A 110,217-nucleotide genomic window follows, 5' to 3' on the forward strand; every position below is an offset into this window, starting at 1 on the left:
AAGTTGGGATTACCTAAGGCAGTGGGGGTTGCTGGGTGCAGGGGGCAAAGGGAGAAAAATCAAGACGACTGTCATAGCATAATCAATAAAATATAATTAAAAAAAGAGTCAGATGTGAATAAAGCAAGAATAAATGCAGCCCGTAGCAGGTGTTTGGGGGGATTGGTAGGTGTGAGGGATCTGTATGAAGGATTTCCAGGTTGGCTTCAAATCCTGAAGTGAGACGTGGGGATGGTGCAACCGATGGATAAGATCTTCAAGAAGATATCAGTGGCTCCTCCATGTTTCCCAAGAAACCTGTCCCCTGACAGCGCCGCCTTGGAAACCTCAGGGCTGGAGCTGTAACCCCTCGACCCCTGAGCACACGGTGTTGACACCTAACATCAGACGCTTTTAAGAGGAAGCTCAGGTGACCCGACCTGCAGGGCAACTGGAGCAGTGCGCACGCGCCGGAGGAGGCGCGGGGCGGGGCCACGCGCGGGGGGCGGGGCCGCGGTGCGCAGGCGTCCTGGTGGAGGGTGCCTGCGGCTCCGGATGGAGGGTGAGTGAGTAAACAAGCCCGGGCCGGGTGGTGGGGCCGGGCCCGGGCACCTCGCCACCCTAGGCCTTAGGAGGAAGAGGCGAAGGTGTCAGGGAATTGGGAGAAAACGGAAAGGCACACTGCCTGTCTGCGAGGAGTAGTGGAGCGCCCACTCCCGGTTCCGAGGGCTGGGGGAAGGGGGCGACGGGGCGAGTGAACCCCCGGCCAGGACCGCGTCTGAAGCGGAGAGGGCGGTGTGTCCGGGAGGTGGAGCGGCGGGGGCGGGTCCGGAGACAGGGAATCCCGTTGGAGGGCGGGGTGGGTGGGTAGGCGGGAGACCCAGAGTAGTGAGGGCATGGGTGGGCGGTGGTACCTGCGGAGGCCCTTAACGAGGTGGCTTCCCACGGACCTGGAGCTGTGAACCGGGAGGGCCAGGCACGGGGCCTCAGTTTGGGGGTGTTGAGTTTGGGGGTGTTGAGGAAGGGGTGGCAGTAAAAAACAGGAAGGGGCTGGGTGGGGTGAGGAGTGAGGTCCTAAATTGGAAAATATAATGGGGCTCTCACGGGGTGGAGTCGGCGCAGACGCCTCCTTAGGTTTGGGGCGCTGGGCGCCTCTCGCCAAGTTTGGTCTCGCACCTATTCTTGCCCACCCCGGAATTCTCCTGGGGATCAAACAGTAGAAGGGAAAGAACCTTAAGGAAAAATAGCAAGGCGTTGTGTTTGGGACGTGAGCGTTAGAATATGTGGGACAAACTTACTTGGGTAAAAAGTAACTACTGATGAAATTGTTTGGTGGGCGGGAAGAGGGAAGGAATGTGGAAGGATGTTAGTGCAGTGGGTCGAATATTGAGAGCGGGCTTTTGTAGGTGAACTCAAAGGATATAGATGGATAGTCTAGGTGTGGATCCTGACGCTAGAGGGGTGAGGGGAAGGAAAGGAGCCGAGGCGAACGATGTACTACTGCGTGCGTATGAGGACCGCGTAGAGAATGTGCTGTTTCTCCACGTTTGCTGCGATGACGTCTTTGAAGAGAAAAATCTCCCACCCGGTGCTTTTAAGTTTAGGAAACCGGCATTGAATGAAGTTTCCAGCCTCAGAAGTTGCTGTCAGAGGTTCTGTGAGAGCTTGTCTATTTTAAGCCTTGGAATCCCCAGGGCTGGGATGGTTTGGCATTGATAAAAGAGATTACTCACTTACATAGAAGAAAGTGTGCGTTTGGAGATAAGTGCGGTTTTATAACCACAATTACAGTAGAGGCAAGGACTATCTACAAAAATGTAATAATCTTACTGTCAAGGTTTATGTTGAGTGTGTGTATCACTGTGTGAATTAACTCTCCAAGAGCTGGGATGTTTGTTTGTTTGATTTTTATCCTCACCTAAGGACTTTTTTCATTGCTTTTATAGAGAGTGGTAGAGAGAGAAACATCAATCAGTTGCCTCCCGTAAGCACCTGGACCAGAGATTGAACCGAAACCTAGGTATGTTGCTTGAACCAGGAATCCAACGGCCAACCCTTCAGTTACTGGACTTGTCTGCAACCAAGTGAACCACATTGGCCAGGTTCTGTTTGTTTTATTCACAGATGTTCCCTAAGCACCTAAAACAATGCCAGACACACAGTAGGTGCTCAGTACATATTTGGGGGATACATAAATTGCAGGCAGATCTCTGGGTCTGGCGATCGGAGATCTGGATCCTAACTCTGCTCCTAATTGGCGGAGTCCTTGTAGTCCAATCATGGAACTTGATGTTAAGACACAGCTTTAAAACTGTCTGAGGTTGACATGGTTTCATTATGGTGTTATTTGAATTATGTTTGAAACAGCACTAGAATAAGAGCCTAGGATTAAAACGATGAAATTTTACTAACAAGACCACTTTTGTGAGAAGGTAAAAGGCGAGAAAATGTAATTGGACTTGTTTCTCTTATTTTATTTGCCTTTGAATTAGCCTGCCTTTAAGAAAAACTATTTAAAATATTGATTTTGTGGGTTTAATTTTAGATATCTGAAATCTGGCTTCCTTAGTCCTCTGAGAAACAGTTCCTGCCCTTAATTCATGCTTTATGTGAAGCATGTAACAATTCATTTCCTTAAATAGTATATCTTTTTTCTATTTTAGAATAAGTGTTAAAAGTTTCTACTTTGGCCCCTACTGGTGTGGCTCAGTTGGTTGGGCATCATTCTGCAAAGTGAAAGGTTGCTGGTTCAATTCAGGTCAGGGCACATGCCTGGGTTTTGGATTTGGTCCCTGGTGGGGGCACATGAGAGAGGCAATCCATCCATGTTTCTCTCTCACATTGATGTTTCTTTCACTGTCTTTCTCCCTCCTTTTCCCACTCTCTATAAAATAAATAAATAAACTGTTTTTTTTAAATAAAAGTAAAAGTTTCTACTTTGTTAACTGGCAACTTACCGAAAAAAGTTTGAGGCACCAACACTAAGAACACCTTACAATTCTACATAGGGTAGTTTAAATTAAAGGAGGAAAAGAGGCATGTAGAGAAAGGTGAAGAGAATTACACCGGTTAGATTAGGGTTGAGGGGGAGGATTTAAAAAGGAACAACTGCTCTTAGGGAATATCTCCATCCTAGGAAGTCCCAGCTTTTTTTCTCTTTAAACTTGTTCAAATTGTGTTTGGGGCTGTTTTCTGTCTCCCTGGTCCATCAGCCTGTCTGTCAGTTGAGACTTGAGAGCTCCAAAACGTAAAGTGAAGAATTACTTGGTGGATAGTTAGGGTTAAGTGCTTCTGGTGTGTTGTGTTCTCTGACTTGCCCTAATTGATTCAGAATGGAATAACTAAAAAGCCTTATTTTTATTGAATGAATTAATGAGCAGACACGAAATATTAAACTTTGTGCTAGTGTAGTACAGACTCAGCCAAGACAGCTGTTAGGAGATTGCTTTAACTATTCTAAGTCATTGTTGGGTATCGTAAGAGCTAATGTTTTCCTTAGGGTCTCACAAAAAAATCAGTCCGTCTTTGATTTTTATCACCATTGTCTACAGTGCAAGTGATCTTATTCTTTTAATGAAGCAACACTAGAAAATATTGGCCACATTGAACTATGGCCATAGTGCTGTAATTTCATTTTAAATAGAATTCAGGATCACAGCTTCCTGTGAGGTGTTTTTTTTTTCTTCAAGATTTTATTTACTTATTTAGAGAGAAGGGAAGGGAGGGAGAAAGAGAGGGAGAAAAACATCGATGTATGAGAGATACATGCCTCTTGCACGCCCCCTGCTGGGGTCCTGGCCCACAACTCAGACATGTGCCCTGACTGGGAATCAAACCTGAGACCTTTCGGTTCCCGGCCAGCACTCAATCCACTGAGCAACACCAGCCAGGACAGGTGTTTTTTCCTAAGTGTATAGTGCCCAGAACCTCAAACTAATAACAAATGTAAATATCTTGGAGAAGTGGGAGAGTATAAGTTAAAGATGTGTTTAATAGAGCCTACTTGAAGGATCTATCATATACCTGGCCATAGACTTGACTTTAACAGGAATGTCCATGAAATTGGTGATTGCCACACCGGCTCAGCTGTGCGTTACTAAAGCTGTTTGCAGAGGTAGGCTCATCCCTACTGTTTATGTTTCATCTCCACCATGAACTGAAAAGGAAAGAGTGAGGTGGACAATCTAAAAATCTACAGGCATTACTTAACCTGCTGTTTGATAAAATTATTTGTCATAAAAAAGAAAGTAAGACAAGCTTTTGCAAAGGGACACCTTTATGTGGATAGAAGAATTTCAAAGTTTGGAACTTACACATTCTGATCTCAATCTCTCTAAGGTTAAGAATATTGTTCCTAGCCCTGGCTGGTGTGGCTCAGTGGATTGAGTGCCAGCCTGTGAACCAAAAGGTTTCTGGTTGCATATTTTCTATCTTACCACATCTGGGTTGCAGACCAGGTCCCCAGCTAAAGGCTTGTGAGAGGCAACTGATTGATGTATCTCTTGCACATTGATGTATCTCTCTCCGTGTCTTTCTCTCTCCCTTCCCCCATCTCTAAAAATAAATAAATAAATCTAAAATAAATAAGTAAATCCATTTGAAAATAAAATCAGACTCTTGTTCCTAAAATCTTTTATCTCCAAACATTTCAAAACTGTTTCCCATTTCTAACTAGTGGCAAACTGCATTCTGATTTAAGCCTTTGAAACAAATTGAGATCCAATTTTCTAGGGAAAGCTTTCCAAGTTTTTAATAGCATTCTTTTCCCATAGAGATTTGAAAATAAAGTAGTTACTATTTCTAATTATCCAATATTTTAAAAATTTTTTCAAAGATGTTATTTATTTTTAATATATAAAGGTTTGGAGAGAGGAAGGGAAAGAAAGGAGAGAAACATCAATGTGTGGGTGCCTCTTGTGCGCCCCCTACTGAGGACCTGGCCCACAACCCAGCAACCTTTTGGTTCACAGGTTGCCACCCAATCCACTGAGCCACACCAGCCAGGGCAAGACTTATTTTTTCTTTAATCAATTTTATTGAGGTAAAAATTGACATGTAATAAATTAATCACAATGTATATAGTTCAGCAGGTTTTCATAAAAGTACATAGTCAAATAACCATCATCACACCAAAGGTATAGAAAATTTTTATCATCCCCAGAAGTGCCTTTATACTCCTTTCCTTGTTTTAAAAAAAAACATTTTATTTATCTATTTTTTAGAGAGAGGGGAAGGGAAGGAGAAAGAGTGGGAGAGAAACATCAGTGTGTGGCTGCCTCTCATGTGTCCCTCACTGGGGACCCGGTCTGCAACCCAGGCATGTGCCCTGACCGGGAATCGAACCGGTGACCCTTTGCTTCATAGGCCTGTGCTCAGTCCACAGGGCTACACCAGCCAGGGCTATACTCCTTTCCTTTTAGTCGCTTTCCCCAACCCCAGCCCCTGACGATCCGTAATCTACTTTCTGTCAGTGTACATTTGCCCTTTCTAGAATTTTTGTAGTAGAATGTCATGTAAGTGGAATCATATATACTATGTCATTTTTTTGTGTCTGATTTCTTTCACTTAGCATAATGCTTTTGAAATGCGTTGTGCATTTATAAGAACTGTTCATTCCTTTTTATCGCTGAGTGGTATTTCATTGTGTGTATATACTGCACTTTGTATGCATTTGCAAATCTCTAAATATTTGTCTTGTTTGCACTTTTTGGCTCTTATAATAAAGATGCTATGAACATTTGTGTACAGGTCTTTGTGGGGACGTATATTTTCATTTCTCTTGGAAAGTTAGAAATTGTATGTCAGGTTATATGGTAAGTATAGATTTAACTCTATCTATGTATTTATACTTGGGCAACTATTTTCCCAAGTGGCTGTACCACTGTGCACTTCTGCCTCTGCCGTATGAGGGTTCCGGTTTATTCTGTATCCTCACCGCCAGTTGGTAATACCAGTTTTTTAAAATTTTAGCCATTTTAGTGGGTTGTAAGAGTGTATCCCTGAGGTTTTGATTTGCATTTCCCTAATGATTAATAGTGCTGAGCATCTTTTTGTGTACATTTTTGGTGTTTTTTTTTAGATGTTTTTGGTGGGGGGTTTTTTTTGGTTTTTTTTTTTTTTTTTTGCTATTTTATTGTGTTTTGGAGTTATTTATATAGACTTATTTTTAAACTTCTTGACCAAAACATGTTTTGGAGGGGTTTTTTTTTCACGATTTCATTTATCTATTTTTAGAGAGAGGGGACGTGAGGGAGGAGGAAAGGGAGAGGAACATTGGTTGGTTGCCTCTTGCACATGCCCGGACTGGGACAACCCAGGCATGTGCCCTGACCAGAAACCGAACCAGTGACCTTTCACTTTGCATGATGATGCCATAACAACTGAGCCACACTGGTCAAGGCACAAATCGGGGAGTTTAGTTTCAGTGCATACGTGAACTAAGTGAACATAATGAAAAGCTCTAATACTTAGTAATAGCTTAGTACTTAACTGAAACATGAATGCTGTTTTGCATGTCTAAGAACTAAAGAACAGATCTAATAGAAATATAAATATTTTTATGTGCCATTCCCATTGCTGAAGAGGAGTGAACCCATTTCTCCAAATCTGCTGTAGTGAATGCTAAGTGTTTTGCTTAGCTTTCTTTGCTTACTTAGCTTTGCTTGATTAAAAAAAATATCTTTGAAGTGATAGTGGTTGGTTAGTGTCAGATGCTATGAGAGCCAATCTATGGCTATTTATTTTTTTAAATATATTTTAGTGATTATACCATTACAATTGTCCCACTTCCCCCCCCTTCATTCCCCTCCACCTTGCACCTCCCCACCATTCCCCCCTTTAGTTTATGTCCATGTGTCACAAGTTCTTTAGCTTCTACATTTCCCATACTATTCCTGCCCTCCCCCTGTCTATTTTAGAGTTAAAATATTCACTATTTTTCTTAGTTTAGCCTTCATTTGTTTCTCTAATTTGTGACTAAAATCAACCAGTTGTGTGAGCATCCTGATCACCAGTGTTTTGAACTGTGCATCTGATAGGTTGGCTATCTCTTGGTCGCTCAGAAGTGTTGGCTCTGGGGCTTTGAGCTGTTCCTCTTGAGCCATGTTGTCTTGGTCTGTTCGCACCTGTTACGTATGAGGGGCAGAGCCCTAGGTGTTCACCAGGGCGGGCGACCCAGTTGCTGGGTTGTGATGCTGTATGTGGGGGGCAGGGTCAGAGAGGGGCAATGGCGTCTGTTCTGCTCTCTCTCGGATTTCTGTCCCCTCTGTTGCTTCCTGCAAGCAAATTGGGCCCCTCTGGTACTGGTTCCCAGGTGTGTGGGCTTGTGCACCCTCCAGGACCCTGTGGGTTTCTCCAGTGAACTCTCTGTGAGCCTGGGAGCTTCTCCCGGCACCTGGACCCTGAAAATTTTTCCACTTGGTGCTTTTAGGCTTTAATTCCTGTCGCTGGGGCCCTAGTTTGCGCGGTCTATCCCACTGCTCGCTCCTTTGCCTGGTTTATCTGCATGCGAATGTGTGACCATGGTCAGCCAGCCGCCTTGCGCCCTCACTGGGTCCGTCTATTGCCACCCCACACTTGGGATCTGCCAACCTCTGCCTGTACTCCTGTCGGTCCGGCCGCTTTTTCCTGTGTGACCCTGCTCCACCAGCCACTGATTCCGCCCCTCTTACCCATCTGGATGAATGGTTGTTGTTGTCGGACTTCTGTACAGTTCAGTTTTCTGTATTTTGGTTGTGTTTTTGTTACTAAAACTTTGTTGTCTTTAAACTTGGTTGTGTGAGGAGGCACAGTGTTTCCACCTACACCTCCATCTTGGCTGGAAGTCCTATGGCTATTTATTTTAGTCCTCCATGTCGGTTCCCATAGTGTGTCTCATCTTCCTCGTACACTTTGATGGAGGTTGGCTAACTGCCAAGTAAACTTTTAGAGACATTGAAGCCCCATTAAAAGGCAAAGCAAAATAAATAGTGCCTCACTAGTCACATGAAAGTCAAATACCATTTTTATTTTAAAAGGAGGAAGTGTGGTGGTTTTACAGTATGATTGATGAAAACAATGGCATTTTTGTGCATCTGGGTAGTCTCTGGCTAAGTAACATTTTTGAGTAAAATTAGAAGTGCCATTAATTACTGGACTATTTTGGTGTATTTACTGTTGACTCAACTTTTGGCAAACTATGGGAGATCACGTTTTAGTTATAACCCCTTTAATAAAAGTATTGATATTTTTCTGTGGCCATCTACTCTGAGAAATCTACACACACACACACACCCGAGCAGCTATGAATTACATTTTTTTCTATTACTTGATCTTCAGTTTTAAATGGATGCAACAAACTGTGCTGAGCTTACTATATCAAAAAGGGAAATGAGTTCCAAAATGAATGAGAAAGGGATTGCAATTAAAACCCAGTTTTTGAGGAGTTTATGAAGACTCACTGAGTTGTGATCTGTAACTTTTGGGCCACTTGTCCAACATCTCAGTTACGGGTAGGTGCAGGTTTCTCAAGGAGGCGGTTGTGTCCTACATTTGAACCATTTTTTCATTTTCTGTAGTAGACTATTAATTTTGTTCTACAGAAATTATACAGATAGCTACTTAATACTACGTGGGAGTGTGGTGTGTGTTCGTAAATAGTTTTGTCAGTCAGAGTCCCTGTTTGGCCCATTCTAAAGAAGAATGAGAAATATTTAAAAGAGAGCGGAAGAGAGGTGGTGCCATTTGCAGGAGAGAAATTCACGTCAGCTCAATTTTTTTTTATAGCCCAGTATTTTAACATTCTGAGATTCGGATACCTAGTTTATGCCTTTTTCCCCTTCTTCCAGAGAGAGAATATTTAATTCACAGGGAATTCTGTTTTTAAGAACTTGAACCACTTAAGTTTATAGTAAACAGTGAATCTGTTTTACAGTGAAATAGTAAAGGTAGTGAATTTCGACTCTTCCTTCCTTCTTTGATTTATCTTCTAAGTTACCGGTAGCATCACATCAGTGTGTGTGGTTTGCCAAGTGACACCGAGTCCCTGGGCTGAGTGTGATGGTGCTCACGGCTGGGCTGTGGCGCGTGTGTGGCAGTGGGTTCAGTTTTGCTGTTTCCCGTCTGTGCTGTCAGTTCTCATGGGAAAAAGCAGGTAATTTTTTAAATGATTCTTTAGAAGAAATATAATAGTAAACTCGAAAAGAAAATATTTTAAAAGACATTTTAAAAAACAAAGTTGGAAACTTTAGTTTCTGTTTCAAAGTTTGGCTCTTCCTAGCTCCTTGGAGTGTTTTCAGAAACTTAAAATATTAGGTTAAGTGAACTGAACTAGTTCTCTAGGAAACCTAAATGGTGAATATAGAGTAAAAACATAATCCTGTAGGGTTTGTTGGATTTTTAAATGTATATAACATTTATTCTTTCTCTGAAATAATTGATGGGGCTGCAGGCTGAGCCTAGAAATTGGTTCAGAAAAGCAGGAGAGTGAGCTTGGTGATGGGGAGAATGTATCTGTGCGTGTGACGGGAAGGAGAGGATTTAGTGCAATAGAGGGCTCTCCCAGCCGCATCTCGTGTTGCTGGGACGCACCCTGACTTCCATGAAGAGGCGGTGGGATCAGAGCCCTCAAACTTTTCGTGGTTATGGGGGAGCAGCCTCCTGAGGGTATCAGGGTCTGAATGCCCTTCACTGACTTCAAAACCACTGTCTGTTCTCTTTTGAAAACCCGAACATTTGTTTTGCCTTTATGTCTTACTGTTTCTCCGAAGGACAGAAGGCACCCTAGAAACCCAGCCCTTCCCCTGCCTCCCACAGGTAGGTAGTGTGTGTCACATACATGTACTTCTTTAACACTGTGACTCTTAGCTCAAACACAGTTGTTTCCAGTGTTACATACTTCCATATGCGCTTGACTCGGAGATGGAATTAGGCAGTTGTCACCCCTCCTGTTATTGCTGGGGGGGGCGGCGCAGTTAGGCAGGTGCAGTTTTGTAGTGTGGGTCTTCCCACGAACCCCTTTGAGACTGACTTCATTCTTGCCGAACATTTCCTTTAATCCAAGCAGTGAATAGGCTTCAAAATTTTCCAAGTAATTCAAGTTCCTAAATATCTATGAGAGAACTTCTTGGCCACTAAATTAAAAACAAGTTGTCACAAGAAGACAAAGGGTAAGCTTTTAGGTAATGAGACCAGGAATTAAAGGATTTTTCCTGATGGGAAATCTTTCGATTGAAACTTTCTGTTGAACTCATAGGTTTGGGCTCCTTAAATGTATGTCTTCATGAATAAACACAGTGGGGATGAAAGCAGAATTGACTGTTTGAATTCGAGGAATGCTTCACTTTGAGGCAGTAAAATGCTATTTCTTGTCCCTGTCTGTTAGATTACAGCAAAATGGATATACCAAATCCTCCAACTTCCAAATGCATCACTTACTGGAAAAGAAAAGTTAAGTCCGAATACATGAGACTCCGACAACTGAAACGGCTTCAGGCAAACATGGGCGCAAAGGTGAAGAGTAATTCCCGAGTGAAAGTCTCTGTGTTTTAATACATTGATCCTATGTGGGGGGGTTGGATTTTTTTTTTATTCTTCTCTTAAAATCCTAACAACCTTTTTCTTGGCTTTGCTAGGCTCTGTATGTAGCAAATTTTGCAAAGGTTCAAGAAAAAACCCAGATTCTCAATGAAGAATGGAAGAAGCTTCGTGTTCAACCTGTCCAGTTGATGAAGCCTGTGAGTGGGCATCCTTTTCTCAAAAAGGTACTTCCGGGTGTCTGAGCTCAGCCCTCCTCTCTTCCTTATATTTGTGATTAGAAAATAAGTAAGGATAATGATACAGCTGTTATAGTCAGTTTTGAGTAACGAGCATGGCCAATCTGTAGCTTAAAGCAGAAACTTCTCGCCTATTGTTCTCCTCATTTGATGAGCATAATCATGGGTTTTTCATGGAAAAACAAAGCATTTGGCTGTGGCTGGTGTGGCTCAGTGGATTGAGCTTGTGAACCGAAGGGTCCCCGGTTCAATTCCCTGTCATGGCACATGCCTGGGTTGCAGGCTAGGTCTGTAGTTGGGGACGTGGGAGAGGCAACTGATCGATATTTCCCTGGCACGTTGGTGTTTCCCTCCCTCTCTTTCTCTTTCCCTTTCCCTTTCCCTTTCCCTTTCCCTTTCCCTTTCCCTTTCCCTTCTCCTCTCTCTGAAAATGAACAAATGTAATCTAAGTAAATAAATAAATTTTTCTCTGTACCTATTCCTATTTAGGAAAAAAAAGAAAAACAAGACATTTGCTGTCTACTTTCCTGGGTTCTGTGTCCAGGCTTAACAGCCTCTTTTTGTGCCTCGTTAGGCACCTTCAGCACGTTGACATTGGAACAGGGGTGCCCTGGACAATGGACAGGAGGATACTGATCAGAGAGATACCCTTGATTGTAAATGAACAAGTTTTCTAGTTTTGTAGAGAGATACTATTTTTAAAATACAGCCCTGGCTGGTGTAGCTCAGTGGATTGAGCGCAGGCTTGCAAACCACACGATCGTGGTTCGATTCCCAGTCAGGGCACATGCCTGGGTTGCAGGCCAGTTCCCAGCGGGGGACTCATGAGAGGCAACCATACATTGATATTTCTCTCCTTCTCTTCCCCTCTAAAGATAAATAAATAAAATCTTTTTTTAAAAATACAAAAAGCAGGCAGTGTATTGAGAGTGATTTTGGTTCCCAAAGCAGGATATAACTATAATTTGTTTTGCTTCCCCCCCGCACTGTCCGCGTCACTTGGGCAGCTAGGTTGGTGTCTGCTGTCTTAAAGTTTAGGTCTTTGGGAAAACTTCCTCCTCTGCCTCCTCATCTCGTAGGACTTTCAGAGGCCCTTTGCTGTTGTTCTCAGCCCAAGGAGACCAGCAGTTTTAGGTCGAAATAAGCAGCAGGTGTGGGATTTGAATAAACATCATTGAGTGTGGGAGGCACTGTGCTGGATCAGTGGAGGATGCAGAGGTGGATGAGGGACGGTCCTGCTTCCCACAGGTTTACAGTGCAGTGCTTCGTTTTAGGAGCTGACTGCCACGCAACGTTCAGCTTATGTGAAAGAATTCGAAGGCTACTGGGATCATTTTGGAAGGAAACTCCGATTCTGTCTTGGGCTGCGTGCTTGCCTTTCCCCCTCCATGTTGTTGTTTATTTTTCAGTGTACCATAGAGAGCATTTTCCCGGGATTTGCAAGCCAGCACATGTTAATGAGGTCTCTGAACACAGTTGCCTTGGTTCCCATCATGTATTCCTGGTCCCCTCTCCAGCAGAACTTTATGGTATGTGTTGAAAGCACTGGTAATTGTTTAAACTCTTGAGATTTTTTATGTTGACATGCTGACACTCCTCTTAAGGTAAATATTGTCAGAGTACACTTAACAAAGCTTAGACATGCAGGGCAGAATGCTTTTGTAATTTATGTACTCTAAAAAGTAGATTGCAAGTCATTCTAACTTGTTAGATGTGCTCTCTAAGATTTTTTCTACATCAGTGCTGGTTCTTTTTTGAATGAGTGAGACTGGGCGAGACTCCAGTTTTTCCTTACTACCCTAGCCCAATTTTGTAATATTCTGTGCAGTTAAATGCAGTCTACATCAAACACTTGAGGCTTAAGCAGGTTGACAACTCCCTGCCAATGGCTTAGTCCTTTCTGAATCCCCTAAAGGCAAGATGCTGTGAAAGCACCTGAGCTAAATGAGGTGCACAGGGATCCACAGTCCTTTCATCTGGGCCTTTGTGCTGACTCCTGCTGGGGTTATTTGTGGTCCTGATAGCAGTCTTCTCTACATACGCCATTGCTTGTCCTCTGCCTGGTGGCAGATAACATTTCTGACTAGAATGGGATATAGGTTTACAAAAGGTAATCCTCTCTTAAAATAAAAGTTCAGAGTAACTTTGATAGTTGAGGATTAAGAATGACTATGTTCTCTGCTGAACCAAAAAATGAAAAAATTCATTAGTATTGCTTATTGCCAGCAAATATTTGTAGTTCATAGTGCGATTGATTTTACATTCCCACTAAGTGTATATTTTCATTTTTAATTGATTTTCCAGGGGACAGGGCAGGGGGGGATAGAAAGAAAGGGGAGAGACATGGATTTGTTGCTCCATTTATTTTTGCATTCATTGGCTGCTTGAATGTGTCGTGACTGGGGATGGACCTGCAACCTTGGCGTATCAGGACAGTGCTCTAACCAACTGAGCCACTTGGCCAGAGCAATGGCCAGTTTTCAAAATGCAGGCAACTGTGAACACAGTCATTTTTAGGAGATTCAAGCAGCAAATAAAGCTCAGCAAAGATTTAGTTAAACAGAAAAGAGGAGCTGCATAGTGGATTCATGGAACGAATCACATCTGGTTTGATTTCAGGTAGAAGATGAAACAGTTTTGTGCAATATCCCGTACATGGGAGATGAGGTGAAAGAAGAAGATGAAACTTTCATTGAAGAGCTGATCAATAACTACGATGGGAAAGTCCATGGTGAAGAAGGTAGTGGTGCTGGGCCCTTCGGGAGAAAACTTTGTGCCTCTTCTTTGGTCCATCATCATCTTCCTTTTATCTGCTGCCTTGCAGTGCACACACTGGAGAACATTCCAGTGTAGTCACCTGGCTGAGAATAGGAATTTTGTATTAAAAATATTCCAGTTAACTGCGAACCACATGATCGCGGTTCAATTCCCAGTCAGGGCACATGCCTGGGTTGCAGGGCATTTCCCAGCAGGGGACTCGTGAGAGGCAACAATACATTGATATTTCTCTCCTTCTCTCCTTCCCTTCCCCTCTAAAGATAAATAAATAAAAAATAAAAAAAATAAAATATTCCAGTGAAGTTTTAAAAGGAGTTGGGACAGAAAAGGATCATATAGTAATCGGTGACAGGAAAAAGTTCCGTGTACAATGGTTTGATTTTAGAAGTTTTTTATAAATTCATCCCAGGCCACTGATTCTTCACTTTACGTTCTCTGAGAATGGCAGTGAGCCGAACTCTGTCCTCCGGCCCTGAGCCCGATGTCCCCGAGGTCGATATCTCAGAAGTTGGCTATGATATCCTGCCTTTCCCAGAAGAAAGTCATTTGGGTTTAGTAGTTCTGGAAAATGCTGTCATTGTGCAAGAAGTGGGGAGATGGGGAGAGACTCCCATGGATTTGCAGACCGGTAGCTTCACCTGCTCTTTTAACAGTTGTGGGTGCTGTTAAGATGTTGTTGAAGTGCATTTATCCACTACGCCCCCTAGTGTTCAAAGACTAAGGTGTAGTGTAACTCCATATAATACGATTTTAGAAAAAAATGCTATCTTTCAAAGAAGTCACTACTGGCCAATTAGCAGCAAAACCAAGTCCATTTTCATGGTGTCATTCTTTTTCTGTCCCATTTATATTATTTGCACATTTCTCTGAGGTTTTGGACCATAAATACAGTGTGACCTGTGATTGTAGAAGTGAAGTAACCCAGTAAGAATAAAGCCTGTAACTCAATTTCCTACCCTAGTCAGCCAAACTGTTGCAGTTGTGTGAGCCTCTCAAATTGTTGTAATTCCCTGGTGGTCCATGTAAACATGTACACACGACACCCAGCTGGGCCTCAGGAGCCAGTACAAGAAGACCTTCCAGGGAGGGCTGATGGCGGATGAAACAATCACTGCTCCTCCATTTAATCCTTATGTTTCAGAGATGATCCCTGGGTCTGTTCTCATTAGTGATGCTGTTTTTCTGGAGTTGGTCGATGCCCTGAATCAGTACTCAGATGAGGAGGAAGAGGGGCACAATGACACCTCAGATGGAAAGCAAGATGACAGCAAAGAAGATCTGCCAGTGACAAGGAAGAGAAAACGACATGCTATCGAAGGTAAACAGCACTGCTTCCTTATTTCCCTTCCAAGTGACAGGAAGGGGGGAGGAGGAGGAAATAGATTCACTGCTGGCGTTGGTTCACTTAAAATGAGGACGGTGGCCACTGACTAATCGCTCACGAAGCTGCGACCCAGTGGAGAAGAAGTAGAACTTAGGGTGTAGTCAGTTTCCACTTCTGTTATGAAAGTGGTATATTTGGAAAACATGAAAAGTTACAAAGAACAGAATAAAATTGCCTCATAATCCTGCTCCCTGGGAATAACCAGCATTAAGACTTCCTTTTAGATCTAAAAAAATGTAAAATGTTTGTATGTAACACTATTACACTGTTATATTTCAAATATATGTCATTTTTAAGTACATATATGTCAACCTGTTTGTGTTACGTGAAATTGAGATTGTGCCATGTGTGCATACACACATATATAAATCTGTTTCCCTTTTTTATGTAACCTTATGAGCATTTTTCCATGTTAATATTTAATTATTTCATGCTTAATTATACTGTATGTCCAGGGACATAGTGTCTCTTTTGTTAAAACAAAGTTATAATACAATATCAGTCTTGTTTTTTTTTATTTTAAAGATTTTATTTATCTATTTTTAGAGAGAGGGGAAAGGAGGGAGAAAGAGGGAGAGAAACACTAATGTGTGAGAGCTACATGGATTGGTTGCCTATCCCATGCCTCCAAGTGGGGACCAGGCCTGCATCCCAGGCATGTGCCCTGAAAGGGAATTGAACCAGTGACCTTTCAGTTCGCAGGCCAGCACTCTATCTACTGAGCCACAAGAGCCGGGGCCAGTTTTGTTTTTTCAGCATCAACATTATGATCAGATTCTTGTATATTCAGATCTCCGTAAAAACTATGGTTTTCATCTCCAGCGTCTATCTTAGGCAGTGAATTTTATCATTAATGTATAAGTGACTCTGATTTCTTTATTTACTGGTAGCCTATTAGGTAAGTCCAGGTAGCCTTGACCTTCTTTAAAGGCTATTTCTAAAGAGCCAATGGTTAGATTTACAAACCAGCTCTAATCAAAGTGCTGTGATAAAAGGAAAAATCATCAAATAGTCTCATTTGCATATTCTAATTATAGATAGCACTCAGGAACTTTTTATCTTTTTTAATTCAGGCAACAAAAAGAGTTCCAAGAAACAGTTCCCAAATGACATGATCTTCAGTGCAATTGCCTCAATGTTCCCTGAGAATGGTGTCCCCGATGACATGAAGGAGAGGTAGGGAAAGCTGTCCCTTCAGGCCGTGTAGAGTGAGCGGGCAAAATTTTTATTCAGGCCTGCACTTTGGTTAGTAGGAAGCCTTATTTATGGTAAGTGCATGAGGATTTGCCACACTTCTGATTATTACTTGGCTGACCCCAAAATACCCATTCCCACATTAAGGGTCCTTGTTTCCTGGATTTTGAGTAAGTCTGGGCAGAGAGCTTTTATAATTCTGCCAATTTTCCGGAGAGTTACCCCAGCACCATCCTTATCAAATCTTTCCCTCCCCTACTTTCAGACATATGCCTGCCTGTCATAACTGCAGAGGGGTACCAACTTCATTGTACACCATTACTGAGCATGGGGATTTGTACATCGCCCCTCGTACGAATTCCCACGCTCTCTTGGCCGACTGCATCTGGAAGACTCTGAGCACCCAACCTGTGTTTGCTCAGTGAAGACATTCTCTGGGAAGGAACTCTTACCTCTCTTTTCTTAAATAGGTATCGGGAGCTAACAGAGATGTCTGACCCCAATGCACTGCCCCCTCAGTGCACGCCCAACATCGATGGCCCCAATGCCAAGTCCGTGCAGCGGGAGCAATCGCTGCACTCCTTCCACACACTTTTCTGCCGGCGCTGCTTCAAATACGACTGCTTCCTTCACCGTGAGTGGGCTGCTCTGAAATGCTCTCCTCTTTTCCCGTCCTAGTCACCGTTTCCTTCTCTTCATTTTAGTTTGTCAAATGGAGTTCTTGGCTTCCGATCTGAAGATGGCTTGACTTAGGACCAGTCTGTGTTTACACGTTGAATTGTAGTGCAGTGCGCTTTGCAGGGTCAGGACAGAATAATCATGGACGTCATTAGTTCCTAATGCTTCCTAGCTTGAAAGGGTTGTGTTGGTACCAGCAGTGATTAAATTCTGTGCACCTTGATGGCAGCTGTGTATACCCAAATCTTTCCCCACTAGCTCCCTAACTCAATTCTCTTCCTCCCTCTCCTGCCAAGTGGAGCGAACCACTGGAGACAGGACAGTGTTGTGTTTTCCAGCTTTCCACGCCACCCCTAATGTGTATAAGCGCAAGAACAAAGAGATCAAGATTGAACCGGAGCCGTGCGGCACGGACTGCTTCCTTTTGCTGGTACGTTCTGAAGCCCTTCTACCCTTGTTAACTCTTTGAGCAGGGAGTGCTCCTTGGGCTTTCTGCCCCTGGGAACCCAAACTCCTGCGGCGGTACATAGCACTCGGGGGTCCTAGAGTACAAATAAAACGGGACTTCCGGTGCTGAAGGTGCTCCCAGATACGGAGGCAGTGGGACCGTGGAGTTGGTCTTGCGGGGTGAGGTTCGAAGAGCACTGATGGCTTTCCTGCTCCAGGTTATCGTTTATGCAGATTTCGGAGCCTGAAGCTGTATTGTCTGAATTGAGCTGTGTGTTTATGTTTAACTTACAGAAATGTATATGCACAAATTTTATTTTACTGCTTTTTAGAAATCAGTGCATATTCAAATGCTGGACTGTTTTCCCCTAAACTTTTTATTAAGAAAAATTTCAGTTATGCAAAGAAATCAGAAGATACCTTTTTCCTCAATTTAATAGCTTTTTTTCATATTGGCTTCATTCCTATATTTGTGGATATGTATTTTGTGCTGAGCCATTTGAAAATAAGTGCAGACATTGTGATGCTTGTTTGCTAAGTATTTCAGCATGCATCTCTAAAAAATAAGGTTTTCTCTTGGATATCACAGCTAAGAAAATTAACAAGAATTCCATAGCATCATCTATCTGTTACATACTCAAATTTTTTTAGTGGAACCAGGAATAGCTGGTATCTTTTCAAGCAAAGATCATACAGTCCATACATCATATTTGGTTATTATGTCTTCTCAACCTCTTTTATTATTTTTAAATTTATTGATTGATTTGAGAGAGAAACATCAATTTGTTATTCCATTGATTTATGCATTCACTGGTTGCCTCTTGGTTGTGCCCTGCCTGGGAATTGAACCTGGAACCTTGGTGTATTGGGATGATGCTCCAAGCAACTGAGCTACCCTACCAGAGTTTCTCAGTGTCTTTTTTTTTTAAGATTTTATTTATTTATCTTTAGAGGGGAAGGGAAGGAGAGAAGGAGAGAAGTATCAATGTATGGTTGCCTCTCATGAGTCCCCTGCTGGGAACTGGCCTGCAACCCAGGCATGTGCCCTGACTGAGAATTGAACCGCAATACTCTGGTCCGCAGGCCTGCGCTCAATCCACTGAGCTATGCCAGCCAGGGCTTCAGTGTCTTTTAATCTCAAATAATCACACCTTTCTTTTTTTTCTTTTGAAAAGTTAGGCTGGTTGTCTTGTAGGATGTCCCATATTCTGGATCTGTCTGTTGTTTTCTTCTGGTGCCATTTAACTTTTTCCTCTGTCCCCTATTTCCCATAAGCTAGAATTAGCTCTGGAGGCTTCATTATACTCACAGTAAATATTTTGAGTAAAAATGTAAGTGATGCTGTGCGTGTCACATCTTAGCGTAGGTACATTATGCCAGATTCACTTAATTCAGAACTTTTCTTTTGAGCCCTGCCTGGTGTGGCTCAGTGGATTGAGCCCTGGCCTGCAAACCAAAAGGTTGCTGGTTCAGTTCCCAATCAGGGCACATGCCTGGGTTGCAGGCCAAGTCCCCAGTAGGGGCCGTGTGAGAGGCAACCACACATTAAAAAAAAGACACTTTACTTTTTGAATTGCCATTGATATCCTTATAAATGGTAAATCTTCATCCTTTACATGTAGATTTACTTTTCAGAAATAGCTATAAGTCTTTGGGAACCAAGTGTGGTAAGAAGATAGGTAATCAAGCTGAATGATAGTTACTTAGTCTTTAAAAAAAGAGAAAAGAGCCCTGGCTAGTGTAGCTCAGTGGATTGGGCACAGGCTGGGAACCAGAGGGTCACCAGTTCTATTCCCAGTTGGGGCACATGCCTGGGTTGCGGGGCCGGATCCCCCGTGGAGGCCACATGAGAGGCAACCACACATTGATGTTTCTGTCTTTCTCCCTCCCTTCTCCTCTGTCTAAAAATAAATAAATTAAATATTTTTTTTTAAAAGAGAGAAAATAAAAGCAAACCTGAAAAGCAAACCTGGCTTGTGTGACTCAGTTGTTTGGAGCATCATCCCATAACCAAAACGTTGCAGGTTCAATTCCCAGTCAGGACAATACCTAGGTTGTGGGTCCAGTGCCCGGTCGGGGCTCATATGGGAGGCAACCAATTGATATTTCTCTCTCACGTGAATGTTTCTCTCTCTCTCTCCCTCCCTCTCTCTCTAAAAGTAATGAAAAATATATCCGGGTGAGGATTTAATAATATATAGCTGTAAAATAGTGAAAAATTACTCTTCCAAGTTTAATACACTGATTTGGGAGGAAGTTCCAAAATTAAGTAGTAATGTTATACAAATTCAGCAATTACACATTTTGTTGAAGCAGAGGCAAGGCAGCAGAATGTAAAGAGCAGTGTGGCTCCGTGTCCCCATGCTGGAAAAAGGAGCTATGTACTCTCAAGCAGGTTCCTCTCCCTCTCCACCTCATTACCTCATCTACAGCAGAATGTGTTCTCAAATTTCGAACAATTAATATGCAAATGAATTTCAGATACAGCTCACTGGAAAGTTGAAGATGCATAGATTGTATCTTTTTAAGATCACTTTATAGGATAGCTGTTTTATGAAGAGGTGTAAGCTACTAAGTTTTAGGGTGTTTGCTAAGCGGCTGTTACATGGTCACACTTATCTGGGACAGCAAACAAACTAAAGAGACAGTATCGCTGCACGTGAGCACCGGTGTTGAGGAAGACGCTTGGTGGCGGTGGGACAGACACATGACTGTGGGCCCACTCCGGTTTTCTGCCTCTGCCCGTCTGCCGCAGGAGGGCGCGAAGGAGTACGCCATGCTGCACAACCCCCGCTCCAAGTGCTCCGGCCGGCGCCGGCGAAGGCACCACCTGGTCAGCGCTTCCTGCTCCAACACTTCAGCCTCTGCTGTGGCTGAGACTAAAGAAGGGGACAGTGACAGGGACACGGGCAATGACTGGGCCTCCAGCTCCTCAGGTACTGTGAGCGGAGAATGATCTCTTCTTTCCACCTGAGGACTGGGGTGAACCTCGGTCACCTCCGAACACTTACCATTACTATGTTTTATAAAATTGCTAGTTTTTCCGCAGGTTTACCTATAAGCAGTGGAGACAGGGAATATTATTTCTGTTCCTAACTGTGCTGCCTTTTAAGTAAAGTACTTCTGAGTCTGTGGCCAACCCCTGATGACAGCTGCAGCGCACCTTTTGTTTCTCTTATTCCTTAGAGGCCAACTCTCGCTGCCAGACGCCCACAAAACAGAAGGCGAGTCCGGCCCCACCCCAGCTCTGTGTGGTGGAAGCACCGTCGGAGCCTGTGGAGTGGACTGGGGCTGAAGAGTCTCTTTTCCGCGTCTTTCACGGCACCTACTTCAACAACTTCTGTTCCATAGCAAGGCTCCTGGGGACTAAGACCTGCAAGCAGGTACTGTCTGAAAGTGGCCGGAGTGAGATCAGGCCCTCCTTTTGTGCCCTGCTCTGTCAGCCCTTCGCTGTCTCAGGCTCAGCCCGCGTGAGCCAGTGCTGCTAGGCCATGAAGCGAAGGTCGGGCCTAGCAGTGCTTGGGGACTTGCCATCCTCCTTGCTGGCTTTTCATTTCTGTCTTTAACCACCATTTAATTCTTCTGAATGTTTCAGCACACTTTTAGCTTCTCTTTTTGGTTCCTGCCTTTTCTTCTAAATGTGTATCCGTTTTCTAGAAGAGACACCCAGGTCTTTCTGGGGATGTTCTTACCTAGTGTACTCCTACTGCTCAGCTGCAGCTGCTGTGCTCTCCATCAGCCTCCTCATTGCTTTATTCTACGGCTGTCCTACCACAGGGTTTTCTGATCACCACCCCCAAAGCTAGGCCCAGACCTCGCCCCACTCACTCATACTGTCGCCATAGTCACCGCTTGACAGGAGCAACTGATGCTCCACAGGCAGGACGAGAATGCCGGAGAGACACTGTAGGACAGGGACCAGGAGTCAGGTGACCAGGCCAGTCTGTCTGCAAAGAAAGGAACGCCAGAGCTTGAGCCCTGCCCACTGGGCTCCCTAACTTCTGGAGGAGTCTCTGCGGCCTCTTCTTCCGGCTCCCTTTACTTAGAAAGAGCAGTAGAGCCGTGAGTCGAAGTGCCCACTGCTCTCATTGTGGAGCTTAGACCTATTTCCCTGAGACACAGGTTCTTAACCTAAAATTCTATCAAAGTGGGTGCAAAACAGTTTTCATGCGTATTTCCTAAGAAGAAGATGTATACTTTTCATGGACTCTCAAAAGGGCCTATAACCAAAAAGGGGGCGGTGTGGGTGGGAAAGAGCTACAAATGAATGCTGTAAAGGAAGAAGCACAATGAAAGGGAACCCACCTTCCTGTAGTCAGGCTCTGACATCTTTATACCAGCAGAGGGAGCTAGTACTGGTATATGAAGGGAGCTCAAAAAACCCCGGAATTTATAGATAAAAAATTGTCTACTTATTCTTACATGTTTAAACTTCAGTCACCTTCCAAGTACTCTCCATTTAATGCAACACACATGTTGAGCCTTTTTTCCACTGATCAAAACTTTTGAACTTCTTGATTTTGATGGTTTTTAGTGCTTCTGCCATTTTTAATTTCACTTCTAACACATTGGCAAAATGTTTCCTTTTGAGGACTTTTTTCATCCAAGGAAACCAAAAAAAAAGTTGCTTGGGGCAAGATCGGGTGAATAGGGAGGGTGAAGCACGGGGGTCATGCAGTTGTTAGTCAAAAACTAGGCTGAATACTCAGCACAGCGTGGACAGGTGCACTCATAAATTGCCTATCATGAAATGGGCAAACATGTTGAAAGAGTCTCCCAAAAAAACTCACTGAAGGTGAACTTAGCCTCTCACAACAACACCAGCTGCTACACTGATGCAGATGGGTTCCTAGAACACTCACCTAGCCAGGGAGTCCTGTACTATAAGGGGCCCGCCCTTTAGAAGATAATTCTGATTTTGGGGGGTTCTCCCATTGCATGTCAGGTCTTACACCCACTATACAAGGTATACAAAGTTGCCCTTCCTAAGAGGAGACGGATACTGTTAAGAATCAGTCCATATGCAGGGCTTTGTAGGTAGAGCAATAGGTGAAAGCCACTAGCCACGAAAGCTATTAACTGTGTTCAGTATCTCCCCTTTCTCAATTTGTGAGAATTAACTTCAGAGCCATTGTCACCCTGTCTCTCTCTGACTGCAGAGATGCTCAGTCGGCTTCCTGGAGCTCTCTAGAACCCTCCTGAGCCCCTCCCTGGTTGGATCACTTATGTGACCACCTAGCTCAAGAAGGAATGACAGGCCCTGTTGGATTTCTTTTCCAGGTCTTTCAGTTTGCAGTCAAAGAATCACTTATCCTGAAGCTGCCAACAGACGAGCTCATGAACCCCTCGCAGAAGAAGAAAAGAAAGCACAGGCAAGGGTGGGACAAAGGACTTTCTGTGGACAAGCTGTTCCTGGGCTCTGCCCTCCCCTCAGACTTCCCATCTGCCTCCCTCTTTAGCCGCTGCCCATCCGTTTGGCTTTGCACAAGGGGGAGCCGTCCTGCTCAGCACTCCCTGTGGGTCTCTGCCTCGGGCCAGCCTTTTGCCCATCCCTGGATGCTAAGGGTCATGAGATAACTGTTTGGTTTTCTCTTAATCTGGCCAGTGGGAGGAGAGCTGGCCCCGCTGCTCCACCATGAGGCCATTTTCCTCGTTCAGTGATTAGTTCACCACGGTGCCCGCTTCTCGGTCCTGACCAGAGTTGTTTAATTTCATTGTTGGCACCTGTGTTGTTTATCTAAGTTGCACAATAACACTTTCTAGGTAGCCTTTGCTTAGGGTTGGAAGTTTTTTGCTGTTTTTTTAAATTGACATTCTGCCTGGCTTGGTTCCCTAGTGACTGTCACCTACTGAAGGAAGGAACTGACTCCGATTCCAGATACAGGAGGAATTCCCCGTGGCTGCTCCCTTTCCATTCCTTCACTCAGAGCATGTTCCCAAACAGCCTCTCACCTCCCCACTTGAAACTCTCCCCACATTTTCATCTCCCCAAAGGCCAAGGAGAGGGAGAAACAATAGTATTATAATAGACATAGAGGGTTGGATTTAGTTTTTTGTCTTTTGTTTTATGTATGTTTCTTTGTTGAGGGTGGGGAATGTTGTTTAAGTCTAGAGGCATAGTCCAGCAGTGTTTGGGGTGGACTCTGGCCTCTCTGTGCGGGGACTTGGAAGGACACTCCCCAGCTACCAACCGCAGTCCCTCAGAGCAGGTCACATTGTCCTCTGCTTGCATCTGCAGAGTCCCCTAGGACCATGACCCCGACCTGCCCTGTCTCTCTCTTTCAGGCTGTGGGCTGCGCACTGCAGGAAAATCCAGCTGAAGAAAGGTAGGTCCCATCAGGGCCTTCTGCGGTTCCGCTCGGGTCTCACCGCCATGGCCCTCCACCCGCCTGCGGCTGCATTTGGCCATCCACCGCGCCGGCAGGCTGCAGCTTTTCTGCAGCAGCTGAGAACAGCTCAGCTTCTCACTGCAGCTGCAAAGATCTCTTAGGAGGTAGAGTTAGGGGCTTTGTGGCCTCTGACCTTCACAGTATGCCATTTTCTGGTCTAGACTTCATTCAGTGCTCAAAATAGCTGCACTAGAATCCTGGGCTATTTCCACACCTTCCCTACAAAACGAATCACCCCATTGTAGCTTATGAACAGCCATCATCTAGGGTTGCCTCTCATTTCAGGCACTAAATGTGTGTCCATGGTCATGGTTAGAACAGGCCTTCTAACCATGAATTAGCACCATTGGACACCTGGGAGGGAGGGCAGTCAGGGAGCGTGGCCACCACAGTGTCCTGGTCTGTTCTCTTCTCTCCTAGATAACTCTTCCACCCAAGTGTACAACTACCAGCCCTGCGACCACCCAGACCGCCCCTGTGACAGCACCTGCCCCTGCATCATGACCCAGAATTTCTGTGAGAAGTTCTGCCAGTGCAACCCAGACTGTAAGGACCCTTCCATTTCCCCATATCTGCCAAACGGCGCCCTCGGTGCCGCTCAGGTTGCCCAACCTCCTGTGCCTTTTGCTGCTTACAGGTCTTCTCATATTCTGTTTGCTGTGCTTTAAGCATTCTGCAAGAGACTGAAGATCTGGAAATGTCATTTTTTAAAAACCCTTACTTCTATGATTCTAAAAACAGCAATTATATAGAAATCAGACACTTTCCCAACTTCACCTTCCAGGACAGAATTAAGAAATAGGAGGATCTTTTTACGTATGGAGCAGTCACATCCTCCCTTTCCAGAATGTTTTATAACACACACAGGTTACAGTTCTGCCTGTGTCCAGTTTAGTTTGATATCTGACATTTTAATATCAGGCTGGTCTGGTTGTTGGCAGACCGTAGGATGAAGGCTAAAAGCGCTTCTCTCACGTCTTACCCCACTGTGCCCTTCTCCCTCAAGGCAGTTTGCTGGCAGCCCTTGCAGAACTCGGTGCCCAGGCAGCTGCGCTGGAAATGCCCCCAGCCCATGGCAGATATCAGTCTTAACCACAGAAGAGGGGTGCTCGGACTTTGGGGTGGGGCAGGGGTGCAGGATGGTGGCACAGAACGGATGCACTCTGCTCTCAGAATGACTTGTTTTGATGTTGAGTGTTCCCCAGTGAAAAACACTGATTTCATCTTCTTTGGGGTACTACCCACCTCCCTTCCAAACCCCAGCCCCGAGGAGGAGGGAGAGCACTGTTGGGGAATTTCGAGGAACTACATGTCCACAGTGAAACCTGCTTGTTTGACTCTCAGGCGTGCATGTTGGGAAGTGCTCTGTTTTCATTGGGAAAAAGTTTGAGTGTATGATTATTGGGCAAGGAACTTCTCTCCTATTTTACCGAATATCCTTGAACACGTCACATTGACTGCTCTGCTGTCCCCGAGTCAGACCTGACCAGCACTAGCCAGCTCTTCCCCCTGACCTTGCCCTCTGCCCTGCCCAGGTCAGAATCGTTTCCCTGGCTGCCGCTGTAAGACCCAGTGCAACACCAAGCAGTGTCCTTGCTACCTGGCCGTGCGGGAGTGCGACCCCGACCTGTGTCTCACCTGCGGGGCCTCCGAACACTGGGACTGCAGAGTGGTTTCCTGTAAAAACTGCAGCATCCAGCGGGGCCTCAAGAAGGTGAGGGCTTTTCTCAGGGTTCTGGGCTGGGCAGTGGGGCGGGGAGGGCTGCCCAGACCCCAGCAGCCCGTTTCTGCCGACTCCTTGGAGGGTTTGCACATGCAGGTGCTTGCTAAATCCTGAAAATACACATTTACTGAAGTAATAAAGCTTCTCTCCCAGTGGTGGGTTAGAAAAGCGGCACCCTGAACTGGCCAGACGAAAGGAGCGGAGAGGATGGACTGGTCATTGATGTCCATTTTTACTGGACATGCAGCAGTGAATTCCCATAGACTCAGGTCCAGAAGGGCCCAGGTCTAGAGGAAGAAGGTCACGTTCTGTTTTCTTCCCAGCAGAACAGGGTGGCCGAAGCCTTTTTCTGTTTTCAGATCCTCTTACAGTTGCTACCTCTTTCCACCCTGCCCCCCCCTCCCCGTCCACATGCACACCTTGCACAGATACCCCTCGTCACCCACACCCTGTAGTCTGAGGTTTGTCTCTCTTCCCCAGCACCTGCTGCTGGCCCCCTCGGATGTGGCCGGATGGGGCACCTTCATTAAGGAGTCTGTGCAGAAGAATGAGTTCATTTCTGAATACTGTGGGGAGGTGAGTGCTATCGGTTTGGCCCACACTCTTATGTGGGGAGGTGCTGTTGAGAAACCCTGATTTTCTGTGGTCCAGACTTCTGTGAATTAATCTCTAAATAACTCAGTGAGTTCTCATGTGGCCTCTTGGGGGATCCCACGGAACTGTTGCAGTCCTGAAACAAACCATTCTTCTTAATCTCTTTGGCAGTTCGGGCCACACAAGAGGGGCAGGCGGGGGTGGGGGTCCTCTTTTCAGCCTCCACACTGGCTGGCCTAGGTAGGGATTGGAATGGAATATCCCGAGCTCATATGTTGTGATTCGCCTCGTGGCACTCAGTATGTGACACCACCCCCACCACCCCCAACTGCTGTCTGTGGGCAGGGTTCAGTGCTCTGAGCAGACAGCCTAACCCCCTGCCATCTGATCCTTTTCTGTCTCTGCAGCTCATCTCTCAGGATGAGGCTGATCGACGAGGGAAGGTCTATGACAAGTACATGTCCAGCTTCCTCTTCAACCTCAACAATGGTACGGAGTCCCCCTCATCCCAAGGTGGTCTTGAGCAGGTCCTCCTTCCAGATGTGCCTTGTCGTGGTCCTGGTTCAGGTCAGCTCTGAATCTTCCAACAGATGCACAGAGCAAGGTGGTGAGATTGAACTCAGAGACACCATGCGCCACAGTTCACTTGCTTTGGGAGAACTTCCATCTCCAGGTTGTGTTTGTAATCGGAGCACTGAGCACTCACACCTCAGAACGCTCCCTTCCCAGATGAGCACAGGAGCTCCACAACTCCAGCAGGGGGGGCCCACGGGGAGTGCTCCCGCATGAAGCTGAATTCTTTTTTGTTTTTTTCTTTTAAGCTGCATTCTCATGCTGCCTGCTTTCCCAGCTCCTACTAGTACACTGGGCTTCAGAATTCCCACTGGATTGTCTTGTTTCCGTTACCATGTGATTGATTTTAAATTCAGGCTCAAGAAGCTATGGAGTTGCCTGGTGAGCTCACAGTCTTCCTTGGTTTACTTTACACAGATTTTGTAGTGGATGCGACCCGGAAAGGAAACAAAATTCGGTTTGCAAACCATTCAGTGAACCCCAATTGTTATGCCAAAGGTGAGTTCCCAGTGACCTGGGAGGTAGGCCGGGGAATGTATGCTTCATTTACTGTGATTTCTGTCTATTATTTACTTGTTTTAGCTGAGTTACTTTTTGTCCAGAGATAATCATGGTTAATGTCTGATACCATTTTGAGCCTCTGTCTCTCAGTTTCATAATGGTTTTTTTCTCAGTGAATACATTATAAACATTACAAATATAAACATACAAATATAAACATTTCCGCCAAAACACAAACGTTTTGAAGATCATTCTTTCCCCAAGTCAGTTGTGAGAAAAAGCAGTGTAAAAGCATACGGGCAACTTTACTGACTACTTTCTAACTCCACTCCATTTATGTTTTCACTGGGAATTGAGAGAAAATTCATCCAGAGCCAGACTGATCATTGGCTTGGGGTGGACTGGGAACCTAGCCCTGGGTGTATCCTCTTTGCAGTGGTCATGGTGAATGGGGACCACCGGATTGGGATCTTTGCCAAGAGGGCAATTCAGGCTGGCGAAGAGCTCTTCTTTGATTACAGGTGAGGCAGCCAGGACCGGTCCTACAGAGGTGGCCCTAGAGGTGGAAAGGGTGGCTGTTGGAATTGATTGGGGGGCTTAAGTGGGTGATACGGAGGAAGGAGAGGGTCCTCTGGTGGTCAGGGCCTTTTCTTGGTTCCGATCTCCGGTGCTTTGTCTCAGAAGGGGGAGCCTTGCTAACTGTTGTTGAGAAGTGGGAGGGGAAGTGAAACGGGAGGGGACTCCATCTTTTTAATCACAGAAGCCCCGATGGTAATCTCCTTCCTCCTCCTGCTCTGGGACAGGTACAGCCAAGCTGACGCCCTCAAATACGTGGGGATCGAGAGGGAGACGGATGTCCTTTAGCCCTCCCGGGCCCCGCGCCTGCGCTTATGGTAGCAGCAGCACTGTCTTTGCTTTCCTGCACACACCACCGCCCCTCAACTTCCTGTGCTCTGTCTCCCACCCGAGAAAACCCCCCACCCACTCCCTCTGTAGTGAGGCCTCACCGGTGTCCGGCGGGAACCACACTGTCTCAGTGAGAGGGGAGACAGAGGCAGCTCAGGCTGGGGCTCCCGGGAGAGAGCGTTGCGGGCATCGGAGGCTGCCGCTCAGGCCCCAGAGAAACAGCGCACAGGTTCCTGGTGGGTGATGTGTGCCCGACTGATTTCCCGTCACCCAGGCTGTGGCCTCGGAATCAACTCAGGCAGTTCCTAACAAGCATCAGCCTATAATTCCAACTTCCTGAATCAAGGGTCCTTAGGTAATTGGGTTGCCAGCCCCTCTCTCTTTGGTCCTAAGACCCAGAGAGGACAGGATAAGTGAAGTTTAGTACCTGGAACTTGAGTGGTCTGGGTTAAAGGGGGGCCTGGCAGGCAGCACGTACGAGATTTAGTGGGGAGATGGGTCACCTTGCCACCTCTTCCTTCCTGGCAGGGTTTATACTGGAAGGGTGGGTCCTGAGCATAGACATTCAGTGCTGGGAAAAAGGAAACTAAGGGCCATCCTTTCGTGGACAGAGGGGGCATCAGCCTGGTGCTAGCAGCCCAACTGCTGAGCTTGGGGCCCAGCAGGCTTTGAGGGACCTCTGTATGTCCTGGGGGGTGTGTTGCAGGTTCCCAGGAACAAGAGCCAGTGCCTGGTTGGCTCCTCCCAACGTTCTAGCTTAGCAACCACAGGCAGGTGTGGTGCTGCTACCTAAGAAGCATGAAGGGTGTGTCAGGCCGGGTGTGAGCGCTCTTGTTCCCTGGATCTGCAGTTTCTCGGCCTTCCGCTCCCCTTAGAGGCCAGGCCCACGGAGCCACTGTACTTACCTCTTCCTGGTAGACGGGTGCAGGCCTGGACCGGGGGAGACCATTGGTGTGACTGACTTTCCTGTCTGTAGCACCTGCTGTTGGAAAGGGCGGGTTGACGGTGTGTGTTTGGAGGTGGGCGAGGGGCTCCCACATTGCACGTGTTTAGTTAGGATGGTATCCTGTGTGTGCACTGCGGACTGGCAGGGGGTATTTGCAGTGTCGAGAAGACTACCTAGGCCATTCCGTGGTGCCATTCTCTCTGGGATTCATGCAGAGCAAAGCACTTTATTTCTTTTAGAAGGTCTAGATTGGGGTAGAGTTTGAGCCAAGGTTTCTGAGGTCCTTACCCAAATCCCATTCCTGAGGGAGGGGAAGGAGAGAGGTGGAAGCTTTCCCTCCAGGTCTGTCTCGTTGCCTGGTGGGGGTGGGAGGGGCTGCCTTGACACAGAACTCGGTGAGAAGAGGCCAGCACTAAGAGCTGCCCTGTGTCTATGGCTGGTGTGCTGAGCTGGCAGGGAGTAAGGGGCCTTGTGTTGGGTAAAAAGGACATGGGCAGGCACAGACTGGCCTAAGGAGGGTCAGAATGGGGAGCAGGCTTCCCCCTGCTCTCTGGGAAAGCAGAGCTGCTTTCCCTGTCTGTGTCGATCACGCCCTTCCTCCAGCCCCACTGGCCGCCCCATGTAGCAGTCAGTGAGTGGGATTCCTTCTGGCTAAGCAGCTGTCCAGGGATTTTTGCCGGACGTGCACACACACACTCACCTGCTGTCACCACACTTGTGGGCACATGCACTTAACAGAGCGCACTCACGCAGCACCTGGCAGAAGCGCCTCCCCACCACAACCCTGAAATGAACTTCTGCTGCGGTTTGTGTTGGTTGTGTAGGGGGGACACCTTCCAGCTGAACTGTGGGCTCTGAACTACTCAAGTTATAGGCAAAACCAGAGACAGATGAAGGAGTTAAATCTGTCTGAAATGCCAGGCACTGGCCACGAGGGATAAATAGGTGGAGAAAACTTACCTGCAGCCTTCAAGAGGCTGGGCTGACCCTGCCCTGCCCTCAGTGTGTAGCGTCACCGTGGGCCGACTCTCTGTCCCTGGTGTCAGACCACTGATGCTCCTGTCTCTCCAGCACTGACATCCTTTTTCCTTGCTGGCCCCCACCTTCCATGACGGGTGCCAACCCCTGCCCCCGGACAAGTGACAATGAATGGAGCAAGGTGGTGGGGGGCGGGGGAGGCTGGTATATATGTGCGGCTTTATTGCCAGTGAATTTCACGCACTTTAAAGTCCTGTGGCTTGTGACCTCTTATATGAATAAAGTGGCAGAATCCGTTTTGGCACATTGTGTACTGTCTGCTTTGGGGCTGGAAGGAGCCAGGGTTGGCAGCACAGGGGCAGCTCGGGCTGAAGCTTTATTAGCATTCTGATCCCCACTTGTCTGCTGAGATCTGGCGCTTGGGAGGGAAGGGTATTGGTGAGAACCAGTCAGGCTCCTGGTAGGTCACACGAGGATTCCGAGGGCTCCCCTCAAGAGATTTCCAGTCCCTCAGATTAGTTCCCTTAAAACCATTGCACTACCCACCACCCCACCCAACCAGGACACCAGCCACCGCACACCGACTGGGGCTCTACCACTCTGCTTTATTGGAACGGCACCGAGTCCGAGAGCACAGCTTCAGAGTGGAGGTCGGGTCAGGCTGGCTGAGGGACCGGCCGGCCGCATGGGACCTCTAGCACAGGAGAAGCGAACTGCAGACTGTGGCCCCAGCACAGAACAGGACAAATCGATTGATTTTTTTCTTTTATATATAAACTGATAATTTAAAAATTAGAGTGACATATAGTGGTTCTCTAGAGAGAAACTTTGCAACAAAAAATATATATAAAGAATATGACCTCTGGGCAAAGGAAGCAGCATCTCTGAGCAGAGAAAAGCAGACTCCTCATGCATTGGAGAGGGGCCAAGCCTTTGGACAGGCGGCAAGGCTATTGCATACCTTGGAAGGAGGAAGAGTAGAGGGCTGGCTAGTCAGTGTCTGCATGGTTTTCTTCTATGTTGCAAGTTTTATGGCTTTGGCTAAAGCATGTGAAGCAGCGGAGGTACTAAAGTGCTAAGCTGAGGCCTCTGAGTCTTTGTAAAAAACAAAAGAGGAGAGCGGGGGCCAGTAGTGAAGCCCTCCCTAACCCCCGACAGAGTGGACACAGGGAAGACATTCTGTAGGGCAGGGTTTGGGGGATATGATTCCGCCACCTCCTCCCCCATGCCTTGTGCATCCCTACAACCCCACACATCTGTCCCTGCTGAGACTGAATGTTTGAAGAGAGACGGTTAATCTCTTCTGCACTCTGTTAATCCCTGGCAGCAGCTGGGACAGGGATGGCAGGAAGGACCTGTCTTAACCCCATGAGGCTTCTCCTTTGGGGCAGAAAAACAATCAGGAGCCTGGAAAAATGGAAATGGGCAAGGCATTGGTTTAGGCAGTGAGGCCTGGCCACTCCCTTTGGTCCTGTCTGTAGCTCTGCCCACCAAACTTGGCGGGAAGGGCATCCTCTGTATGAGTAGAACCAGCTAAGAGGAGTCAAATGTCCCTGACAGGGTTGGGTGGAGACAGGTACTGGGGGATTCGAGAAAATGGACTTGGTCCCTGAAGCCCTTCTGATTCACTCAGACCTGGACTCCTCCAGGATCTGGGGTAGGTTTTGGTCCCGAGGGCCTGGGGCTGGGGCTGGGGCTGGGGCTGGGGCTGGAACTTGGGTGGAAGCTGGTGTCGGGGCTGGGGCTGGAACTTGGGTGGAAGCTGGTGTTGGGGCTGGGGCCAGGGCAGAGCCTGAAGTAGGTAGGGGAGGCTTGCTGCCAGGGTAGTCGTGGGTGGCCTTGGGTTCATTGGTGTGGTAGGAACCCTTGTAGCGATGATTTTGCAGATAGAAGAGCACCAACATTCCCACCAGTCCCAGCAGGAGGAAGGCCACCAAAACTGAAGGGGAAAAAAACAATTCAGGGCAGATCTTGGGGGTTTCACCTTCACATAGACGCGCATATACACTTCCGACTAAAGCATAGGTGTGCAACAGTGTCCGCTCCCGACCCGGCAGGCTTTCCTAAGTGTCTGCTAGGTCTGAACCCTGGCTTCTCCCCTGCTGTCTTCTATTTTTAGTATTCTCTTCATGTCCCTGGTAGTCCCTGCAGTTTCTTCTCTCTCTGGATGTTACTGTATCCCCATTTCCTCATTCCTTACCCATAGCCCCATCTTAATAATTCAGTTAAAAGTGTAGCATCCTCGAGCACTTAAAAATCTCCAGCTCAGTTATGTGCCACCTCCATTCAGCATGGCCTGTCTCATCCTTCTTTGCACCACCGTGCACCTGGTGCCCTCGCCACCCCTCAGCTCTGGACACGCGGGGCGGGAAGGGGGTGCTGACGGTCAGAGGGTGGAGTCGGGAGGTCCGGGTGGGGCTCGCACTACTCACAGCCTAAAAGTATGGCGACCCATCCTTCATCATGGTAGTATGGGAAGTCTGAAGAGGAGAAAGCACCAGTTAGGAGAAGCCTCTCTCCTTACCTGGTAGAAACGACTTTCTTTCCCTGTCACCCCTCTTCTGTGTCGCGGGGACATACCTGGGGGCAGGTACCAGGGATCCAGCTCAGGTGGCACCTCTGCGATAAGACGTGGCATGGCTCCACAGTTCGACTCAGCCAGTTCTCCCTGAACTCGAAGGGCCTCAGCTAGCTCTGCGGTCATGGGTCGAGGGGTCCGAAAGTGGGTCTTGAGGGGAGCCACATTGTTGAATCGAACACCAGACAGGCAGCCCGAGAAACCTGGGGTGTTGTAGCGCTGGATCTCTGGGTCGATTACTCCCGTCTCTGGGGGAGAGAGGAGCCCTGGACCACCAGTCGCCCTGTCCCCTCTCACCATCTAGGCACCCACTCACCACCGCCTGCACTGCGAGTCCCAGGTCCTCCACTCCCTTCTGGGCTCCAGGGGCTTCGCCCACAATTTCTTACCCAAAACGCACTGTCACCCACAGCTTACCCATGACGCGCCCTAGATACAGGGCCTTGGGCGAGTCCAGCTGGCTGTCCACCAACAGGGAGAATTTCTGTTCGGTCAGTGGGAAGTAGTCCACCTGAGGCGGGGCGGGGGAAGGAAATGAGCGGGGAGAACCAGAGGCAGACGCAGCCACGGTCACGCAGGAACTCTGTCCACGCTGGTGTAAGTCCTGGCTCTGTCCTCGGTGGGCGACCCCTGGGCCCAGGTAGAGGATTTGGTGTGGAAACCCCGACAGTCTGGGTCGGAGCCTTGTTTTTGCAGCTGCTGAGTGGTTTGGCTTTGGGAGAACCACTGTATTTCCTAGTCCGGGTAAGGATTTGTAAAACAGCTGTAAGAACACCTGCGTACCCGAGCTACCGCGAGGCCTGTTGTTAGTCACACAAGGTAACAAGTGTGAAGATGCTGTGTGAACTGGAACGTGCTCTACAAGCGCTACACATCTGACGTTTTCCGTAGACCGTGGGGCGACGGTCGGAGCTGGGCCGCCGCCCTCACACGCACCTGGACGGAGAGGCTGCGGTAGACCCGGGTGATGTTGACACTGTGGGGCTGGCCGTCAGTGACAGGTCGGGTGGTCAGTTGGTAAACGTAGGGACTGGTGCCCAGCTGGTACCGTAGCTGCAGAGTCCCTGGGGGTGCAGAGGGGAAGTCTCCTGTCAGGTCCTTCAGTCCCCATTTTCTAGGGTCCTTGCAGGTGTCAGTGGGTCAGCAGCCATGAGAACTACTGATGGGAGGGTGCCATCCGTGGAGGAGCCAGGGGAGCACCCATCGGGAGCTTACCGTCCTCCTTGATGAGCACGGCCATGTAGTCGCGCACAAAGGAGCTGACGTAGAGCAGGACGGCGGGGGCGGAGTGGGTGCTGAAGCTGAAGGACACCTCCTCGCCAGTGACGTTGTACACGGGGCCCCGGTAGCCCGGCACAGGCCGGCCGGGCTGCGGGTAGTCGGGCAGACGGTAGCCGGGGCCATGGTAGCCAGGCACGTAGCCGGGAGTGTCGTAGCCAGGGATGTAGCCTGGCTCGTAGCCCGGCACCGGCCGGCTCAACATGTGGGAGAACTCCCGGGCTGCGGAGCGCAGGGCCGACTGCAGGTTATAGCGCATCCAGGTGCCGGGCTCGAAGAAACCACCGATATCTGAAGGCAGAGGTAGTGAGATCAAGGCCTCGTTCCCACGTGAAGACACTGTCTGTCAGCCACACATACCCGCCCCTGGGACTTGCCTTCAGTTCCTGCCACCAACCAGTTTCATCTAATCCAACCCCTGCATTTTACAGGCGGGGAAACCGAAGCTCAGATGGGTATTCTTGCTTAAGAATACACAGTAAGTGGAGAGCCAAGATTAGCATGGAGATAGCGTGACCCCGTCCAGCACCTTCCCCACTACTCACACTTCCAGACCAAGACCAGAGGCCTCCTGCTGGTCCCTAAGCCCCTGCCTCTCCCTAACTCCGCCAGACCTGCCGTCAACGACCCACCTGCTCTCACAGCCTCCTAGACCAGCCTTTGGGAGGATGCGGTCTGGGTGTGTGTGCGGAGGTCTTGCTCTGGTGAATGACAAGGTTCTCCTTAACCGAGAACCAGGCTGGAGACAGGTGTTAGGAGTGCAGCAATTGTCAAATAGGAAATGGCTTAGGAGGGCCTCATGCAGCCTGAGGTGGGTATGCTTGCAAGGGGGGTAACCTGTGTTACCTTGGTGACAGGGGAAGACGGGAAAGTTATTTGCTTGTTGCATTGGAGTTCTTTTCCTACCACCTAGCTGTACCGCCCTTTCTTGTCCCATTTTATGCCTTTGGAGTTGCCCGGCATCCTCAGCTGCCTGATGGCCCCAGCTCGGGGCTCAGGAACCTAGGCACAGCTCCGGTTTTCTTCTGGTGTTGACCTGACACCCTCCTTCCTTCCTTCCCTGCCACCCCTGCATCTCCTTACACCCTAGGGCTCCCTGCCCTCCCGTAGCCAGCAGTGCTGACCGTGGTTGCAGTATGGTCCGTCAAATGCCGTGAGGTCACAGTCACACGTGTAGTAGCTGTAGCGCTCCACGCAGCGGCCTCCATGGAAACAGGGGAGGCGGGGGTGGGCGCAGCGGCCCGTGCAGTTGGGTGAGGTGCCCTCAGAGGCATTGGCGCGACCTTCCAGGTTCAGAGTTACTCCATTCAGACGCATAGCCCTCAAGCAGCCCACGAAGGGGCGCCTCTTAAACTCTGCAGACCCTGGGAATGGTGGGCAGGTCAAGAAACAGATGTAGAAAGAGAAACCAGTAAGTGTTGGGGTTGGGAAGGGAGCCAAGCAAGCCAGAAGAATGGAATAGAGCCAGGGACTGGAGAGGAAAGGTGGGCCTTCGGCTCACCGGGAAGCAGAGGGGATTGGGAGCTACAACATGGGGTCCCTGGGAACAAGGAGAGCAGCCTTGAGAGGGTGGGAAGGTTGAGGAAGCTTCAGACATGCCTCTGGGTTGCCACTCACCGACGTAGAGGGGCTGGTCGTACTCCAGCCAGATGTAGGTCTGCAGGGGCATCGGCCGCACCACCCAGGGCCGGTGGTCCACGCGGAGCCGGGCCTGCTTCACGTTGATGTCAGCCCGCACCAGGTGCCACTCATCATCGTTGAACTCAAAGTCCTCCGAGTGCACTGTAAGGTTCTCATCTCCGTTCCCCACGTCAAAGGCGAAGACCACATCCCGGGATGCTAGACCACGTGGGGGTGAGGGGAGAGACTCAGACCCCCCGAGGTCCTACACAGACTGCTCAGCCAACACCACCTCTCCTCTTCCCTCCGAACTCCTGGAGTGTCCCTCCAGTTTGTCTATGGCCTGGGACAAAACCCGCAAACTGCCTGAACCCTTGTGCCCCAGGTCTCTCCCAAATTTACAGACTGCTGAGCCAGCTTTCCAGCCCCACTTCTCGGGTTAGAAGGACAGCTGGTCAGGTAGGAGTCCAGCTCCCTATTCCCAGATAAGGAGCCCAAGGCCCAGAGAGGCGAACGGGGTGCTGCCCCACCCCCCCGCTCCCCATCACACAGCCAGCTTTCCAGACAGAGCTAGGCCCAGGACCCCGGCTCCTCGAAAGCCCACTCCATCCTGCCCCTCACAGGGGCATCTGGCCTGGTCTCTTGCCCCAGCTTCCACCTACCCCATTTCTCCCCAGAGAACAACACCCCATGTTCTTCCTAGTGCGTCTGCTCACTGTTTAGCTCCACCCGCACGTAAGGTCGGCACCACTGGTAGTACGGGCCCCCCATATTCTCTAGGAAGACTCCCGAGGGAGCCGAGGTCCGGAAGTAGAAGGAAATGTCGAGGCTGTGGTTGGCACAGATTGGAGGGAAGCGCAGGGTGGTCCCGGTGTGGAAGGAGATAGTGTTCCAGGAATTGCCTAGAAAACCAGACAGAGGAGGGCTTTGTCAAGGAGGTTGGGGGGGTAGGGGTAAGGGAGCCTCAGGGGAGCTGGGAGAGCTCAGGTAAGGCCAAGCTGACAGCCGGGGAAACTGCAGGGAGACCAAGGACTGTAATGAAAGAGCAAGGAGTAGAGGAGCAACATAGAGGGGGCTGTATCGTAGCAGGACCTGGGGCTTCTGGCCCTGTGTCCTGCAGGCACCCCGTGGGTCAGGTGGCCTAGATTTTGGAAACAGAAGAGCCGACCCTGGAGGGTGCACAAAAGGGCCTGCCACTCACGATCGCCATAGCAGCGCAGCGGCCGCAAGAAGAACTGGGCCTCAGAAGTGGAGCGGTTCGTGTCCCCCACCACCACCTGAGTGACAGGCAAGTGGTCCACAAAGGTCAGCAGTCCCTTGTCGGTTCTCCTGTGGAGGTGAGATGCGGAAGCTCAGCCCCTGCCTTGCATGCGTCCAGGGATCCAGAAAGCCCTGGCCCTTTGCCTCCCTCACCACTGGGGCTGGTCAGCGTCACAGTTACAGTGCAGAGCGGGGTCCACGCAGCTCCGGTCCAGGCCACAGGCGCAGCGCTGGATCCCAGGCTGCGAGCCTCCCCAGTAGAAGTGCTGCTCCTCGTTTCGGCCAATCCAGAAGCTGTACGGGTAGCCTCCTGGGAAGAGGGGCAGGCGGCTTCCAGGCCCTGTCCCTCCACGGGCCTCTGGGCTCCTCTCTTGCCCTTCTAACCAGCCCAGGCTCTTGAATCTTCTAGCCCAAGGCTCCGGCTTAACCATCTGGTTTCTTTCTCCCAGGCCCCCACTGGCCTCCCCTCCAACTCTCTGCCTCACCCTCCTACCCCCAGCCCCTAGCCCCCAACCTGCAGTGTTGAGCAGCCTGGAATTGTAGCAGGAGAATTCGATCCATTGTTCACAGTGCTGGGAAGCGTTGGCCAGGGCACTGACTTCCTCCCAGGATGCATTCCAGTACTGGACAGCCCCCAGGAATGGCCGCTCCATGCTAGAGCCTGTCACCCGAGTTGTCCACAGCCTGTCATGCCGCACAACTGTCCATGCCCGGTTCTCTGGGGGAGGAGCAGGGACAGCTTTGGCTGGAGATGGGCATTCTCTACCCATCTCTCTGCCCACTTCCACCACCGCTGCTGCAATTCGGAGCAAATAAAAGCGGCCAGCAGCTGCGCTCCAGCCCAGCTTTGGGCCCCGGGGCCCCGTAGGCTGGAGGTGAGGTGCCTGAAACAGACCAGGAAGCTGGAATTTATCTGCAAGGCTAGATTACAACATATTCAGGAGTGTCCCTTTCCCCTTCTGCCCTCCTTTAACCCCACCGCAGGTTGCTCCTTTTGGCCACTGGCCACCCTTCACTCTTTCCCTGCTTCCCCCACAACCCAGCATAGCCTTGTCAGCTGCCCCTCCACCGCCCATCGGAGCCCCTTACCTCGGATGTCACAGTACACCACAAATGGCTTCAGGGGGCCACTGCCATCAGGGTCGATGGTGAAGTTTCCAGAAATTTTCCCACTGAGCCGATAAGCCTCACAAGATTCCTTATACAAAGCTGGTAGGTGGTAGGGTGGGGGAAAGGCAATTACGGGTTCAGAGGGCTAGGAGAGCCAGCCCCACCACCTCTAGCAGCCTCATGATCCCCAGCAACCTTCTCCTGACACCCCCCCCCCACTGTCCCCGACTCTTCCCCATATCCCACGAGTGAAAGGCTTACGTTCATGGCAGGTCACCCCCTTGTAGCCAGTCAGCTCACAATAGCAGATGAAGTCATCCCAAGACTGGTAGCAGCGTCCATCGTGCTCACACATGTTGGGGCTGCACCTAAGGAAGGGTGGGCACTGGGGAGCAGCCTTGTTGGAAGCCCGAGAGTGGGGGCTGACCCCCACAGGCTCCGCTCCCAGCCCCCGGGAGGGCCAGAACGCCATGAGAGAGACCTCGCCCAACTAGCCAGTGTGGGCCGAAACGCCGGGGCCTCAGGCGGGCCTCAGGGCTCAAGTACTGTTTCCCCTTCCCTAAAAGAACAAATAATGCTTTGTACCACACCCCCAAGAGAAAGCCTTCTAAGACAAAACAATAGATTCCTCATTTCCATTCTGAGCATATGTCACTTTAAGGTGAGACACAGGAGGTGAGAGGTCAAGGAGGAATCATCTCCAGGTGGGAGACTGAGGAGCTGGGACCAGAGGAAAGATTATTGAGAAAGGCCACCCCCTTTGGGACATCATGGAAGAGGGCTTTGAAGGGGGTCACCTCCGGCAGGGAGAGGAGCTTCTGGATACCTGTCCGTGATGCCACATGTGTCAAAGAGGATCTCGGCGAAGTATCCAAGCCGCCGGCCCTCCACCTGAGTCAGGTTGACCAGTTGACCGTCCACCTTGAACAGCTCCATGCAGCCATGGAATGCTGTCTGGTTAGAGTGGCAGTCCCATCGACTGGCTGGCTTGGGACAACCTGGAGCAACCACCCCTGTGAGGCCCTGCCCACGGGGCACCCCGAGGCCCTCCCCAGGGAGATGCCAAGGCAGAGCCAGACGTGCAGGGAGGAGGGCAACAGGTAATGGTGACTTTCCAGTTCCCACGGCCCCAGAGTGGAGAGAGGGGTGTATCCCTACACAGCTGTCCATGTCATCCCACCTGAGTGGACTCCGGTGGCAGCCTTCCCTCCCAGGGACAGGGATCTGGCTGGGTTAGCCGACACTTACCTCCAAAGAAGTATGAAGTCCCTGTACGGATCAACAACGGGTACGAGACCCTGACCTCTGCCCCCTCCACGTCATCAATGCTGATGACTGCGTGGTTGTCCTGTGCCGCAAAGTTCACCTCGTGCCAAAAGCCATCATTCAGGCGGAACCCTGGACGGGAAAGGAGGCTGCTGTGGGTGGGAAAGCACCAGGCCCTGGGAGAAATGGGTCTTTCGTGGGGAGGCAGCACCCCCACTCTGTGTCCCATTGTTACACTTATCACACCAAGCGGTGACATCCCAGTGTCTCTCTTCACCATCCATAACCCCAGCAGCTTGTACAGAGTCTGCAAAGTTGTGAGTGAGTAACAACCACCTCCAGACACTCCTTGGAACTGGAGAATACACTGGGACTCTCAGCCTTCTTGCTTCTCCCAGCACCTACGGCCCCTCAGGTCGTCTGCCCCAGGCCCAGCTGCCTCCATCCTCTTCCACCTTTTCCCAGGGTCCTGGGACCGCCTGCTCTGCTCCCCTCCCCCTCCCCCCCACTCCTCTCCAATATGCAAGGCCTCAGGCCAGGCCCACAACCTCCCCAGATCTCCTCTGCCCTTCTCGGGCCTCCTACTGTCCCGCACCGCCATCCACCCCTCACCAGCGGCGAACTGCAGCTTCTTGCGGCCTGTCTGCGCGATGGACACGTTGACCTGCCCTTCGCTGAGCATCAGCTCCACGTGGCCCAGCCCGTCCCCCAGTTTGGAGTAAAGCAGCAGTCCCGTGAGGTCCCAGGTGCGGAAGCGGAAGGAGACTGCCAGGCGGCCGCGGCGCGGGAAGCCAGGCACTTGCAGGAAGTTGTGAGGACCCCCGAAGTTGACCGGGTGAGGAACCGGGTCCAGGCAGCGGAAGGCCACCTTACCCTGGGGGCGAAAGTGAGCATCCATCAGCAGTCGAAAGCAACTGCTGGGAAATCCCGTTTCTGTACTGGTCTAAGATCTTTGTCACTGGGCGTGGGAGCGTGGGGCCTAGGGGTAAGAGCTCCATCCCTGACCGTTCTCACCCCCTAGAAGCATGTCCAGCTGCAGAGGGGGGCTCTGCTCGCTCGCTACCGCTGATCTACACCGTCTGCAGGATAGCCACCTCCTCCCTTCCGAAGGCCAGAGGCGATTTCCTGCAGGTTTTAGGGCAGCCATACTGAATTGCGCGCTCCTGAGCTGGGGCGGAGGGATCCCACCAAAACGGCCTGAGTTCAAGTCCCTAGGAAGCCTCTGCACCACTGTGCGCCCCCTGGCCGCGCCTCTCCAGGCGTCTGCACCTGATTCTCTTTACCTATTCATTGAGCAGGTGAATGGCCAGACCAGCTTCCTAACTGGGAGGGTAAAGGGGGGAACTTTGGACTTCCTGAATTTCTGTGATGCCCCCCACTTGAGCATCTGGCTGCGGAGAGGTCCTGGGCTTCTATCTGATTGTCAAGGTCTCTCCCCGCTCCACCTCTTTGCTTTCCGAGAGGTTCTGATGTCCNCTAGGAAGCCTCTGCACCACTGTGCGCCCCCTGGCCGCGCCCCTCCAGGCGTCTGCACCTGATTCTCTTTACCTATTCATTGAGCAGGTGGATGGCCAGACCAGCTTCCTAACTGGGAGGGTAAAGGGGGGAACTTTGGACTTCCTGAATTTCTGTGATGCCCCCCACTTGAGCATCTGGCTGCGGAGAGGTCCTGGGCTTCTATCTGATTGTCAAGGTCTCTCCCCGCTCCACCTCTTTGCTTTCCGAGAGGTTCTGATGTCCCATTCTCCCAGATCCCCTGCCCACTGGCCTCGAAGGTGATCCGCGAATGGCGCCGCACAGCCAGGTCCGCGATGTTGACTCGGTTGAAGATGATGTTTTCCATGCAGCCACGGAAGTTATGCCGATAGCCGAGGTTTTTCTGCGCGGCACCCACCAGGCCCCCGACGAACATCTGCGGGCGGGTTAGGGGGTGAGGTTCCCAGTGCGGGAGCGTGCGCGTGCTTCCCTTGCACTCCCCGCCATACAGCTTTGTAAAAGACTTGAAATACGCATTTCCCCCGTGTTGGTATTAAAGCTGTAAGCTTGCTGGGCCCCCCACCCCGAGGTTTGGGTTCTAGTCCCGAATCCAACACCAAGTGGCTGCACGCCCTTGGGCAAGTCCATACAACTTTCCGGGATTCTTCACATGCAGACCGGGGTCAGGGTCTTTACCAACCCCACAGAGCTGGGCAACCCAGAGGGGTAATTTTTTCATCTCGCCCAATCCCCCAGATCCAGATTTCCAAACCGCATCTCAGCAATTCTGGGCGGGGAGGGGGCGCCCGGGGATCTGTATGTTAACAGCAACAACGACAAACCCCAGGCCTTTGTGTGAGCTGCAAGTTTGCCAAAAGCTGCCAGGATACTTAGAAACCGAAAAGCAAGGACGGTGGAGAGAAGTGGTGCCCCCCCACCGACCCACCCAGCACCCCATTCAAAAGAGCCCCTGCTCTGCTCACCTCGGAGTCCAGGTTCAGTCTCTCGAAGTCGCCATTGAGAATAAAACGCTGCACGTAGCCGTCCAGGGTGAGATTGGCTTGGCGGCCAAATCTGTCCACACGCACATAATGCCAGTGCTGGTCATTGAGGACCCCGCCAGCGCTCACTGATGTGTGTCCGGGCCTTGGTTGGATGGGGCTGCTGCCTGAGGGGCAATAGGGCTAGGTCAGGCCTTGAACCTGGAGACCCCCAGTAAACCCCCCAGGCCAAGCAGCAGCCAGGGAGGGTGGGCATACAGAGAGTGGACCACCAGGAGTCTGGGATGGAGTGGTGGTCATCGGCAAGGATGTGACTTAGGGTGAGACAGTTAACCTCTTTGAGCCTCTGTTTACCTATCGGTAAAACGTGGGGCATGATAGCTGCTTCTACTTCATCATGTGGATGCTCCAAAGAAACTAATTAGACACAAAAATAATGTCCATTTAGTGTGTGTGTGTGTGTGACATTTTTACAATGAGGAGACTGGGACTGGAGAAGTGCCATCTCCAAGGTCACACCACTAGCGGGTAGTAGAGCTGAGACTGGAATCCAATCTGCTAACTTGCTGTCCAGTGTTTTGCTAGTACCAAATTCTACGCGTAAAAGGTGGGGTGTTTGGTCCAAATAGAAGAGCTTCAGGAGCAGGCGCGGGTTCGCGGAGAAGGTGCGGCGAGGGGCGCGGCTGCAGCGCCTCAAGAATCGCGCCGGGTTCGCTCACCCAGGCTCATGTGCAGCAGCAAGTGCGCCCCCTTCAACTCGAGCGTCACGTAGTCGCCCTGGACGCCCTCGGCGTGCAACAGGAGCCCATCCTTCTCTTCGGTCTTGAAGCTGAAGGCGATCACGTCCCACAGGCTTCGGCTGACCCCTCGCGGAAAGCGGTATGAGATGGCATCATCGCCGTCGAAATAGAGCACATCGGACTCTGCGCAAACGAGCGTAGGTGGGCCGGGGACCGGGGAGTCTGTGTGTCTCCCAGGGCCCCTTCCACGACGTCCGCGCACACTCACTGTAGGGACAACCGTAGAGGCCCAGCCGCAGGCCGATCTTGCCGCGCGGGTTCCAGGCCAAGGGCACGATGCGGATGTAGCGCGCGGTGAAGTGGTAGTGCAGGTCGTGGCGCACCACCGCCGAGTCGTTCACGTTACCGAAGAAGGTCTGAGAAGGGAGGAGAGAGGAGTGACCCGGTCCCCACCTCGGCCTTGTTTCCCAACAGCCTCCCAGCCCACAGTTGTCACCCCCAGCCAATCTCCACTTCCCAAAGGCAAACACTCCTTGATCTCCCCTGCCTTCAGGGCTTGATGCAAACACAATTCCCCTAGCCTAAAGTGTCCTCTCCCACTATTGAATTATTTCCTCAAAGCTCAAGAAGGGTCACCTCCTTCAAGAAGCTCTCCCAGATTTCACCCTAGGGTTGTCAAACCCTGCCCTCTGGGAGTGTCTTGTACACATGGTGAGCTTACAGTCCCTCTGGACGGAGTCTCCAGAGTGGAAGTCACTGTTCCTCATCTGTGCCCTCACCAGCACCTCCTCCCTTTCCCCACAACTGAATGCCCAGCCCAGGCGGCAAAGCTGAGAAGGTTCCCCAAGTGCATGTGCAGGAGGTTGGAGTACCGCATTGTGCCCTTGCTGGTAGAATGGCGTCCAGCTGTCCACTCGGTCTCCATAGAGCAGCATGTAACGTGTGACCCAGTCCCAAGAGTTAAAGGAGCCCTGTGTGGCCACAGCCCGAATCCGGTGCTTCTTCATTAAGTCGATCTGGAGCCAGGGATTCGGGTCCCCGATCCGGGGAGACCATCCGCTTATGCCTACAGAAGGGGCGAGGGCTTTCGCCACTGGCTCCCCCTCTGCCCGCAGCCCTCCAGATCCCCCCACTTCTCCGTGGGGCCAGGTGCTCACCATGCAGCCGGGCAAAGCGAGGTGTGGTGAAGAGCCCATAGTAGGAGGAGGCACCCAGGGAGCGGGCGTACAAGGGCCCGACCAGCTCTTCGTCACAGCCGTCTGGGTTGGGGGAACAGGAGTATGGGTGGGGACAGCCCCTCCCAAAGGCCCCGCACACTAATCCATTAGAGCTCCTCCTCCTCAGTTCCCCAGAGGCCAACCCAGCCCTGACTTAAGCCACCTAATCAACCCAGGCCGCAGCAACCGCTGCTGCACACTCAGGGGAAGAAGCTACCTTCTCTGGGGGAACCCTTAAGCCAGACCCTCCCTAGTCCCGTTCTTGCGTTGATCAACCCGCGGGGCTCAGTACCCCCAACACAGTCTGAAACTGAGCGTCTTTCAGAACCCGAGTCAGCCTGACAGCAATCCGGCCGCATCCTGAGCAGCGCTCCCACTCATCAGCATCCCCAGCCTGCACCGATTCCAGATCCAGGCCTTGGTCCCGACCCCAGCCAGTCCTGGCACCACCGTCAGCTCCGTGCCCAACCTTAGCAACAATCAGCCGCCAACTCCTGCCTGGATCCCAGCCCCAAAGTCCAGAGCTCACCCCCAAACCCTAGCCCCTGGGCCAGTGCCAAGCCTAACCCCAGCCCTTGACAAAACCTTAATTCAACCCCGGGTCACCATTAACACCCTTATTTTCAACCCTCAAACCCTGGCACCGGCTCCGGCTTGGATCGTAGTGCCAAATCCCGGCCAGGGTCGTCTCTATCCTCGGCTCCGGCTCCGAGCCCAGCCCCAGACCTGGGCGCACGCGCCAGCCTTGGAGCTGCATTGCGGAGCGCGGGGGAGAGGAAGGAAAGGATGAAAGCGAGCGAGCGAGCGAGCGCCGGCCGGGAAGGGACCCACGACCACCCAGCCGCAATGCGGTTCGGGACGCGCCCTGCAGGCTTTGAACTCCTGGGCCCAACCCTGCCAGCCTCCGAGCCCCGCACTCACAGTAGCCCCAGCCCTGAGCTCCTGAGACCGCGGCAAGCAGGATACAGAAGAGCCGGAGACTCATCCTGCGGGGTTGCCGGGTCTCCTCGGCCGCCTCCCGGTGCCCCGCTGGGGCTAGGGCTCCAGTTCCAGCTCCGGCTCCCAGCCCTCCTGGGGTTCGCAGCGGGTCACCGTCTCTCCTCCTCACCCACCCTCTCTCTTTCCTTCTCCTCCGACCCTTCTCCCCCCGCCCCCCCTCCTTCAGTCGCTCCTGGTTCTCCGCTGTTCTCTCCGCTCTCCTTTCCACCCTCTGTCCTCTCACCTCCCCCCTCCCCAGCCTCCCTTTCCTAGCGCGCGCCGCTTTCCCGGACCCCGCGCAAGCGCGCACCTCAGCCTTGCTTCGAAAGGGCGGGGGTAGAGAGCCTCCAGCCACCGGGAAATACCCTGAATAACCGAGGCTGGCGAGGACTGTGGTCGCAGGGGTGGGGGAAGGGAGGGCGTGAAGAATCCGAGGCGGGGCGGGGGCGGGGGGCGAGTTGCCTGTGGATGGGGAGAAGAATAGGAAAACATTCTAACATTTTCCAAAGGCAAAGTACGAGTATGTTCCAAGCACCCTTGCTAGGCACCCTCATAACCCTATGAATTCAGTATTTTTACCTTTTACTCCACTTTGCAGATGAAAACCCCGAGGCTCAGAGAAGTAAAAAACAAAAACAAAAACAAAAAACAAACTTACGATCACACAGGTAGCTAGCAAAGGAGGATATTCCAAAAAGCCATTCTCTTTCTACTGAAATAGATTGTTTTGGGGGGGTGGAGTGGTGAAGCTAGGTAGAGAGGGCCCACAGACCCTAGTACCCACCGCTCTCTTGGCCCCTCTCCCCGCCCCTTCCTTCCTGTCCCACTAGTTTTAACTTCTCTCCCCAGTGGCTACACCTCAGAAACCTGTGCAGCCGGAGATGGAGACTGAGCCCGCAGAACAGGTGGGACTGGGGCCAGGCAGGGAGGGAGGGATTGCAGAGAGGGAGGGAAAGGGAAAGGGATGGGGTCCCACATCGGGCAACAGGCCTCTGGGGCGTTGTGATCTACCCAGGACGCCTGGAGCCATTTGGGGTCAGGAGCCCTCCAGAAAAATGGGGCTGGTGAATGGGAGGGTGGGGTTGGGGGACGGGGCTGGAGCTGAAGGGAAGGGTGAGCAGAAAGCAGAGGTCTCAGGTGCTAACAGAAAACCAGAGCCCCAACTCTTGAGAGCCGCTCACCCTGAGCGGTACAGTGCACCTGTACTGGAGGTGGACGTGGCAGGTGGGGAGGGGACCAGGCCAGTTGAGGCAAAGCCTGCACGTGTACGTTCTTCCAGGAGAGGGCGCTGCAAGCAGAACGGAAGCTCCAAGACTTATTAACAATACAAACCCTTGGCCTATGAAGAGCACAGATGCTTCACATCCATTATCTTCCTATTTCAAACAATCCTTATTTCAAACAGCCCTGCCGGGTGGGCTGGGCAGGATTTCTAACCTCTACATTACATATTGGGCAACTGAGATCCAGAAAGGGCAGGTGGCTTCCCCAAGGTTACCCAGAAAGCTGGATGCAGAGGCAGGAGGGGTGCAAGGGAAGCCAAGGCCTGTTGCAGGTGTGCTGGGGGGTTGGAAACGTTCGCGCCTCCTCCCTGCTTAGAAGGGTGGTGGGAAGGGGAGGGGAGTGGGAAGAGAAGGATTCATAAAGTCTCTCCTCTCATGTTGCCCTCCCCAGGTCTCCCCGGGTCCCTATTCCGGGTACAGTGAAGACGCATACTCGCCCGGGCCGTTTCCAGAGGTTTGCCACAAGGCGGATGTCCAGGCCTTCAGTCGAGCTTTCCAATCCAGTGTCTCCCTGACGGTGGCTGCCCTGGGTCTGGCCGGCAATGGCCTGGTCCTAGCCACCCACCTGGCAGCCCGACGTGCTACTCGCTCACCCACGTCCGCCCACCTGCTCCAGCTGGCCCTGGCCGACCTCCTGCTGGTCCTGACCCTTCCCTTTGCTGCAGCGGGGGTTCTGCAGGGCTGGAGTCTGGGAAGTGTCACCTGCCGTGCCATCTCTGGCCTCTACTCGGCCTCCTTCCACGCAGGCTTCCTCTTTCTGGCCTGTATTAGCGCTGACCGCTATGTGGCCATTACTCGAGCCCTCCCAGCTGGACCTAGGCCCTCCGGACCAGGCCGAGCACACTTGGTCTCAGCCATCGTGTGGCTGCTGTCGCTGCTCCTGGCATTGCCTGCTCTCTTTTTCAGCCAGGACGGGCAGCGGGAAGGCCAGAGGCGGTGCCGTCTCATCTTCCCCGAAGGCCTCACTCAGACGGTGAAAGGGGCGAGTGCGGTGGCGCAAGTGGTCGTGGGCTTCGCGCTGCCGCTGGGGGTCATGGCGGCCTGCTATGCGCTCCTGGGCCGCACGCTGCTGGCCGCCAGGGGGCCAGAGCGCCGGCGCGCGCTGCTCGTCGTGGTGGCCCTGGTGGTGGCCTTCGTGGTGCTGCAGCTTCCTTACAGTCTTGCCCTGCTATTGGATACAGTGGACCTACTGGCCGCGCGGGAGCGGAGTTGCCCCGCCAGTAAGCGCAAGGATCTGGCACTACTGGTGACCGGGGGCTTGGCTCTCGCCCGCTGCAGCCTCAACCCCGTGCTCTACGCTTTTCTGGGCCTGCGCTTCCGCCAGGACCTGCGGAGGCTGCTCCGCGTCGGGAGCTGCAGCTCAGTGCCTCATCCCCGCGGCTGCTGCCCCCGTCGGCCCCGCCTTTCTTCCTGCTCGGCTCCCACTGAGACCCACAGTGTTTCCTTGTGGGACAACTAAGGCCACGAATCAAGAGGAGGGTGCAAGCCGAGGAAATGAATCTGGGAAGGCAGTGGGAAGGGGGAGTAGGTGGAGGTACGCTGAAAAAGAGGTAGAGCCTTACACTAATTGCTTATGTACTTTGCCACATTAAATTGATAACATGGAAATGAGATACAGCCCAACAACTGTTACTATTTTTGAGCCACTGACTTGGAAGTGATTTGTAGCAGGGCAGAGCCATGGGTTTCCCCTCCGCCCCGCCCCCACCTCCACCTCCAGAGCGCTGGGCTCTGAGTGGAAGGTGATGAGAGCCTGAGTGGGGGTGGGGGGCTGCTGAGCCTGCTAAAGCCCCAGGCACCGCCCCCCCGCCCCCCTTCACCGCTCTCTGCCGACAGAGGTGAGGTGGGAAAGCTGGCAGGCGAGGAGGGGCGGGGGTTCCTCTTGAAATAGCTAAGGAAGAGCTTTCTAACAAGCGGAGTGCTATCCAGTAATGGCTGCCTTAGTAAGTACCACGTTCGTCACCTCTGGAATGTTCAGGCTGAGTCTGTAGGGACTGTGTGTGCCTGTGTGCGGTGCGGGGACAGGGACGAGGCAGGAGATTCCCGTTTTGAGTGGGCTTTTGGATTAGATTACTACTTTATAGTCTCTGCTAAGCTTCTGTGGTGGAAAAGAAAAAATAAATAAAAAGTTGAGTCGGAGTTTTTTCACCTTGGAAAAAAACCAAGGATAGATTTCCAATGTGCAAATTTCCAAAGAGTCATTATCATGGGCGTGGTGGTGGAGGTGACTGCTGCTCTCAGTCTTCCCCGGGAAGGGGTCAAAGGAAACGCACCGAGCCTGCCGGAAAGAGAGAGGTTAGACTTTGGGAAGAACTTCCCTGCAACAAGGTCCTGGGATCCAGACAGGGAAGAGAGTGTATCGCTGTGGTGTCTCCATGCCCAGGAAACCTTGGTGCAGGCCACTCTCATCTGGGGCCTGGGGCAGGGCAGATGGTCTATAGAGACAGTCGCATTGAATCCTGGTCTTTGTTTCACACAATCACGACAGGCAGGATGGTGTCCACGTGCGACAACTCTCGCAGTTTAACATCCGGCCAGCAAAGCTGTCGGACCACTCCAGCCAGCAGTCTGGGGACCTGGGGCAAGAAGGGCGTGGCGTGGCGGGGAGATCTCCAGGGAGGCGCTGGCTTGACGTCCCCGCCCTGTCCTGCTCAGCTCAGCTCGGAGGAGCCTTCTATCCCAGAGCCTCTGGCGGCAGAGATGGAAGCGCGGCATCTAAGGGCCGTGAACTTCGGAATCGGAATGCGCGCAGATGGCACCGATCCTCAAAATGCCCCACGCACGGACCACTGGGGGTCAACCTGGAACCCTCCACCGGCCGACCGAGGAAATCGTCGCTGAGTCAGCAACGCACGCGCGCGCCCGCTGCAGCCCGGGTCCCCCGCCCCGTCCGCGGCCCCGCCCCGGGTTAACCCCTTTCTGCACAGAACCGCAGGAGGTCCACCCTGAGAGGCCTCCACTCTATCCGAGGACAGCAGAATTGCCTGGAACCCCAAGTCACTCTCCCTACTGGAGTTCAGTGAGCTGTGCGCTCTAAATTAGGTTTCTTCGCTTCGAAAAGGAGGTGACTCATGCCGAGGACCTGGACTTCATCCCGGGGCGGAGAGCCACCTCCAGAGCTGTGCCTGGCGCAGGTAGTCTCAGGGGCGCTGGGACCTGACGCAGGGGTTCAGAGGACAGCAATCGGGGCCTGCCTCTAGGCCCTCTGCCCTTCGTCCTCCAAAGCCTCTTTTTTCAAAAGGGTTTTTAATCTGTAGGTTGGTGCGCCAAGAGTTAAAACGAGAGCTTGAAGGCGGGCTTCCGTGACGTCACTAGCACTCCGCGTCCGATCTCAGAGACGGGGGCGTGACTAACAGCGCACCGCTCTCTCCCTCCCCATTTCCTAGCTCCTCCCCGCTGTCACCAAGCCAGAGGCACATGATGCCACCCGCCGCCGTTTCAGTAGTTTGATTGGTGGCCGCGCCCGGCGCCAGGCACAGGGATTGGGCAAAGGAGGCTGTGACGAAAATTGGACCCTGCCCAAAAGAAGGGAGGGGAGAGAGAAGGGAGGGGCCAGAGGGGAGGGGATTTGGGAGGCGGGGTCCCGGCGCGGTGCTCGCGCCCCTAGCGCGCCAGTCCCGGGGCTGCAGGGAGCGCAGAGCGCGCGGCCCGGGCCCCGGCCACCGGACGTTCTACCGGACACGACCCTCCCTGAAGCCTGGACAGCTGCCCACCTTGGATACTGCCCCACACAGGGCTGGACACTACAACGGACACTACTTCCCAGCTCCGGACATTGCTCCCTCCTCCCCCCTGGGCCCTGGACGATTTTCCCCCTCCCCCTTCGGGGGCCCAGACACTGAGCCCCCGCAGGCTCTAGCTACCAACCCCTGCACCCCGGCTGCAGACACTGCCTCCTCCCAGTCCCCTTCTCTCTTCCCCTCCACCCGCCCCGTCTTTCACCCGTCTGAGTCGGAGCCTCGCCAGCTTCTCCGACCCCCTGCAGCTTGGCCCCGGCTGCCCAAGCCCCCATCCCCCGGCTGCTTGTCCGGATGCCTCTCCCCGGGGGATTGTGGTGGCTCCTCTGCTGCCGTCGAGGCTTTACTCTTCTGCACCGGGACTACGGGGACGGCGAACTTAGCGGGGACGGGGACGAGGACGAGGACGAGGAGACCTTTGAGCTACGGACCCCGAGTCCAGCGGGCGGCGGGAGGGTAAGTCCCGGGGGTTTGGAGCCTTGTCTCAGTCCCTCTCACTACCACCGGCCGTCACGCCTGATCCCGCTCCAGGCTCCAGCCAAACGCAGTGCTCTTGGCAGGCTGGGGAGGTGGGAGAGGTTTTTGCCTGGGGCCCCCGGGAGCTCAAGAAGCAGCCCTACTTGGATGTGCCTGGGGGCCTCGCGCCGCACGCTGGGCGCTGTCCACCTGCTGGGGGCCCGGAGGCAGGGAGGTGTCACGCGTGGCCCGACCTGGCTCTGCCTCACCCTTCCCCGCCGGGCCCGCGTCCCATCCCATCTCCTTCCGCCTCCGCCAGAGCCGAGGAATGTGGTGAGGCCGGCTGGGCGGCTCGGACGCCTGGGTCCGCTCCATTCCCAGGTCGAGAGCGCTGAGCGCTGGGGCCAGATGCGGGAGTTCCCGCCTCAGAGACCTGGGCAAGGGGGAGAAGGCATCCTCACATTGGGGTCCGTGGCGGGGACCCCATGGAGAGGGCTTTGGGAGCCACAACTCTTGGAGGACTCCTCGTCGTTACCCTCAGGACAGAGCTCTCGGCCCTCCCTGGTGAGCCTCCTGGGAAGTCCCGGAGGGGACGATGAGGGATACTGTCTCCCCGCTTTTGTCCAATCTCCTCCTGGGGAAACTGAGGTACCATTGGTGTGGGAGGCCTCCATCCCCTGACGTCCCCTCTCTGATTCCGGGGCAGACCGGGCAACCAGATTTCCCAGGTTTGTGACCTGGGTCAGGCTCCCATCCCCCGCTCAGGGGTCCCCAGCAGGCCTGGTGGCTCCGTGCCCGGGTAGGGCGGGCTGTGCCGCCGGGGCCGGCGCCAGCACCTGGCGGAGGCGGAGGGCGGATAAATATAGAGGGGGGGGGGCAGGGAGGGAAGCAGGGGACTGCGACTAGGGGAGTTGGTCTAAGAGTGGTCAGCACCTGCCCTCCGCGGCGGTGTGGCCAGGAACCCCTTTCAGATCCTCTAGAAAACAGGTGGGTCTTCCCCTCGGGAATGCACAGGACGCAGGCGTCCTCGGGCTTCCAGGCTGGGCAGGGTCAGCTCTGTGAACCGGGCCACTGCCTCCCTCGTGCTCCACCTCCACCCCCCTCCCGGGAGCTTGGGGACAGGTGTCCCTGGCCCCCTTCCCCCACCTCCCCCTGCTGGCTTCAGCAGTCTGCCCGAAATGAGACGATGGCACAGTTCCTGCCTGACCTGGCTCCTGGACGGGTCTGTGGCCTTTCTCAGACCCCAGCGCACAGCTGAAGTTCCAGGGCAAAGAGGGAGGGGCAAAACCCCTACAACATCTCCCCCTGAGAGTGTGTGCCATTCCTCCGCGGGGCCAGCCCTTCCCGAGCCCCAGCAAAGGCGCAGGGACTCTGTTGACAGAGCCTCAGGGGTGTCCGTGGGAGACGGGATGCAAAAGAAGCTCTTGAGAAAGCCCTGTGCCAAAGGGATTCCTCTCCCTTTCATTCATCTCTGTGCTCACCTCCTGCCTGCCTATCAGGCAAAGAAGGGAAAATAAAGGGGGGAGGGGGGCTACTTTGAATCTGCCAGGACGCGAAGGGACTTCATCCACCTCTCCCTTTCCAAAGATCGGGATGCTAAGGCCCAAAGACTGAAGAGGACTTACGAAGTTCCTCTTCTGCTTCCCTGGGGAGTTGGTGCTGGAGCTGGTACTAGAGCCCCGGCCTCCTGACTCCCTGCCCAGTGCTCCTTCCACCCTCGCGAACCCCTTACTGCATCTTCGCAGGGTGAGGAAAGGTCACAGACCAGGCTTCTTAGCTCTGGCATTTCCGTAGAGACTGATGGGAGGGGCCAGTCCAGGGTTGCAGCTCACTCCGTCACCTTCGCCGCCCCACTAATGATTCCTCAATCCCCTGAGCAGCGCTGACCTGGGGGCAGAGGCCACGGGCATCCCTGGAGGAGGGCTCTCTGACCCTGAACTTGTTTCCCCAGGGCCCACTGGATGTGACGCTGACTCAACCTGGGAGGAGTGGGCCCATCTCAGACAGGTGAGCTCCTCCTCTGCGTCCCATGGTCTGGAGACCCCAGGCCGTTTCGGGACCCCCATCCTTGCCGCCTTCCCTCTTGCGATTGTGCAATAAGGGAGAGTCCTTACGCCGGACGCTGTGGTTTGGCTAGGGTCCCGAGGGGGCGGTCCAGCTGGGGGCGCCAGGAGGAAGAGGGGGGGTCCAGGCTATTTTTGGTTCGAGGTCAGACCGGCCCAGCAGTTCCCACAGCCTGGGGGAAGGGTGCCTAGCCCAGGAGCAGGCACCCCTCGAAGTCTGGGGAACCCCTGTTGAGGAGCCCCCTGGAGGCGGGTGCAGGACCCTCAGTATCGCCCAACACTTCCTCCCCTCTGGCCCAGGCTGCAGAGCTGGGAGGAGACCCAGAGCCTCATCCCGGAGAAAGGGCTGCTGGAGGAGGACTCGGATGTCGTCGTGAAAGGTGAGGACCCATCTTACGCACTTTGGATGTCCCCCAGTCCCAAGCCTTCAGGGAGTTATGTCTTCGCCTGGTGATCCTTTCTCGCCAGGTTGGCTGTACCGCGAGACCCGCGAGCGAGGGGCGCGGCCCTGGTTGCCCCCGCGCCGGGCCTGGTTCGTGCTCAGCCGGGATTCCCTGGACCAGTTCAGCAGCAGCGGGAAGGGGGCACGGCGCCTCTGGAGCCTGGTTCTCACCAGCCTGTGCTCTGTGACCGGCCCGGAGCGCAAGCCCAAGGAGACCGGTGAGACCTTGTGGGGACTCCCCTACCTCCTTGTGCAGTAGCCTCAGCCGGCTCTGATTGCCCTGCCGGCCTCTCTTCCCGCCAGGTCTGTGGTCGGTAACCGTGTCTGGCCGGAAGCACAGTGTAAGGCTCTGCTCCCCCCGTCAGGCTGAAGCAGAGCGCTGGGGGGTGGCGCTGCGCAAAGTGATCGCTTCCAAGGCCCCGCTGGAGACCCCCACCCAGCTGCTGCTCAGGGACATTCAGGTACTCGAGAGGGGACTCCATGGAGGAAGAGGAGGGTTGTGGATCCAGTAGCTTTCTGCCTTCGCGGGGAGCCCCCTTCTCCATCACCCTGACTCTTTGCCCTGGCCTCCAGGAGAGTTGCGAGGACCCGGAGGCCGTGGCCCTCATTTACCGACGAAACCCAATTCTGAGGCACACCAGTGGAGTCTTGTATGCCCCGCTCCTGCCCCTGCCCTATGGAGTCAGCGCCCCAGGTGAGTGGCCGGAGCCCTTGATTGGGGGACCTGAATGCCTCCCCCCAGAGAGACCTAGCAGTCCTCAGGGCACCTACCCAGCCCCTCACTTTTTAAAGGGTGAATCTGAAACCAGAAGCTGACCAGACTGGTACCGAGGGTGGTGAGATAAAGAGCCAACACGCGCGCGCGCGCACACACACACACACACACACACACACATACACAAAGTTCCCGTGACCTTTTCTGACTACTGGTGTCCTCCATGAGTTTCTACCCTGTCTCCTATTTGTTTATTATACTCTTAAGACCATGCCGTACCACTGCTAGAAGCGGTGGAAAAGCCACCTTCGTTGGGATAATGTGCTGGCCTCATCCAGCTGTATTTCTTCCCAGGTGGGTTTAGGGACTGGCCCAGGCCCCACAGCTAGAGGATTAAGGGGAGCTGACAGAAGAACCCAGGTTTTCTGACTCCAAGTCCAGCCTGTGTTCTGACCTGTAGTGATGGCTCTCTGGCTCTCTGGCTCTCTGTCCCCAGTTACAGAGTCTGGGTTTGAACCTCTGTCCTTCAGTCTGTCCCTCTACCTTACTGACTGGAAGTGCAGCTTTAGCAGATGGGGAGGGGGGGAGTCCTGGGAGGCAAGGGTGAGAGTTTGGCCTTGTGGGGTCCACTACTTTCCCTTCACTCTTCCTGTCGTTCGTACTCTTCCCTCCTTGCCTCCCCCTGTCCCCTTATACTCCCTCTGATCTCCCCTCGTTCGTGCCTTCCTCCCAGGGCCCAGTTCCATGTCCCCTCTCCAAACCGTCCCTCCGCCCCCACCCTCCCGCAGGTCCTGGCTACGCACCCTTGCGCGAGGAGGCGGTACGGCTGTTCCTGGCGCTACAGGCCCTGGAGGGGGCGCGGCGCCCCGGGCCCCTGATGCAGGGTGTACTTCAGACCTGCCGGGACCTGCCCGCGCTTCGTGACGAACTCTTCCTGCAGCTGGCTAAGCAGACCTCGGGCCCCGCGGGGCCCCCCGGGTTCCCCGATACCCAAGACCCCGCAGCCCTCCGGTACTGGCAGCTCCTCACCTGCATGAGCTGCACCTTCCGGCCTGGGGGAGCTGTACGAGGTCACCTCCTGGGACATCTGGAGAGGTGAGAGGGCTGGGGTGGGGCGAGGCCTTGGCACACTACCAAGGGAGCTATGGGGCTGGGAGAGAATGATGGGCCTTTGGAAAGGGGTTGGTGGGTGGAGAACTGAGACCCGGAGAAGGAAAGGGACTTGCCCAAGGTCAGGGCCCCTGCTAATATGTACAATGCCATTGTAGGAATCACAGGATCATGTCTCACTTGCCCGCGGAGGAGTTATAAAAAGGCGCCCCCTTTGAGCAGAGGAATGATCAAAAGGGTGCTTCTCCCCGAGGCTGATGCAGACCAGCGTCAGGGGTTTTAGGTTGGAAAGCGGCAGGCGGCTAGATTTTGGGTTTCAACTCGAAGGAGGACCTTGGAGACTTTGGGGATTAGGAGGGGCAGGTCGCAGAGGTAGGGGCAGATGGGTTAGATTCTTTTCTAGCGTTAGAAAGTAATTCACCTCCAGGCAGAGCTCCAGAGGTCGATTCGGAAGAGCGTGTCTCTGCCGTAAAGTTGGAGGGGAGGGAGTGGACGAGATGAAATAAACTAGGAAATAAGAATGTGAGAGGCGGGGGGAGGGGAAAAGCCCTCCGAGCACTGATCTGCGCGTTCGCCCTAACCCAGGACCGAGCGGGCGCTCCCGGATTCGGAACTGGCGGAATACGCGCGCTTCATCCGCAGAGCGCTGGGCCGGACGCGTGGCCGAGAGCTCGTACCCTCGCTGGCGGAGATTTCCGCGCTGAGCCGACGGCAAGAGCTGTGGTGTACCGTGCACTGTCCGGGGGCCGGTGCCTGCCCCGTGGCCATAGACTCCCACACCACGGCGGCGGAGGTAGGGCCAGAGAAAGACCCCTGAAACGGTACCCCTGTCCTCACAGCTTCCCATGCCCGGCTCCCCTGGTACACGGACCCGAGGTTCACCCGGGCCTGAGAGTCGTCGTGTGGGCGAAGGGAGTGTGTGGCAGGACTAGGAGAGCTGAAAGACCCCTCCAGTTGGGTCAGCCCCTCCGTAAATCCTGACTCTCCCCGCACCGCCGTTCCCCCTCCAGGTTGCTCGAGAGCTGGTGGGGCGGCTGGGCTTGGCTCGAAGCCGAAACGCCTTCGCGCTGTACGAGCAGCAAGGGGCCCAGGAGCGAGCCCTGGCTGGGGGGACTCTCGTGGCCGACGTGCTCACCAGGTTTGAGAAGTAAATGTCCATCCCCAGCCCTGCTGTCCAGTAGCCCATCTTCCTCAGCTTCGGTCAGCCCCTAAGCAAACATTTATGAGCGCTCGCCGCTTGCTGGTTAGTGACGTCGCTGGTTCCGAGAGGGACTCCCGCCCACCAGTGATTTGCAGCGGAGCTCCCAGGCTCATCCCGGCGGTCCCCAGAGCCCTGGCCCCGCCCCCAACATCGGGCCCCTTTCCGCCCCAGCCCTGGGGGATGGGGGCTACCCCTGAGTCGCTTAGCACTGGGTTCTCGAATGCAGGTTGGCGACGGAGGAAGATGGGCTGGAGGACTCGCCCGACCCCGGTTGGAGACTGTGCCTGCGCCTTCACGGACCCCTGCACCCCGAGGGGCTGTCCCCAGACGGTCACGAGCTGCCTTTCCTCTTCGAGCAGGTGAGGATCTCTAGCATTCACGCCCCACATACCCAAAAGACTCCCGAGCCTGAATTCCCTCGCTGGGCCATCGTTTTTCGGCGCTGTGGCAACCCCGTGGGAGGCTTTACTGGAAACCGGACTTAAGATGCCTCGCCCCGAGGTGTTTTCACGGCCGCACAGGCGCCGCTGCCTCGCTGACTCCCGGCGCCTCTCCCGCAGGCTCACGCTCTGCTGCTGCGCGGCCGTCCTCCCCCGCCCGACGACATGCTGCGCGCCCTGGCGGCGCTGCGCCTGCAGAGTCTGCACCGAGACTTCTCCCCGCGGGCGCCCGTGCCGCGCCTGGACCGTTTGCTGCCGCCTCCTGCCCCGCCGCGTGAAGACCCTACCCGCCCGATCTCCAGGCCTCCCCCGTCTGCCGCCCTGCTGGCCAGGGCGCTCTGGAGTGCGGGCCTGGCCAAGAGGCCAGCGGAGCGGGTCCAGCGCGCCGGGGCGGGCAGCGCGGTGGGCAGCGCGGCCCGGGAGGGAGGAGGTGGCGCCGGCATGGCGGCTGCTGTGCTGGGCGGCTGGAAGCGGCTACGGGGCATGGGCCGAGCTGAGGCCATGGCTGCCTACCTGACTCTGGCGGCGCAGTGTCCAGGGTTCGGCGCTGCTCGGTATGAAGTACTGGAGCTGAGCACGGTGAGGGGGAAAAGGGCGAAGGGGACTCTGGTGGCCCAAGCCCTACACCTTTGCCCCAGAGCCAGAGGCCCCCACTCAGGGAGTCAACTCGTTCCCTACATGCACCACAGCCGCCCATCTCAGACCCCAGGGGTCACCGGCCCTTGGGTTCTCCCGGCTCGAGCCCTAGAGCCCCCTTCACACATGCACTGTGGGTCATGGGGTGGGGGGACTGGGAAACGATTGCTCTCAGCCCTCTCCTCCTGCCTAAAATGATGCTGCAGGGTCCCCCTTTGCACCCTGACTCTGCCTGTTTGTCCCCAGGAGGCTGGTGGGGGTGCTCCACAGAAGCTGTTCCTGGGTCTGGGGGCCAAGGCGATGTCCCTCTCCCGACCCGGGGAGACCGAGCCCATCCACAGTGTCAGCTACGGTCATGTGGCCGCCTGCCAGCTGATGGGCCCCCACACCCTGGCGCTGAGGGTGGGAGAGAGCCAGCTCCTCCTGCAGAGTCCCCAGGTGAGTGGGAAGAGGAGTGTGGAAGGAAGAAGGGAGGGAAAATGCTGCTAAGAAACATTTATTAAGCACCGAGCTCAGGCATGGTGCAGCTCGCTCTAGGCACTGGTGGTGGGACAGTGATGGTGGAAGAGCTTGAGGATTTTAATGCTACAACAGGAAGTGCAGTGTGACAGGAGGTGGCTGCAGCATTGGGTGGGATGGTCAGAAAAGTACACGCAAAGAAGGTGATATTTAAACTGGCCGTGGGCAGCTCTGGGGGAACAGCATGCCAGTTAGAGGGAACGGCAAATGCAAGGGCCCTGAGATGAGAATAAACTTCGCTTACTGGAGAAGCACAAATAAGGAAGTGTGGCTGGCGCATTGTAAGTGAGGGAGTGATGTTGAGAAAGGAAAAGTTGTCGGGGCAGCTCAGGTCAGGCCTTGGTAGGGAGCCTGGGTAGGGGGTGAGGCAGGAGAGCCCTGTGGCCCCTGGTGCATCCTGACCTCTGCCCTCCCTTAGGTGGAAGAGATCATGCAGCTGGTGAATGCTTACTTGGCTCACCCCTCCCCTGAGAGGCCCTGCAGCAGTGCTGCTCCTCCCTGCCAAGACCTGCCAGACACCTCCTCTCCCAGCCAGCGCCGGGGTCTGGCCGAGCCCCAGGGACAGTCTGGCTGTTTGGGGCAGCTGCAGAAATGAGCCTGCCAAGAGGTCACGACCTCCCTCCCGTCTCCGTCGTCTCTGGCCTGGACCTGGACTGCTCTGAGATTGGAGGGAACTATGGACCCTTTTAGCCCTGCAGGGACAGGGCACACCCCATACCCAAGGGCTGCAATGGGTGCAGACAATTTTCTAGTTTGTTTCTTAATTTATTTGTAGAAGGAAAGCAAAAAAAAAAATTCTTATTTACACAAACCCTTCCTGTGGGAGCGTTGTCAGTGGGACAAGTTGGAGCCCCATAGGTCAGAGCTCCACCCCTGGGACGCCCACACTCCGGGTTTTCACCAGCGCTGAAGGGAGTCTGGACACCACAGGGCCCCACCCTTCTTGACTGAATGGATTTAACCTCCTCCTGGCCAGTGTGCTGCCACTGGGTGGTGAGTGGGGTAGAAAAGAGGGCAGCTGTGGAGGCTGCAATTCCTTACCCTCTCTCCCCCACTGAGTGGGAGAGAGGTGGCCTCCTGGTGTCCCTGAGGCCAGAGGCCAGTGAGTCGTCAGGACTACCACTACCCAGTTCCTACTCTGGTGTCTAGCTTGTAGGGCCCCTCTTTGGTGTGCCTGTCTACTGCTTTGGGTCTGAAATGGAGAGAAGCCTGGGACAGGATTAGACCCAGAAACTTCTCTGGCATGGATAAAGGGCTTGTCAGGATCACGTCAGCCCTGCTCCCGGGTTCTGTTCCTGCTTTATCAGGTTGGATTGGATGGGGTGGAATTCCTGAAGATCTATACCCTTAGGCACTGGGATTCCAGAGCCCTGGCTTTCCTGACCTGCTCAGAATGCTGGTCCTTCAGTATTCCTCAAACCTCGCTGGTGAGTAGAGGAGGCTGGGGCCATATTGATCTACCCTGGGGCATGGACTTAGGCCTGGAGGATACAGCAGACCTCAGTAATCAATCCTCTGTAGCCTTGACAGTAGAGCTACCTCCAGGAAAACAGCCTCGTTGTAGGCACAGGGGTGTCAACAGAAACAGTGGACACACTAAAACCTGGACTAAGTGGCCATCCTACCACCCCATGCCTGGGCACTGGGAAGGAACTTGAAGGGCCCTTATCCTCCCCATAGTCACAGACCAAGCCCTGATTATATTCACAATCAAGCTTTATTATCTTATTAGAGGTAAACAGGCACATCAAGGGTTAGGGCATGGAAGGGAGGGAGCACGGGTAGCTCCTGAGCGGCCGATGCACCTGAAAGAGTTGCTGGTGAGGGGAGTTCGGGTCAGAGAAACCAATTGGCATGATGGGAACAAAGCTCATGGTCCAGGGGGAGAAGTGGGAGGAGGTCACTGCTCCTGGGTGCCCCAGGAGATGTAGTCGGGCCTCGTGGCTGCGTGGTACTCGTCAATGAGCTCCTGCACAACCTCCCTGGACCTGTCCAGTTCATCAAAGTTCTCCTTGAAGATGTCCTCCTTGCGGAATTGCTCCAGGAAGGCCTCCCGCTTCCGCAGCTTGTCGTACTGCTGGCAGGAACTTTCAAAGAGCTGAAAGAGAAACGTCCATGATGGGAGCCGGTGCAGGATAGGGGGCATTGGAACAGACTTGGGGAGAATGATGAAGGGGCAAGTGGCACAGAGCGGCCAGAGAAGACCAGGGGACTAGTCTCACCGAGGAGATGCTGGTGTGGTTGGCCATCATGAGCCCGCTGACCCGGTGGGCAGAGGGCAGGTAGGGAGACTTCCTGGACAGGGCCACCTGGATGCTGGCTGGGCCCCAGGGGATGAAGTTGGCCAACTTCCGTTCCCGGATCCTCTGCAGGCTCTTGTGGACCTGGGGAGGGCACAGGGGTGGTGGTGGTCGCCTCTCCTCTACCCCTGCAGGTTCCAGGGGTGGAACGAAGGGGCCTCACCTACCTGAGTGGGGTCCACCTCGCCCTGGATGATGTTGAGGATGGCGATGTAGCAGTGGTTGGTCTGGCGATCCCGGCCCGTGGACACCATCACGTTCTTGGGCTGCAGCAGCCGCCTCATGACATCCAGGACCGTGGTCTTCCTCACACTGGCCACCTGAGGGGACAGTGGGCCACAGGGACCAGGCCAGCACTCAGGGCACAGCCCACAGATGCATGCACAGAGAGAGCAGGCCACACGTGGCCCCCACCAGACTGGGGGCAGTATGGTCTCTTTGGGCCGTGTCTTTAGATTCAGGTCTACACTAAGCCTCTGCTGTGGGGTCGGGACTCTGAGCCGTGCTCAGCTCAGCAACCTCACGCCCCTGTGCAGGAGCATCAGTGGGTCCCATGATACAGCCCAGGCCCTGCTGGTCCCTGAGCACAGAGCCTGCTGGGCCAGCAGGGAGAAGAGAAAGGCCAGGGGGGCCTCCTGGGCCCAGGGGCACTTGGGCCTGGGACACTGAGGCCCCTCTTACCGACTGGTCTGTGGTGAGGGGGGTGTAACCAGTCATGAGGAAGTGGAGCCGTGGTGTGGGAATGAGGGAGGCGATGAGGCCGATGAGGTCGTTGTTCATGTAGCCAGGGTAGCGCAGGGTGGTGGTGCTGGCGGACATGATGGTGGACACCTGGGGACAGGGATGGCATGCTGTGGGTGGGCCTGGTTGGGGGGTGTTCCCTTCTGCAGGCAGCACTCCAGTAGGGTGGGGTTCCAGTCCCAAGCAGCCCAGGAGTGGGGGCTCACCAGCTGGTTGATCTGGGAGAAGGACGGGTTCTGGATGTGCAGGCGGTCCGTGGCGATCCGGTTCAGGGCTGTGTTGTCCAGGACCACCTGGGGGGACAGAAGAGGGTCACGGCACCTTTTTGAGGAGAAAGGGGGCAGAGAAAGAAGTTATTAGCTTAGCCCCCTTCTAAACTCCAAAACCAGGAATTCAGTGTGTTAATTTAAAAGTGTCTGGGGCATTATGAGACAGGTTTCTACCATACGGCACAGTAAATAAATGTTTGCCTATCCCCATGAGCCAGGCATGGTGTGTGGCTGCTCTGGAGATAACAAGGAAAGTAAACAGGCCTGGTCTTCCCCCTCACCAGGTCACCAGACTAGTGGCGGGAGCTTGACATTAAATATAAAACAACAGAAAAGGATAGTTATAGCCTGAAATATGCACAAAGGCATTTGACTTTGACTTGAGTGGTCAGGAAGGTTTATGCTAAGAAAGTGACCCTGGGGCTGAAAATTTAAGCATGAGCAGGCATTAATAGGCTACATGGAGACACATGAAGGACTGTAAGCAACTTGGCATCAGGTACTTATTTCATAATTTGGGGCACCAGGAATGGCTTTGTGGGTCCTCTTGTTTTCTCAGCTGGGGCTCAGGAAGGGCAGGTGTATGTGTCTGTCTGGTTTGGAGAGGGGACCCAAGTCCCCCACTCCCTCCTCTGGGCTCACCACGCAGTCTGCGTTCTGGGTCAGCCGCTTGAGCGTGAGCAGGGAGTTGTAGGGCTGGACCACCACGTCGCTCATCTCGTCCTGGTTGGGAAACACTGAGTACGTCTGCACCAGCTTCTTGGGGTACCTGGAAGTGCGGAAGAGGGGACGGGGAAGGTAGCACAGTGAACTGAAGGACTCCCATCACTGTTCATCTCTGTCTTCTCCAGGGATAACAGGGCCATTCCTTTCCAAGTGTCACCAAACTCGTACATCACAAAAGAGTTTGTATAAGAGGGCAGAGTGAGTCTTCCAAGCACAGGAGCCAAAAAGCAGAAGCCAAAAGCGTCAAACCCTGTAGGCCCCCTCCTCTCCCTAGGTAAACCCCCCAGGAATTACAGCTTCCAAGATGCTCCCTAGGTGGCCAGGCTCTGTTCCTTCCTCTGACTCAAAGGGCTAGTTGCAGGCCTTTCAGTCCAAGAGAAAAAAGTGACAAAAAAGAAAGAAAGAAAGAAAGAAAAGACATTACCCAGGGAGCTAGGGCTAACACCCTCTCCCCAAACATGGGCTTACCTGTCATTCAGTCGCTCGAGGAGGTAGGAGCCCAGGCCAGAACCTGTCCCCCCAGCGATGGAGTGACACAGCACAAAGCCCTGCACCGGAAGGGATGGAGAGACAGTCCCCCGGGATCTGGGGAGAGGCTCCAGGCTTGTGGCATTCCCCACTCCCAACACACTACGTCTCAGGCCCTCCTCTGTGTCCATCCAGGCTGAGGCTCCTTGGGAAGAATGACTCATATCTGAGAAGCTGATGCCATCCAGGCTAGGGTCTCCTTGAAGACAAGGACTGGACCTTATTTGCCTCAATATCTCACATCTGATGCTCAATAAATGAGGCCTAACTTGAATTGCCCCCCTCACTCCCCCCTGTTCAAGGCCACCTGCTGACCTTTCCCCAGCACTTGGCAGCTTCCTTGTTTTTTCCTTTCCTTCAGTGGGGTGGAACCTCACCTCTAGGCTGTCACTGCCATCTGCTTCTCGGTCTATGATGTCAAAAATATCTTCGTGGATTTTCTCACCCTGCATAGAGACACCGGGAGGGAGGATCAGGATGAAGGTTCTGGAGAGCATCTCCTTTCAGTACCAGTAACTCTACCCAGGGACATTGCTGCCAGCCTCAAGGAGAGCTGCAACTACTGCCCTCAACCCAGAAAAGCTGCTTTGCAAATGATTTGCAGTTTACATAAACCTCTCCCTGGCTGTCCCTCATGTTAGGGTATCCCTTTGTCTGCTGTTATTGTTAATCGGGTCTAGTTAGATTCCCAGGCTGCTTGTGCCTGCCTTACCTAGGGGAGAGGACATCAAGGGTCTCTGAGATGGCCACCTGAATACCTGGGAGAATCCACTGGCCCAGTTGTTGCCAGCTCCTCCTCCGTGCTCTGACAGGTAGATGTTCTCTGGGTTGTAGAGCTTGGCATAGGGCGAGTTGAGGATGGAGTGGATCACCCGGGGCTCCAGGTCCAGGAGCACAGCCCTGGGGATGTAGTGCTCATCGTCGGCCTGTCAACAGGGGTCCAGGAGGGTGCCCACTCAGCTAAGGCCAAGTCTACCATCCTCCCAACTCTGGCTGCTGCTTGCCCTCCCTCCTCCAGCCAGCCACCCTGGCCCCTCTGCCCAGACAGGGTTCCCAGTACCGGGACGTTGCCCTTCCCTTCAGGCCTCCTGGCCAAGTCGCTGGAAGCACCTGATAGAAAAAGACGTCCTTGCGGTCAGTGCCCTCCGTGGCGAATTCCTCCACGATGCCCTCGGGGCTGATACCATGCTCGGCACACAGCTGTTTCCAGAACTCGAACCCAACTAGGGGATGGGGAGAGATGCCTGGTTCTGCTAGAGTCATAAGGCCCCAGAAGCCCAGGGTTAGGTTCACAGGCTGTCACATTCAGGGGTTGGACCCAAGACGCCTGGTCTGGGAGCCGTGACAGCCTTGGGCTGGAGGCGCACGCAGCTCTGGGTTTGGGGCTCGTTCATTATGCGCAGTAAGGCAGGGGTCATGGGAGGAAAAGGGGAACTGGAGGATGCCAAGCGCTTGGGTAGGACCCGAAAGAGCAGAACCGGAGGAGACTGGAGGGCCCCCGCCGCACGCTCGCTCACTCTGGTTGCCGCACTGGCCCAGCTGCAGGGTGATGATCTCCCGGGGCATCGCTCTTCAGAAGCGGGAGTTCCAGCCCGGCCCGGCGGGAGTCACGGACGCAGACGACAGCCTAGCAGCTGGACGCGGAGGACGTGGAGAGCGCGCTCTCTCTTCGTCTTTTGACGTGGGCGCTCGGTCTGCGCGTGTGCAGTGCAGGTCTCCCCGCGGCCGGCGGGCCGGGATGCCCAGGTTGGGCATCATTTTCACCAAAACACTTGCAGCTGGAATTCAGCACAGGCGCAGAGTGAGGCCACGCCCTCTCCCTAAACCACCTAGCTCCGCGCCTGCGCGATGAGACTGGCTGGGGCAGCAGGGTTGCGACCCCGGGGCTGGGGAGGTGAGGGGAGGGGCGGGGACAGCGGCCCAGAGGTGTGGAGTCAGTCTCGCTGTGTAGGCAGGTGAGTGACTGCTCGATGGAGGGGCTGGAGTCAAACCAATTTTTTTCTTTTTAATTTTTTAATTAAATATTTCTAACACAAAATTTACCATTTTAATCATTTTTAAATGTATCATTCTATGGCAGAAAGTACATTCACATTATTCTGCAGCCCTCAGTACCATTCAAGTCCAGAACTTTGTCGTCTTTCCAAACTGAAACTCTGTTCCCACAAACAGTAACTCCCCATCACCATTCTACTGTCTCTGTGATTTTGAGTGCTCTTGGTGCTCGCATAGGTGGGATCCCACAGTGTTTGCCCTTTTGGGTCTGGCCTAATTCTCTCACCATGATGTCTTCAGGCTTACTCCATGTTGTAGCTAGTGTCCAATTTTTGCTCTTTTTTTAAGGATGTATAACATTCCATCGTGTGTGTGTATTTTATACATATATATATATATTTATATATATTCTCACATTTTGTGTTTACGCATTCATCTGTCAACAAACACTGGGGATGCTTCCACATATTAGCTATTAGGAATAATTCTGCTATGAACGTGGGTGTACAAATATCTGAGTCTCTGCTTTCAGTTCTTCTGGGTCTACACCCAGAATTAAAATTGCTGGGTCATGTGGTAATTTCATGTTTAATTTTTTGAGGAATTGCGATACCACTTTCCACGCTGCTGCACCACTTCACGTTGCCACCAGCAGTGCATTAAGGCCCCCCGTTTCTCCACATCCTTGCCAACAGCTTCCCTTTCTTTCTTTCTTAACAATAGCCATCCTAATGAGTGTAAAGTAGTATCTCATTTTGGTTTCTATTTTAATTTAAATGACAAAAAGCTCAAAACATACAAGCATGACTTTGTACTTTTACTATATAAAGTAAAAGTTTTGTTTTGAAATTATGTATCAATGGTATGAGAGTGTAATATTCTTTTATAACCTGCATTTTCCACCCAGCAGTAGAGTTTTGTAACTTAGCAATGTTGATATCTGTAGGCTTATTTCATTCTTTTTAACTGCTTTATAGTATTTCGTCGGATAAATAAAACCCATTAATTCTATTTCCACACAGGGGCGATTTGATTGTTTCCACATATTCCGTGCTACCTCGAAGGAGTACAGGATTTGTTCACTTGTGATCGGGAAGGAAGATATTTCTTCCTAGGTGGTTCTCATTTCCCTCCACCCACATCCACCCTTGGGTTGTCAGATCTTAATTTTTGTCAATACCACGGCTGCTCAATGAGGTCTTTTGGTTGTAATTTCCAGTTACAATCACAAGTGAAGTCGATTCTATTTTCTTTAGAATACAATATTCTAATGAATATTTTTGTTAGTGACCTTCAGAATTGCCTGTTCATGTCCTTTGCCCATTTTTATATTTATGCAGACAAAGTGATCTATCTTTCCCTTCTGTTCTGCCCTTGTTAAAGAAGCCTTCCCTCTCCCCCAATCATAAAGCTGAGTTTTCTGTGCCTTCCTCCCCCTATGTTGGTTTCACTCGGTCCCTGTAGGTCTTTAGTTCATTTGAACTTATTTGGAGGCCTTCTGTAAGACAGGGATCTCCTTTATCTTCTCCATATGGACTGCCAATTGTCACGGAACCAATTACTGAAGCGTCGTCTCTTCCACCTCCGCAACGTTCCAAGCCCCCGCCCCAATGTGGGCCGCCTCTGGCCCCTCTTCCGCTCGGCTGGGCTGTGCGTCCCTGTCTGGCTGCCTTTCTCCCGGGCCGCTGCAGAGGCGCTAAACCACCGCCGCCGAGAGTCACGCTCAGACGATGTTTTTTGTTTTCTTTTCCCTCTCTCTTTTTAAGAGAACTCGGCCGCCTTCTAGCGCGGGCCGCCAGGAATCCTCTGGGCTTCTTTAGAAGAGTCTGGCTTGCCCCACGCCCACCCCCTCCCCGGCCTCGGCTCAGTTCCCCTCCCCTCGCCCTATGCAGGCTTCCCGCTGGTTTCCTCCAGCCCGGCTGTCTGACGTTGCCGAGCAGCCGCCTGCAGGACGGGCTGCTTCGCCCTTTCAGGGAGGGTTTGGCTGCACCCTTTGAAGTTTGAGAGTGGGGCGCGCGCTCCACCGTTAGCCTTGCGGCACCCCTCCCCAGCCGGAGTCGCTCCTCCAGGGCTAGCTGCCCTCAGAGGCTGTGCCAGGCCCCTCTCTGAGTGTACCCAGGTGAAGAGGAAGGCTTCAGAGATGAGAGGCAACTTGCCAGGCCTCCCTCCTGGTGAGTGCGGGTCGGCTGTTTGCTTCCTGGAAAATAATAAGCTGGAAGCAGTTTGTGACCACTTGTGAAACACGAGAGTTTAATTCCAACCTTTTCTTAGGATGAATAACAGTGCGTTGCTTCTCTTCCTGTTTTCCCAGATGTGGGAAACGTCCTTCAAACCCCGTTTTATAGGCGAACAGGTCAGAACGTGTGGATTTCTCTGAGTTGGAGAAGTTGCAGAGTCAGTTTCCTTTAAGAAGCCATCTCTGACCAGGGAAAGGCGCCTCATACTGGAAACGGATGCTTGTGTACATGGGGAGAGCAGAATGTGAATGCTCCTGGTTATTAGCAGATGCACCTGTGTTTTCCATAAAATTCTGCTGAGAAATGACCAGTTCGTATCTGTTAATGCCAGGGGATCAGCACTCAGCCCTGTGCCAGAGTCATAGACAGCACTGGGTACATGCAAACTGTAGCCATGACTGTCACCAGATGCAGTAGGAACTGAGAGGTAGTTTGCCTGCTCTTGTGCAGGGTTAAAAGCAAAATGAGTGGTTGCTTTAAATAGATTTTTAAGTATTAAAACCTACCTATTTGTCATGATCCTACAGATTCGGTTTTCGATCTGACTTTATGGAGGTTGAGCAGAAGGCCCAGGTTCATGATCTTTCTAATGGGTTTCAGATCCAAGGTCTCAAGGTCATTACCCATGACTATTGGGCATTGAGTTTAATTTGCTTGGCTCCATAGTCTATGATAATGTACTGGGATGAGGCATCCTTTTGTCTGGGGCCTTGGTCTGGTCTAATGTAAGTGTAGCATTTGTAAACTAACAAGTTAGGTGAATGTCTTAGGCCTTTATTTGACGTTCCAGGTTGAAAAGACATTATTTTGGCTGCACCTTCATTTCTGGCTTTTCCTGGACACCTGACCTGCCGTTTTTTCAGGAGCTCGGGTACGTTGGGGAGGGAATGAGGCAGAGGGGTGAGGTGGGGAAAGGAGGGTGTGTCTCAGGGACTGGGAGGAAGAAAGCTAGTTAGAACAGCTTTAGATCTTGAGACTGGGATCCTATGGCTCCAGGGAGTTTAACTTTCAAAAGGAAGCCCAGGAAAGATTTAATGAAGGTGAAGAGCTGAAGCTCTTTCTTTAACTCCTAAGTTACCTTTACTTGAAGGTAGTTGTATGCTAAGTTCACACTTTGGTTGTGAAATAGAACACAATGGGGTATTTTGTTCTGTGTTCTTTTCTTTAAAAAAATTATTTGTTTATTTTTAGAGAGAGGGGAGGGAGAAAGGGAGAGAAACATCACTGTGTGGTTACCTCTTGCGCATCCCCCAACTGGGCATCTGGCCTGCAAACCAGGTGTGTGTCCTGACTGGGAATTGAACCAGCGACCCCTTGGTTTGCAGGCAGGCACTCAATCCACTGAGCCACACTAGCCAGGGCTGTGTTGTTTTCTTAAGGAGTAGGGAAAAAGGAAATAAGCGCAAGAGTAATTCTGTTTGTGGTCATTTGCTCATTCTTTCATTCATTCATTCCGCACCTTTTTGCTATGCAGAGTACAATAATGGGTGCTGCGGAAGTAGAGGTAACAGACCAAGTGCCCATGGCCTTGTGGAGAAGACACACAGCAAGGTTAGCACAGAATGCAGAGTAGAGAGCCTAACTTGAGGGTGGGAGCAGGGAGAGGCCAGAGAATTGGGAAGAGTTTTTGGAGGAGGTGGTGCCTGGCCTAGACTTGAGTGTCTAGTAGGAATTGACCAGGTGGGAAAAATGGACAAGGATACAAAGCAATAAGAAGAAAAACCAACACTCAGAAAAAGATGCATGAAGGGAATAAACAGTTTATGAGAGATAAAAACATATAAAAATATGGTCAGTCTTACTAGTAATCAGAAAAATACAAATTTAAAATAAAAACTTAGATAAGCAAATGTAAAGATTGATGACACCTCATACTGATGAGGACTCTCAGCAACAGGTGCTTTTATACCCTAGTTTTACAACGGTTGGTGGTCGTATAAATGGGTATATCCTGGAGGGTGAATTGGTGGCTCTCTTGATGTGTACAATGTATATAACCTTTGGCCCAGCCTGTCCACCCCAGGAATCGCTTGGGTCCCTGATGACATGAAATGCTGGGACATGTGCGCAAAGATACGTGTACAGGGGTGTGCGCCGCAGCAGCATTTCTGATGGTGGGAAACAAGCTAGATGTCCACGTGTCCACCAATAGGGGTGTGACTAAATCAACCTTCTATCCCTGTGAAGGAATACAAAGGGCCATTTGAAAGAAATACAAGGTGGGGCTCTCCTTGGCCTGGAAAAGTGGCCAACACCTGGTAGCTGAGAAAAATAAATTATAGAATAATATGCACGGGCTTATCCCTTATGACAAAATACAAATAAATGTATTTTTGAGTGTATGTGAGAAGAAATAAAGGGGTGTATGTGTGTGTGTGTGTGTGTATGTGTGTTCAAGGAGCTGATGGCACGGAAGAAGCAGCATGTGTACATGAATGCAGGCTGGATATGGAAGAAGGCACATTGAGTTTAGGCTGAACTGGGGAAGTCAGCAAGCACCAGACCTGGCCTTGCAGAATAGGAAGCTGCTGGAGAATCCTGAACAGGGCTGGGACAGCTTCAGGTTTGCATTTTAGGAAGATCCCTCTGGGATCACGGAGAACAGGGTGGCTTGAGTGGAGCAGGAGGCTGGGTGACCAGCCAGGTCTGAAACGAAGACGGCCCTGTGCAAGGATGGAGAGGAGGGGACAGATTCTAGAGACACTGAGTAGAGAGAGTCTACAGGAGATGAGATGACTGGACATGTAATAGGGGGAAGGGGGAGGAAAGAGTCAGAGCCCATTGGTGGAGCCATTCACTGAGACACGGGGGATTTAGAAGGAGCGTGTATGCACAAGTTGAGTGTGAGAAACCTGAGGGATATCCAGATGCATATAAGGGGCCAGTAATCAGCAGATACATAGGCCTAGAGCTAAGCAATGAGGTCTAGGTGGAGAGCCAGCCATACCCAAGTGGCAGTTAAAGCCATGGCCATGAATAAGGTCACCCAGGGAGAATAAACGCTGTGGGGTGGCCCTGTATTGGAAGAGGATTGGAAGAGAACCTAATGGAATACAATGCTTAAGAGGTAGAAAGGAAGATTGCATTGCAAAGAAAAATAGAGGAGCGAGCAGGGGAAAAAACCCAGAAGAAACACGAGTGCATACCAGTGAGGGTCATTGCTTACCCTCTTCTTTCCCGGCAGAGCCTGGATTTTGTTCTGCACCTCACCCTTCTTCCAGCAGAAAATCCGGGTTCATCCAAGCCGATTATGGGTATCATGGTTTCCCAGTCAGGAGCTTATTTAAGAGGGGACATACGATGCAATTCAGGTCAATGAAATGCGAAGAAAGTTTCCTGGGGGCTTCTGGAGAAGGTCTCCTTGCTGGTTAAAATGGACACGTGGGAGCAGACACACTCTTCTTGTTGCTCGTTGTCACTTTTGGATATGGCACCTCGAACTGCTACCCCCATCGTCTTTTAACGGCATTGAACATCAGGGAGGAAGCCTCCTGCTATGGGTGGTAGAGCAGAAAGACAGGGGACCCCTGGGTCCCTGATGAACTGCTGAGACATCAGATGAACCAGCCCTGGAGCTGCCCCATGTCTGGACCTCTTAAACTGTGGGATATATTTTTTTCTTACGGTTTAAGCCAGTGGTTTTCAACTGGTATGCCGCAGTACACTGGTGCACCGCAAGACTTAATAAAACATGCAATACCTGACGTTTTAATCAGGGGCACTGACCTATTTTCCTTTAAATTGTCAAGTAAAAACATAACAAAGCTTTGCACAGTGTCAGCATCGAGGCCAACGAGGTTTATCTGAGGAGCGACGATTGCTAATTGAAAGGGGAAAAAAATGACAACAGAAAACACCACAATAGCTGTTCGGTCTGAATGAATCAAATTTATAACTGTTTTTTTTTGTCAGATCGGCAAATAATATAGTATACTTTTTGGTGCGCTGCAGAATTTTAGTGATTAGTTAGGCGTGCCGTGAGATGAAAAGTGTTGAAAATCGCTGGTTTAAGCTGTTCGATTTGGATCTGCAACTGAGAACGCGGCCATAGAGAAGCAGACTGCAGAGGCCTAGGAAGGAGAAAGCTGCAAAGAGCCAGTGGGTTGGCGTCTGAGGCTGCAGGGAGATGGCGTGATGCGGAGATGCTGAAGGAACCTTTGGGTCTGGGGGAACGTGGTGACTTTGGTGAGGATAGCAACCCTGGGCCATGAGAGGAAAACCCAGATTGCAAAAGGTTACTTACCCTTACACATAGTTGGCACTAACGGAATCATATTTTATGATTTGAGAAATCATAAAATTGAAACATGAGTGGAAAATACCAAGGTGAGCAGGGACTATATAGACTTTAAAACAAGGGTTTTAATCTGGGGCCCACAGATCTCCTCCAGTGTATCTACGGCTACAGTTCGGGGATCCGTGAATTCTAATTTTTTGGTCACCTCTAACTGAGATTTAGCCTTTCCTTCAATTAGGACTAAAGGCATCACACTTCGGTAGTATTAGCAGTACCTGCGACTATGCCACCTATAAAAGTCACAACTGCTTTAATATCACATCACAGTTTGATGAGTATGTTACAAAATATTGTTTATAGTCACACCACTAGTTGAAAACAAAGGGTATCCTTGCCTTGGCCGGGTAGCTCAGTTGGTTAGAGCATCATCCTGATACCCTCAGGTTGCAGGTTCCATCTCTGGTCAGGGCACGTACAAGACTCACCCAGTGAATGCATAAATGAGTAGAACAGCAAATTGATGTTTCTCTCTCGCTCCTCAATCTCTCTCTCTCTCCCCCTCCCTCCCTCCATCTAAGGTCAATAAATAAGGATTTAAAAAATAGAAGTCAACAAATAGAACTTCAGAAAAAAAAAAGAAAACATGAGCTATCCACGTCAAGATTTTTTAATTTTAGTGCATTAATAAAGGACACACAAAAAATAAAAGAAGCAGCACATGCATTACTATGTCACAACTTAAAAAAAATCTATTGTAGCAACTGTATGTCAAAATAATTGATTTCCATGGTAATTCTATATATATGGTTGTATGCATTCACAGACATTATCTGCCAGACTGCCAAAGATATTCCTGATGTGGACAAAGGTTAAGAACTCCAGCTCTGGGGCAAGGAGAGCAGGGGAGGCGCGTCCACCAGAAATGGGCATGTGGTGTGTGAGGAACTCACTCTTTAGAACACGGGGCAGGCATCCCTGTTGAAATGCTGAAGGGATGGAGAGGGGACTTTGAGAGCCAAGGTCCCTGAGGATGCTGGAGCTATACGGATGCAGGGCTCAGGTGGAGAGATTAATACAGGAAGGAAACTTTTCCCACAATAAAAGGGAGGAAAGGATGAGTGTAGATAAAAATAAGTGTTTTAGTGGGGTGGGAGTACAGGCAGGAAGTTGAGGGGGTTCTGCCTGACGGCTTCTATTTTCACCGTGAAGTAGGAGTGAGGTTGTCTGCTGAGGGTGAGAATGAGAGGGGAGGCAGGCAACAAAGGCAGGGAACAAAAGAGGGCTGATGCAGACAATTAGAAGGACTACTAGCCCAGTAGTGCAGGGAGGTGGGGCAGTTAGAGACCACCAGTTGTCATGGCAACAGTGGTTGGGGGGGGTGTATATGGGTAGGAGTTAGGGCAGGAAGTCAGCTAGAGGCGGGGCTGGGATTTTACCAGGAGAAGAGCAGGGATGAAGGAAGGCTGGATCAAATTGTCCAGGCTTCGTGGAGAAGGATGTGAAGCTAGGAAAGGCTGACAGTTTGGGAGAGTGAAGGCAACTGTAGGAAGAATGGGACAACGAGAATGAGAAAGTGGAGGTGCAGGAAGTGGTGGTACAGGAGTGAACCAGTCAAGTTTAAGGGTGAGGAGTAGTTGGTGGGATGGCAGGTGCTGACGCCTGTGCACATAGTGTGGGTGACAAACAGGGGGGTAGGAGAGGGCACTGGAGGTGAGGAGGTCAAGGAACAGCCAGTCCAGCCAGGACCATCCTTGTGGATGTCAAAGTTTCTAGGATGAAGTTCAGGCTTAGAGTGGAGAGAAGGTCTGAGGAATGTGGAAGGGTGGAAGCAGGCAGGTTTTTGGAACAGGTGGTGGGGTGTGGTTGGGTAACATATGCCTCGAAGGAGGAAGGTTATTGCAATGAGGTCAAATAGCAATGGTTTAAAAGGAGCAATAAGAAGATAAAAGAATGCCTACTGTGTAGGCATTTGATGCCTTGCTGTGTAGCCAGGGCTTCAGAAAACAGACAAACAGAAAATCCTACCCTTCGGTAAAGAGGCCGGAGAGAATGAGACAGTTGTGGACCAGACACAAGCTAGTACAGTGGTTTCCAACCTCAGAAGACAGTTTCCTTCCACGTCCCACCCCAGCCAAGGGGCTTCTACAAACCAGCAAAGGCCTATTTGGTCTTATCACAATGGTGGGGGAGGAGACACTGGCATTTGGTGCCTAAAGAGCAGAGATGCGCAGCGTCTTGCAGTGTACGGCAGGGTGCCTTATGGTGATGCATTGTCCTGTCCCCAAATGCCAGTAGCACATCTCATGCACTTGGTAGATGAGGAGATGAGGGTTCAGAGAGCTGATATGTATAATGTTTTGGAACTTCTGTAGTCTTTTTTTAAAAAAATATTTTATTTTTAGAGAGAGGAGAAAGGAGGGAGAAAGAGATGGAGAGAAACATCAATGTGAGAGAGAAACATCGATTGGTTGCATCTTGCAGGCCCCCAACCAGGGTCTCGGCCTGTAACCCAGGCATGTGCCCTGACCAGCAATGGAACTAGCAACCTTTCTGTCCATGGGCTAGCACTCAATCCACTGAGCCACAACAGCCAGGGCTGGAGCTTCTGTAGCCCTGATATTCAGATCTGTGTCTCTGTGTTGTAGACGGTGTCGGTTATTGAATCCAACCCCCTTTCCCCACTCACCTCCAACAATAGGTCTGTGGATGCCGCAGTTCTGGCCAGGAAAGGGTGAACATAAGCCACGGAGCGAAATTCCTGGGAAGACTTCTTTGAAAGGGCAAGTGTGCAGCCAGACGCCCCTTTCACCCTGCTCTCTTCCTTCTCCTCGGAACTTGGTTCACGAGTGCAAAGCCACACACTAGAGGTGGTGGAAGCAAACAGAGAAAGGCCCTTGCCCTCTTCCTATTCTCTTCGTATTCTTTAAATGTACTTTCCAGAAGAGTGCCTTTTGGAAAGATAGAAGCGTTTCTGTCGTTTCCATTATTTGCTACATTTCTTGTGTAGAACGGAGCTTCTGCCTCATTGCCCCTGTGCATTATGGTGTTGCTTTGTTGGCAGTGCGGCCACAGCCTGCTGGAATGGGACGGGACGTGGAGATCGTTGTGAATCGGGCCTTCCCAGCCTTTCCCCTCGCTTTTTGCAGATGTGTCCAGCACCCCAAGGAAAGGGAAGGGAAGAGGCAGTTTGCTGGGGGTGAGGGGGGGAGGCAGGGGGCATGTGCCTGGGTGCTCTAGTGATAGACCAGCACCCATTTTAAGCGCCCTGGTCTGTTTCAGCTTTTCATTTAACGAATGAGGGAATGGGGGCTTGTTTCTTTTTCCTTTTTAAAAAAGTTTTTATTGTATTTTTTCATTACTAGTTCGTTTTCTATATGCCCCTCCCCACAAGGCTTATTTCTTTTTCAGAAAAAGTATTTGCATTACGTATGTCTAATAGTATTGTTGTGCGTGGCCTGTATGTTCCTTCCTTTTGAAAGTTGTGCCTTCCCTTCCTTCTTACAGTAAATATAATTTCTGTTCGACTCATGATGTATTTGTGGTGGTGCCTTCGTCACAGCTCCTTTCCAAGGTCCTGTTGTCCCGGCCATTTGTGCTTCTGTGTCTCCACAGGTGGTTTTTCTGATGCGATTCAAAAATGTTTCCAGTGGGACAAGAGATTGTGTTTTCTGCTACCGTGTTACTATATTGTTATATTTAATAAGTAGATCTCTTTAAGTATCTAGGATTAAATTATTATTGCTTTATTTCTTTTTAAATAATAGTTTACTTTTTATTGTATTTCTTCCATTAGCATTTCCCCCTTATACTCTCTTCCACCTTCACTGTCCCCTCTTCCTACTATAATTTTGTATTTATATATGTGTGTATATATGTGTGTGTGTATATATATATAGGCCTATTTTGACTATTGAGAGGAGATCTAACTATGATCTCCAACTATGTCAGGTTAGTGGATTTGGCTAATTAAAAGTACTTAAAAGCCCTGGCCAGTGTGGCTAGGTTGGTTGGAGTGTCATTCCATACACTGAACAGTCACTGTTCGATTCCCGGTCAGGGCTCATGCCTGGGTTGCTGGTCCAATCCCTATTCCGGGTGTGTGCGGAAGGCAACTGATCAATATTTCTCTCTCTCTCTCCCCACTCTTTCTTGAATGACAGTAAAATAAACCTTAAAAAAACTATTTAGGAGATTATTAGAAAATAACTTTTGACATGGTTTTAGTTTCCTGCTCTCCATCACTTGCTTAAATCCACACCAAGCCCTGAGAAGAGTCCTTCAGCAGTCTCGCTGGAAACAGGAAGGTCTGGCCCTGACTGGTGTGGTTCTGTGGGTTGGGCGTCGTCCCGCAGAGTGAGAGGTCCCGGGTTTGGCAGTCCAGGCCTGTGCCTGGGTTTCAGGCTCAGTCCCAGGGTGCCGTGCGTGTGAGAGGCAGCCAGTCACCGTTTCTCTCTCACGTCTCCCAGTCACATCTCAGATGGATGTTTCTCTCCTCTTTCTACCTCCCTTCCCCTCTCTCTAAAAATGAATGAAACCTTGAAAAAAATTGGAAGATCCATTCCTATACTCACCTTTTAGCATTTTTTACTGGTGATTTGTTTGATTGTTTGTTTTGGAGCTCTTGCTTTCTTAGTCCTAGCCTGCCTGCTCCTCTGGCTCCTTGTCTCTGCAGGTTATGACTTTGGCTGTTGACCCTGGGCCTCTGCAGGTCTGTGATGGTTCTGAGATTTCCCCAGTGAAAACTGAGAGTGATAGAAGCGAGTCAGCAAGTGTGTTTTCTGGATGGACCAAGACCAAACAGGTTGAAACAGTGCTCCTTCTGTTGAATCAGCCAGTGATCACATAAGCAAGGAACCCGGGAAACAAGCAGTGCCTGGTTCCCTGGGCTGCGGCGCAGGAGTGCCGCTTGGCTTCAGGTGTTCTTTGTTAATCACACTCCGAAGCAGGCATTCTCAAACTGTTCCCGCGTGTGGGGATCGAAGTCAACTTAATCTTATCTTCCCTAATCTGAGTTGACAGCTGTGTGACACGGGCCCTCCTCCTTGGCATGTCTTAGAAGTGTTTGAGAGTGCATAAAATACATATTTTGTACTCTGGAGCCTTTGCTTTGTCAATGTAGATTTGGGTTTTGAAAGAAAAAAGCAAAGTTGTCTTTATTACAGGAAACCTGAGACATGACTGTACAAAGAAAACCCTAAGGAATATAAAAAGAGGCTACCAGAACTAATAAGTGAGTTTAGCAAGGTTACAGGACACAAGACCCATATACACATATCAGTTGTATTTTCAATTAAAAATTTCTATTACTAGTTTAAAAAAATCGTGGTAAAATATACATAACAAAAGTTACCGTTTTAACCATTTTAAGTGCATCATTCAGGGCCATTGAGTACACCGTGATACTGTTGTGTAGCCATCAAGCTGTCTTCTTAACTGGCAGAATTTTTTATTGCGAAACCTGTAGCTACACACACACATACACAGGAATATATAGTGAAGAAATGGGGAAGTGTTGTATATGACCTGCATTTCTTTTTTAAGAAAATATTTTATTTATTTACTTGTAAAGAGAAGGTTAGGGAGGGAGAAAGAGAGGGAGAGCAACATCAATGTGGGAGAGAGACATTGATCGGCTGCCTCTCGCATGCCTGGATGTGGGGACCTGGCCTGCCACCTAGGCCTGTGCCCTGACTGGGAATCGAACTGATGACCTTCCCGTTTGCAGGCTGCTGCTCAACCCACTGAGCCACACCAGCCAGGGCTATCTTACCTGCTTTTCTACTTCAAGACAGAAAAATGTTTAAGCACTGAGTTATATGTATAACTGACTTACCAGCCAGTCTGGATGGGGCCGCATCAGATTTCTCACACTTCCTTGGGAAGAGAGGGAAAAAAAACCTAATAAATCTTTTAATGGTAGAGGACAGTTTATACTATGTGAAATAATAACCTCCACCAGGTTACTCTTAGTTTAAACATTACAACATCAAAACGTATTTGTTGTAGTGAATATAGGAAATACAGGTGAGCAGGAAGGACTGATACTGCCCTTTTAGGAGGAATTCATAACTGTTCCTTTCAGAACTGGAGGGTTTAAACAGTATTAGCTGGTGTGCAATGCAATTGCAAGCCACAGTCAGCACACTTCAGTTTCAATAGCGTCTCAGGGTTAATACTGAGTTCTTGGCAATAAAAACATCAATCGGGTTTCCTTCTGGTTTTGTATGAAAGGAAACCTTGTGATCCAGTCATGTTATATGTGTCTGGGTTTCTTTTTTTCCCCTCCCAAATGATGTTTGTCAGGTGGTTCGGTGTGTGCACGTGTGTAGGGCACAAGGGTACGCAGTGTGTTTTGCGACCTTTGAATCGGAAGAGATTTCATTTGACCAAGTGTCATTTCCATTCCTCAGCGATCGCCAGAATGGGATAACACAAAAGTCTGACGATAAGAGTCTGGCTTCCATTGAATTTGAATGAGAGGTGTCAGTGCCAAATGGGGAACTGCCAATGGCACACTCCTTATCGGCCCTGGTAGAGGGCTGACATTGCACACTCTTCCCTGGAACGCAGCGTCCAAAGGGCTTCTGTGCCTTTTTGGAATGCACCACCCTCTGAGAACAACAGGCCCTTTGATCTAGGAGCCCAATGCCTTATTTTCACAGATCCCGAGGCCCCAGTCAGTTACAGGTGTCCCCTCCTAGTTTTCCTCTTGTAGTCATGTGACAGGTTATTTACATTAACACATAAACAACAGAGTGAGATATTCTTCAGCCAGGAGATATCTTGCTCATCTTTGTTGTCTTCAGCATTTATCACATTGCTTGGATCTTACTAGCTTCTCAATAAATATTTGTTGAGTGAATGAATGATGAAACCAAGGCCTAAGGACAGGAAGTGACCCACCTCAGATCACAAATCCAGTTAGGAACTGATAGGCAGTTTATGATAACATTTTAATGACATTGCATTGCTTGAAAGCACATGTTGAGAGGCCAGAATCTGGCTGGGTCTCGGAGCAACACTCTGGCAACGGGTTACTCCCAGACTGCAAATTCATGTGGTGGTCCACAGCATCGAGAGTTGACTCTGAGCCCTGGCTGGTGGGGCTCCGTTGGTTGGTTGTCATCCCACAAAGCTAAAGGTCACCATCACCAGTCTTCTCTCTCTAGAAATGGATAAAGTGTTTTTTGGGTTTTTTTTTAGATTTTATTTATTTATCTTTAGAGAGGAAGGGAAGGAGAGAAGGAGAGAAATATCAATGTATGGTTGCCTCTCATGAGGCCCCTGCTGGGAACTGGCCTGCAACCCAGGCATGTGCCCTGACTGGGAATTGAACCGCGATATTCTGGTTCACAGGCCCACACTTAATCCACTGAGCTACACCAGCCAGGGCCTAAAGTGTTTTTTTTTTAAACCTCTTACAAAGCAAGAAAAAAGAAAAGAAGACTTGACTCCGAGGTCCATCTCAAGAGCTTTTTTTGGTACCTTAAAGTTTCACTTTTTCCTAATGCTCTGCCAGTCTGAATGGCGGGCACGTGTTTGTGGGGTGGAGAAAGCTGTCTTCACTGCAAAAGGCTAGAAGGGAAGAAGTTCCTAATCTGTGGAGTGGCAGGGAGACCTCTCCCCAGCCTGGCGTCCACAGACCCCCGATTATGTTCACGGTCAGTCTTTGTTGGAAATTGCAGTCATTTTTGGCACAGGCTAGGGAAGGTTTGGTGGCATCCCTGTGTGTGTGTGTGTGTGTGAGAGAGAGAGAGATGAATGAACACTTAGCCCTGTGCCAAGGCCAAGGCCGTTTTGTTTCGAGGCGGAGAGGGTCGGATGAGGATGTTAACAGGAGAACGCCAGCTCAGGGATGGCTGTGGCTTTTGAGGAATGTCATCTGGCGGTGAGGTGGCAAGTCCTTTCATCCACTGTTTCAAGGTGCCACGGTGAGCATCAGACTCACCTGACTTGCCTCCATGGCCGTTCGGGAAGGTGTGTGAGGTCCGGGCTAGACCTGTGTGTGGGGGTGTACTGGTGTGGGCAAGGGGCGGGGCCCAAGTCCTGCCTCCCTTGGGCGTTACGAGCCTGCTGCCTCAACCGGGTGGACCGGTGCAGGCAGTACCTGGCTGGACCTCAGGAATGAGGTCGACCAGCTTTTCCCCCCAAATCTTCTGCAGGCTTTTATGCATATGGAGAACGAGTAGGGAAGAATGAAGCTTAAGCTCTCACGCTTCTGACTGCCTGTTTTTTTTGTTTTGAGGTGCCATTATTTCTTTATTTTTTAATTTCTCAATTTCAGTTGACATTTAATATGCCATCATGTGTTGTGTGTGTGTGTGTGTGTTAGTTAGAGAGAGGGGAAGGGAGAAAGAGAAGGAGAGAAACATGGATTGGTTGACTGTTATAAGACCGCAACTGGGGACCTGACCCACAACCCAGGCATGTGCTCAGACAGGGAATCCAACTGCAGGCCAGCGCTCAAGCCACTGAGCCACACCTTTCAGGGTGACATCATTTCTTGACATCAGGAATTGTTAGCATTAGGTTGGGGTGTGTGTGAAGGGTGGGCTTTATGAGTCGAGAACCCATTGAAATTGTTTTCAAACTCATGTTTATATTTTTTGGAGGAGGTTCATAGCAGATTCTCAAAGAGATCTATGAATCAGTAAAGACTGTGAACTATTGGCGTAGGGCGAGCGGAAGGCTGGCGTGCATTTACAGGGGCCTTATTCACGTGGCGGGGGTATCAATGAATGGAGTGTGGCAGGGCGGTAATGACCAGTTTGGCGGCTCAGGGCGTACAGATGAGCAGCTGCTGCATCACCTGACAACAGCAGTTACCTGAAGGCACGTACACACATATATGGGTCAGAGGGAGTGGTCAGGAACTTGCTGAATGAGCAGGGGCCAGTGGCAGTGCCTACAGAGAAATAAATACTGTGCATTCAAAGGGACAGCGCTGGTTGGGATGGAAGTCACTGTGGGGAGATCCCTGCACACAGAAGAGCACCATAGTGTTCTCAGGACTGATGTGTTTACAATCCAAGAATTTCCAGGGGTCACGTTAGACTTCACTTAAGGTTGTTTCCTGGCTCTGGGCGGGGGACCCTCTTCAGCTGCATTGCCTATGGTTGTGTCCTGAAGGCAGAAATAGGGGTCTGGCCTTCCTTAGCCTCTTGACCTAAACCCTGTATTATATGCTTCTCTGCTTCATTCTTTTCATGAACTTCAGGATATTCTCTCTCTCTCTCTCTCTCCCCATCCCTTCCTCCTTCCCTCTTTTCCTCCCCCCCTCCCTTTTTAAAAGATTTTATTTATTTATTTTTAGAGAGGGGGAAGGGAAGGAGATAGGGAGAGACACATCAATTGGTTGCCTCTCGCTCACCCCAACCGGGGGCCTGGCCTGCAACACAGGCATGTGCCCCAGCTGAGAACCGAACCATCGACCTTTGAGTTTGCAGGCTAGTGCTCAATCCACTGAGCTACACCAGCCAGGGCAAGGTATTTTTTTCATACTATCCCTGTGACCAGTGCTCTCTGTGATTCATTTCTAGCCTGGGGGTCAGGCTGATGGAATACTCAGAATAGTACCATTATCAGAACTGGAATCTAAGTGGGAAAGAGAAGAATTCTGGGTAGCAGTTCTCTCGAGATTTAGGAATCCTCAGCAAGGGTGGGACATGGAGTGGGAACTCTTGGAGAGGACTGTGAATCAGGGAAAGGAAGATAAATCATGTTCAAGACTTGGGCAAGAGGTGGGACTGATCCGGAGGCTCTCTCTTACCTCCTCCTTCTAGCCCTCTCTGGACCAAGGCTGTGCTCCTTGAGCGACGCAAGATACTGGAAGTCGTTCCAGAGGAGCTCATCCAGTTGGCAGCTGTCTTACCCTGTGGGAGCCCTTCCAGCTGAGTCAGTTCTGACCACACCCTTTTTCCAACTTACTTGACAGGTTGGACCTGGAAACTGTGCTACCCCCCACTGGTATCCCATTTTAGTGCAGTCGTCCACAGATCTAGTTCATGATTCGTGACTATTATTTGATCTTGTAGAAAGTAAGATGCTTATAGTCCCTATTTCATTTTCATTCAGGCGCTAAATGGCACTTTGTATAAGGTATCCATTGAGAACATTTCCAAAGGACCAAATGTTGGAAATTCAGCTACATCAAGCCATTTGGATTCCTGATACCCTGCACTGTTCGGTGTAAGAATCTTGGCCTATCTTTTCTTATGTCATGCATAAAAGGATTGAAAATTTTCATTTCTGAAGTTAAGTTGCAGCAATAACAACCCTTCCTCCCCGCCCCTTTCCTCTCCTCTTTGAAAACGGTCTAGGGTTCAAGTCCCAGTATTCCTGATCTGTAGGCCACGGGTGAACATACAGATTTTGCCTGGGGCACACTATTATCTGATAGTGTGGCAAATTTTTTAATGTCTGGTTAAGGGAAAGGCAGGGAGCAGCAGGTGTGGCTTTGTCATCCTTCATTCCTCTGTTCAACCCACCTTTGTCCAACAGCTGCCTGGTGCTGGGTCCTGTGCCTGGATGTCAGGGGGGCAGAGATAAAAGACACTGTCGTAGGCACAGAGGTGCCTAGACCAGCGAGGATGACAGGGACAGGAGTCACCAACTGAAACGCAACAGGGTCATTGCCACGAGAGCAGCAAGTGACAGGGTACAAGTGACCCTGAGGAAGCTCCTGTCTTCTTTTAAGTGGAAAAGCAATAGTTCCTCATTTTTCTGCTGTTGTTTTTACCGTTGTTCCATTTTCATCAGAAAAAAAATCCCATGTAGATATAAGCATTGCAGCAGATGTCTCAGTAACTATCGTTCTCATGATTGGCTGAAACATTCAATCCCCCCAAATTCCCAGTAGATCTTAAGTCTTATTTGTTTGAGTGCTGTCTGCTTTTGGGGGGCATTGCGTTAGTTACCCTTGGAGGGAACACATGTCAAAAATCCGCTGTATAATATGTATCAGTTACGCTTTATAGTGAAGGAACTATATCCATTGCAAAATTTAAGAACATCTATTTTTATATTTCCCATACTTGCAGAAATTAGTTCTGAGGCACAAGTTGGTTAAATGTATAACTTTTAGGGATCAGACTTCACAGATACTTGTTTTTAAACAACTCTTTTTTAAAATAAAGAGCTAAATCATGTTTGGGGATTGTTTAGGAAATAAAATTTCTTATCTATATATTGCCCTGGCTGGTGTAGCTCAGTGGATTGAGGTGGGCCTGCAAACCACACAATCGCAGTTCGATTCCCAGTCAGGGCACATGCCTGGGTTACAGGCCTGTTCCCGGTTCCCGGCAGGGGATGCACGAGAGGCAACCATACATTGATATTTCTCTCCCTCTCTCCTTTCCTTCCCCTCTAGAGATAAATAAAAATAAATAAAATATATTTTTAAAACATTTTATTTATTTATCTTTTAGAGGGGAAGGGGAGGAGACAGGAAGAGAAACATCAATGTATGGTTGCCTCTCGTGCATCCCTTGCTGGGAACTGGCCCCTGCCGGGAACTGGCCTGCAACCCAGGCATGTGCCCTGACTGGGAATCGAACCACGGTTGTTTGGTTTGCAGGCCCATGCTCAATCCACTGAACTACACCAGTCCTGGTCATTTTTAAGAACAGTCTCAATATACAGGGTGCAGCATAAATAATGCCCTTTTTGTTACAAAAACTTTTTAAAAAAGGTTTTATGTATTTATTTTTAGAGAGAGGGGAAGGGAGGGAGAAAGAGAGAGAGAAACACCAATGTGTGGTTGCCTCTCACGTGGCCCCCACTGGGGACCTGGCCTGCAACCCAGGCATGTGCCCTGACTGGGAATTGAACTGGCAACCCTTTGGTTCACAGCCCCCACACAATCCACTGAGCTACAACAGCCAGGGCTATTACAAAAACTTTTATTACAAAATTGTAAGCATGTAATTCCGTTAAACAACAATATCACACTCCAGCACACCATATGACGTTTTAGGTGAAATGTTCACACTGCTGTCCATCTCATGCGAGACATTCACATACCCACCCAGCCACACTCATTGGCGTTACTTCTGCCAGACCCTGTATTTTAGAATGAACAAGTTACTTCACCTCTCTGAGCCGTTCATCTCCCTACGATGATACATGGCAAACATCTTACCTCCAAGGGTTCAGATCATTATGGGGGGTGAAAGGGCATCATGAAGAACAACATGCTGTGCAAATGGTAATGAGGCTTCATTCTCCACCCCCAGGAAAACTGGGAACTCCCTTAGGCAGGGTCCATTGTGAAGCTCAGTGGGGGGCAATGCGGTCTTTGTTTTTAGTAATGCTTGCTTAATTCATGGGCAAACAAATTGCTAGGCCTAATTCAGCCCTGATCATTCATATGTACTACTTTAAGATTTTCTGATCATTCTCTGTGGGATTAATTTAGGGTGACCCAATTTTCCTGGTTTTCCCAGGGCTGATGGGATGTGGAAGTAACAATTGTAAAACTAATCTGAGGGGGCTCTTGGGACTCAGAATATTTAGTGTTAAAAGCAAAACGAGTTGGTAACCTATTGATGATTCAGTGACGGCTCCAGCCGGGGAGCTCTGTTGGTAAGAGCATTGTACCCACACGCCCTGGCTGTGGGTTTGGTCCCCGATCAGGGTGCATAGGGGATTGAACCAAGGATGCATAAATCAGCGCAACAACAAAGCAATCTTTCTCTCCCTTTATCTCTTCCTCCTCCCCCCCCCCCTTGCTGTCTCTGTAAAATCAATCAGTAAATACAAATGTAAGAATAATAATTCAGTGATGGACTGGAGGATTGAAGGAGAAAATGGCCCACTTCTGCGCCCCACAGCCGGTGTTGCTGCCGCAGATGTGAGGAGGGTGTTTCTGTCAGGCTTGCACGGGCCCAGACCAGCAGGGCCCACCGCCTCCCGAGAAACTCGGTTTTACCAATTCATGCCTCAGTGTTCTGGCCCTCGGCAGTTTAATGAAAACATATAAATAAATGATGGATCAGTAAATCAGAATGTCAATTTCACCTGTTCCTGTCCTGGCTGGTGTGGCTCAATGGATTGAGTGCCAGCCTGGAAACCAAATGGTCGCTGGTTCGCTTCCCAGTCAGGGCACGTGCCTGGGTTGCAGGCCAGGTCCCCACTGGGGGTTGCAAGAGAGGCAACACACATTGGTGCTTCTCTCCCTCTCTCCCTCCCTTCCCCTCTCTCTAAAAATAAATATATAAAATCTTAAAAGGAAACCAAAACTGTTTATGTTAGTTTTCCAGGCCAGCCCCTACCCTGCTTAAGATACCCAAGGGGCAATGAAAAGTGAGCCAGTGGCGGCAGGCGTTACTGAAGAGGGGCACTGTCTACTGCATTTTGGTCGACTTTCCACGGCAGAGGGGCTGCCTGTTTCTAGGGAGATCTAGAATGCTTGTGGCTGGTGGGGACCGTGGATCAGGCTTCCTGGACTGAGCACCAGCTCTGTTCTGCATCTGTGCTTATCCTCATCACCTCTTCGCCTCATCTACAGCCACTTTCCAAAGTTATGGTCCCTGAGTTTCTGGTTCATTCACTCTGGTTTTGGTTGTGTGCTTCCTGCTGCTGGGTCTCTGTCCCATGCAGGTTCGAGGGTCCCTTAGGGTCCCATCACATGGAGTGTTCTGGGAACATTACCTTTCGTCGACTCGTTTTCTTTGTTCAGTCAAAAAGAGGCCCCTACCTGTGAACCACACGATCGCGGTTCGATTCCCAGTCAGGGCACATGCCTGGGTTGCAGGCCAGTTCCCAGCAGGGGCCTCATGAGAGGCAACCATACATTGATATTTCTCTCCTTCTCTCCTTCCCTTCCCCTCTAAAGATAAATAAATAAAATCTTTAAAAAAAAAAGAAGTATTAAAAAAAAAAAAAAAAGAGGCCCCTGTTCCAGGCCTGAGCGGAACAGGCCTTTCTCTCCAGTTTGTATGCGGCAGCCTCTCACAGGGACTGTCACCGCTGTGGCTGGCAGTCTCTCAGGCCACAGGGATTTTTCGCCACCAGCACCACCTGCTGCCCTGATTCCCGGAGGCGCCTCTCCCTTCCCACCTGGCCTCCTCACTGCCCTCTAGTTGCCGCTGGCCAAGAGCAGGGAGGAGCTGTGGTGGTGTGGGGTGATGCATGATCTGGAAATAGCCATGGGGGAGGGGCTTGGCTCTGAAGCTGACATTAAGGTGTTTGCTCGCCCTCATAATGCCTGGTACTCAGCCGGCAGAAAACGGAGGCATCTTCACAGATCCAATTAGTTCTCCTTCCTGGAGAGACCCACTTGTCCGGGGTGTTTACTCCTCGGAGTTGGAGACCGCAGTACTATCCACACAAAACTTTCATCCTGGACTAGCTGGGTGTTTCCTCTGCCTGGGGCTCCACACTCTTACTGGATCCTGCCAAGAAGGGCCCTGGGGTCATTTGTGGTGCGGAGGCGGCCCAGCCAGCCACTCACATGTAGCAGTCTGGTCGTATCCGCCGTCTCATGACCCCCACTTGTGCAGATCCCCACATGATGAAACGTGTAAATACATGATCAGGGCAGGAGCAGTAAAGGGGGTGGAGCAAGGCAAGGTACCCCGTGGTGCCGGGGTCAGAGGTAGAGCCAAGAAGGGACCAGGTGCAGGCTGGTTTTCCCTGAAGTCATCCTCCTCCCTGCTGGGAGGACAGGCAGTTGGTTGACGCCCATCGGGCTGGATCTCCCTGAGTCAGCCTTGGCAACCGGCAGTGACAGGCTCTGTGACAGGCTTGTGGCCTCCCTGCCACCCCTCATGCAGCCCAGGGCCTGCCTTCCGACTGCTCGTTCTCTGCTCAGCAATTGTGCCAGGGTCCCTTCTGTTCATAAGGGTGTGGCCCATATGCTGTTCTCTGTGTTTACAGAGCTTTATTCAAGGTAATTGGGCTCATGAGAACAAAAGTGTGTCCCGGGCCAATAGTGAGCAAGAGGGAAAAAATTATTCATTTGCCCGAAGTTCCTGGGTGCTCTTCAGTCTCCCTAGGGAGCTGCCCAACTCTTTTAGGGCTGGTGCTCCCCTTGCGTGCTGAGCTCTGCCGGCCCCAACCCCTCCTCCACTGGGCCTGATGCCTTTGACTTTGGCCCCAGACAGCCTGGGGTGCTGAGGGTAAGAAGAAGGCAGGCACGACTCCCCCGCTGCTCTGACCTGGTGATGGCGACACTTCCCAGGGGTACCTGTAGCCAGTTGAGGCTGACACCCCCTTCCCTGGATTGCATCTGCCCTATCTGCACAGGTGTTCAAGGTCCTCACAGCCTCTGATGACCAATGGCTCCAAAAGACCTCAGAAATAGGACGCTCCTACACCAGCCCTGTGAGACGGCACAGGAGGCAGGGTGGTGTCCTGAACAGTCAGGAACACTGCTGCCAGCCAGGCCAGCCAGGGTGGGACCCCAGCTCTGCCATTTACTGGCGGGGTGACTGGGTCAATTAAACTCTTGGCCTGTTTCCTCGTTTATAAAATGGGATTAATAATACTATCTACCACTTCAGAGTGTCAGGATTAAACAAAATGTTTACTACCTAGCACAGTGCCCACACGTTACTGCTCCTATGGTCGGTCCCTTTGGGGTATATGAGGGCCTAAGAGGGGCCCTGACAATCCACCACCATCTAGCGACAGCCTGNGGTGGTGTCCTGAACAGTCAGGAACACTGCTGCCAGCCAGGCCAGCCAGGGTGGGACCCCAGCTCTGCCATTTACTGGCAGGGTGACTGGGTCAATTAAACTCTTGGCCTGTTTCCTCGTTTATAAAATGAGATTAATAATACTATCTACCACTTCAGAGAGTGTCAGGATTAAACAAAATGTTTACTACCTAGCGCAGTGCCCACACGTTACTGCTCCTATGGTCGGTCCCTTTGGGGTATATGAGGGCCTAAGAGGGGCCCTGACAATCCACCACCATCTAGCGACAGCCTGCTTTGCCCTTTTGATCCTGAAGACTGAGATCACTCTGTACTTACTATTTCCCTGCAACCTCCCACCAGAAGTGGAAGGCCCTGGCCCTGTTAGTGACAAGACCACCTGAGACCCGGTTTGGGCCCTGCTCACAGTCTAGGCTTCGGGTGTCGCCTCCTGAGCTAACTGACCAGTGGCTCTCCGGCGCCGCCCCACTTGCTACAAGACCAAAGGCACTGGGGCGACTGCACTGCCTGCCAGGGACCTGGAGGTGGGGGTGGCAGCCGCAGGTGGGAATGTAAAACTGGCGCAGTGGTCGCCTGCTACAGGGAGGGGTGGGAAGGAAGTGGGACACTGTCAGGGAGCAAAGTCGTAGCTGTGGGCCTTTTTACCTGGGAGAAAAACTTTCTCAGGTAACTCCACCCCGGCCACGTTCTCTAAATCCAGGCAGGAGAAGGAAAAGCGAGGGGCAGCTGTTTGCCCAGAGCTGAAGATGCTGGAAGTGGGGGAAGGTCCTGTCAGCGATGGAGAGAGAACAGGTGTTTCCCTTCTCGGGCTCTCCGAGCCTTCAAAGAGACCAGTGGTTTATATCCAGTGCTTTATTAAACATAAATAGTCTCATAAAAGGAGAAATAAATGTGTCCCCAGGCCAACAGAGAGTGTGTGTGTGTTTATGACAAAGAAATGCACGAGGTCCCTGATCTGTGCTCGGAGGGGGCGGTCAGCCAGGCCAGGCCTGGGCTGACCAGTAAGGCAGATGAGGGTCTGTCCTGGGGTGCTCACTGCTCCTGGGTGCCCCAGGAGATGTAGTCGGGCCGCGTGGCTGCGTGGTACTCATCGATGAGCTGCTGCACAATCTCCCGGGACGTGTCCAGCTCGTCGAAGTTCTCCTTGAAGATGTCCTCCTTGCGGAATTGCTCCAGGAAGGCCTCCCGCTTCCGCAGCTTGTCGTACTGGCGACAGGTCCGCTCAAAGAGCTTGAGGAGGGCAGAAAGCAAGGGTCACAAAGAACTTGGAGGAAAAATAAGGCCCAGAGAGCCAGGGAACCAGGGCTGGGCTGCCTTCACAATAAAAAAGCCAGAAGCAGAATTGCAGGGATGCAAAGAGGTGAGGCACAACCAGGAAATGATGGGGAAACAGGTGCAAACCGTGAACTCACCGAGGAGATGCTGGTGTGGTTGGCCATCATGAGCCCGCTGACCCGGTGGGCAGAGGGCAGGTAGGGAGACTTCCTGGACAGGGCCACCTGGATGCTGGCTGGGCCCCAGGGGATGAAGTTGGCCAACTTCCGTTCCCGGATCCTCTGCAGGCTCTTGTGGACCTGGGGAGGGCACAGGGGTGGTGGTGGTCGCCTCTCCTCTACCCCTGCAGGTTCCAGGGGTGGAACGAAGGGGCCTCACCTACCTGAGTGGGGTCCACCTCGCCCTGGATGATGTTGAGGATGGCGATGTAGCAGTGGTTGGTCTGGCGATCCCGGCCCGTGGACACCATCACGTTCTTGGGCTGCAGCAGCCGCCTCATGACATCCAGGACCGTGGTCTTCCTCACACTGGCCACCTGAGGGGACAGTGGGCCACAGGGACCAGGCCAGCACTCAGGGCACAGCCCACAGATGCATGCACAGAGAGAGCAGGCCACACGTGGCCCCCACCAGACTGGGGGCAGTATGGTCTCTTTGGGCCGTGTCTTTAGATTCAGGTCTACACTAAGCCTCTGCTGTGGGGTCGGGACTCTGAGCCGTGCTCAGCTCAGCAACCTCACGCCCCTGTGCAGGAGCATCAGTGGGTCCCATGATACAGCCCAGGCCCTGCTGGTCCCTGAGCACAGAGCCTGCTGGGCCAGCAGGGAGAAGAGAAAGGCCAGGGGGGCCTCCTGGGCCCAGGGGCACTTGGGCCTGGGACACTGAGGCCCCTCTTACCGACTGGTCTGTGGTGAGGGGGGTGTAACCAGTCATGAGGAAGTGGAGCCGTGGTGTGGGAATGAGGGAGGCGATGAGGCCGATGAGGTCGTTGTTCATGTAGCCAGGGTAGCGCAGGGTGGTGGTGCTGGCGGACATGATGGTGGACACCTGGGGACAGGGATGGCATGCTGTGGGTGGGCCTGGTTGGGGGGTGTTCCCTTCTGCAGGCAGCACTCCAGTAGGGTGGGGTTCCAGTCCCAAGCAGCCCAGGAGTAGGGGCTCACCAGCTGGTTGATCTGGGAGAAGGACGGGTTCTGGATGTGCAGGCGGTCCGTGGCGATCCGGTTCAGGGCTGTGTTGTCCAGGACCACCTGGGGGGGACAGAAGAGGATGGCAGATTTGGGGCATTTGAAAGAATAGGAGCTCTGCCTGTGCCTGGGCTTTGAAGTTTAATTTCCCTTGAGCCCCACAGCCAGAAAGACCCATCCAAAAGGGACTTGCACAGTACGGGGGACCAGAAGAAGGCCTCAAAACGGAATTTCTAAATGCACAAAAGTGACGACACAGAAAGGGGGTGTGGGAGTCGGCAAAGGTAGGCTCCAGGGCTCACCACGCAGTCTGCGTTCTGGGTCAGCCGCTTGAGCGTGAGCAGGGAGTTGTAGGGCTGGACCACCACGTCGCTCATCTCGTCCTGGTTGGGAAACACTGAGTACGTCTGCACCAGCTTCTTGGGGTACCTGGTGGGGTTGGGAGAAGAGGGTCAGGACGCAGGGCTCCCAACAACTGTCTGCAAGCAGCTGAATCTGGACGCGGAGAGCAGTGTGGGGCCACGAGACCAGTAAAGAGACACTTGACTTCTGTCAGTCTGCAACGTTCTCCAAGGGCAGAGAGACACCTTAGGATCGAAGATTCCAACTCCAAACCGTCCAAACTCCCTGAACCTTCATCTCTTCATCTAGGGCCTGGGTTCTAGGCTCCATCCAAGCCCCAGGAGTGAATCAGGTTCTCAGTCATCGCATTGTGACTTTTCTCCCTCCAGGAGACACCAGAAAGTCCCTTTCCTGCTCCAGTGAATAGGAAGGTATATCTGGAGGGACTCCCAGTTACTTGGGAAACCAAGTCCTCCCAGCCCCTGAAAACACAGACATACCTGTCGTTCAGTCGTTCTAAGAGGTAGGAGCCCAGGCCAGAGCCTGTCCCCCCAGCAATGGAGTGACACAGCACAAAGCCCTGCACAGGAAAGGAACAGTCAGTGTCTAAGTGTCATGTGGCAGGATTTCATGCTGGACCCAGCCCACAATTCCTCAGACTCCTGTCTTCCTGAGCCCTCTCCTCCCCTTCCCGGATTACTTGGGAGACTCTGTCTGATTTCCCAGACAGTCTGGTAGTTTCTGTCCAGTGGAAAGGGTACAAGGGTGGGTCTTGTACCTAACAGGTGGCTTCTATAGGGTATTACTGAGCCTTCCTTACGTTGATTGCCACCAGCATTCCTGAGACACTTACCTCTAGGCTGTCACTGCCATCTGCCTCCCGGTCTATGATGTCAAAAATGTCTTCATGAATTTTCTCTCCCTACACAGACATGGGAAGGTCAGAGCAGTGGGACCATGCGACAAGGGCTCTGACGTTAGAACAGCCACCCCTGCCCTGGCCATGTCACTCAGTTGATTAGAGCATCACCCAATATGCTCAGGTTACAGGTTTGATTCCCAGTCAGGTCACATGCAGGAATCAACTAATGAATGCTAAGTAAGGGGAACAACAAAGCGATGTTCCTTTCTTTCTCTAAAATCAGTCAATTAAAAAGAAAAGAATGCCACCCTTCATAGCACCTAAAAGTCCTTTTTTTGGAGGCAGGCATTCTATGTCCAGACTGCCTAGGTTCATGTGTTACCTCTAATTCCATTTAGCTGAGTGACTCTTGGCAGACTACCTAGTCTTTCTATAACTCAGTTTCCTTAAACATATAATAAAGGTAACAATACTGGTCCCCATACCCTTATCTAAGCCCTTTCGTGCTTATGTTTTGGGATTCAAATATTCAGATTCTAGAAAGACAAGATGATACATATAATGTACGTTCATTAAAATGCCAGTGGGGTCTGAGGTGCGCTAATGAAACATTTTAATAGTTCTGCAAGGAAAGAATAATTAATGACAATAAATTGGATAGAAACTATAAAATAGCCTGTCTTCACTGAGAGTTGGTTTTGCTACTAAATGAGTTGCAGTCTTTTGCTTTCAGAGATTTTTTTTTTTTTAATTCTGGAAAGGCAGTAAGTGTCTACGGGCTGTTCGGGGGTTTAAATAAGTTAATAATATGTAAATCACTTAATATGGCCTGGTACACAGCACTAGCTAGTGAAGTCTCTCAATAATATTACATAGTTGACTTAAAGAAAAGAACTTCCCTTGGAGTCTCTCTCTCCCACTCTTTTCTCCATCTGATTTCATCTCTCAGGGGTCATAGGGCCTGTCCCCACACAGAAAGGGAATTGAGGGTCCTGCCAGGGAATAACAAATGACCTGGGAGAATCCACTGGCCCAGTTGTTGCCAGCTCCTCCTCCGTGCTCTGACAGGTAGATGTTCTCTGGGTTGTAGAGCTTGGCATAGGGCGAGTTGAGGATGGAGTGGATCACCCGCGGCTCCAGGTCCAGCAGCACAGCCCTGGGGATGTAGTGCTCATCGTCGGCCTGTCAACGGGGGTCCAGGAAGAAACCCAATCAGCAAAGGCCTGCCCAGTCCTTCGTCCTCCCAGGCTCCTGTGTGTCCTCTCTCTTTCAGCCCAGAGGGGTTCCCAGTACCAGGCCTTTGCCCTTCCCTTCAAGCCCCCTGAGCAAGTCGCTGGGAGCACCTGGTAGAAAAAGACGTCCTTGCGGTCAGTGCCCTCGGTGGCGAATTCCTCCACGATGCCCTCGGGGCTGATACCATGCTCGGCACACAGCTGTTTCCAGAACTCGAACCCAACTGGGCGGGGAAGAAAGAGGATATCTGGGTCTGGGCAGGTTCCAACTAAGAGCTGGGGGATTGAGCGATAGGAAATAAAGCTCTAGGCGTTTCCCTTGGCAGAGAAAAGGGCTGAATGCCAGGTACCGGGCAGGGAAAAGCCCCTCGTGGTTGGGGCAACTGGACACTGGGTCAGGCATATCCCACTTTTACGATCCTGGGAAGGGGCAGATGGGAGTCCAGGACCCCACATAGAGCTCCCATTGAATCTAAGATGCCTGGCTAGTGGAGGGGCTGGAGGTTCGCTCACTCTGATTGCCGCACTGGCCCAACTGTAGTGTGATGATTTCCCTCGGCATCGTTCCTCAGGAACCTACGTTGCTGCCGCTCCCCGTTAGCAAAGCCGCAGCTCGCCAGCCCGCTCACCGCATCACGCAGGCGCCAAACAACCCGCTCCGCCTATGAACTTTCTCCCCTCCAATGACAGTTGAATCTGGCGATGGCACTTCCTTATTCATTTGGCTTCAGTCATGCAAACTGCGCGTGCGCACCTCTGGAAGGCTCAGCGCCCCAGAGAAAGGGAGGTGCTTTGACGCAGCATTCTCCCTTCTAGGTGGACGTGAGCTCGAGCCCGTGCGCAGGCGCGGTGTCGAGGGAAGCCACTCCCCCCGCTGAATCGTGCGTCTGCGCAGTTGGTGTTATTGTGATTGTCGGGCCGCGGCCCCGGATGTGGTGGCTGCCGGGGGGTGATGGCGGAGGCAGAGGGGGTGGCCGCGGCCCCGGGCCCAGCTTCGGGGCCGAGGCTCAGGGGCCGCGGCGCTATGTCAGGCTCCCTGGAGCGGGACCAGCAGGTTGAGGCGGCGCAGCGGGCCCTGGTGAAGGTGCTGGGACCTTACGAGCCTCTGCTGAGCCGAGTGCAGGCAGCCCTTGTGTGGGAGCGGCCAGCCAGGAGCGCCCTGTGGTGCCTGGGGCTGAACGCGGCTTTCTGGTGAGAAACTGGACCCTCGGAAACCCACCGAGGCGCGAATTCGTCAGGTTTCTCTAGGGCTCCACTTCTCGCCTCCCCTGTTTAAGGCGCTGCACTGGCTCTTTCCTGTCCCTGCTTAATTTTGCCTCACCTCCCTCCACTCCCGCCTGCAAGCTTCCCACCGCAGTTCCCCGCAGGGCCTCCCAGGTGTCTTCCCTGCCTCCTCCCGCAGCCTCGTCCCGCACATCTGGCAGGAGCTTTTGGTAACACCTTGAACCGCCCTCGGTGAGCCAGAGCGCCTCATTTTAGCCCGGGAAAGCTGTGTCCTTTAAGGCCATCACCTTCCTTCTCTTGTCTGCTCAGATGTGCTTGGAAGACTCCCCAGAGATTTTAGTAGTTACTATCGGGGTAGATGCGTGAGCTCTTGCAAAGGAGTGTTAAGGAAACCTGCTCCTTATGAATTAGAGTGAGCATGTCTAGATATCCTTTCGCCCACTCCAGGAAGTTTGTGAAGTCTGAGCGTCCGAGCCTCCAGAACTGCAACTTGGGAGAAAGTTATAAGCTTTTAGAGAACAGTTGTGAAACAGTGATAGTGAGATTTCACCCCTTTGAAAACCACTGAGGATTGTAACTGCTTCCTGTTGCAAGGAATTAGGCATAGAGGCCAGGAAATTGAGGGTGCCCAAGACTGTAAGTTTTCCTGAGCTGGGAAAGTGGGGCTAAAATATACTTGAAGAATCTGTGTCGTGCTCTGTTGCAATGGAACTGCTGCTTCTCTTAGTTATCCTTATCTGAAGTGGACTTCGGTCTTCCATGGACCCGCCACTCTTGTGTAGGGAACTGTTATTGATCAAATTCCCCGGGGAACTGAGGAGCAGGGGCGGGGCTTGTACACATGAATGAAATAAGACTCTTCTGGATAAGCCTGAAATAGAATAAGCCTGAAACCAAAATTTTTTTGGTTTTGCTCAAAGTAGCTTTCCTCTTAAGATTCTTGGTTTTAAAACTGAAGCATTTCTCTTTTCTCTGAAAGAAGGTTTTGTCAGCTGGGGCGAAACATTTTGAGTTCATGGACAGGAAGACACAATGGGCAACTATTCGGCTGATCCTCTCACAGTCTGAAGGAGACTCAGGTTAAAGCTGTCAAACAGTAGTTTCTGCCATTTGTTGCTTCCAGAGTCTTTAGCAAACGTGGTCATAAACAACTTTAAAAAAAATAGCATTCTTTATTTTGGGGGGTGGGTAGTACTTCCTCCTTGATCCCTGGTACTTACGCCTCTCTTGTTCTTTGTAACCTTGTTCAGGAGTGTTTACCAAAATGACCTTTGCTTTGTTTCCTTCTGTGTCCCCATCGCAACCTTAAAGCCCAGACCATTCAGTCCAAACCTCATTTCCCACACAGGGATTGTACTCGCAGAAGAAAAAAAAAAGGTGGTCCTCAGTAAACTACTTTGTATCAAAATGTGCCTGGCTGGTACATGGAAACTTCATCAGGATTTCAAGGAATCCAGATAAACTAAGGGTTCGTTAATGTACCCGGGTCAGTAGCATGGAAGTGGTTATTTTTGTGGAGGGGACTTCCTATATGCCCCGCCCCCCGAGAGCGATTTTTGCAGTAGAATTCAGGTGGAGGTCTGCATAGAGGGAGCTGCTCTGACTGAGACACATCTTTCATGTTTCAGTGTTAGCCCAATAGTGCTCACTTACTTTTATTAATATGCTGTGTTTAGAGTCTCAGATCCCCTTTGCCTGCTGGTCTCTTAAAGAGCAATGTTGTGGTTGGTGTTTATCTTGGGCATTTGCTGGTAGCTTGCCTGCTGTGTATCCAGAACAGCACTCTAAGTAGGTGGGGGAGAGAGACAGCAGAAGGAGGGTGTGACTCTTGACGCTGAAAGCAAATGGACACACCATTGCCTGTGAAGGGTGCAGGATGATTGATAGCGGTAAGGCCCCAGCGGTTAATACCATGTGGCATTGTCGGTCACAGAATTGATTGTATTAGTAAATGTGCTTCCTGCAAGGTAGTTTGAGGTTCAGAATGAAAGTCAGACTTCATATTCCAGTGGCATCATATTGAATATGGGTGTCAATATTTCACTATGGAATGTCGAAGGGTGACTTTAATTCTTGCACGTTTTAAGTGTTGGAGAGATGAAGGAGGCTCATTGGCTCAGGTCAGAGAGAAGTCATTTCATTATTTGTTTTGAATAATGATATATCACTAACTGAAGTGTTCTATACATTTTGAAGTTTAGAAGATTGGGGAGGAGTGCACCAAAATCAGAGTTCAGGATGGTGTTCTGTGAGGGTTCTTCTTTATCTGTGAGTGTGCCCTCTTAACCTCTTAATGGAAAGACAGCAACATGACAAAGAGATAGATGTAGATGCCTTGCCACTACAGTATTTCAAGGCTTTCACTTAAAATTTTTTTCTTTCGCTTTGCACAGAAGTTATGGTGGTTTATGTCAGAGCTCTTCCAGCCCATTTGGCGTCTGGTACTGACATGTTGTCATTGCTAGGAAATGTCAGGCCTTCATTTCCAACTGCTTATATATTTTTTTTAGTTTTTTTCATTCTTTTTTTCCTTTATTTTTTCCCCAATTGCTTGTGTTTTCATTATCCTCAACACCACCTATAAAAGAATGATTTGGGGAAGAATACGAATATGAGTCAGAAAGTGTCTCCCGAGAGGATCAGCAGAGAACCTGTTGGAGTGGCTTTTCAGCCGGACACAGACCCAGGAGATCGGGGAGGGCAAAGGAGCCCTGGAAGCATGTGCAGAGCGCCGGTTCACGGGGTTCAAGGAGGGAGGGCCGGAGGGCTGGCTGAGCCCCTCTCCAGTTTTGAGCATTCTGTGATTCCAGGTGGTCTTTCCGTCACAGGTAGGATTTAGAGCCATGCCCAGGATGACTGGGACTTGCTTTTACAGTCACCTGAGTTGACCATGTCATATTCTAGTGAATACTATGGAATCTGTCGTTTTCACCTTTGGAAAAGACCAAAGTGTACCCCCCCCCGAAAATAAAAATCTCCCCAAATTAAAAAATGACCCCCAAAGTGATTAAAGGTGTATAGCAATGCTGCTTTAGCATTTGAGTAAAAAGACACTGATGCGGGACAGGAAATGGAAGGGAGGGCACATTTAAGTAAAGACATTTGTTCTGTGAAACACATGCACACATCAAATTCCAGAAGAAATCTGTAGAGCAAATGTTTCTGATGATAGTCTTTAGAGGGTTCTTGTTGCTTTTATTGGCCAGGAAGATGCCCTGGCTTTTTTTGTCGTCGTTGTTTTGGCCCTTTTGCCATCAGTTTTTATCTGTCCTAATTATAAGGTTGGGTGCTTCTGCTCATTGACATAAGGTAGGTCAGAGCAGCTCATTGGTTTCATTTCTGGTTTTGTGCAAGCAGAACTATCACTACATGACATAGGCTGGGTTAATTTTTTTCATTATAATTTACAGCAACTGGCTCACTAACCAGGGAGCCACAAGTACTGCACAGTGTGGGCTTTCTGTCCCTGTAGGATGAAATGCTTTGTTCTAAAGTGCCACTGAGACAGACTTGCTTTGCAGTTACAGAGGAACGCAGAAATAGTGTCTTCTTTATTTGAAAGTAGACATGTGGCCCTGGCTGGTGTGGCTCAGTGGATTGAGTGCTGGCCTGCGAACCAAAGGGTCACTGGTTCGATGCCCAGTCAGGGCACATGCCTGAGTGGCAAGCCAGGTTCCCCAGTGGGGGTCACGTGAGAGGCAGCCACCCATTGATGTTTCTCTCCTCTCTCCCTCCCTCCCTTCCCCTCTCTCTAAATAAAGTAAAATCTTAAAAATAAGTAAACCTTAAAAAAATAAATAAGTAAAATCTTAAAAAAACACTTAAACAATGAATACCTTTTCAGGTGCTGGGGAAAATGGGGAGTAGTTGCTATTGGTCATATGTTTCTCTTTCGGGGTGATGACAGTGTTCTCAGATAATTGTGCAACTGCATATCCTAAAAACGGTAGACTTAGATGATTTAAAAGTAAAATTTTATGGTATACAAACTATATCTCAACACTTAAAGTTAATGCCTTTTGACTTAGTAATTCTACTTAAAGTAATTTTTTTTTAAAGATTTTATTTATTATCTTTAGAGGGGAAGGAGAGGGAGAGAAACATCAATGTATGGTTGCCTTTCGTGCATCCCCTGCTGGGAGTTGGCCTGCAGGGAACCGGCCTGCAACCCAGGCATGTGCCCTGACTGGGAATCGAACCGCGATCCTCTGGTTCACAGGCCCACGCTCAATCCACTGAGCTACACCAGCCAGGGCTACTTAAAGTAATTAATCATAAGTAAGGACAGATTTCTGCTCAGTGGTGTATAGTTCAGCTTTACTGTATTACACCCAAAATTGGAAATATCCTAGTTCAGTTAGGGAAAGGCTTAAAAGACTAAATGTTTATATGTATGATAAAGTCATTTAAAAAGTTTTTGATGTTTTTCTGATGATATAGGAAAGCATATGTATGTATTGTTCAATGAAGATGAAGGTTTTTAAACCAGATATGCCATATACTTCTGTAGAGTTATTATATGTGCATATTTTTTTAAAGGAAGAGAATAACCTCTTCACATTTTGGGGTATATATGTGGACAGTGGTCATTTTTAGAAACTTTTTAATGGAAACTTTCAAACATGCACGTAGACAGAATAACGTCTACCACCATAGACCCAGCTTTGTACGTTTTCAGCTCACGGCCAGTGTGTGTTGTCTGCACCTCACTTCTTTCATGTCTTCTTGAATTTGAGGCCAATTCTAGATGTCATATTAATTAATCTGTATTTCAGTGTGTGTCTGAAAAATAGACTTTAAAAATACTACTACCATTGTCACAAGAAAAAAAATTAGTGATTTCAGTCAGTGTTTAAATTTTCAATTTTCTCATAAATGTCTGATTTTTTTTTAAGCTGTTTGTGCGGGTTGGGATCCAAACTAAGTCCCCGTATTGGGACTGGTTGCTCTGTTTTTACATCCCTTTTTCTTCGTTGGTTCCCTTGCTGTCCTCTTCCCTCCTTACATTGTGTTTGTTGAAGGAACCAGTCTGTCCCGTGAAGTGTCCTACAGACTGGATTTCGGTGATTGCGCCCTCGCCCACGGCCTAGCCCGTCCCCGGTGCTCTGTGTCGCTGGTGAATTGGTAGTTGGATCTAGAGGCCTGATCAGATGCAGGTTCAAAAAAAATTTTTTTGCAAGTTAGTGTATTCATTTCATGTTTATTTTCTTGATTACTGATATTTTGTAAACTTTCTTCAATGAATATACTTGCCTTTAGAAGTAAGAAAAATAAATATAAGGAAAAACGGATTGTGAACCCACAGTGGGTAGAAGGAGTAATGGCCTGTGGGCAATGAATGCCCAGTTTGAATAATTTACATGTGACTGTCCAGAGCTGACTACATTTGCCGTTGTTTTTGTTAAGGTGGGAAATTCTCATGCTGATTATAGTTGCTGGAAAGTTTTGCATGTTGTCTTACCAAACTTGTACAGTTACAGCTGCATGTAAATTTTTTGGCCTGTGTGAATAGACATTGCAGAATTAAACTAATCCAGAGGGATCTTTCCTTATTTTTCTTCCGTCCCTTACCTATGCTAGTCCCCAAAGTACTGTATCTTCAGTTATTACATCTGTCCTTGGAAATAGTTGCAGAGTTTTACAGGTAGACTTTCAGGTTACCTCCATAAAATGCCAATGGTGATGTGACCCTCAGCATATCCAGTATCTATTGAGAATGATATTCCCTTTTTGTTTAGAAATGTCATATGGAGGGCTCTTAGAAAAGGAGCACACGCTTATCTGTGTTCTTTGATAGACCCTCAGGGGTCTATCAAAGTATTGATATTGATATTGTCTAGTTACCTTGGAGGGATCAGCTCTCGTAGTTTGAGGTGATCTTTTTTCCTCCTTTAAAAAATGATTTTATTTATTTATTTTTGGAGGAGGGAGAAAGAGAGGGAGAGAACCATTGATGTGTGAGAGAAACATCGGTGAGTTCCCTCTCACATGCCCCAAAGGGACCTGGCCTACAACCCAGGCATGTGCCCTGACCGGGAATTGAACCGGAGACCCTTTGCTTTGCAGTTCACCGACATGCCAGCCAGGGCTGATCTTTCTTTCACTAGGTTTTTGTCTATGTGAAGGAAACTATTTTTTCAAGAACTGTTATTTTACACCATGCAAAAACTTGTCCTTTGAAGTTCCTGCATTGGCTTGTTCAATAAAAGGATATATCTGGTCCTAAAATTGACCTATGGACCAGAATTAATCTTGTTCAAGATGTTAGCCTTCATGACGCAGAAAGTACACCCTTTGTAAAACTCTTCACTAGGTTCACCTTCAGAATCCAGTGCCCTTGGTCACAAAAGGTGTTTCATGGTGTGACTCCTGTCTCTCTCCCCGCGCTCGTTCCCTCCTCTGTTCTTTATGTTTCAGTTCTGTCCAAGAACTGGTCTTACATATGTCACATCAGCCGGCTATTCTTCCTGTCTAATGTCCTCTTCTTCCCTACATCTTTTGGCCAGAGTTTTCTTACCATTTGTCCTTCCAGTTCCAGCTTAGATGTCTTCTTTGTTATTATTACCATGGCAGGTTATATTGCAGACACATGCACAGACGCATAAATACACTTGAAAGTAAGGTCCATGTCTGTCTTACTCTCTTCCATAACTGGACAGTTTATGAGTCATTGGCATGTAATATGAACTCAGATGTTTTCGGGGTTGAGTTGAAGCATCGGTAGGGGGCTATAACAGGCTACTGAAACAGTCCAGGTCTTAGAGGAACAGTATTTCTATCGCTATTATCTCCAGAAAACCACCTTTCTTAGGAGAGCTTAATATCCTTCCCTACTGCAGGTTATATTAGTGTTGGTAATTACCAGCTGGGCAGTGGAGATTGCAGATGGTCTGGACAGCCTCCCCAGAGAGCTCTTTGAAGTACTCTGGAGAAAACAGCGGTCATGCCGTGGCCCGCTACTGGGGCAGTAGAAGCAGCAGCATTGGGGAATGGGAAGCTCTGGAGCCATTATCCTTGGCCTTGTTAAATTTGCTTGTTTGTTGGGGTGATCTGGCTTTGGAGAGATTGATGGCCTGGGCCAGCTTATTAAGCCTGGAGGCTTGTTTCTGTTAAGCCTCTTTCTTTAACTTCATCTATAATTACAATGTCCTTTAGGTGGTGGGGTGGAAAGTTGGAATAGGGTTGTCCCTGGTGACGGGATTTCTAAGTTCTTGTTTCATTCCATCCCAGACATTATATCATTTCATTCATAAATATTTTAATATATACTTCTGAAAGATAAGGACTCTAAAAATAACTTCTTTAATATCACACCTAAAAATTAATAATAATTGCTTAATATCTTCAGCTGTACAGTGTTCAGGGTTCCCAGGTTGTTTACAAATCTATTATGATTGATTGCTTCAAATAAGAACTAGATTTTCCTTCATTTTGTTAATGTGTGATTCCTTATATTTGTTTTTTTTTCTTTTTAAGATTTTATTTATTTTTAGAAGGGAAGGGAAGGAAAGAGGGAGAGAAATATCGATGTATGGTTGCCTCTCATGTGTCCCCTGCTGGGAACTGGCCTGCAACCCAGGCATGTGCCCTGACTGGGAATTGAACCGTGATCCTCTGGTTTGCAGGCCCACGCTCAATCCACTGAGCTACACCAGCCAGGGCTACATTTATTGTTTTTTGAATGTTGAACCACCCTTGCATTCCTAGAATAAATCCTAGGGATTGATCGTGGTGTGTAGTCCTTTTTACACCATGCTGCTGAATTCAGCTTGTTAGTGTTTTATTGAGTGTTTTGCATCTGTATCCAGAAGAAATGTTTGTCTGTAGTTTTCTTGTAATGTCCTTGTCTGGCTTTGGTATTAGAGTCACGCTGGCCTCATAAAATGAGTCAAGAAGTGTCCCTCTTCTTCAGTTTTTGGAAAGTTTTAGACAGATTGGTGTTATTTCTGAAGAGCTGACTTTTATTTTATTTTTATTCTCACTCAAGGACATTTTTTTCATTGCTTTTAGAGAGAGAGGTAGGGAGAGAGAAACATCATGTGAGAGCAAAATATTGATTGGTTGCCTTTGGTATGCGCCCCAACCAGGCATCAAACCGGCAACCTTGTGGTTTATGGGATAATGCTGCAACCAACTGAGCCACACCAACCAGGGCTGAAGGACTGGCTTTGAGACATAGCTTCAGTGCTTTCTGTGTGACCTTGACACAGCACTTTATTTTTTGGGCCTTGGTTCCCAAAGGATATCTGTTTGAATTAAATGCTCTTTAATGCATCTCTACTGGTTTGTTGCCCTATACTCAGGTCTAATTTGGTAGAAAGATGTTTGCTTTCATCATAACAACTTTTTACCAAGGATGAATTTTTCCCTGACATTAACAGAATCACAGACTTAAAAGTTGAAAGGTCTTTAAGAGGGTATTTGGCTTAGTTCTCTGCCTTTATAGAAGCAAATTGTTGTGTCTTTCCCAAAGGTAAAATAGATGAAATTCAGAAAGTTGAAGTGGTTTTTCTCAAGGTATATAACTAGGATTTAAGTGTATTTACTGCAGAGCCTGTCATGCACGTACGGTCTTTTCTGAACTAAATTGTCATTCATTCTTAACTGAATAATGACCTTTCTTCTGTTTTGCCTTCTCTGTAGGTTCTTTGCACTGACATCCCTTCGTCTTGTATTTTTACTTGCATTCAGCTCAATGATCATAGTGTGTATTGATCAATGGAAGAACAAAATCTGGCCTGAAATAAATGGTGAGTCCGGTAGCATTTAGAACACTCTGAACTGGAAGTGGTCTTTCCTGTCATTTTTACCTTTAGTTTTGGGCCTTTACGAGGGAGGGTGTGGAACTGGGACTGTCTTTTGACGTTCACGTTATTGGCTTTAGGCGGCAGTTGGAGGGCTCGTGCTCCGGTGCACGCAGTTCCTTAGGCCTGGGTGCTGGCCTGCCCACTGTCCAGCTTGGGAGATCTCCGCTGGCCTCCGGAGACGTGCTTGCCCCGTAATTGGCCTGAAGAATAAGTAGTCCTTGAGTTTTTAAAAGGATAATTCATTTCATTGGATACTATGTCTTTACCAAGGCAATATCAATTTGCCTCAGGAGTTTCTTTTAAATTGTATATTTGCAAAGCATTAAGCTAAGCGTTGTGATTTATATGAAGTATGCTAAGATACGGTTCCTTTCTCAGAGATGACACACACATAGGAAAGTTCAGTGACGGTTGCGGAACAGTGCCAGAGGTGGCACGGTTCACCTTGTGACCAGTGTGTCTGTCGTGTATTTTCGCCCCAGCTCAAGCCTTGAATGAAGCAAAAGATTTGGGCAGGTAGAGAGAAAATTGTGTTTCCAGAGGGACCAAGAGCTCGATTAGTCTGAGGAGCCAGAAACTGCAAAGCATCTCCTGAGACCAGAGAACTGACAGTTCCACAGGAGTGACGAGGTTTTTAAGAGGACTGCTAGGAAGTAAACCGAAAGTATGTTGGGATTAGATTTTATAAGCCTTTGAAGTTAGAAGTTTAGGCTTTACCCAGTAGGTAGTAGGAGGGCATTGCAGATTTTTAAAATTAGAGCTACATGCTGAGATGATATTAAAAATTGAGTTTATGATAGCATTTTACAGGGCTACATGGAAGGAGAAAAGGGATGGTGAGAGACCAGATAGGAGACTGTGGCAGTGTTGGGGAAAGCAGTCAGGGAGGCGTCTGTGGGGACAAATGGTGGTGAGCTTGGAGAGCTGTGAAGGAGGAGGACATGTCAAGACTGATAAATAGGGGGCTAGAAGAGTAAGGGATAAAAGCTGACTTTGGGATTTCAAAGCCAGGGCAGCAGGAGAATGGCATTGCAGTCAGCAGATATAGGCAGTGTCAGTAAGGGGGGTTGGTTTGGATGGGGGGAGAGGGAGGGGAAAATTGATATGGGTTTTGGGCATGTTAATTTTGCAGTGTTGGAAGGATATTCAGAGCAGAATGTGCAGGTTTTAAATACATTCCCATCCTATTTTGCAGAGGCTTCAGGGAATCATCTCAAAAGACTTTATACCACTCACCGTAGTTAACACATCCCTTTTTTGAAAGAAGAGGCAGATTTCTTGGGTTGGAGTAGTTACGTCTCAGTAACCTGGTGCACATTGGTGCGTTTGAGCAAATCGGATACACTTGAGGGGTGGGGTGGACTATTTTTTATGTGTATCTTGGCTCCAGCTTTGGTAATTGGAAGAGGCCCTATTGCTCCATTTGGATCCCCCTGCCCCCCAACCCCCATCTGCTGGAGAGTAGAGCAAGTGTCAGGCCTCATCCCCTGGTCTGCAGCTCCCTAACTCTGGCAATGTAACAGAGTGTCTCCTCCTCATTTTTCCCCCCAAACCTATTAAAACTTGAGCAGTCAGACCAACAGTCTAACATTTTCACGTTTAGTTTTCCCTACCAACTAATGCTGGTGTTTGTTTTAATATTGTAGTGCCAAGACCCGACGCATTAGACAATGAGAGGTATGGAATACTAATTAAATCCATTTTTGTTGCTCTGATTGATTCTCTTGTGGTAATACTCTGGTTACATGTTGTTAACCCTATGTTCTGGACAAAGTGTGTGCTGAGAACCTAGTCTGTTCTGAGTAAATCATTTTAACAAATCTTAGACTTCAGGCAGCAGTGATATGTTGAGATGGCTAGTGTCCTCTGATATTTTTAAAAGAGAAGTTTCTGAACTCCTTACAGTGCCCCATAACTTGACATGCCAAGGAATCAGCTGCATCACCCAGACCTAGTGTGAAAACCAAGAGGCAGCTTGCTTACTTCATTTGTCTCCTGGCTTTTATACCAGGTCATTTAGTGTTTTCTGTGACCTCTGGTTCTTTTAAGTTCCCTGGTCAGAAAACACCCTGGTTCCTGGCATCAGCAAGCCAAAGATTCCTCTTGTGTCTTGCGGCTCCTGCTTTCATTTCTCGGTTCATCCATCCCATGTGTGCAATCCCAGTAATTTTCTCTGCTGTGGTTTATTTTCGGGTTTGCTTTGTTTTCTCTCCGAGGGGCATATGCACTGTCGCCTCCTCCTCAGTAGCGGTGGTGTCCGACCGCGAGTCACTCTCATCCCCTGGATTGCAGTCACAGCGAATTGCAGGGGTTGGTGCAGGGACGACGTTTCTAAACACAAAGGGCCTTGGAGCCGGTGGCAGGTTTACACAGGAGAATTGGGCTGTGTCTGCTCATAGGGTTGAGCTGTCAGAACAAGTTTGCCCTCGTAGTCCCTAAATTCAAGTTTCAACCTGGTGAGCCAAGAAGAAAGTCATGCTTCACCTCCAGAGCACCTAGGACAGCCACTCCCCTGTCCTTATTTCAACCCGGAAACAGTGGCTGCCTACACAGAAAGATAGGGAACCCTTGGCACCCTCCTTTCACGGCTCCCCCTTCTCTCTCCATAGCTGGGGCTTTGTGCACCCTCGGTTGCTCAGCGTGCCCGAGCTCTGTCACCATGTAGCTGAAGTCTGGGTTAGTGGGACCATTTTCATAAGGAATCTTTTGCTTTTCAAAAGGCAAAACCCAGGCAAGGTAAGACCCTTCCCCTTTTCCCTTTCACTTCTGGCTTCTCAGTTCAGTTCATGCTAAACTGAAATAACCTTGTCCTACGTATCCTCATTCAAGAAAGAAAAGACTATGACTTCCGTAGAGACAGAGGCGAGTGGGAGGAGAGGACTTCTGACCAGCCACTCGGACTGAAGCAAGGGCTCGAGGACTCCTCCTTGGGCCTTGCCTCTTAGATTAGACCCTGTGTCCACCCCCAGAAGGGAAAGAGAACTTGCTTGTGTGCATTCTGTGTCATGTTAAGCATGTGGCAGGTTGTTGGGTTTTATTTATTTTTTTTACTTTGACTTAAAAAACCCACCACCAACACTTACTTTCAGAGAGAATATTTGGCTAAGTCCTATTCAAACCAGTTTCGCAGCATGAAAGGTGCAGCCCTACAGGGCTAGCCACGTAAAAAGGGTTTGAATAGGTTCCCAGAGAGCATCTTGACTGCAAAGCAATCAGGTACGTCTGTCATTCTGGTGTGTCTGTACATTACTCATAGGTCATAAAGATTGTTCCAGTCCCATCTCTGCCTTACCTCCCTGCCTCACCCCAGTCCCCTGCCATGTAGCAGAAACTTAACACTGTTTCCTACCTCCCCCAGTTCTGCTTGCTGAGCTGTGGGATACTGACCTTTTTGGCTGTCTTGGGCCGCTACATCCCTGGGCTCCTGCTCTCCTATTTAATGTGTAAGTATGGCAGACACTTCTCCCTGTGCGCTTACTCCACTCATAGCTTTCCCAGCCACAGCCAACTCTGGGTCTAGGAAGTAGACTTTCATAGTTTGGTGCCCTAGGAAATTCTACCTTTTATTTTTTTTCGTGGCCTGTTTAGTGTTATGAAATATCTTCTTACATGTGTAGCAGGCTTCCCACATATAAAGTCCTTATCTCAGCAACTCAGCTTTAGACATTGAACAGGATCTGCTAACAGATGCTGCATTACCAACCGTCATGGACCGTCTGTCCCTGGTGGAGGAGGGGAGTTTTAGAGTCAGTGTATATTGTGTAGCAGCAAAACATAACTTTTTTTTCCTAAAAATTTTATTCATTTATCTTCATTTATTCATTTATTCATTTATCCCAACCTTGAGAAGGGAAGGGAAGGAGGGAGGGAGAGAAATATCAGTGTATGGTTGCCTCTCATGTGTCCCCTGCTGGGAACTGGCCTGCAACCCAGGCATGGGCCCTGACTGGCAGTCGAACCAGTGACCCTTTGGTTCACAGGCCCATGCTCAATCCACTGAGCTACACCAGCCAGGGCACAAAATATAATTCTTAGGGGAATCCTCTACTCGCTTCTGTTGAGAGTGCGTGTTTCCCCTTGGAGCACAGCTCTATAAATTTAATTACTTCCTGCTGGCATGAACTCTGCTTGCTTGAGACTGGAGGAACTGAATAGCTGTGGCTGTGGCCATTGTATAGCGGAAGCTCACCTGATTTGTTGTGTGATTTCTGAGCCACTGTTACCATTCGGCCTTGTTTGTGGCTCAAAGACATACCTATGCGAGTGACTGCACTGCCTCGTTCTGCCCTCAGTGTATCGGCTCTGTAGATGGCCGCATCAGCGTCTTCCTCCAACAGAGTCTCCCTTGTAGGAGGGAGACTCGGGAAGATGACCAGAATTAAGCATACCTGTCCCACGCTGAGTGTTTGAGCGACGTTGACACACAGTGGCAGAGGGGCAGATAGGACTGTGTTGTGCAGCCCCTTCTCCATTTTGCCATTATTTCCCACCCCTCTCAGTTGTCACGGTCATGATGTGGCCCCTTGCTGTGTACCACCGACTCTGGGATCGGGCCTGTGTGCGGCTGAAGCCAGCTCTGCAGCGGCTGGACTTCAGTGTCCGTGGCTACATGATGTCCAAGCAGAGAGACAGACAATGTAAGTTTAATAAGGAAGCTTCCTTCCACTTGGGCAGTTTGGGGAAGAGAAGGAAAGCCCACAGGTCTGACATAATGGGTGGGTCCTCAAAAGTGGCACGAGCGGGGTGTGGAGTGGGGTGTGTAGCCGGTGGTAGATCAGAGTGATATCTATTCCAGGGAAATCTCTGCAGGCTTACCAATATTTCTCATTTGGACAAGATAGTCCCGCTTTGAACAAATCTGAGAAAAGCTCTCCTGTGTTGAGTAAAAGACTGTGAAGTCATCCCTAGTGTTTGCTGCTTTTCATGAAGTGTTTTCTGTAGCCCGAACACTGCGCTTGCTGCTCTCCACACATCATTAGCCTTTACAACAACCTTGAGAAGTGGGTGGTATTACCTTCCTTTTCCAGTGGAGGACACTGAAGCCCAAAGTTACTAGTTGGCAGAGTAGGCCTTTTAACCCCCCACGCCGGGCCTCTCTTCACTCCTGAGAGCTGCTGGAGATGACTTAGGACCGCTGTCTCGGAAGCCAGAAGTGCAGTAGCCTGCAGTCCTCCCCATACTGATGACAGCTGTGCGAGCCTTTCCTCTCCTGTGGTCTGACCAGGGTGGGTGTTTCCTTAAGCCCTGGCCTTCAGAGAGCCCCACATGGCCACCAAGGCCCTGTTCTCCCCGGGGCAGCCAGTTGAATTAAGTATCAGCCCTCAAAAGCCTGACTTAACTAAGGCAGGGCCTCTCCCTTTGGCCTCCGTAATAGTGTCTACGCTCCACCTCAAAGTCCAGTCTGCCCCTCACTGATCCTAAGAACTGCTGACAAACCTGGTAGTCGATCATCTGTCCAGAGCAAAAGGGTTGGGGGGAGCGCCTAGGGAAGGGGGGCTCTTGGGAGAGAGCTCTTTCTTGTCTGTGTTATCAGTGTACCTTCTGTACCTAGGCTCTGCAACCCACCCTCAGTCTTAGGCCCACATTCAGAGGGGTTGGTTCTCTTCTGTTCTTTTTCTATCTTCAAAGTCCAAAGCGGGCGGGGGTTCCCCCTCAAGGGAAGGAGGCGTCAGGGCCTTCTGCTCTCTCCACAGTGCGCCGCAGAGCTCTACACCCAGAACGAGCCGTGGACGACCACAGTGACAGCGAGGAGGAGCTTGCTGCCTTCTGTCCTCAGGTACCTTGGCTACGGGAGCTGCACCACTGGCTAGTTTTCTTTAGCTCCCTTTGAACATCCGGCACCTCACAGTTAGGCTGTGGGCTCATGGCTCAGACACCCCTTCCCCTGCCCCGTGAGAGCCCAGGCGTGAGTGTAACTGGCACTCTGTGAGGAAGAAAGCTGGAGTTATGCTGGGACTTTGTACGTGGACCTCAATTTGAGCCTGGTGACCAGCACACCCTCTTCCGTGTCTCCCTTTAACTCCTCCCATTGTGGCAGAACTTCTGGAACTGGTGTGATCGTCTTTTAAAGAGCCCTGCTCGCCTTTGGTTGGGCAGTGTGTGTCCTCCAGGCCACCTGTGAAAAGTAGCCTCTGGATAAGTTTGCGTAAGAGTAAGTAGCTGACCGACTCCCGAGACTGCTTTCCTTCACGCACTCGAGATCGGAGGATAAGGGTGTTTTCCTTGGGGGAGCAGCCTAAAAACGGTCAAGATTTTGACAGATGTCCCCACGCACTCCTGGTTACACTTGTGGCTGAGGGTAGCCTTTAGGGCCTGCTAATCAGTAAAGCTGTTACTGGGGAACTGCATCTGTTCTCAATGGCATCGTCTCTTCATGCTTGGCGATCTTTTCTTTCCGAAGCTGGATGATTCTACTGTCGCCAGGGAACTGGCCATCACGGACTCTGAGCACTCAGATGCTGAGGTTTCCTGTACGGACAATGGCACATTCAACCTTTCACGGGGCCAGACGCCTCTAACAGAAGGCTCTGAAGGTGAGGTGGACCTTGGGTCTGAGTTGATAATGGCGTTGACTGTTGCCTTTCAGCTTCCCCAGACGTAGGGGATACTGCCCTCTCTCCGGCTTCCTGAGTAGTGTGAGCCTTAGGGGTGTGGCTACAGCCAGGATGGCACGGCTGCCCTCCTTGAGCCTCAGTTCCTTGGTCACCTCAGGCTGTAGGTTCATGGGGGGCATAGTGGGAGAAGAGAGGGGAAGTTTTGTGGCCAGTAGAGCTCACAGCAGTCTGTGGAGGGGGAAAGCTGACCCGTGCCACAGGTTTTGCTCCCCGCCGACCCCAGCCCCTTGATACCCAGGGAGGAGAAATCTGGTTACAGGGGACTGACTATGTGGGGTGGGGCCAGGCAGCTGCCACGTCTCAGGCACCCTTCTGTTCTTTCAGACTTAGACGGTCACAGTGACCCAGAGGAGTCCTTTGCCAGAGACCTTCCAGACTTCCCTTCCATTAATGTGGATCCTGCTGGCCTGGATGATGAGGATGACACCAGCATTGGAATGCCCAGCCTGATGTACCGTTCCCCACCAGGGGAGCCCCAGCTGCCCCCTGCCAGCCGGGGCGAAGCTGCACTGCCAGAGCTCCTGCTTGAAGCCCTGCCTGCCGGATCCAGCCTTACCAGCAACCTTGCCGGCCTGGTCTCCCAGGGCATGATCCAGCTGGCCCTGTCGGGGGCCTCCCAGCCAGGCCCTTCTGGCCCACCTCCCAGGAGAGCAACCAGAGGCTTCCTCCGGGCCCCCAGCTCAGACCTGGACACTGATGCTGAGGGGGATGACTTTGAACTTCTGGATCAGTCAGAGCTGAATCAGCTGGACCCTGCTAGTTCCAGGAACCACTGAGGCAGAGACTCCTTTTAGGGGTCACTGTGGTTTAGGTTTTTATTCTCCTCATCCCACTAAAGGTGAAGGGGCAAGGGAAGAACCCAGGTCCTGTCCCCTGAATATGTGTGTGTGCCTGGTGGCCTGGCTGGCTCTCAGAGGGCTGCTGAACGCGGATGCTCCCTTCCCTGCTACCAGCTGGGTGCCCGTTTCTGAGCTCAGTCAGTGAAGTGAGAGCATGCTTCCTTGGGGAGGCTTCTCTCCATCGGGATGGTACTCGTGGGGAACAAAATAGTCAGGGGCATTGGTTCCCCTCTGAGGGGGTGCTGCTGTTTGCTTTTAGGTATGGGTGCTTGGGGGCCCTCAGTGATAGAAGAGCCCTTTGTCTCCTTCCTCCTTCATCACCTCCCTGGAGGTTCAGGTCAGGCAGCAGCTGGAACAGTTGCATTGTCATCCTCCTCTTTTGCTAAGCCATGATTTGATTTGTCTTCTAAGCAGTTTATCGTTTGGTTCTGCAGAGCAGGCCTGTTCCCTCTGCTCCAGCCCAGCCTCATTTCTTGAGGCCTCACCTCCAGTGCTCCAAATCATTGCTCGTGAAACCTAAGAAATGTGAACATGGTGAGGGGGTGGGCCTCTTCTATGTCATTGGGCTGTGGGGTCAGCTGCCTGGGAGGGTGACTGCTTCTGTAGCTCATGGTCTCACTGAATCTTCAGAAGCTGCCTGGTTGTCTTTGGTGCTGCTAACCCCTGGCTCCGTTTGACCATTGGCCTGGGCAGCCAGCAAAGCAATACCATACTGTGCCCGTTCCCGTGTTCCTGCTCCTTCCCCTCCTCCTCTGGAGCTGCAGTGTTCCATGGGGGGCGCCAGAGTAGCACTTTACAGATGGCTCGGTGGCATTCCTCCCAGGAGCCACCAGCTCTTGCACCAGCTCTTCTTACCCCTGTTCAGCTCCTTTAGTACTTTTTATATTTCATTGCTTCCCAGCTTGGTAGGGCCTCTTTGAAGGATGAGCCCATTGAGCAAGAATATGTCTGTAATGAGCAGAGACCCCTCTAAGGGGCATCTGTTAGACTGCCCCTAGTAAAATCATGTGAGACAAATACTGAAATCGGTAATTCTACATGTGTGCCAGCTTACGTCCCCTCTCTGCCTCCAGGATCAGAGCTGAAGCCAAACTCTCCTATTTCTCTCTCTCTGCATTAACCCTTTGCGGATCCTCAGGGACCACTCCCCCAACACCCCACACCTGGGTGAGGGATGCTGGACAGAGCCCATTTTCACGTGCTATAGGTGGGAGTGTGCGAACATGTTTGCTCTTGGTTGATGGACGAGGTAGAGGCCAGGGAGTGAAAACAGTTAACAGTGAGAAGGGAGAAGAGCAACGTGCCTGTTCCATAGACACCTTTGTGTGAAGGCTGGGGTGAGGGCATCTCCCCGTGTCAGGGTTCTCAGATTGTGGACACCTTCTCTCTCAGCAGAGCCTAGATGTCTTACAGAAGGTCTGTGATGTGGGAAAAAATGGGAGGTGTGGGAAAGGAGTGGGATTTTGTGTGTGCATGAGTGTGTGCAGCTTCAGGCCTTGGGAGTTAGTGAGAGGGAGGGAAGGAGAGCAAACTCTTTGGACGGTGTTTCTTGTACATGGGGGATCCTGCTCTGAATCTCCTTAGTCCTCCACTGTGAACTGGGGTGGGGATGGGGTGGGAGGGGTGCTGGGAAATAAATCTTGTATGAGAACAATCTTTAAGAGACTAATGTTGAATGGTGTCCTCGCCTTGGTAGGTCTTCTCTTGTTAGTCTGATGTGTGATTAAGAAGGTGAGAGCCTCAGAAGAGGAAGGGACCTGCTTGCCCCATGCCTGTCTTCCCCTGTGATGGTCAGAACCACCACCATGGTTCGAGGCCACCGTCCCCTCCCTTGCAAAGCCCAGACCCGGGCATGTCTCACACTCTTGGCCAGCATCCAGCCTGCAGTCCCATCACTTCTAATTCTTGATATTGCCCCCGAGACGTGTGAAGACAAGTATATTTCAAAGGCTAATGAAATTTTAGGTAACAGGGCTTTAAAAAGTACCACCACCCTTCCTCTGTGTTGTCTGGGCTGCAGGGACAGCTGCTCTGAGGCCTTCAGCTGACCTCAGAAACTAGAAATACTTATTTTAGGCTTTGTCCCACTGGCCACTGTGGGCAGGAGTGGAAAGCACCTGTCAGGTGTTACCAAAAGATTGACCCCACCAAACGGAAACTTCTAAAGCTTTGTGGCTTGACGCTAGCTCCCTGCCAAG

At 50.9% G+C, this 110,217-nt stretch overlaps 7 protein-coding genes across 14 annotated transcripts; 4 read left to right on the top strand and 3 right to left on the bottom strand.

Moving 5' to 3' along the window:
- Positions 1-483: 483 nt before the first annotated feature.
- Positions 484-30,125, top strand: EZH1 (enhancer of zeste 1 polycomb repressive complex 2 subunit). 4 transcript variants are annotated; one of them, XM_037033551.1, is made up of 21 exons: positions 484-541; positions 1,926-1,999; positions 10,340-10,467; positions 10,590-10,718; positions 12,140-12,259; positions 13,350-13,470; positions 14,650-14,826; positions 15,966-16,068; positions 16,557-16,720; positions 17,103-17,194; positions 19,967-20,147; positions 20,398-20,594; positions 22,492-22,583; positions 23,497-23,537; positions 24,021-24,146; positions 25,136-25,314; positions 25,804-25,899; positions 26,325-26,406; positions 26,908-26,988; positions 27,428-27,512; positions 27,795-30,125. In XM_037033551.1, the coding sequence occupies exons 3-21, from the start codon at positions 10,351-10,353 to the stop codon at positions 27,853-27,855; spliced, it is 2,244 nt and encodes a 747-aa protein (XP_036889446.1). In that variant the 5' UTR covers positions 484-541; positions 1,926-1,999; positions 10,340-10,350; the 3' UTR covers positions 27,856-30,125. The 4 variants fall into 4 exon arrangements, 3 of the variants coding, with proteins under 3 accessions (XP_036889446.1, XP_036889447.1, XP_036889445.1); XM_037033550.1 differs by lacking the exon at positions 484-541 and adding an exon at positions 1,022-1,631; XR_005064658.1 differs by lacking the exons at positions 1,926-1,999; positions 27,795-30,125 and adding an exon at positions 26,508-26,590 and having other exon boundaries at positions 520-541; positions 27,428-27,446.
- Positions 30,126-30,406: 281 nt separating this feature from the next.
- CNTNAP1 (contactin associated protein 1) lies at positions 30,407-44,553 on the bottom strand. Its single transcript, XM_037033549.1, has 24 exons — positions 44,289-44,553; positions 43,308-43,409; positions 43,023-43,216; positions 42,419-42,566; positions 42,130-42,333; positions 41,393-41,577; positions 40,702-40,845; positions 39,546-39,807; positions 38,916-39,065; positions 38,494-38,665; positions 37,929-38,035; positions 37,647-37,766; positions 37,072-37,275; positions 36,711-36,867; positions 36,499-36,626; positions 36,014-36,199; positions 35,295-35,516; positions 34,802-35,041; positions 33,615-33,968; positions 33,336-33,463; positions 32,817-32,910; positions 32,402-32,647; positions 32,254-32,301; positions 30,407-31,760 (listed from the first exon to the last, which is right to left on the bottom strand). The coding sequence occupies exons 1-24, from the start codon at positions 44,350-44,352 to the stop codon at positions 31,447-31,449; spliced, it is 4,173 nt and encodes a 1,390-aa protein (XP_036889444.1). The 5' UTR covers positions 44,353-44,553; the 3' UTR covers positions 30,407-31,446.
- Positions 44,554-45,225: 672 nt separating this feature from the next.
- Positions 45,226-47,161, top strand: CCR10 (C-C motif chemokine receptor 10). Its single transcript, XM_037033554.1, has 2 exons — positions 45,226-45,250; positions 46,020-47,161. The coding sequence occupies exons 1-2, from the start codon at positions 45,227-45,229 to the stop codon at positions 47,085-47,087; spliced, it is 1,092 nt and encodes a 363-aa protein (XP_036889449.1). The 5' UTR covers position 45,226; the 3' UTR covers positions 47,088-47,161.
- A 2,040-nt stretch (positions 47,162-49,201) lies between these two features.
- PLEKHH3 (pleckstrin homology, MyTH4 and FERM domain containing H3) lies at positions 49,202-57,742 on the top strand. Of its 3 annotated transcripts, none has more exons than XM_037033162.1 (13): positions 49,202-49,821; positions 51,773-51,828; positions 52,185-52,264; positions 52,353-52,544; positions 52,630-52,787; positions 52,900-53,020; positions 53,830-54,136; positions 54,737-54,944; positions 55,162-55,298; positions 55,579-55,711; positions 55,913-56,371; positions 56,675-56,866; positions 57,366-57,742. In XM_037033162.1, exons 1-13 carry the CDS (start codon positions 49,660-49,662, stop codon positions 57,540-57,542), a joined length of 2,382 nt encoding a protein of 793 aa, XP_036889057.1. In that variant the 5' UTR covers positions 49,202-49,659; the 3' UTR covers positions 57,543-57,742. The 3 variants fall into 3 exon arrangements, with proteins under 3 accessions (XP_036889057.1, XP_036889054.1, XP_036889055.1); XM_037033159.1 differs by lacking the exon at positions 49,202-49,821 and adding an exon at positions 49,831-50,385; XM_037033160.1 differs by lacking the exon at positions 49,202-49,821 and adding an exon at positions 49,833-50,385 and having other exon boundaries at positions 55,162-55,289.
- A 903-nt stretch (positions 57,743-58,645) lies between these two features.
- On the bottom strand, positions 58,646-63,308 carry TUBG2 (tubulin gamma 2). 2 transcript variants are annotated; one of them, XM_037033172.1, is made up of 11 exons: positions 63,029-63,077; positions 62,622-62,734; positions 62,270-62,437; positions 61,889-61,957; positions 61,452-61,531; positions 60,900-61,026; positions 60,195-60,281; positions 59,929-60,078; positions 59,415-59,567; positions 59,170-59,331; positions 58,646-59,045 (listed from the first exon to the last, which is right to left on the bottom strand). In XM_037033172.1, the coding sequence occupies exons 1-11, from the start codon at positions 63,075-63,077 to the stop codon at positions 58,848-58,850; spliced, it is 1,356 nt and encodes a 451-aa protein (XP_036889067.1). In that variant the 3' UTR covers positions 58,646-58,847. The 2 variants fall into 2 exon arrangements, with proteins under 2 accessions (XP_036889067.1, XP_036889068.1); XM_037033173.1 differs by lacking the exon at positions 61,452-61,531 and having other exon boundaries at positions 58,953-59,045; positions 63,029-63,308.
- A 23,167-nt stretch (positions 63,309-86,475) lies between these two features.
- On the bottom strand, positions 86,476-91,097 carry LOC118978010 (tubulin gamma-1 chain). Its single transcript, XM_037033171.1, has 11 exons — positions 91,049-91,097; positions 90,647-90,759; positions 90,318-90,485; positions 89,295-89,363; positions 88,942-89,021; positions 88,402-88,528; positions 88,076-88,162; positions 87,810-87,959; positions 87,296-87,448; positions 87,051-87,212; positions 86,476-86,868 (listed from the first exon to the last, which is right to left on the bottom strand). The coding sequence occupies exons 1-11, from the start codon at positions 91,095-91,097 to the stop codon at positions 86,671-86,673; spliced, it is 1,356 nt and encodes a 451-aa protein (XP_036889066.1). The 3' UTR covers positions 86,476-86,670.
- A 323-nt stretch (positions 91,098-91,420) lies between these two features.
- RETREG3 (reticulophagy regulator family member 3) lies at positions 91,421-109,449 on the top strand. Of its 2 annotated transcripts, XM_037033169.1 has the most exons (9): positions 91,422-91,726; positions 100,403-100,509; positions 102,213-102,243; positions 103,176-103,302; positions 103,925-104,009; positions 105,066-105,203; positions 106,260-106,342; positions 106,967-107,099; positions 107,505-109,449. In XM_037033169.1, exons 1-9 carry the CDS (start codon positions 91,488-91,490, stop codon positions 107,954-107,956), a joined length of 1,395 nt encoding a protein of 464 aa, XP_036889064.1. In that variant the 5' UTR covers positions 91,422-91,487; the 3' UTR covers positions 107,957-109,449. The 2 variants fall into 2 exon arrangements, with proteins under 2 accessions (XP_036889065.1, XP_036889064.1); XM_037033170.1 differs by lacking the exons at positions 102,213-102,243; positions 103,176-103,302; positions 103,925-104,009 and having other exon boundaries at positions 91,421-91,726.
- Positions 109,450-110,217: the final 768 nt, after the last annotated feature.

The sequence above is a fragment of the Sturnira hondurensis genome, unplaced genomic scaffold (genome assembly GCF_014824575.4).
Source record: "Sturnira hondurensis isolate 20B ecotype Veracruz unplaced genomic scaffold, ASM1482457v3 Scaffold0021632, whole genome shotgun sequence".
Lineage (NCBI taxonomy): Eukaryota > Metazoa > Chordata > Mammalia > Chiroptera > Phyllostomidae > Sturnira > Sturnira hondurensis.

Coding starts and splice junctions, on each gene's coding strand:
- EZH1 (XM_037033551.1), top strand. CDS start 10,351: ATGGATATACCAAATCCTCCAACTTCCAAATGCATCACTTACTGGAAA. Junction 22,584..23,496: donor AAGAAGAAAAGAAAGCACAG/GCAAGGGTGGGA, acceptor TCTCTCTTTCAG/GCTGTGGGCTGCGCACTGCA. Junction 24,147..25,135: donor CTGCCAGTGCAACCCAGACT/GTAAGGACCCTT, acceptor TGCCCTGCCCAG/GTCAGAATCGTTTCCCTGGC.
- TUBG2 (XM_037033172.1), bottom strand. CDS start 63,077: ATGCCCCGGGAGATCATCACCCTGCAGCTGGGCCAGTGCGGCAACCAG. Junction 61,532..61,888: donor ATGGCAGTGACAGCCTAGAG/GTGAGGTTCCAC, acceptor CTTCCGGTGCAG/GGCTTTGTGCTGTGTCACTC. Junction 59,568..59,928: donor CCCTCACCACAGACCAGTCG/GTAAGAGGGGCC, acceptor CTGTCCCCTCAG/GTGGCCAGTGTGAGGAAGAC.
- RETREG3 (XM_037033169.1), top strand. CDS start 91,488: ATGGCGGAGGCAGAGGGGGTGGCCGCGGCCCCGGGCCCAGCTTCGGGG. Junction 100,510..102,212: donor AATCTGGCCTGAAATAAATG/GTGAGTCCGGTA, acceptor TTAATATTGTAG/TGCCAAGACCCGACGCATTA. Junction 106,343..106,966: donor TTGCTGCCTTCTGTCCTCAG/GTACCTTGGCTA, acceptor TTCTTTCCGAAG/CTGGATGATTCTACTGTCGC.
- PLEKHH3 (XM_037033159.1), top strand. CDS start 49,990: ATGTGCCTGGGGGCCTCGCGCCGCACGCTGGGCGCTGTCCACCTGCTG. Junction 53,021..53,829: donor CTATGGAGTCAGCGCCCCAG/GTGAGTGGCCGG, acceptor ACCCTCCCGCAG/GTCCTGGCTACGCACCCTTG. Junction 55,299..55,578: donor GTGCTCACCAGGTTTGAGAA/GTAAATGTCCAT, acceptor TCTCGAATGCAG/GTTGGCGACGGAGGAAGATG.
- CCR10 (XM_037033554.1), top strand. CDS start 45,227: ATGGAGACTGAGCCCGCAGAACAG. Junction 45,251..46,019: donor AGACTGAGCCCGCAGAACAG/GTGGGACTGGGG, acceptor TGCCCTCCCCAG/GTCTCCCCGGGTCCCTATTC.
- CNTNAP1 (XM_037033549.1), bottom strand. CDS start 44,352: ATGAGTCTCCGGCTCTTCTGTATCCTGCTTGCCGCGGTCTCAGGAGCT. Junction 43,217..43,307: donor TCGCTTTGCCCGGCTGCATG/GTGAGCACCTGG, acceptor CCCCTTCTGTAG/GCATAAGCGGATGGTCTCCC. Junction 40,846..41,392: donor GACTGAACCTGGACTCCGAG/GTGAGCAGAGCA, acceptor ACCCGCCCGCAG/ATGTTCGTCGGGGGCCTGGT.
- LOC118978010 (XM_037033171.1), bottom strand. CDS start 91,097: ATGCCGAGGGAAATCATCACACTACAGTTGGGCCAGTGCGGCAATCAG. Junction 90,486..90,646: donor AGGACGTCTTTTTCTACCAG/GTGCTCCCAGCG, acceptor CCCCGTTGACAG/GCCGACGATGAGCACTACAT. Junction 88,163..88,401: donor CCCAGAACGCAGACTGCGTG/GTGAGCCCTGGA, acceptor TGTCCCCCCCAG/GTGGTCCTGGACAACACAGC.